At 33.5% G+C, this 142429-nt stretch overlaps 15 protein-coding genes across 23 annotated transcripts in view; 6 read left to right on the top strand and 9 right to left on the bottom strand.

Annotated features, from left to right (window-relative positions):
- Window positions 1–35875: 35875 nt before the first annotated feature.
- Window positions 35876–38034, bottom strand: LOC105649115 (bark storage protein A). The gene is given in 5 exon segments (XM_089717950.1): window positions 35876–36974; window positions 37121–37312; window positions 37389–37426; window positions 37429–37543; window positions 37905–38034. Coding segments are annotated over 5 exon segments (552 nt in total). The 5' UTR covers window positions 37908–38034; the 3' UTR covers window positions 35876–36770.
- A 3938-nt stretch (window positions 38035–41972) lies between these two features.
- On the bottom strand, window positions 41973–44714 carry LOC149498552 (uncharacterized). Its single transcript, XM_089717948.1, has 2 exons — window positions 44344–44714; window positions 41973–42986 (listed from the first exon to the last, which is right to left on the bottom strand). Exon 2 carries the CDS (start codon window positions 42778–42780, stop codon window positions 42136–42138), a length of 645 nt encoding a protein of 214 aa, XP_089574074.1. The 5' UTR covers window positions 42781–42986; window positions 44344–44714; the 3' UTR covers window positions 41973–42135.
- A 503-nt stretch (window positions 44715–45217) lies between these two features.
- On the bottom strand, window positions 45218–49374 carry LOC105648998 (Peptidyl-tRNA hydrolase II (PTH2) family protein). Its single transcript, XM_012235510.4, has 7 exons — window positions 48920–49374; window positions 48781–48839; window positions 47678–47737; window positions 47523–47592; window positions 46842–46911; window positions 45879–45905; window positions 45218–45584 (listed from the first exon to the last, which is right to left on the bottom strand). The coding sequence occupies exons 1-7, from the start codon at window positions 49124–49126 to the stop codon at window positions 45535–45537; spliced, it is 543 nt and encodes a 180-aa protein (XP_012090900.1). The 5' UTR covers window positions 49127–49374; the 3' UTR covers window positions 45218–45534.
- Window positions 49375–50989: 1615 nt separating this feature from the next.
- LOC105648999 (Target of Myb protein 1) lies at window positions 50990–55495 on the top strand. Its single transcript, XM_089718314.1, has 4 exons — window positions 50990–51182; window positions 51559–52103; window positions 52767–53012; window positions 54772–55495. The coding sequence occupies exons 2-4, from the start codon at window positions 51585–51587 to the stop codon at window positions 55192–55194; spliced, it is 1188 nt and encodes a 395-aa protein (XP_089574440.1). The 5' UTR covers window positions 50990–51182; window positions 51559–51584; the 3' UTR covers window positions 55195–55495.
- Window positions 55496–55966: 471 nt separating this feature from the next.
- On the top strand, window positions 55967–61435 carry LOC105649000 (Exostosin family protein). The gene is made up of 9 exons (XM_012235512.4): window positions 55967–56600; window positions 56689–56862; window positions 57475–57632; window positions 57718–57865; window positions 58481–58596; window positions 58699–58837; window positions 59517–59627; window positions 60472–60540; window positions 61060–61435. Exons 1-9 carry the CDS (start codon window positions 56121–56123, stop codon window positions 61183–61185), a joined length of 1521 nt encoding a protein of 506 aa, XP_012090902.1. The 5' UTR covers window positions 55967–56120; the 3' UTR covers window positions 61186–61435.
- Window positions 61436–66967: 5532 nt separating this feature from the next.
- On the top strand, window positions 66968–73019 carry LOC105649001 (cellulose synthase-like protein D3). Its single transcript, XM_089718587.1, has 4 exons — window positions 66968–67566; window positions 68474–69369; window positions 69878–70685; window positions 70926–73019. Exons 2-4 carry the CDS (start codon window positions 68507–68509, stop codon window positions 72678–72680), a joined length of 3426 nt encoding a protein of 1141 aa, XP_089574713.1. The 5' UTR covers window positions 66968–67566; window positions 68474–68506; the 3' UTR covers window positions 72681–73019.
- Window positions 73020–75494: 2475 nt separating this feature from the next.
- On the top strand, window positions 75495–78153 carry LOC105649003 (putative F-box/FBD/LRR-repeat protein At1g78760). Of its 4 annotated transcripts, none has more exons than XM_012235514.4 (4): window positions 75495–75801; window positions 75899–76830; window positions 76912–77058; window positions 77678–78153. In XM_012235514.4, exons 2-4 carry the CDS (start codon window positions 75904–75906, stop codon window positions 77951–77953), a joined length of 1350 nt encoding a protein of 449 aa, XP_012090904.1. In that variant the 5' UTR covers window positions 75495–75801; window positions 75899–75903; the 3' UTR covers window positions 77954–78153. The 4 variants fall into 4 exon arrangements, with proteins under 4 accessions (XP_012090904.1, XP_012090906.1, XP_089574714.1 ...); XM_012235516.4 differs by having other exon boundaries at window positions 75495–75805; XM_089718588.1 differs by having other exon boundaries at window positions 75495–75829.
- A 1033-nt stretch (window positions 78154–79186) lies between these two features.
- LOC105649116 (Fasciclin-like arabinogalactan family protein) lies at window positions 79187–80053 on the top strand. Its single transcript, XM_020685234.3, has one exon. It carries the CDS (start codon window positions 79266–79268, stop codon window positions 79992–79994), a length of 729 nt encoding a protein of 242 aa, XP_020540893.1. The 5' UTR covers window positions 79187–79265; the 3' UTR covers window positions 79995–80053.
- Window positions 80054–87796: 7743 nt separating this feature from the next.
- Window positions 87797–92584, top strand: LOC105649004 (4-coumarate--CoA ligase 2). The gene is made up of 6 exons (XM_012235517.4): window positions 87797–88945; window positions 91188–91386; window positions 91520–91665; window positions 91781–91848; window positions 92020–92128; window positions 92290–92584. Exons 1-6 carry the CDS (start codon window positions 87899–87901, stop codon window positions 92410–92412), a joined length of 1692 nt encoding a protein of 563 aa, XP_012090907.2. The 5' UTR covers window positions 87797–87898; the 3' UTR covers window positions 92413–92584.
- Window positions 92585–93969: 1385 nt separating this feature from the next.
- On the bottom strand, window positions 93970–97064 carry LOC105649005 (NADH-ubiquinone oxidoreductase-like protein). Its single transcript, XM_012235518.4, has 3 exons — window positions 96906–97064; window positions 94356–94440; window positions 93970–94258 (listed from the first exon to the last, which is right to left on the bottom strand). Exons 1-3 carry the CDS (start codon window positions 97017–97019, stop codon window positions 94149–94151), a joined length of 309 nt encoding a protein of 102 aa, XP_012090908.1. The 5' UTR covers window positions 97020–97064; the 3' UTR covers window positions 93970–94148.
- A 1901-nt stretch (window positions 97065–98965) lies between these two features.
- Window positions 98966–104849, bottom strand: EMB976 (Tetratricopeptide repeat (TPR)-like superfamily protein). 5 transcript variants are annotated; one of them, XM_012235519.3, is made up of 8 exons: window positions 104125–104845; window positions 102259–103654; window positions 101818–102129; window positions 101399–101503; window positions 101232–101319; window positions 101011–101132; window positions 100483–100547; window positions 98966–100130 (listed from the first exon to the last, which is right to left on the bottom strand). In XM_012235519.3, exons 1-8 carry the CDS (start codon window positions 104659–104661, stop codon window positions 99582–99584), a joined length of 3174 nt encoding a protein of 1057 aa, XP_012090909.1. In that variant the 5' UTR covers window positions 104662–104845; the 3' UTR covers window positions 98966–99581. The 5 variants fall into 5 exon arrangements, with proteins under 5 accessions (XP_012090909.1, XP_012090911.1, XP_012090910.1 ...); XM_012235521.3 differs by having other exon boundaries at window positions 102259–103670; window positions 104125–104266; XM_012235520.3 differs by having other exon boundaries at window positions 102259–103694; window positions 104125–104264.
- Window positions 104850–105947: 1098 nt separating this feature from the next.
- Window positions 105948–109944, bottom strand: LOC105649007 (uncharacterized). Its single transcript, XM_012235522.4, has 8 exons — window positions 109617–109944; window positions 109372–109480; window positions 108744–108859; window positions 108108–108227; window positions 107862–107951; window positions 107521–107669; window positions 106400–106667; window positions 105948–106268 (listed from the first exon to the last, which is right to left on the bottom strand). Exons 1-8 carry the CDS (start codon window positions 109845–109847, stop codon window positions 106116–106118), a joined length of 1236 nt encoding a protein of 411 aa, XP_012090912.1. The 5' UTR covers window positions 109848–109944; the 3' UTR covers window positions 105948–106115.
- A 21345-nt stretch (window positions 109945–131289) lies between these two features.
- LOC105649008 (uncharacterized) lies at window positions 131290–132950 on the bottom strand. The gene is made up of 4 exons (XM_012235523.4): window positions 132757–132950; window positions 132564–132630; window positions 131674–131760; window positions 131290–131558 (listed from the first exon to the last, which is right to left on the bottom strand). Exons 1-4 carry the CDS (start codon window positions 132916–132918, stop codon window positions 131497–131499), a joined length of 378 nt encoding a protein of 125 aa, XP_012090913.1. The 5' UTR covers window positions 132919–132950; the 3' UTR covers window positions 131290–131496.
- A 424-nt stretch (window positions 132951–133374) lies between these two features.
- On the bottom strand, window positions 133375–141046 carry LOC105649009 (D-xylose-proton symporter-like 2). 2 transcript variants are annotated; one of them, XM_012235525.4, is made up of 15 exons: window positions 140902–141046; window positions 140545–140598; window positions 140100–140197; window positions 139408–139486; window positions 138799–138858; window positions 138513–138579; window positions 138297–138421; window positions 137955–138056; window positions 137468–137836; window positions 137337–137384; window positions 137182–137244; window positions 136455–136535; window positions 136099–136197; window positions 134974–135111; window positions 133375–133795 (listed from the first exon to the last, which is right to left on the bottom strand). In XM_012235525.4, the coding sequence occupies exons 2-15, from the start codon at window positions 140587–140589 to the stop codon at window positions 133664–133666; spliced, it is 1506 nt and encodes a 501-aa protein (XP_012090915.1). In that variant the 5' UTR covers window positions 140590–140598; window positions 140902–141046; the 3' UTR covers window positions 133375–133663. The 2 variants fall into 2 exon arrangements, with proteins under 2 accessions (XP_012090915.1, XP_012090914.1); XM_012235524.3 differs by having other exon boundaries at window positions 140681–140907.
- A 782-nt stretch (window positions 141047–141828) lies between these two features.
- LOC105649011 (NADH:ubiquinone oxidoreductase, 17.2kDa subunit) overlaps window positions 141829–142429 on the bottom strand; it is a 3718-nt gene continuing 3117 nt past the window's right edge. Inside the window, exons 4-5 of the mRNA XM_012235526.4 lie at window positions 142332–142429; window positions 141829–142254 (exon numbers count right to left, since the gene is read on the bottom strand). The exon at window positions 142332–142429 is cut by the window's right edge and continues 12 nt beyond it. Coding sequence (XP_012090916.1) covers window positions 142096–142254; window positions 142332–142429 — 257 coding nt within the window. The 3' untranslated portion in view covers window positions 141829–142095. The remainder of the gene's footprint in view (window positions 142255–142331) is intronic.

Raw genomic sequence — 142429 nt, 5'->3', positions numbered from 1 at the left:
AATAAAATATTACACGCTGTTAGACTTTAATAGTATTTAAAGAAAATCTTGGATTGTCACCATTCAACGTAATGTTACCTTGTCTTCTTTATTCATGTCAGATCATGCAGTAGTTCTTGGGTTTTAATCCCTCCTCTTTGATTTAAAAAAAAAAGGAAAAAAAAATCTCTTGTATTAGATGTACAAATATTTAATTTTCACACTTAAATAGTGTTTGTTGAGCAATTTATTACAAAGTGTTGGTACAGTAACAATCAAGTGGCTTGGATTACTGTAACTATTAAAATAAAAATTCAATTCCTGAAAAACATAACTATTGAAAGGATAAATTGTCGATAAGAGACCCTACTTATATCATGCAAGGAGATATTTAATAAATAAACTTCGAAAAGCTGAATTTAGATTAGAAAATATATAATTTCTAACCACGTTAATTTTTATTTTTTTATATTATATTTTTCAGACTTTATTTTCTTTTAATTTTTTTATTTAAATAAATTTATAAATTTAAATGGTCTTTAATTAATTAATATAGTGAATAGCTTTTGTTTAAATATTTCTTTTTTATTAATAATGATGCAGGGTTAGTGGTGGAGTGGTGCTGAGTGGTGGTGATGGTGGAGTGAATGTTATGGTGGTGGTGATGCTGGTAGAATAGTAGTTGTGGTGGTGTTAAAGGCGGAGTGATGGTGGTTCTAATAATAGTATTGTGCTAATTATATTATATATTTATAAATAAATATAAAAATAGAATGATGATTATATTAAATAAAAATTTTCACCTATATTACTAAATATAGTAATAATTTTAATTCATTACATTTCATTATATTTTTCATTGCATTATATATTTGAAAACTAATTTTTCTTTGCATTATATATTTTTCATTGCATTATACATAACCTTAAGCCAAAAACGTAATTGTCATTATGTTGTGTTGTTTGAGGCAATAGTGAAGTCATGTCGTTTTTGTATTCAAGTTATAATGGAGTTTCAATGTGACATTGCGTTTCACTTAACAATAATTTATAGACAGTACCTGGCCATCTGAGTGGGCTAAAGGTTATTTTTTCTTTATTTATACACATGTCAAATAAAATGCAATGGTTCATATTTTTTTAAAAAAAGTAGAAATATGTTGGCTCAAGGGTCAAATCTCGGATTTTGATGATTAATACAAAACAAATAAATTTAAATTATGCTATTTGTGCTAATTTTATTTTATGCAGAATTTCTTTGGAAAGAATATCATACAAGGCAAATCCTACTTTGAGTGAGAAGATTTCGAAGACCTAGTAGCTAGGTATTTAGGGAAACTTTGTAGGATAGAGAGAAAGTTCATATATGAGCACAAAAATCGTTTTCTCTCTCAAAAATATTTTTCGGAAAAATTAGTTTTCTTCAAAATAATTTATTTTCGAAAATATTCCTTCAAATCGAAAAGATTTATTTTTCCTAAAAACTAAAGAGATTTTCTTCTCTAATGTTTTTGGTAATAAAATCATTTACTCTTTCGGAAATATATTTTGAAAGATCTAAGGTGTTTCAAAGTTATTCGCTTACCTTAAAATGAAAGGGAAATCTCTTTCGGTTTTGGTAAGTGCATCTTTCCGCAAATAATTTCTCTCCAAAATAAATGCTGCCAAAGATCTTTTCTAAAGGGAAGTGAAAATCGGATTTTATTCTCTTACCAAAAAGGGATAAAACAATTTTTGGTAACAAAGATTTTAACATCTTCAAAAATAAGGAAAGAAGATATTCTGATCTCTTTCCAAAAGGTGACAGCTCTTATGTTTCCTATATAAAGGAACGTTCACGCCTTAAACATTTGGTGAAGTAAGAGTATTTGTTTTAAGAGCACTCTCTCTCATTGAACGAATCCTTTTCTCTCAAAACTTACTCTACCCCTATTTTCTTTTCATCTCTACTCTTAACGTTTTCGATATTTAAAGTGAAAAGAATTTTTACAATTATTTTTGAAAAACAGTTCTGTATTCTAATTGAACTTATAATCTGATAAAACTGTTTTTCCTGTGCTTATATAGGCGTTTCTTTCTATCTATTTAGAATCTGTATTCTATAGTAGACAGGCTCTTTATTTGTTAAATTTTTGAGTGTAATAGCTTAGGTTAGAAGCTATTGAGATAGAGGTTATCAAGCAACCTTCTCCATGTGTGGGATAGTAATGTCTTGAATCGAGTTTTCTGTACTCTACCAAAAACAGAAAGGGTTGAGGTTAACTAGAACCTTTGGAAAATCTAGTGGGACAAAAGGGTAGATCTAGGTTTTTGATCTATTGCCTTGTACTGTTGGTTTGTCTCTTACCCTTTAAAAGAGATAACTTAGTGGAGGATCTCAAGATGTGTCTTGGGGAGTAGATGTAGGCGAGTTAGTGCCGAACCACTATAACTCTCGGTGTTAATCTCTTTATTTCTGGAGTTTGGTTGATATTGTCTCTTTTACACTCTTGTTTAATTTTAGAAACGCTGAAATTGTTAATAATTCAGATGTTCTAAAAACAGCAATAAGTTTCATCTATTCTGAACATTAGAACTCTGGTATTCTAAAATAGTGAATTGTGAACCCCTTCCCCGAAAACATAGGCATGTGAATGCATGTGATGAATGAGAAGAAATGCACGTGATGTGTGAGTCGCCACCTTGTTTAATTATTTTAGGGTAAACTAGGAAAAAACCCTAAGTGACTCCATTTTTAATTAACCTAGTTACTAGATTAATTATCCCAATGTTAAGGTATGGTCTACGAACCCGAGGTGGATCCCGAGACTATGTCATGCTGATGAACTAACCAAAGGAATGAATGCTTTGCAGGGTGAATGATGGATTAATGAAATGTTTAAGTGATTTCGACTTGCCGCCCGGGGTGAAATCCCGAACGTGCCTACGTACTTCCGTTTGAATGGAAGATCAAAGTCAACGTAGTTCGATAGGCCTTCTTTGAAGGGCTTTGAAGGTGTATGCTTAATGCATGAGTGTGTGTATGCTTTGTGCATGTGTGTGTATGCTTTGTGCATGTGTGTGTATGCTTTGTGCATGTTTGTTTAGGCATTTTGCCAAAGGATCGATTGATTCGATTAGGCGTTCGTCGCCAAAAATGTTGGTTTTAAGGCATTTGTGCCAAAGATGGTTGTCGGGCGATTTGTCGCCAAAGTTGATATTTGGGCTTATTATTGCCAAAATTGATGTTCGGGCTTGTTATTACTGAAAATGATTTTTGTCGGGCGATTTGTCGCCAAAACGAATGGTTTTAAGGCTTTTAGCCAAAATTGATTGATTTAGGCAATTTATTGCCAAAATTGATGTGATTGGGCGATTGTCGCCGAAACGGTTGATTTTAAGGCTTTTAGCCAAAATGTGTTGATTTAGGCAATTAGTTTGCCAAAAGGTGTGATTTAGGCGATTGTCGCCAAAATGATTGATTTAAGGCCTTTGGCCAAAAGAATGGTTGATTTAGGCAATTAGTTTGCCAAAATGATGTAATTGGGCGATTGTCGCCAAGATGATTGATTTAAGGCCTTTGGCCAAAACTAGTTGATTTAAGCAATTTATTTGCTAAAATGTGTGATTTAAGCGATTTGTCGCTTAAAAGATTGATTTTAAGGCCTTTGGCCAAAACTGGTTGATTTAAGCAATTTGTTTGCTAAAAGGCGTGATTTAAGCGATTTGTCGCAAAAATGGTTGATTTTAAGGCCTTTGGCCAAAATTGTTGATTTAGGCTTTTAGCCACAATTATTGATTAATTGGACTTTAAACCATATTTATTCGAAATAAGGCAATTGAACCGTAGTTATTAATTAACTAGGCTCTTTGGCCAATATTGTCGGATTTAAGCTTAACTACCACGATTATTAATTAATCGGGCGTTAAGTTTAATCATTTTTTTTATTAAAGCAGTTTATTTGCTAAAAAAAAAAAAATGACATGAATGCATTTATGCGATTATAGAATTATTAGGAGTAGAAGAGAAATATGCATGAAGTGCTAAAATTAAATAGGCAGAGTTTTGTTTACGTACCTGATTTAATCGGCAACCACTTCTTAATTCCAGATTTAAGCTCCTCGCTTGGGGAATATTAATTAATTTTAATTTATTTGATTTTAGTGTCCAAATATCACAACAAAATATAATAAAAATTGAATTAAAATGCAAAAAACGGTAAAAGAATCGCAAAGAGCGTGGGGGGAGAAAGATCGTCCGTCAACACAGACAGGGTAAGCCAAAAATGAAGGGGGAGGGGCCATTTTATAGGCCAAAACGGGCCTAGGGCGGCAGGTGCCGCCCTCGCCGGCGGCAGGTGCCGCCGGATGCCGGCGGCAGGTGCCGCCGGATGCCGGCGGCAGGAGCCGCCGGAGGCCGGGCGGCAGGTGCCGCCGGAGGCCGGACGGCAGGTGCCGCCCTCGCCGGCGGCAGGTACCACCGTGGACGGCGGCCGGAGCTGCCGTGGATGGCGGTGACCCTCGGGCCTTTCACTTCGGAGGCATTTTCGGGAGTTCCGGACCTCAGAAAAATATTTCGGGACCTGTTCCGCGATCCTCGCGACATTCCGGACGTTTTAAGTACCATATTGGCATACTTTCGGTGAGTTTCCAAAATGGCCTCCGGTCCGGCCGGACTGTTTGTAGTCCGAGAAAACAGTTATTGTAGCAAAGTCAAATTAATTGGCATGGTACTGTAGCAGGCGTGCTTTCCTCCATTTAAAGAGTTTCACATGCCATGTTATTCCCCTGAGCCTCAAAATTTGAGTATTCACATGAATATACAATGTTCTAACTGTTGTTCTATTTCCAGTATAATTCACTGTTTGGGTTTCTATTTTGTTTTCTAAACTTTATGAGGAAGTTCTAATCTTGATAACTCTCCATCGTAAAGTTGTTCTTATTTTTTATTAAAGCTCTGTGAAGAAGTTCTAAACTTAATAACTATCTTTCACTTTGCTTTATATATGGTTTTGCAAACTTTATGAGGAAGTTCTAAGTTCAATAACTTTCCTTCATAAAGAAGCTCTGATATTGTACAAGTCAGTGTGAAGCTGTTCTAATCAATAGCTGCACTTTGCACAGACTTTCTATATCTGAAATTAGAACATTGTGAGGAGATTCTAATTCATATTCTATTCTCACAAAGTTCTGTATGTGTTTTTCCGCTGTGCTTAGAATTCTAATTTCTGTTTAGAATTTCTAAAATCTATTTCAGTTTTTAGAAAACCCAATTCACCCCCCTCTTAGGTTGTGCCATATATATTTACGACCCACAATCTGGTATCAGAGCCTTGGCTCTTGACTTACCTAAGCTTAACCGCTTAAGAGATAAGATCCCATGGCTACCCCACTTCCCCTTACTTCTTTAGAAGGACAATCTGTTTCTAGACCTCCTTTGTTCAATGGCTCTAATTACTCTTACTGGAAAACTAGAATGGAGAATTTTATGAAATCAGTTGATATAAATTGTTGGAGAAATGTTATAACTGGTCCTCGCATTCCCATGAAAACTGTAGGAGATGAGCTAGTTAGAAAAACTGAAGAAGAATATACCGATGGTGATTGGAATGATATCGCTATAAATGCAAAGGCCATTAATATTCTTCATTGTGCTTTAGATGCAACTGAATACAACAAAGTGTCTGGATGTAAATCTGCAACAGAGGTATGGGAAAAACTTAAAGTAACCTATGAGGGTACAGATAGAGTAAAAGAATCCAGAATAAATATCCTTTGGAGAGAATATGAAATGTTTAGTATGAAAGAAGGAGAAACTATTGCAGAACTAAACTCTTGATTTACCAATATAGTTAATCCTTTGAGAACTCTCGGAAAGGAAATCTCAGAAGATGAGCTTGTTAAGAAAATCCTTAGAATTCTACCTAGAAAATGGGATTCTATAGGAACTGTTATGAATTACAAAGAGACTCCCGTCACTTATGATTATCTTATAGGAGCTCTTATTTCAGAAGAAATGAAATCTTACTGGCTTTGAGGGTAGATTCTAGTGAAGAAAGTTCTTCTGATCTTGATAGTGATGATTTAGCACTTGTTGCTAAAAGATTTAAAAAGTTCTATCGAAAAGGTGGAAGGCCACAGAAAAAGTTTAATAAAAAGAACTTTCCATCCAAAAATAGTAACTTGCCCAAGAAAGAAACTTCTGAAGTGGTTTATTATGAATGCAACAAACCTGGACATATTAAGCCAAATTGTCCTAAACTGAAAAAGAAGTCAACTAAGGAGAAGCTAAAGCAAGCTTTCGTAGTTGCCTGGAGTGATTCAGATGATTCTAATCCTGAAAGCCATGATGATCAAGAAAAAATTGCTAACATCTGTCTGATGGCTATTGTGAACCCCTTCCCCCGAAAACACATAGGCATGAGATGTATGTGATGAATGAGAAGAAATGCACGTGAGTGTGAGTCGCCACCTTGTTTAATTATTTTAGGGTAAACTAGGAAAAAACCCTAAGTGACTCCAATTTTAATTAACCTAGTTACTAGATTAATTATCCCAATGATTAAGGCGCAATCTACGAACCCGAGATGGATCCCGAGACCATGTCATGCTGATGAACTAACCGATGAATGAATCTTTTGCAAGGTGAATGATGTAATTGGACCAAATGAAATGTTTATGTGATTTTGACTTGCCGCGCGGGGTGAAATCCCGAACGTGCCTACGTACTTCCGTGTGAATGGAAGATCAAAGTCAACGTAGTTCGATAGGCCTTCTTTGAAGGGCTTTGAAGGTGTATGCTTAATGCATGAGTGTGTATGCTTTATGCATAAGTGTGTATGCTTTGTGCATGAGTGTTTATGCTTTGTGCATGAGTGTTTATGCTTTGTGCATGAGTGTTTATGCTTTGTGCATGAGTGTGTATGCTTTGTGCATGATTGTTTAGGCATTTTGCCAAAAGATCGATTGATTCGATTAGGCGTTCGTCGCCAAAAATGTTGGTTTTAAGGCATTTGTGCCAAAAATGGTTGTCGGGCGATTTGTCGCCAAAGTCGTTGATTTTAAGGCTCTTAGCCAAAATGGTTGATTTAGGCAATCTGTTTGCCAAAATGATGTGATTGGGCGATTGTCGCCAAAATGATTGATTTTAAGGCCTTTGGCCAAAAAGTGTTGATTTAAGCAATTCGTTTGCTAAAATGATGTGATTGGGCGATTGTCGCCAAAATGATTGATTTTAAGGCTTTTAGCCAAAATGATTTGATTTAGGCAATTGTTGCCAAAATGTGCGATTTAGGCGATTGTCGCCAAAATGGTTGATTTTAAGGCCTTTGGCCAAAAGATTGATTAATTTAAGCGATTTGTCGCTAAAATGGTTGATTTTAAGGCCTTTGGCCAAAATGTGTTGTTTTAGGCAATTAGTTTGCCAAAACGTGCGATTTAGGCTTTAATGCCACGATTATCAATTAATCGGCCGTCCGAGCTTAATCACAATTTATTGTCGAAACGTGATTGATTAAGGCTTTTAGCCACAATTATTGATTAATTGGACTTAAGCCGAATTTGTTCGAAATAAGGCAATTGAACCGTAGTTATTAATTAACTAGGCTCTTTTAGCCAATATTGTCGGATTTAAACTTTAATACCACAGTTATTAATTAACCGGACATTTAAGCTTAATCGTGTTTAATTAAGACAGTTCATTTGTCTAAAAAATAATGACGTGGATGCATTTATGCAATTGTAGAATTATTAAGAGTAGAAGAGAAATATGCATGAAGTGCTAAAATTAAATAGGCAGAGTTTTGTTTACATACCTTATTTAATCGACGACCGCTTCTTAATTCCAGATTAAGCTCCTTGCTTAGGAAATATTAATTAATTTTAATTTGTTTAATTTTAATGTCCAAACATCACAATAAAAAATGCAATAAAAATTAAATTAAATGCAAAAAGCGGTAAAGAAAACGCAAGGAGCGTGAGAGGGAGAGGGTTTCGTCCGTCAACACAGACCGGAGGTGTCAAAATTGGACTGAAAATGGCCTATTTATAGGCCATTTTCGGGTCCCGGGCGGCAGGTGCCGCCGGGAGGGCGGCAGCTGCCGCCCGGGGGGCTGGGCGGCAGGTGCCGCCTGGCTCGGCGGCAGCTGCCGCCCTGTCGGTGGGGCGGCAGGCCCCGCCCACGCTGGGCGGGGGGTGCCGCCTGGGAGGGCGACAGCTGCCGCCCAGTCGGTGGGGCGGCAGGCCCCGCCTGGTCTGGGCGGCAGGGTCGCCCAAGCTGGGCGGCAGGTGCTGCCCAGGGGCGTAGGGGGGCAGGCCCCGCCTGCGCGGGGCGACAGGCCCCCCCGCGCGCTGGGCGGCAGGCCTCGCCCGCGGCGAGCGGCAGGCCCCGCCCGCGCGGGGCGTTCAGGCCCCGCCCGCGAGCGCGTCAGGCCCCGCGCGCGCGCGCTTCAGGCCCCGCCCGCGCGGGGCGTTTCAAGCCCCGGCGCGCTGGGCGGCAGGCCTCGCCGCGCGGGGTGACAGGCCTCGCCCGCGCTGGGCGGCAGGCCTTGCCCAGGAAGTGGGCGGCTGCTGCCGCCGTTCCCGGCGGGCCGGTTCCGCCGTGGCCGGCGACAGGCTCCGCCGTGGCCTGCGGCAGGCGCCGCCGTGGCCGGTGTGGACACCGTGCCTCGTTCCGAGGGCCTTTTTGGGAGTTCCGGACCTCCGAAAAATATTTCGGGACCTGTTCCGCGATCCTCGCGATATTCCGGACGTTTTAAGTACCATATTGACATATTTTCGGTGACCTTCCGAAATAGCCTCCGGTCCGGCAGGACTGTTTGCAGTCCGGAAAAATAGGCTTTCTGAGCCTCAAAATTTGGGTATTCACAGTTGCCCCCCACTGGCTATCATAAAAATGATTTATGAGAGCCAGTGGCCGTCTGAAGGAGCAAATTTTGAAGGCGAAACTCGGACCTTGGGCCAAATTGGGATTGTGGGGCCTTAGGCTGAGTTGTGAATTTTCGGACCCTAGGCCGAGTTTTGAATTTCGGGCCTTAGGCCGAATTGTGAATTTTCGGGCCTCTGCGGCCGAATGTGATTTTTCGGGCCTCTGCGGCCGAATGTGATTTTTCGGGCCTCTGTGGCCTGAATGTGATTTTTCGGGCCTCTGTGGCCTGGATTGTGATTTTTCGGGCCTCTGTGGCATGGATTGTGATTTTTCGGGCCTCTGGGGCCTGAATGTGATTTTTCGGGCCTCTGGGGCCTGATTGTGATTTTTCGGGCCACTTTGGCCTGAATGTGATTCTTCGGGCCTTTGGGGCCTGAATGTGAATTTTCGGGCCTCTGTGGCCTGATTATGATCCTTCGGGCCTCTGGGGCCTGATTGTGATTGTTGGGCCTCTGCGGCCGAATGTGATTGTTGGGCCTCTGCGGCCGAATGTGATTTTTATTTTTATATGCATGGAATTATATTTGCAACTTAAAGATGTTTTAGCCTCTTTGAGGAGTTAAAAAGAAATTTTGCCTCTTAGAGGACTTGAAAAGATGTTTTGCCTCTTAGAGGGCTCGAAAAGAGATTTGTTTTGTTTTTTTTTTTTTTTTTTTTTTTGAGAACCAAGGGTCCACCTAAAGTCGAAATGATCAAATGGCTTGGTTTTGGATGAAGAATGGCTGGCTATTGGTTAGGGTTTCACCCTAGGTTTTATGTAAAAAGAGGTCGACGATAGTTGGGTTTCACCCTGGGTTGTGTATGTTAACACTTGCCCCTAAATCCGACCTGGAGGATTTCGCCCCCTGTTTGATGCCTTTATTAGCTGAAATAGAATTTCTTCTTAATGAAAGACTAGAAATTCCGTGATTACTTCCGTGATGGGAGAATGGTTAAGGTTCTTATCACTTCTTGCCCCCAGAATGGTGCTGACCATGGAATACTTCAAAACATTGGTGTTGTACTTGTCCAATCGATTGAGGAATCAAAGAGAACAAAGCCACTTATATGACTCGAGGAAACAGACAATGTTGATGACATTGCTCGTCTGAAAGGATCGAAGAAACGATGGTCCGAGTGGAGACGAGGTATTAAAGAATTACCTCTCAACGATTATGTTTGACATTTTTTTTTTTTTTTCGAGGAATGACTCAAAGAGTGACGCTTTCAAAATGAACTTTTGAGAATGACTCAATTTTTTGTTACTCCTTGTGGAATGACCACAGGTGATGGAGACTTGATTTTAGAAACTCGATTTAGAGACTCAAATTTTTCTTGTAGTGAATTTTGACTCGAAGGAACTTAGTGTTCATCCTACAAAAATGGACTCTCTAAAAGAATTCATGAAAGCACTTTTTGTTTTTTTTTTTTTTTTTTTTTTTTTTTTTTTTACCTAGTAGCCGCCCTTTCGGGTCTTTGACTCTAGCAGGCTCTTTGCCCTAACTTTTGCCTAGACCGCCCTTTCGGGTTTTCAGCCTAGCGGGCTCAATTCTTGCCTGAAGCCGCCCTTTCGGGTTTTCAACTCCAGCTTTTTTTATTTTTCTATTCTTCTCTTTTTTTTATTATTATTTTTTTTTATTTTTTATATTGGCAAAGAGAAAATGTTTTTTTATGATGCAAACTTATGTTTGTGACCGCGCCTTTGTGGCTGCCTACGTATCTCCAAGAACTCTTCGGGGGATGGGGAGAATCAGGTCTTTCGTAATTCCTTCCGGGATGCGAACTTCGTGCTCGGCTTGGTGCGGAATTCATCTCCGTCTTGATTTCTTCGCGGGATTTCTTCCCGGCTTGATGTCTTTGCGAGATTCCTTCCCAGCTGGACGTCTTTGCAGGATTTCCTTCCCGACTTGATGTTGATGCAGAATTCATTTCTGTCTTGATTTCTTCGCAGGATTCTTTCCCGGCTTGGTGCAGAATTTATTTCCGACTTGGTGCGGAATGACTTGCTGTTGGGGCAAAATTTAATTCCGACTTGATGCTGATTGTGGAATTCATTTCCGATCTGATTGTTGATGCAGAATTCATTTCTGACTTGATTTCTTCGCGGGATTCCTTCCCGGCTTGATGTCTTTGCGGGATTCCTTCCCGGCTGGATGTGGATGCAGAATTCATTTCTGACTTGATTTCTTTGCGGGATTCCTTCCTGGCTTGATGTCTTTGCGGGATTCCTTCCCGACCGGATGTCTTTGCGGGATTCCTTCCCGACTTGATGTCTTTGCGGGATTCCTTCCCGATTTGATGTTGATGCAGAATTCATTTTTGACTTGATTTCTTCGCGGGTTACCTTCCCGGCTTGATGTCTTTGCGGGATTCCTTCCCGACTTGATGTCTTTGCGGGATTCTTTCCAGACTTGATGTCTTTGCGGGATTCTTTCCCGATTTGATGTCTTTGCGGGACTCATTCCCGACTGAATGTCTTTACGGGATTCATTTCCCGATCGGATGATGTTGAATCAACTTATTGACTCGAGCTCGTATGATAGTGATGACCTTAGGCGAATTTGAATTTGTTGTTGTTGTGGTTTTACCACTGGTTGACTGAAATATGACTTGTATTCATCACAAAGAGTTTTGAATACCCACATTGTGGTGGTAACTTGAGTGGCTTGAGTGTCGAAGAAGCTTTTATGCTTCGAGTTTGTGGCGTCGCCATGTTTGAATTCTTGAGGTTAATTTGATTCCTTTTCTTGAACTTTGTCTTCCTCTGAATTTGAAACTTATTTCCTCATTAGTTCTCCTCTCCATAAGGAATTTTGAGGAGACTCTTCCTTTTCCTTGTTTTGAGAAATGATCCTTGTTTATAAGGACACTTGTATTTGTGCCATGCTTGGCGCTTGATTTTTAAGGTGTTTGTTGTCATCCAATTTGTGGAAATGACTACTTTTAACTTGCTTTTTCAAAATGTGAGCAGCCGCTTGGTCTTTGTCCTTATGGCTGAAATGATTTGTCCTCTACCCTTGATGGGCTTGAATTTGTCGGAGAGTTTGTAGTTGACCCGTTTTGGACAACTTGATTTCCTGTAGCTTTGATTTCCTTCTTTTGTGCAGAAGTTCCTTTTGACCCATTTTTTTTCTTTTTGCTTTGTTTGCTTCCTTTTGACCAGGGGTTCCTTTTGTCCTGTTTTTCCTTTTGCTTACTTAGAAGCAGCCTCTCCATAAAGAATTTCGAGGCAACTTGATTCTGAGATGACTTGAGTAGTGTATGGATAGCATTGCGACTTCGTGCAGACCCAACCCAATTCCAAGCACAACTTCTTTATTCTGTTGCTTTTAAGCTCAAAATTCAGACACCTCTCTATCGGAGCATCTTCCATCCTTGGGTTTTCGGAGAAACCATTCTGGCCCTAACCCCTTCAATCGGCTTTGTCTCGGTACTGTTTGAAGTCTTGCGTACCCTTTGCTGGATCCTTTCTATGATTACCCTCCAAAACTTCCCCTTTGATGGTGCTTCTTAAAATGCCCCCAGCTTTGATTGATGCAGAGCAAATGAATGGATGAATGCATTTTTCTTTGCCAATTTTTATTATCTTTTTTTTTTTATCATCATTTTTTTTTTCATTATTTTTTTGATTTTTTTTTTTTATGCTTTCACAGGAAAAGATAGAGAGAGAGTATAAACATGATTGGAACGTAAACTGATCCATTTTTATTGATAAGACAAAATTTGTGTACAAAAGACACTTAGATTTACAAATTTGAATTGAATGAAAACTTGAATGGAAATGAAAATGAAAAGAAACAAGAAACTAGGCCCTAAAAGATAGACTCTAGGTGGACTATGATGGACTAGGATCGGATTGACTGTAGTGACTTTGTTCTTCTTGATGCTTCAATCAATCAGACATGTTGTTCTTGGTCTTGAACAATTCTTTTGTTCTTTTGGAGGTTTGATCTCAACCTTCTCAGACACAAACTTCATTCATTTCTAAGAAAAGTTCGAAAGGATCGAACGATTCTTGTTCAGCAATTTTTTTTTTTGCATTAATCCCATGGTTAGGCAAGGGATTGGTTGATGTCCAGCTTGCTTTTGGGGATGATGGACCCATTGTCAACTAGGTCTTGTAGACGGTTTTTCAAAGTCCAGCATGATTCGGTCTTATGCCCATGTCCTTGATGGTACTCACAGTATTCATTGGCTTTGAAATTCCGAGGCAGGGGGTTTGGTAATGGCCTTGCTTCTAAGGGCTTTAGTAAAGTTGCTTTCACTGCTTCTCGGAACACCAAAAGGATTGGCATGCCGAGATCGGTATATTGCCTCCTTGGCTGATTGTTTCCCAAATTCCCAACACGTAAAGGATTCGTGGGGATTATACTGGCTATTTCATTTGTCTCACTGGTCCCAGCACAATTCTGCTTCTTGTATGAGTCTTCTTTGAGTTGACCCAATTGAATTAAGTCTTCCACCTTAGTTGCAGTCGCAATGAGCGATTGGAACGTAGGCAAGTACTGTGTTTGAAGTTGTGACTGGTAGACAGGCAGTAAATTCTTGATTATTATGTCAACTTGTTCCTGTTCAGAGGGTCGGTTGATCATTTGAGCAGCTTTGGCTCTCCACCTCGAAAGGAATGAGGAGAAGGGTTCATTGCTCTTTTGTTTAGTGGTTTCCAGCTCCCTCCGGGTAACATCCACTTCGATATTATAATGGTACTGCATGTTGAAAGCATTGCATATGTCCTCCCAATTCTTCATTTTGGAACGATCCAAGCTTACAAACCATCTTAATGCAGCACTAGTCAAAGATTGCTGAAACAACTGAGCAAGGAGCTCGCTGTTCAGGCCAAACGGGTTGAGGGCACCCACATACATTTTCAGGTGCGTTTTGGGACAAGTGGTTCCGTCAAACTTATCCATGTTGGGCATCTTGAATTTTGTAGGTAATCTCGCTTCGGGGAACAAAGACAAGGAGTCCATGTCCACCACTTCCTTGTGTGTTTTAAGGGCAGTAATAGACCTTTCCAACAATTCCAGTTTTTCTTTCATTTTCTGAGCTTCCAGCTCAGAAGCAGTTCTGGGGGGCATGTCATCCAAGTTAGGGTTTGAGGATGCAGATGCAGCACCAGGTCCTTGATTGGAGGTAGCAAGTCCACTTCCCCCAGCTGAAGCCCCATTTCCATTACCACTACTTAGTTCAGCTATTAGGGCAGTCCTTTGTGCAACTAAGGCCTCATTCATTCTGGCCTCCATTCTGGCTTCCAATTGTTCCATGAGGGTTCGGATGTCAGACAGTGATGCCATTGGTGCAGTTGGGGTTGTTGGACTTGTAGGTGAGAGCTCAGTTGGTGTTTCGGGTACAGGTGGTCTTTGGAGGGGTACCTGTGAAAGGACATAGTCAAAATGATTAGACTATCCTATATAAGGTGTGAGATAGGGTAGTGTATGGGTAAGGTATTTGGACTTAACCCTTGTGATGTGGGGTGGTATGACCCTGTGTGGTAGGGTAATGTTGGTATGCTAGGACACCTAGGATAGGATCCAATGGGATGCGATATGTAAGGTAGAGTGCTTAAGGTTGGACACCTCGACTTTTCGAAAGGTCCTAAGTTCTCAAAGAAAATTTTTTTTTGGGCCTTAGGGGCCAAAATGTGAATTTTTGGGCCTTTGAGGCCAAAATGTGAGTTTTAGGGCCTTAGGGGCCAAAATGAGAATTTTTGGGTCTTTGGGGCCAAATCGGAAATTTTGGGCCTTCGGGTCCAAATTAGGAATTTTTTGGGCCTTAGGGGCCAAGATGTGAATTTTTTGGGCCTTCGAGGCCAAATTGGAAAATTTTTGGGCCTTAGGGGCCAAATTGGGAATTTTCGGGCCTTCGGGGCCAAGATGTGAATTTTTGGGCCTTTGGGGCCAAATTAGGAATTTTTGGGCCTTACGGGCCAAATTAGGAATTTTTGGGCCTTACGGGCCGAGATTTGAATTTTTGGGCCTTACGGGCCGAGATTTGAATTTTTGGGCCTTATGGGCCAAATTTGGGAATTTTTGGGCCTTACGGGCCAAATTAGGAATTTTTGGGCCTTACGTGCCGAGATTTGAATTTTTGGGCCTTATGGGCCAAATTTGGGAATTTTTGGGCCTTTGGGGCCAAATTTGGGAATTTTTGGGCCTTTGGGGCCAAATTAGGAATTTTCGGGCCTTCGGGGCCAAATTAGGAATTTTTTGGGCCTTAGGGGCCGAGATGTGAATTTTTAGGGCTTCGAGGCCAAATTGGAAAATTTTGGGCCTTAGGGGCCAAATTGGGAATTTTCGGGCCTTCGGGGCCAAATTGTGAATTTTCGGGCCTTTGGGGCCAAATTAGGAATTTTTGGGCCTTACGGGCCAAATTAGGAATTTTTGGGCCTTACGGGCCGAGATTTGAATTTTTGGGCCTTATGGGCCAAATTTGGGAATTTTTGGGTCAAAAATGTAATTTTTCAGGCCTTAGAGACCAAAATGTGATTTTTCAGGCCTCACGGACCAAAATGTGATTTTTCAATTTTGAAATGGAATGAGTTTTTTTTTTTTTTTGTGAAGTATGGGATGAATGCGTGAATGCGTACAACATCACGTCATAATCTGTTTAATGATATGATTCACATCATTGGGTGCGTACAGTCCTAAAGGATAGGTTCTATAGGCTATGACACAAATAGAGAATCGGCTTACTAAGGGACCCTTGAACCTTGAGTAAGGATATACCTAACCACATGTGAAACAAAGAGTTTCACGTGGGTCCAACGGTATGCATACTCATGGGCCACCCCCAAAAGGATTAGGGACGGTTTGCGGTAACAGGGAGGACGCTTTGGCTGTCCGTCGACATAATCAAAGAGATCTGCCGATCAGCGCTACTTGCTATCCAGACTCAGAAATTTGAACAGAGAGAGAAGAAATTCATTTGAAATTCATTTTTTTATGCAATGGAGAAAAGGATTCTCAATCGTGCAAATAAATCAACAAGTTTTAATGTCTTAATCACATTTTTCAATTAAGTCCGGATTTATCAAGTATTCTTAAGGAAAGAACACTTGATTCGTATTAGGGTACCCTGCAAAACAAAGCATAATAAAATAATACCTTAAAGAAAGGCCGGTTAGTTTTCACAACAATTGTAGTCCACTTTATGCAAAATGATTACATAAATCCCCAGCAGAGTCGCCAAACTGTGAACCCCTTCCCCCAAAAACACATAGGCATGAGATGTATGTGATGAATGAGAAGAAATGCACGTGAGTGTGAGTCGCCACCTTGTTTAATTATTTTAGGGTAAACTAGGAAAAAACCCTAAGTGACTCCAATTTTAATTAACCTAGTTACTAGATTAATTATCCCAATGATTAAGGCGCAATCTACGAACCCGAGATGGATCCCGAGACCATGTCATGCTGATGAACTAACCGATGAATGAATGTTTTGCAAGGTGAATGATGTAATTGGACCAAATGAAATGTTTATGTGATTTTGACTTGCCGCCCGGGGTGAAATCCCGAACGTGCCTACGTACTTCCGTGTGAATGGAAGATCAAAGTCAACGTAGTTCGATAGGCCTTCTTTGAAGGGCTTTGAAGGTGTATGCTTAATGCATGAATGTGTATGCTTTATGCATGAGTGTGTATGCTTTGTGCATGAGTGTTTATGCTTTGTGCATGAGTGTTTATGCTTTGTGCATGAGTGTGTATGCTTTGTGCATGATTGTTTAGGCATTTTGCCAAAAGATCGATTGATTCGATTAGGCGTTCGTCGCCAAAAATGTTGGTTTTAAGGCATTTGTGCCAAAAATGGTTGTCGGGCGATTTGTCGCCAAAGTCGTTGATTTTAAGGCTCTTAGCCAAAATGGTTGATTTAGGCAATCTGTTTGCCAAAATGATGTGATTGGGCGATTGTCGCCAAAATGATTGATTTTAAGGCCTTTGGCCAAAAAGTGTTGATTTAAGCAATTCGTTTGCTAAAATGATGTGATTGGGCGATTGTCGCCAAAATGATTGATTTTAAGGCTTTTAGCCAAAATGATTTGATTTAGGCAATTGTTGCCAAAATGTGCGATTTAGGCGATTGTCGCCAAAATGGTTGATTTTAAGGCCTTTGGCCAAAAGATTGATTAATTTAAGCGATTTGTCGCTAAAATGGTTGATTTTAAGGCCTTTGGCCAAAATGTGTTGTTTTAGGCAATTAGTTTGCCAAAACGTGCGATTTAGGCTTTAATGCCACGATTATCAATTAATCGGCCGTCCGAGCTTAATCACAATTTATTGTCGAAACGTGATTGATTAAGGCTTTTAGCCACAATTATTGATTAATTGGACTTAAGCCGAATTTGTTCGAAATAAGGCAATTGAACCGTAGTTATTAATTAACTAGGCTCTTTTAGCCAATATTGTCGGATTTAAACTTTAATACCACAGTTATTAATTAACCGGACATTTAAGCTTAATCGTGTTTAATTAAGACAGTTCATTTGTCTAAAAAATAATGACGTGGATGCATTTATGCAATTGTAGAATTATTAAGAGTAGAAGAGAAATATGCATGAAGTGCTAAAATTAAATAGGCAGAGTTTTGTTTACATACCTTATTTAATCGACGACCGCTTCTTAATTCCAGATTAAGCTCCTTGCTTAGGAAATATTAATTAATTTTAATTTGTTTAATTTTAATGTCCAAACATCACAATAAAAAATGCAATAAAAATTAAATTAAATACAAAAAGCGGTAAAGAAAACGCAAGGAGCGTGAGAGGGAGAGGGTTTCGTCCGTCAACACAGACCGGAGGTGTCAAAATTGGACTGAAAATGGCCTATTTATAGGCCATTTTCGGGTCCCGGGCGGCAGGTGCCGCCGGGAGGGCGGCAGCTGCCGCCCGGGGGGCTGGGCGGCAGGTGCCGCCTGGCTCGGCGGCAGCTGCCGCCCTGTCGCTGGGGCTGCAGGCCCCGCCCACGCTGGGCGGGGGGTGCCGCCTGGGAGGGCGACAGCTGCCGCCCAGTCGGTGGGGCGGCAGGGCCCGCCTGGTCTGGGCGGCAGGTGTCGCCCAAGCTGGGCGGCAGGTGCCGCCCAGGGGCGTAGGGGGGCCAGGCCCCGCCTGCGCGGGGCGACAGGCCCCGCGCGCGCTGGGCGGCACGCCTCGCCCGCGCGGGGCGACAGGCCCCGCGCGCGCTGGGCGGCTGGCCTCGCCCGCGCCCGCGGCAGGCCCCGCCCGCGCGGGGCGACAGGCCTCGCCCGCGCGCGCTGGGCGGCAGGCCTTGCCCAGGAAGTGGGGCGGCTCCTGCCGCCGTGGCCGGCGACAGGCTCCGCCGTGGCCGGCGGCAGGCGCCGCCGTGGCCGGTGTGGACACCGTGCCTCGTTCCGAGGGCCTTTTTGGGAGTTCCGGACCTCCGAAAAATATTCCGGGACCTGTTCCGCGATCCTCGCGATATTCCGGACGTTTTAAGTACCATATTGACATATTTTCGGTGAACTTCCGAAATAGCCTCCGGTCCGGCCGGACTGTTTGCAGTCCGGAAAAACAGGCTTTCTGAGCCTCAAAATTTGGGTATTCACAGCTATTATCGACTCCAAATCTAAAGAAATTAGCACTCTGACTTCAACACAGAAAGCTGGAATCAACGAAACAAATGCAAAGATCCATGAGAATAATGAAAGCACTGTAAGTATTTTTGAACCTGAATCAGAAAGTGATCTTCTAAATACTTACAATAATCTTTGCAATGAGTTTGAAAAACTTGTTAGAAAGCTTAAAGTTTTAAAGAAAGATTTCAAAAAATTGAAATCTAAAAGTAATCATTTAAAAGATTCTTTTTATCAAGAAGTTACATGCAAAGATCTTATTATAGAAATCAAAGATCTTAAAAATTGGAATAATCGTTTTTCTGAAAATCTGACACATCTTGAAGAAAAATGCAAAAATCTGAATTCTGAAAATGAATCTTGGAAAACTAAAATTAGAATTCTAAAGTCAATTTCAGAATCATTTTCTAAAGAGAAAACAAGTTCTAATAGCATTTCTAAACTGAATCGTGTTTCTAATCAGAAAAATGTTGTTTCTAATGTTGTGACTTTAGAACATCAAAGTTTCAACAAAAAGAATAATCATAGTGCACCTGTTACCACTAATCCTCCAGGACCCAATATGAGTTGGGTACCTAAATCTGCTTGATCTTTTCAGGTGTGCCTAAGGAGCGAACTGAAGACAGAGATGTGGTACATGGACAGCGCTTGCTCTAGGCATATGACTGGTGACAAAAAGAAGTTCACCAGATTAGAAAGGAAAAAGGGAGGTACGGTAAGCTTTGGAGACAAAGCAAAAGGTAAAATCGTGGGTATTGGTGTGGTAGATTCTAATCCTTCAATAGAAGATGTATGCTTTGTAGAAGGATTACATTATAACCTGTTAAGTGTGAGTCAGATTTGTGATAAACATAGAAGAGTGATCTTTGAACCTTCTCATTGTGAAGTTCAGAACATGCAAGATAACAAAACCTTATTCGTTGGAAAAAGGTTTGGAAATATATACCTAGTAGATCTTTTTGATATGCATAACCAGGATATATGTCTAGTATCTATTGATAATTCTAGTTGGTTATGGCATAGAAGACTTGGACATGCAAGCATGCAACTTATTTCTAAACTGTCTAAGAAGGATTTGGTTCGTGGTTTGCCAAAGTTGAAATTTGAAAAAGATCACATTTGTGATGCTTGTCAAATGGGCAAACAAACCATAACTTCTTTTAAATCTAAGGGCATGGTCTCAACTTCTAGACCTTTAGAATTACTGCACCTTGATTTATTTGGTCCAATTACTCCTTCTAGTCTTGGAGGAAAATTCTATGTATTTGTTATTGTAGATGACTACTCTAGATTCACCTGGACACTCTTCCTTAGAAATAAGGATGAGTCATTTGACATGTTTGTTCATCTGTGCAAGAAAATACAAAATGAGAAAGGATACAACATCACAGCAATTAGAAGTGATCATGGAGGAGAATTTGAAAATCAGAAATTCAATGCTTTTTGCAATGAGACAGGAATCTTCCATAACTTCTCAGCACCTAGAACACCTCAACAAAATGGAGTGGTGGAACGCAAGAATAGAACACTTCAAGAGATGGCCAGAACCATGCTAAGTGATTCTAAACTACCAAAGTATTTCTGGGCAGAAGCAGTCAATACTGCTTGTTATATTCTAAACAGGTCTTTAGTAAGATCTGAACTTAAAAAGACTCCATATGAGCTATACAAAGGAAGAAAACCAAATATTGGTTATTTTCATATTTTCGGGTGTAAATGCTTTATTCTAGATAACAAGAAAAATCATCTTGCAAAATTTGATGCTAAATCTTATGAAGGGATTTTTCTGGGATATTCTAATAATAGTAAAGCATATAGAGTGTTTAATAAAAAGACACTAGTTGTAGAAGAATATATTCATGTTGTGTTTGATGAAACTGACTCTACTTCTAGAACATTAGAAAGTGATGATGTTGTAGATTCTAATCCTGAGAAGCAGAATGAGCAATCAGAACAACTAGAACAGCCATAAAGCGATCAGAATATCAATAATCAGGCTGAACCTGAATTAGAACATGAAGATCAGAATATAGCTGAAAGCCAAATGCCAGAAACAGAAAATGAAGATTCTCAATTACCAAAAGAATGGCGATTTCATAAGTATCATCCCCAGGAAGACATAATGGATAATCCCTCAGAAAGGATGATGACTAGAGCTCAACTTAGAAGATATTTTGGTAATGTTGCTATCGTTTCTCAATTAGAACCTAAAAATTTAGAAGATGCCCAAAATGATGAAAGTTGGATTCTTGCTATGCAAGAAGAGCTAAATCAATTTGAGATAAACCAAGTTTGGAAACTTGTTTCTAGACCTAAAAACCATTCTGTTAGTGGAACAAAATGGGTGTTTAGAAATAAGCTTGATGAATAAGGTAATGTTGTGAGAAGCAAGATTAGTGGCTCAAGGGTACAACCAAGAAGAAGGCATCGATTTTGATGAAACCTTTGCTCCGGTTGCTAGACTTGAGGCCATTAGAATGCTTTGTGCATTTGCATGCTTTAAAAACTTCATGTTGTATCAAATGGATGTGAAAAGTGCTTTTCTAAACGGTTTTCTAAATGAAGAGGTGTATGTAGAACAACCTCCAGGCTTTGAAATTTTTGATAAACCTGATCATGTTTACAAACTTACAAAGCTCTTTATGGTTTAAAGCAAGCTCCTAGAGCTTGGTATGAAAGATTGAGTAAGTTTCTATTAGAAAATGGTTTTTCAAGAGGAAAGGTTGATACAACACTATTTATTAAAAATAAAGCACATGATATTCTAGTTGTACAAATATATGTTGATGACATAATCTTTAGTTCTACTAACGACCTTCTATGTAAGGAATTTTCTAAGATTATGCAGGGTGAATTCGAAATGAGTATGATGGGAGAATTAAATTTCTTCCTAGGGCTTCAAATCAAACAATGTGAGAATGGAATTTTCATCAATCAAGCAAAATATACTAGAGAGTTGTTGAAACGATTCAAAATGGAAAATGCCAAGGTATGTAGTACACCAATGAGTCCATCGTCAAAATTAGAAAAAGATGAAAAAGGCAAAGACGTGGATATCAAGCTGTTTAGAAGTATGATTGGTTCTTTGCTATATCTAACGGCAAGTAGACCAGACATACACTTTAGTGTTTGTCTTTGTGCTAGATTTCAATCATGTCCCAAAGAATCTCATTTAATTGCTGTGAAGAGAATACTAAGATATCTTTAATTTGGGTCTGTGGTATTCTAAAGATGATACATTTGATCTTATTGGTTATAGTGATTTTGATTTTGCAGGAAGCAGAATAGATAGAAAAAGCACGTCTGGAACTTGTCAATTTCTGGGTAGCGCCCTTGTATCATGGTTTAGCAAGAAACAGACATCTGTTGCTCTTTCTACTGCCGAAGCAGAATATGTTGCTGCTGGAAGTTGTGTGGCACAAGTTCTATGGATAAAACAACAGTTGGCAGACTATGGACTAAAATTAGAAACAGTACCTATCAAATGTGATAATATAAGCGCCATCAATTTATCCAAGAATCCAGTGCAACATTCTAGAACCAAGCATATTGAACTCAAACATCACTTCATACGTGATCATGTACAAAAAGGTGACATCGTAATTGAGTTCATTCCCATAGAAAAACAATTGGCAGATATCTTTACAAAACCTTTGAATGAAAGTCAATTCTGCACAATTAGAAGAGAACTTGGTACGTTAGTTCTAAACTCATAACTTTAGAACTTTGTAAGTATGTTCTAAACTACTTTCTAATTTCGAAAATAGAAGATTTGCTATATTCTAATTTTTATTCTGTGTGAAAACTGTTTTTTGTCTAAATACGCACATTTTCTTTTATGACTTTCTAAAGTCATTATCAGAATCTTGCTTTAGACTAAAACAGTTACTTTATTATGTTTGTCTTTATTGTATTTTTTTTTGGTGCTTTGGCGATTTTAAGTTTTTTTTATTTTTTATTTTATTCTTTTGTTTTGTTTTATTTCCTTTATTTATTTTGTTCCTTGTGTCTTATTTGTCGTTTTAAATTCCATTTAAAAACTATTCTTTATTTCTTTCTTCCGCCACTTAAGTGTCTCTATTTTGTGTTAACCACTTAATATTCTCTTTATCTTCTCTTTGAAAACTGAAACCCTAAGTTGCTTTTGAGTTTCTGCAACAATGGCCGAATCTAATTCAAACTCCTCATCTGACTCTCTTACCGAGCAAGAGCTTCAACTTCTAAAGAAGCTTTCAAAGAAGTATGAACAGAAGGAGTTGAAGGAGAAAAAGGCAGAAGAAAAACCTAAGAAAAGAAAAATCGAAACGGGTACTTCACAGAAACAAGCAGCAAAAGCTCATGACAAAGGTAAGTCGATTCTCTCAACTTACCCTCTTATGCGCTCCTATGTGATTGACTGGAAGTTTTTTGGTGGTGATGAGTTTAACTTTAAGGAACTTTTTGAGTTCCAAGGCTGGATGAAGTTTCTGTCTTTAAATGTGCTATGTTATGAGAACCTAGTTAAGGAGTTTTATGGATCGTTGAAAGTCAGTAGGACAGAGGAGATCTCTGTGAAACTTCAGGGTGAAACCAGGGTAATTTCGTATGATGACTTTGGGAAAATTTTTGGTATTCCAAATGCTGGGTCTAGGGTGACCAAAATCAAAGATGTGACTAAGGTTAGCGACTACAAAAAGGAAGATTTTGTGAGAAAAATTGTGAAGAGAGTGTCTGCAGAGAAACAGGGCTCAATAGAATGCTCCAACCTAACAGAGAGCATGAAACGACTGTACAAGATTATCGTTCATTATATCTATCCCAAGAGTGCCTCTTTGACATATGTGAATCAGGTAGAATTGTGTATAATGTGGCACATTGTTGAGAGGAAACCCCTCAACCTATGTCACATTATTTTTGATAAGCTGCAGAATAATCCAAAGAAGCTACCTTACGGGATGATTCTTACACCAGTTTTTGAATTTTTGGATATTGACTTGGATGAGCATGTTGGGAGTTCTGTTTCTAAGTTGGACAGCGGGTCCTTAAAGATGAAAGATGAGGAAGAAGAGAAAGAAAAGGAAGTAAAGGCAGAAAAGAAGGAGAAGGAAGAAAAAGAAAAAGAAGAAATTGAAAAACAAAAGAAAGTAAAAAGTGAAGCTGAAAAGAAGAAGGAAAAAGGAAAAAGGAAGCTGGAAGGTATAGTAAAAGAAGAGAGGAAATCAGAAGAGAAAGAAGAGGAAAAGAAGTCAGCAGAAAAGGCTGAAGAAGAGGAAGAAGAAACACAAGAAGAGGAATTAGAAAAGGAAAGCTCCGTAGAAAAAGAAGAAACAGAGAAGGAGAGCACTGAAGAGAAAGAAGAATCAGAAAAAGAAACAGGAAAGAAAGAAGAGCCGGAGAAATCAGAAAAAGGGAAGAAAGCTAAGGAAGAAAGTGATACTGAAACTGAGAAAATAGAAATCAGTGATGAAGAAAAGACTACTGAGGGCAAGGCAGAGCAAGAATCTGAGTCATTGTCAGCTAAACGTAGTAGGGATGCTATGCTAAAAAGATTAGAAGAGGATCTAATAGCAGAACATAACAGGGAACTTGATGAGGCGATTCAACAGTGCAAGACTGTGATTGAACAAAATCAGTCTCTCATTGAAGTTCTGGAAAGGATGAAAGATGTAAATGCCAGGAAGTTAGCTACTCTAAAGGTGAAAGGAACACCTTTCGTTCCCTCCTCAGAGAAGCCAAAGAATGTGAAGCATACTGCTAGCAAGCACAGAACACATGGAAGAAAGCCTCCACTACATCCATCTTCTAAAAGAACAGAAAGCTCTTTTGAAACTGCTCCAGCTCAGCCTTTGAGGAGTTCTAAGAGACTTAGAACTGGTCCTAAGCCTCTCTGATCTGTTTTCTATATGTTGTGAACAATTTATTTTGTGTTTTTGCTTTATCTTCGTAGGATTATTTGTTGTTTGAACTATTTATTTTCTTTATTTGTGCTGTGATCTTATCTAACCCTTTTTATATGATGACAAAAAGGGGGAGAACAGGTATTTTGGTTGTATTTTGAAAACTATTGGTACGTACTTGGCAACCAAAGTACTGATATATAGTGGTTATCTGTGTGCTAATATTTTCTAATTTGTATGTTTACAGATTATCATTTTCTATATTGTCTATGTTGTTGAGCTACATGATAAGCTATGTGATTTTAGAACTTAGATTCTCATTCTAACAACCGTTTTGCAGGTTGAATGTGAGTTCTTTTGTTCTATTTCTAAACATTGCTTTTATTCTTTTGCTCTGATCATATATTTTGTTTATTAGAACTTAGAACATCCTGTCAATTTCTGCTAGTTCTAATATATATACATGCTCTGATTATTAGAACTTAGAATTTGTTGCCTATTTTTTGTTAGTTCTAAAATCATTTTCTAAAAAGGCCTCCCTAGTTCTAATTTTCATAAAACAATTTTATTGCATCTATTCAGGGGGAGCAAACTACATGTAACATCCCTTCCCGGTCCACCCGTTAACCCGAATGAACCGAGCCGAGACGCTACAATCTGGTTGAACTTATATCCTGTCATGCTGATATCATCCTGTATGCTAAATATGAATATAAAACACTCGCAATTAAACTTCAAACTTTCAATATCTCCAACTAATCATCATAACACAACAACACTTTATATATATAGTCATAACTGTATAAATCCTCAATAGCATTGAAAATCCAGCAATTAATTGCATTCATGATCTATATCAAGTCTTCATGACCTAATCATACCAACTATAGTAAAATATTTCAATCATTTCCTCCAAATACTTACACCACAATAATTACATGCTTCAATTATATTTCCAATCACATAAGCTCTAACAAATGTAATAATTATACATGCCATAAATCTTAATACATGCCATAATTCTTAATATTACAACTCTCAATCTACTATGACCAAGTTAGTCACTTCTGCTTTGAACGTACTCCTCAAGTCTTCAAGTACCAACCACGATCTTCAACCTACGCGTGATAAAAATCGACGCGCTGAGTATAAAACTCGGTGGTGCTCATAATTCACATACGAAACAAAGTGCGATGGCAACTAACTTAAAATATAAATTTCATAAAGCATTGATACTCATAGAATCAGTAAATTTCAACATAAATGTCTCTTTATAGCAACGAATAAACTTCTAATTCATAAACATCAATAATTTAGTTCTAATTATCTCATAACTCCTTTACATGAACCTTAACTCACACCTTATGATACTATCATGATCTTACCTGCTGTTCATTGTGTTGTATGAATGAAATCAATAAACATGTAAGATTACATAACAGTATATGTTCATTGTCTTACTTGCTATTCATTATGCTGTATGACTTATGCACTTTTAGTCACATCATATAAGTTATGATTAATAACATCTCAAGACTGTATGGCTCCTTAAGAATTAAATAAATAAACTTGTAAGCATATATAACATGATACTTTCATAATCTTACCTGATGTTCTTTATGTTGTATGAACTCTGCAACTTGATTAAACTCAGTGAATATCACAATGAATGAAGAAACATATAAGCACATACATATGTAGAAATAAACATTTACTCACATATGGAATGTAAGCACACATATCATGATACTTTCATTTTCCCTTAATGATCTTTCTTGCTGTTTAGTATACTGTATGATTATGCAATTTATAGTCGATATAACTGTATAGCTCCATAAGGTTATAATGAAACCGAAGTGATAAGAAAAACTGTATGAAACTGGATGAAACTGTATGCTTGGCTGCTATGGCCTGTATAATCATATCCACTCAACGGCCTGTAGCCGGAGTACCAAACTGTATGGGGCGCAGATCTGCTATTCTATGTCGCGACATAGCCTTATCTACATGGTTTCTACCTAACCTCAATGGAGCATATTAATGGAATGACAATAGATAAAACAAAAGCAAAGTAACTGTGTCATAACTTGTATGCTTGTGTCATGTTATTTTCACACCATTTGCATGTTTACATTTTGTGTTTATACATGTGTTCATGTTGTCTTTTTGTTTTAAAATGGTTGAAGACATACAAGTTGAGAAAGGAATACAATTACATAGAATTCATAACTTCATACACCATTTCACATCATTTCACAATTGCATAGAATACAATTACAAGTTGTGTTTACCTCATTTCACATCATTTGCATGCTTGCATGTTGTTTTGATACATGATTTAATGTTGTATTTTTGTTGTAAAATGATTGGAGGCATACAAAGTGAGCAAAGGAATCCAATTGCATAGAAAAAGAAGTCCAAAAGTGCATGAAAACACAAGTCGCGAGCGCGCCTTGCAAGGTCGCGAGCGCGTAAAGCACCAAATGAGAGACAGTGAGTTATCGGGCACAAGTCGCGAGCACGTACTTCAAAGTTGCGAGCGTGTAGAGTGCAAAATGAGAGACAGTGAGTTCCCAGGCCAAATTCGCGAGCGCGCGATGAAGGTCGCGAGTGCTTACAAGCCAAGGGCCAAGTCGCGAGTGCGCAAATGAAAATCGCGGTCACGTACAGTGCAAAATGAGAGTCAGAGAGTTTCAGGTGAAAGTCGCGAGCGCGCAAATGAAAATCGCGGTCGCGTACAGTGCAAAATGAGAGTCAGTGAGTTTCAGGCACAAGTCGCGACCTCTTCAGGCAATTCGCGCGCGCGCATCGCGTTTTCCAGCCTGCACTGTCTATACTCTTTTGATCATATCTCTCAATATACAACTCCGATTTGAATGATTCAAAAACCCATGTAAAGCTAACACATAGAGGAACAAATAACTCTTCTAGGACACTTCCTAATTCCATCATTAAATGGGGTCAAAATCAAGATGAAGTTACTGGTAAAATTTCCAGTACCAGTAACTCCCCTGTTTCAGCATAAACTCACTATTTACTTCATTTATTCAATACCTCCCCTGTTTTCTCACCATTACCAGTCCTCTCACTCAACATGAAGCAATATTGTCTCATTAGCAACACACCACACAATTTCTCATGCAAAGAAAATGGTAAATGAAAAGAGATATCACACCTTCACTTAACAAGCTTGGAATCTTCTTCTTAGCTTCCTTTTTCTTCTACCTTTGAGCTCACCTCTCCTATACATGAGAATTCTTATGAATCATCTAAAAATATCACCAAATGATTCAAGTATGAAAATTAAGAAGGTTTACTTACTTGGATAGAATAGAAGTTGAACTAATGTTTGAATCCCATTAACATCTTCACTACCATTAAAAGTGATGGAGAAAGGAAAGTGGAAGAGGAAAGTAGAGGAAGAAGATGAAGATAAGGATGAAGAAATGAAAATGAAATGGAACTCACGGGTAGTCTCTCGAATATCATGGATTTTTATGTGAAAATTATCAAATGGTACCTCAAGTGTCAAAATGGTACAACTTCCTACCTCAACTTTATATTTTAGTGCAAGCAAGTCCTAATCCTTATACTTTGATCTTTTTGTTTCCTTCAAGTAAGTCCACTTCTTCTCCTTATTTCATTCTAGCCCACTCTAGACTCTAATAGCTCGAACCGGGTTTTGGATCAGCCCGACTCGACTCTAAGCAACGCCTCGATTCAATAGAAAAATGGGACGTTACACTACATGTTCTAAATTGCTTCATATTAAAAATCTTTTGGCATATTTAGAACTTATATGCATAAAATTCAGGGGGAGCACATGTTTTTGTGTTTGCTAAATTTATTGGTTTTGTCATCATCAAAAAGGGGGAGATTGTTGGCTCAAGGGTCAAATCTCGGATTTTGATGATTAATACAAAACAAATAAATTTAAATTATGTTATTTGTGCTAATTTTATTTTATGCAGAATTTCTTTGGAAAGAATATCATACAAGGCAAATCCTACTTTGAGTGAGAAGATTTCGAAGACCTAGTAGCTAGGTATTTAGGGAAACTTTGTAGGATAGAGAGAAAGTCCATATATGAGCACAAAAATCGTTTTCTCTCTCAAAAATATTTTTCGGAAAAATTAGTTTTCTTCAAAATAATTTATTTTCGAAAATATTTCTTCAAATCGAAAAGATTTATTTTTCCTAAAAACTAAAGAGATTTTCTTCTCTAATGTTTTTGGTAATAAAATCATTTACTCTTTCGGAAATATATTTTGAAAGATCTAAGGTTTTTCAAAGTTATTCGCTTACCTTAAAATGAAAGGGAAATCTCTTTCGGTTTTGGTAAGTGCATCTTTCCGCAAATAATTTCTCTCCAAAATAAATGTTGTCAAAGATCTTTTCTAAAGGGAAGTGAAAATCGGATTTTATTCTCTTACCAAAAAGGGATAAAACAATTTTTGGTAACAAAGATTTTAACATCTTCAAAAATAAGGAAAGAAGATATTCTGATCTCTTTCCAAAAGGTGACAGCTCTTTTGTTTCCTATATAAAGGAACGTTCACGCCTTAAACATTTGGTGAAGTAAGAGTATTTGTTTTAAGAGCACTCTCTCTCATTGAACGAATCCTTTTCTCTCAAAACTTACTCAACCCCCATTTTCTTTTCATCTCTACTCTTAACGTTTTCGATATTTAAAGTGAAAAGAATTTTTACAATTACTTTTGAAAAACAGTTCTGTGTTCTAATTGAACTTATAATCTGATAAAATTGTTTTTCCTGTGCTTATATAGGCGTTTCTTTCTGTCTATTTAGAATCTGTATTCTATAGTAGACAGGCTCTTTATTTGTTAAATTTTTTAGTGTAATAGCTTAGGTTAGAAGCTATTGAGATAGAGGTTATCAAGCAATCTTCTCCATGTGTGGGATAGTAATGTCTTGAATCGAGTTTTCTGTACTCTACCAAAAACAGCAAGGGTTGAGGTTAACTAGAACCTTTGGAAAATCTAGTGGAACAAAAGGGTAGATCTAGGTTTTTGATCTATTGCCTTGTACTGTTGGTTTGTCTCTTACCCTTTAAAAGAGATAACTTAGTGGAGGATCTCAAGATGCGTCTTGGGGAGTGGATGTAGGCGAGTTAGTGTCGAACCACTATAACTCTCGGTGTTAATCTCTTTATTTCTGGAGTTTGGTTGATATTGTCTCTTTTACACTCTTGTTTAATTTTAAAAACGCTGAAATTGTTAATAATTCAGATGTTCTAAAAACAGCAATAAGTTTCATCTATTCTGAACATTAGAACTCTGGTATTCTAATATAGTGAATATACAATGTTCTAACTGTTGTTCTATTTCCAGTATAATTCACTGTTTGGGTTTCTATTTTGTTTTCTAAACTTTATGAGGAAGTTCTAATCTTGATAACTCTCCATCGTAAAGTTGTTCTTATTTTTTATTAAAGCTCTGTGAAGAAGTTCTAAACTTAATAACTATCTTTCAATTTGCTTTATATATGGTTTGCAAACTTTATGAGGAAGTTCTCAGTTCAATAACTTTCCTTCATAAAGAAGCTCTGATATTGTACAAGTCAGTGTGAAGCTGTTCTAATCAATAGCTGCATTTTGCACAGACTTTCTATATCTGAAATTAGAACATTGTGAGGAGATTCTAATTCATATTCTATTCTCACAAAGTTCTGTGTGTGTTTTTCCGCTGTGCTTAGAATTCTAATTTCTGTTTAGAATTTCTAAAATCTATTTCAGTTTTTAGAAAATTCAATTCACCCCCCTCTTGGATTGTGCCATATATATTCGGGACCCACAAAATATCTATTCGTACTATCACTTAAAGTGTGCGTTCGTGGTCCACAAATTACATTCATTGAAGCCAATTATTGCATCATTCTCAACATTCGAATCTAGTGTTGTACTCAACTCCTTATTTTTTGCACCTGTGAATATTTGTCGTTGTAAGCATTCCTGACACTACAAGATAATTATTGAACTCCTTAAAATTTATTTTATTTCGGTGAGACACATAGTTATTATTGAAATGTAAAAATATAAGGTCATAATAAGTCTTTTATAAACTTAAGAATATCATAAGACAAATAGTGTAAATTTCAAGAGTAAATTTATGCATTAGATGTGTTCGGCGACAACTTTTGAAATAATTTTTAGCATTTTGGCCGGTCAAAATACTAAATGTCATTCTTTATAGTGTTTGGTAATAAAGCGTTTGAACTAGCTTTTATAGGTTAAGGTAACGTTTTATAAAAAAGTTAATCCATGTAACGTTTAGTTTTTAGCGTTTATTGAAAAGTTACTAAAACAGTTAATACTTAAACGCTGTTAAAATAACTAACAACTATCAAAACAGCTAATTTTCCGAACAGACCCTAGGCCTATAGTTTTTTTTTTAGCTTTTAACTATCGTATGGAATAAATGGATTTCATAGCAAGATTTTGTGAAGTTTATTTATAAATCTAAATTTTTATATTTGTTGTGAAAAAAATAAAAATTTAAATTTTACAAATTCAATTCAATAGATTTCAATATAACTGAATTCAATTCTATAAACAAATTGTAGATTTTTCAAATGAATTTTACAAACTTAAAGGATTCAAACTTTATGATAAAAACTTCCATACAAACTTAAACAATTCAAGCTTTGTGACAAAACTTTCATCTTCTCTTAACTTTCTAAAGTTATTATGCCAATAATATTTTAATAATAAAAGTAAATAAATTTTTAATTTTTGAATTTATTCCAAACATGAAAATTTCATTTAGAAATGAATCTAGAATTCATTTTTATATGTAAATTCTATTTGCATTGGTTTATACTAAACAAAGTGTAAGATATTTTTTTTTTCTTGACGTGGCAGAACTTTATTTTGAGGATATATACATTAAATAAAATCTATATATTGCAAAAAAATTAATATAAAGTTATAAAATATTCACATGATTTTCATAAATGAAGTACTAAAAATGATCTTAGTACAAATATAGGATTCTTATAAATATTTTAAGCAAATAATTATTTTTATAAAATTTTACAAATGAGCATTAATCATATTAAATTATTTTACCGACTTTTAAGTTATAAAGTTTTTGTACTAAATTCCAATACAAAATTTAGAGCTCAGATTATGTTCCAAAGGAAATTCGCTACAAATTTTATAAAGGAAAAATTACAATTTTATCCTCATATTTTATTAAAATTAACTAGTATATGCTCGCCGTTTTAGAAATATATTATTTTGCTCTTAACATTTGGCTTCTTTAAACACTTATGCCATTCCGTCTAATTTTACTACTTTTACCGTTAAATATAATGTAAAAGACAAAATTGTCCTCTTCTTCTACATCTCAACCTCTTCCTCCACCATCTCAGTCCTTTAACCAGAAAAAAAAAACAGCAAAATTTCGGGAATTATACACCAAATAATGGCCACCTGAACTCAAAACAACCTTTCAAGTTACAACCCAACAAATAACAAGCTGCCGCTTATAAAAACAAAAGACTTGCTGCTGAGACCCAAAACGACAGCTGTATTCTCCAGACAGCTTGCAGAACACCAACTTTCACGGCGCCGGAGGTGATGGCACGGAGGGGTTACGAGGGTCCAAAAGTGGATTCATGGCCTTTTTCAATTTCTTTTCCAATTTCTTCAATTCAAAACCTTACCCAAGAAGAAGAGTTTAAAAAATTGATGCAATTCAATTCGAGTTCTTGTGAAGAAGCCAATATTTGTGTATATGCACATATATTTCTTTTTTTGATATACTCGGTAAATAATACTGTCAACGTAACCAAAGTGATTTCTATTATTAATTCAGATCATCCTCTCATTGTTTTTCTTTGCCTAGCAATAAAAATAGTAATTATTATTTTTCATTATAGTTATATTTAAATATTGATTTAGTGTTAAGGGCAGGGGTTGGAAATTGATTGATGACTTGATTTCCTTTTTGGAGACCTATTAAGACTTTAAAGATCCACATTTATAAATTAGGAACTAAAAAAGTAGGTCTAAGAAATGAGTTGAACTTTATTCTGAGACTATTTCATTATAAATAATTTATATGGTAAAATATAATATAAATTGAGCACTTATATTTATTTTAATATAAATAAAATTCATATTTTAATATTATATAGATAAAAAATAAATATATAACGAAGATCGTACAAAATACTAGTTTAAAAGAAAAGATTGAAATACATATGTATGAGCAACAAGTATTCAAACATCATAGAACTTAATCCGCCGCAATTTATCATTCACCAATCCCAACATCAACACTATTTTATATAATAAAATCACATTTCAAAATAAAAATAACCCATCAATATTTTTATCTTAAATTTTCTCATTTTTAATTCTTTATAACCATATCTATAATCTATAATTTATAATATATATAAAAGTATGAACGAGGAAAACATTGGATTCCTAAATGCGCATACTAAGTTTATAAACTGATAAAAATGTTATTACCGATCCTATTCTAATTATGGTATCAATTTATTATATTAATATTATAAATTTAATTCATTCTAATTAGGAACTTGTTCTATCATACCACTATATATATTTTCAGTTTTAATTGCTTTTGGTTATCAAGAATTTGTTGCTTTTGATTATCAAGAATTGTTACATCAAGCTTTTGCTAATTTGAAATTATTAAGTTTGCAATCATATCTTCTTCTGAGATAAGTATAATCTTAACTCTCTCTCTATTTATAAATTAATAGAATAGTTTTTATTTATAGTTCTTATAATTTAAATCTATAGATTAACTGTAATTGTTTAGTAATCATGAATAATTATAAACTTATAAGTTTTTATTCATGAATAGCATTATCATAAAATATCTTAAAGAGATAGACCCTCTAATTAGAGAAATTTTAATTTTATTTATCGATCAAAATTATATAATAATTTTAATTAGATTGATTATATTAGATTTCTTAATCATATTATTTTTACTAATTAACAAATCTTGTTCATTATTTTCCGCTGCCAAGAGTTGATAAAGGGTTCTATAAACGTGTTAGAAACGGAAGTTTTTCCGTTTCTAAAGATATAACACACTAGAAGTTTTCCCCTGAGAGTCTAGAAAGGGGTTAGCAACGGAAATTTTATCGTTGCCAAAGTTTTAACAAAAATTCTATTTAAATCTAAATTATATTAGAGGTTTAATCTAATTCTAAATAGGAAATTGACATATAGTATAGATTATATATATTTTTTATTCAATTTAAGAATTTTAAAATAAATAGTGTACTAATTATTGGTAACTATTTATTAATAAATACAATTTATTTTTAATGTTATATAATGAAAATTAAAAATTCTTTTATTTACTATATATATATTCCAATTCTTATTGATTTCAATTTACTTTTTTTTACTGAATTATGGAATTAATATGTGCCTATCTAAGGCTTAGCTTAGGGTTGAGTTTTTTAACTTTGCGTCTCAATCTTTCATCGTATGATTATAAAATAATAGATATTTCATCGAAAAAGTAAGAGTTGGTATTTATAGCCTTAACACCAATTCTTAGAAAAGCATTAGTTTTACTAATAATACTCCTTCTTCTTGTTTTTATTTGAATTGTTTTATTCATTGGTCCATTAAATTTATGAGTCTTCTCAAAAAGAACATGTCAAATTATTTGATTTTTGGCAATTTGCGATAACTTTAATACTTGATTTTAGTTTTTGATTCATGGTTGTTTTCTTTCTTTCTTTCTTTTTTTTTTTTTTTTAATTTTTGATTTTTTTCTGATTGGTTAAAAATTGTATATATAACTTACAGATACATATTATAGATATAATATTTGCAATTAGATGTACTTTGGTCACGTAATTAGCTAAATATTACAGTTTTTATCATATAATTTTATTTATGAATTTTTTATTATAATTAAATATTATATTTTATATATTAAAATACAACGAACAAATAATAATATGCAAAGTACGCTTTTACATGATAATAAGAGTCAAATAAAATGTTCAACAAAAAATAATTTTCAAAAATTTTTTATTTAACTAAAATTTCATATTTATATATTGTAAATAAATGAAATTCAATACAATTAAATCTAATTTTATTATTAGTAACTCCTTAATGTAGAATTCTAAGTTTTTTTTTTTAAAAAAAAAATATAATTCTAAGTTTCTAACAATTATAAAAATCAAAAAGAAGAGATAATTAAAATGTCTAATAAAAAAGGGTTGTTAGTTTGGTCAGAGAAATATTAATATCTCAGTTTCTGATTTAACCCCTGATTTATTAATGAATATCAAAAATTCAGATTTTCTAGAATGAACTAATCATAACGGCATCATTATTGTCATCTGTAATCACCAAAAACATATTAAAAGAGTGAAAAATTATATATATATATATATATATATATATATATATATATATATATATATATATATATATATATGTATGTATTATACAAAAATTATATTTTACAAAAATGATATTATATTATATATATATAGTAAGGATGTAATATTTTTAAAGATTAATTTTATAGATTGAAAAAAAAGAAAGTAATTAATTTTGATTAGTATATTAATATCCTATTTAAATTTAAAATCTATTCAATCAAAAAATTTTATTATATTCGAAATAAGATATATTATTTTTTAAAAAATATATATTAAATACAGTAAGAATATAACATTTTTAATAATTTTAATTTTTTGATTGAAAAAATAAAAGTAATTTAATTTTGATTGATATATTATACTATATAAGGTATATATTAAATATGTTAGGAATATAATATGTTTAATTATTATTTTTAATAAAATTTTAATTTCCTGCAAGTAACTTGTTCTACAAAAAAAATTAAACATGATTTATTATTATTTAGTTAGAAATATATTATAAGATTTTTTATTTGATATAAAATAGAAAATAAAACTCAGTAGAAATATACAAAATTATGAGATAACTCGTTATATTAGCAAATCATATAACACAATTTTTTTCTCAAAAAAAGCAACCATAAAATTAATTATATGGAAGCTAATAGCCTTGATTTCTGGTAATTTAGTAATATAGATAGTTTATGATACTAAATTATATACGAAAAATAAATTAATTAAATTTAAATTGTTGTAAAAAAATAAAATTGGTTAAAAAGTAATATTATTTTCATGAAAATAATATTGCATAATAATATCTTTATCATTAAATATGTTCTTTCGTTAATAAGTTATTTAATTTTTTAATTTTTAATTTATTATTTTCATAAAATGTTTCTTATATTTTTAGTAATATAAATTGTTCATAATATCTTCAAGATGGAAAAATCGCCTTACATTTTAGCAATTTGTAATTTTTTTTTCTAAATTAGTTAAAAAAATGAAATTGATTAATCTATAACAATATTACGTGGTATAGATAATTTATAATAAACATAGTAGAAAATTATATATAAAAATTGAATTACAACAACGCATTCAAAAAACCAGTTAAAAAGAATAAGTATGAATTAAACAATTTCTAAATCAAGTTTAACGGTAATTAACTATTCACTGCCATCACAATCCGTTTACTTTACAAATAACTAACTCAAGCTGTTCTAAGGTCGGAAAAGTCCCGATAACTTCATTTTCTATGAATTTCGGCTCCACAATCTAATTTTTCAATTTGCATCAATTATTAAATCAAGGGTCAATTACTATCTGATCGCAACACTAATTACATATTCTGAATCTGATCGGAAAATAGCTGTCGGCCGCCGTTCACGGTGGGCGAGAAAAGTCAACTACACCCAAATTTAGCAAATCATACATCAGAAAGTTCGTCTCAGAGCAAGTATAACGAATGTGATGTTATTTTAGCATGGGCATTTATCGATTGACCGGAAATCGGCCGGCCACCTTTTGGGAATTTCCGATTCCGTCAATAATAATCATGATTGAAGCCATCAAATTGAAGAGGCAGGCGAGAGGAGTTGATTCGTCAATAATATTTTGTTTCATAGTAACAATAAGAATAATATATTATTGCAACCTCAATAAAACCCTAGTTTATAATTTGCTACAGGATTATAAATTAGAGAGTACAAGCAGTCTAATTAATCATTAGCAAAGAAAAGGTAAGAAAAGGGGTTGATGGAGTTTATATTTTCAATTTTCCTGCACCGCATATGTATTAGTCTTAACCTTATTACCTGATAATTTTATAAACTCAACTGCAGCAATAAGAGCATTGACAGAAGCCAGAGGACTGAAGCTCGTCTCAGCCAGCTTTAGTTCTCCACCAGCTAAATCCGATACCCCGCGAAACACAACACAAGGCACTCCATTTGACAGAGAAGCATTAAAATCCATTGAAAATTATAATGATTATGATTAATTTTACAATTTTAATTATGTATTTGTGAACTTTTCTACTTGGTTAATTTAATAAAAGAAGATCTTACTAACCATGACGATAGCTGCACTCTCTTCATCTACTGTTGAGACACTGAATTGTTTGAAAAGAAAATCTCTGTACCCTGCATTGTCAACGAATATATCAGCAGTGCAGCCTCTTAATCCAAACACTACTTTTGGTGCTTCTGCCAAACAATAGGTGTCGTTTACACATCGTTCTAAATTTATTTCCTGCAGAATTGGATGTAATAATTAATAAATAAACACATATATACTGCGAAATGTCAAAAATATTCTTACGAGAATATTTTAGGTTTAGGTTTGAAGATCGAGTTTCGGTTTCTAGTACAATGTGTTGAATCAGGAAAATGGCAAACCTGAAGTTGAGAAGCAATGTTAAACCATTTTGAGTTTATTGGAAGCCAAAACATCTCCTCCATTGATTTTCCAATCGAAAAAACCTGTGTTGGTGTGAATTCTATCTTTGCTAATAAATTTTCTCCTTTTCCTGGAAAATCAAAGTCTCCAAATTTTAGTTCTGGCAATTTCCCTGTCCCTGACTTGAACTCCTGCACTTCCCAAGTGGATTAAAGGCAAGTAGAAGAAAATTGAAAATTAAAGAAAATGAAGATCGAAAAGTTTTACCTTCCATTTCCAAGAACTCGTAAAGGCAACGTAGTTGGAACACTCACATCAGCAATAGGTAATGAAGCATTAACACTTTCTGCTGTTCCGTAATGAACTATTCCTTCAATTTCAAATGTACCAGCAAGTATTTGTACTGTTATGCCTGCATTTAACTAAATTTACCCTAACAATTGTAAGAGATTGGAGAAAATTGACAGAAAATGTAAAGAAATCAACAGATTATATATTTGGTGGAAGGTTTAGATTTGATCCAGTTTACATTGCTTTAGTTAAACTTTATTAACCATGCATATTAATTAGGAATTTAGAATTTAGAAAGAATGATAAAAAGGCAATTAAGGTAATTTTAAACTGTATATATAAAAAAAAAGTAAAGAGAGTGACGAATGGAATCTTGCAATTTGCTTCCCAGTCATCACATAAATTATATCAATGCCACCAATCTTCCCATTGTCGAATCTTCTTCCTAATCAGAAACCATATTGTATATTCAACCACACAACCTATACATACCATCTTGATTCACAATCAAGCGCAATAGAATTGATAGTATTTGTGTTGTTGATTAAAAATTGATTCACATCTTGTGTTATTTTGTTAGTGTTAGGGATGAAGAAACCAGAGCGAAGAAGTGCCCTTTCATCAGTAGGGTAAGCCATAACTAACCCAATATATGGTCCTCCAATTTCATTCACTTTATCCACTACTCCGCGCATAGGATGCTTCAACCTCAGCTCTACACTGCATTCTGCCATAAGCAGTAGATGTTAAGAATTAATCTCAAATAATTCCACAATAACCTAGATCATGCACACCACTAGATTCAACAAAATAGATTGAATAAGAAAAGGTTGTGTACCTGACATCGTTGTTCGTCGATCTTGATGTGTAGAATTAGGTTTGCAGCCTTCCAGAGAATTGAAGAATCGATTTTGCGGAAGCAGTACGAAAGGAACGTAAAACTGAATCGTATTCAACTCCTCTGGGGACCACGACCTTTATATACCTGTAGGGTTAGTACAATTCCTATTTCGGTCCTTTAACGAAATAGGAATTATATAATGGTCTCTACACTTAATATCTATAATTAGTTGATACCTCAATAGTCAATTATTCACAATCAAGACCACATTTGAAATTGACTTTACAATTGGACTGCTGTACATATTTAATTTTACATATTAAGCCCACAATAGAAAATTAAATCCAACAATCTCCCACTTGGGCGAACATATGTTAAATAAAATACATACACCAAAATGAGCTCAACAAACGCAGTCATACAAGGTATCCAAAAACAATCTCGTCCATTAGTTATATTGATAAAGAGCTGAAGAAACATTCGCCATAGATCTCATGACTAAGTTCATCATCAACTACATTACCAATACCCCTAAATGACATAGATTCATTATAGAAGTGTAGCATGAAAACTACATGTAATGTGATCATCATGTCTGTTTCCAACTGGTCACCAACAAAAGTGAGATCAAGCAAAACAATAATAATAATACAGAGTGTAACCATCAACCAAAATGAGTACTCAACAAAATTTCATAATAAAACATATCCAAAATAAAATAGAGCATTCAAAAACATAATGTATGCATAAAGAGCAAACTCCCACTAAAACTAGACAGTCTCAAACAAAACGATACCCATATGAGCGGTGTGCTCATGGAAAACTTTCGGTATCACTGCCTTTGTAAGCGGATCCGCAATCTTGGAGTTTGTTCCAATATGCTCTAAGGATATCTGTCCACTCTGTACCCTCTCCTTCACAGCCAAGAACTTAATCTCAATGTATTTTGATCGAGAAGAGCTCCTGTTGTTGTTGGAGAATAAAACGGCTGACCTGCTGTCACAATACAACTTCAGTGGTCTTTCTATTCCACCTACTACACGCAGCCCAGTGACAAGGTTTCTCAGCCAAATAGCTTGATTGGATGCCTCATAAGATGCTACAAATTCAGCTTCCATGGTGGAGGTTGCCAGTAGAGTTTGTTTCACACTCTTCCAAGAAATGGCACCGCCAGCCAATAGAAAAACATAGCCAGATGTGGATTTTCTACTGTCTTGGCATCCAGCGAAATCAGAATCAGTATACCCAATGATCTCAAGCTGATCTGATCTCCTATATGTGAGCATATGTCCCTTAGTCCTCTGAAGATATCTCATGACTCTTTTGGCTGCTTTCCAATGATCCATTCCTGGATTGCTGAGATATCTACCTAACATGCCAACTATAAAAGAAATGTCTGGACGAGTACAAACTTGAACATACATAAGACTTCCTACAGCTGACGCATAAGGAACCTTTTGCATTTCCTGAATTTCAAGTTCACTCTTTGGACATTGTTGATTACTAAATTTATCACCTTTTGCAATAGGGGTATCCAATGGTCTAGAATTCTGCATACTAAATATCTTGAGCACTTTATCAACATAGCTCTTTTGTGATAATCCAAGAATACCTCGAGAACGGTCTCGATGTATCTAAATCCCTAAAACAAAAGAAGCTTCACCTAAATCTTTCATCTCAAAATGCTTTGAAAGAAAAACTTTGGTTTCATGTAGCAAGACTTTACAATTAGTAGCAAGAAGTATGTCATCCACATATAAGACCAAAAAGATAAACCTACTCCCACTGAACTTATGGTACATACAATTTTCAACAGCATTTGCCTCAAAACCAAACGAGACAATTACTTGGTTGAATTTAAAGTACCATTGACGAGAAGCTTGCTTGAGTCCATAAATGGATTTCTTTAATTTGCATACCAGATGTTTTGGATCTCCAATTATAAAACTTTCTGGTTGCACCATATATATTGTTTCATCAATGTCGCCATTGAGAAACGCAGTCTTAACATCCATTTGATGAAGCTCAAGATCAAGATTTGCAACTAAGGCCATGATTGTCCTAAAAGAATCCTTCGAAGAAATTGGAGAGAAGGTTTCTTTATAGTCAATCCCTTCCTTTTGAGTAAAGCCTTTTGCTACAAGACGTGCTTTATATCTCTCCACATTACCTTGAGAATCCCTTTTGGTTTTAAATATCCATTTGCAACCAATGGGTTTCTTTCCTTCAGGTAATTGAACAAGATCCCAAACTTGATTGTCTTGCATAGACTTATACTCTTCGTTCATTGCCTCAATCCACTTATGAGAGTCAGAACTCTGCATGGCATGATAGAAACTAACTGGATCATCATCTATCATGTCTATAGTATCCTCATGTTCCTGAAGAAACACTATATAATCATCAGGAATAGCACTTCTTCTCTCCCTAGTGGATCTCCTCAAAGGCATTTGAACAGGCTCTAATTCTTGAGGTTGTTGAATTTGTTCTTGAGGAAGAATAGCATTGTCTTGAATTGGATCTTGAATAGCGATAGGAGCAACTGGAGTCTGTACGCTATCAGAAACAACAAAAGGAATGAGAACCGAATCATCTTGACTTGGTTCCTCTTCAAAAACAATGTTTCTTTCTTTATTTCTCCCTCCAAAATCAACATCCTCAAAAAATGTTGCAATTCTCGTTTCAAAAAAGGTTCTAGAAGTAGGATTATAAAATTTGTAACCCCTAGACCGCTCAGAATATCCAACAAAGTAGATGCTGATAGTTTTGGAGTCCAGTTTTGTTTCATTCGGCTTGTAAGGCCTTGCTTCAGCTGGACATCCCCAAACATGAAGATGCTTTAGACTAGGCTTACGTCCAGTCCAAAGTTCATAAGGTGTTTTAGCAACTGCTTTAGATGGAATCCTATTGAGAAGATAAGCCGTTGTCTTTAACGCTTCACTCCACAGAGACTCTGGTAAAGTAGAATGACTAATCATACTCCTTACCATATCCATAAGAGTCCTATTACGTCTCTCAGATACACCATTCATGCTGGGAGTACCAGGCATTGTATATTGAGGGACAATTCCACATTCCTGTAGGAAAAGCGCAAAAGGTCCTGGACGTTGTTCGCCTGAACCGTCATATTTACCATAATATTCACCACCACGGTCAGATCGAACAGATTTAATCTTCTTTCCTAGTTGATTTTCAACTTCGGCTTTATAAGATTTAAACACGTCCAAAGACTCAGATTTTTCATGAATGAGATATAAGTAACCATAACGAGAATAGTTATCAATGAATGATATAAAATATCTTTGGCCATTTCTAGCTGCAATATGGAATGGACCGCAAATATCTGTATGAGTCAGTTCTAAAACATTGGATGACCGAATGGCACCTAGTCTCTTTTGTTTAGTCTGTTTTCCTTTAATACACTCAATACAAGAATCCAAACCTGTGTAATCAAGTGTATCTAAGATACCATCAGAAACAAGACGCTCAATTCTCGATTTGGATAAATGACCCAAACGTCTATGCCAAAGTACAGCTGAGTTATCAATATTCAACTTTCTTTTGGTACCTCTTGTAGTAACATGCAGGGATTCATGATAACTAGTATCAATGTCTAACATATATAGATTATCACATTCATTCAAGCAACCAGTACCCAAAACTTTTGAACTCATAGATAAAGTGAATACACTGTCTCCAAAAGAACAATGAAAACCAGATTTGTCCAAAAAGGAAACAGAAATCAAATTCCTTCTAAAAGAGGGAATAACAAAAGTATCTATAAGATCCAAAAAATAACCAGTACTTAAACATAATCTAAAATGTCCAATTGCCTCTACTTCAACCGGATCGCCATTTCCTACATAGACGTATCTTTCACCGTCAGTTGGCTTTCTGTAGTTGAGGCAGCCCCCTCTTTGCAAGCCAAATAGCAAATTTAGAACAGTCCTTTCTCAAGTGATCCGTCTTTCCACAAAAGAAGCATTTTGGCACATAAGGCTTCTTTTGTACTGGATCTACAGCAGTAGCAGCAGCAGGTTTCTCAATAGCCTTTTCAACAGTCTTTGCAAAAGGCCTCTCTCTTTTCTTGTTCTTGCCCTTCCCAACTGAAGAAACAAAATGAGCACTCTCTCTTTTGTTAGAATTCATCTTTTCCTCCTCATCAACACAATGAGAAATGAGCTCGTTAAGAGTCCATTTATTCGGCTGACAATTATAGGAAGTCCTAATTTGTCCATACTGAGAAGGAAGAGAATTCATAACCATATGGACTAAAAGGTCATCTGGTAAAGCCATACCCAGCGCCTTCAGTCTCTTTGCAATCTGAGACATGCTAAGAATATGCTCCCGAACACCACCATTGCCAGCAAACTTCATGGAGGTTAATTTTCCTAAAAGTGTTCCCACTTCGGCTTTGTCATTCTTGACATAAGCCCTCTCCAGCTCGGCAAGATAGTTTTGAGCATTGTCCTTTTCAGCTGAGACAGAGTCTCGAACATGTTCTGGGACTCCTTTCTGCATGATCATCAGACCTAAGCGATTAGAACGCTCCCACTTCTCATACTGAACCCTTTAAACATCAGTGCTCGTATCAGTAAGAGGAGCAGGTTCGTCCATCCTGAATGCAAGATCCAAATCCATACAGCCCAGAAAGATCATAATGTCTGATTTCCAAGACTCAAAATTTGATCCCTCAAGTTTAGGGACACAATCAGGATTAAATGACATGTTAGCTGACATCAGAGAAAATAAACAAATAGATAAGTATAAGCTCACAATCCACAAATGAAACAATTCACATAAGTAGAGATCAAAAAATGGAAATAAGATACAGACACAACATTAATATTCTCATCTTTGGATGTAAAACATTAACTTGTAATTAGTATCTCAATGCAGCAATCAAATATTGATAACATAGTCCTGACAAATAATAAATCTTCCTTTAGGCCGATATATCATTGTCATGGAAAATAATCAAACAATTATCACATATTTATTGCCAAACATGTATTCAAAACTCAGCCAGATAGCAACCTTCCTTTGGGCCGATTAACTATCCGCAACGAATTCTAATACACCTGTCTAATATTCTAAAATAAATCAATTCAAGCAATAGAGGTCACTTTGGTGACTTATTGATCAAATCAATTTATTTTAACAAATATCAAACACAATAGGGACTTAATCACTCCAAAATTTAATCTCAAGTCGACAAATTAATTCATTTAATTGTAATTAAAACAAAACAATTGCAATTAAATGAATTGATTGTCTAAATATTTAATAATCTAAAATTATTTAGCCCAAAAAAAATTATAATCTAGTCTTTAAGTCACTAAATTTGAGACTAAATTATAAAATAGGACTAAATATATTTGAATAAATAAAGTTCAGGGTCTAATCGAAAGAAAACAGAAAATTAAAGCCTAATCTGGAGTTACAGAAAATTTAGGGCCTAATCTGAAATTACAGAAAATTTAGGGCCTAATCTGAAATTACAGAAAATTACGGCCCTAATCTGAAGTTACAGAAAATTTAGGGGCTAATCTGAAGTTACAGAAAATTAGGGTCCTAATCTGAAGTTACAGAAATTTAGGGACCTAATACGAAATTTTCCAGGGACCAAACCGTAATTTTTCATCCCTAACCCTAAAACCAACAAGAGACGGAAACTCCTTTCCGCCGACTCTCTTCAAAGAAACCTATACTGTTTTGTTTTGTTTTTTTTTTTTTTTTTTTTTTTTTTTTTTTTTTTAAACAAGATCCGGCCACCAAAAAAACAACAAAATACCAAACGAACAATTAATCGTCAATGGCGTTAGTTCAAAACCTCTTACCTGTTCTTGGAGAATCCGAAGAACAGTGAGAACAAAATTTTTTTTTTTTTTTTTATTAAACAAAACCCTCAATTCGTAAATAGTAGGGTAAACAAATAAAAACATACGAAAATCAATCTAAAATCTAGCAATTATGCACAAGGCTCTGATACCACTTGTTAAGAATTAATCTCAAATAATTCCACAATAACCTAGATCATGCACACCACTAGATTCAACAAAATAGATTGAATAAGAAAAGGTTGCGTACCTGACATCGTTGTTCGTCGATCTTGATGTGTAGAATTAGGTTTGCAGCCTTCCAGAGAATTGAAGAATCGATTTTGCGGAAGCAGTACGAAAGGAACGTAAAACTGAATCGTATTCAACTCCTCTGGGGACCACGACCTTTATATACCTGTAGGGTTAGTACAATTCCTATTTCGGTCCTTTAACGAAATAGGAATTATATAATGGTCTCTACACTTAATATCTATAATTAGTTGATACCTCAATAGTCAATTATTCACAATCAAGACCACATTTGAAATTGACTTTACAATTGGACTGCTGTACATATTTAATTTTACATATTAAGCCCACAATAGAAAATTAAATCCAACAGTAGAACGATCACCAGTGCTTTCAAATCAACGGCCCATATTTGCCTTTGCCGTTTCATCAAAGCCGTCCAACACCGTTGAATCATGCTTATGTAACGATGGCGACGAGAATATTGGTTATTAAGGATTGATCTCCCAAAATGTAGGAGAAAGATAAAAGAGAAGAAGTGTATGGGGCAGATGATGAATGAAAGAAGAGCAGACAGACAGAGTAGTTGCTTGTTAGAGCAAGTGGTTGATCTGTCTAAGCATTTGCTTGTTGTAGTAGTAAATGGTCATGTGCTATGGAGTGCAAGCAGGACACTTGAAATTATAATATTCATTACTCAATTATTTAATATGTATGTATAAAGAGTATATAGTTTTAGATTTAATACCAAATTCTCCAAGCATGAGCATTAGAGCAAGAAAACGAAACTCACGAAGGAGTTCAATTTTATCGTTTGACCTTTCTCTAGATAAAATGAAACTGGCCATTACATGTAGGAAAACTTGTTTTGAATTCTAGAGGGCCAAAAAACAAAAGAAAAAAAGAACTGTGTCCATCCTTCCCTTGTAACTAAAAATCAGTCTACATAGTTCACTATGTTTAAAAATAAGGGGGGAAAAATTTTCAGTTAGTGCACAACTCATAACCATTCACCAAGAATCATTACAGAATCTTCCTCATCATCAGAAATTTAATAGTTGCAAATTTGAGAGACCAATGATCAAGAATTACTGGCTAAGGCTTGCATAGCCAATTTCATGAATGTGGAACTTGAGCTGCCCATAAAATCTTCGGAAAACTGTACCACTTGGGTTGTTCTTGTAGGTCATTCACTCCAATGCAGAAGTCTCTATAAAAGCTTCAGTCCGCCCGTCACATCATCGACCACTTCTACCGGTCCTGCACATATGTAGGAGCGTTGGGGGAACATTCAGTAAACTCTTTAAAATGTAAATCTGTAAACCTGATAATTTTAGTTTGTATTTAATTTTTCCATTTTTTGCAGATAACAAGAATTCAGAGCACTGAACCAAACACCCTGAATTCCAAGTCCGATGCAGTCACTTCGGAAGCAAGGTTACATTTTGTTATTTGAGCGACAATTCCAGTTTAGAATTTTCATGAAACTGAGGGCTTTCTACAATCAGCTCGGTTAGATCAGAGGGCATAACCCATTGGGATTGGGAATCTTACCCAGAATAGCCATCACTGTTCTTGAATCTGAAACAAAAACATAAATTTTAGCACCAAGTTAATTGAAGAAAAACATAAAACTCCCAAAGCTATATTGCATGGATAATTTTGTAGATGAGCATACGAAATGTGTATCTGGAAAATGACCAGTCCACAGCCCAAAAAAGAAACCGAACGGAGGGAAAGCCTGTGCTTTAAGAAAGCATGCTTATCCCACTCATTCTTGTGTTCCGATGTGTAATAGAGCTCAGCCACCACTTTACAAAATTAGTTGTTTGAAGTTCACAATCCTATTTCTTCTTTTTGGCCACTGAATTCATTCTTCCAAATTCCAATATTATTAAAAATACAGAAGCATATGGTAGTAACCACAAAAAAAAAAAAAATATATATATATATATATATATATATATATATAGAAGCAGCTAATCTTATATTATCATCCAAATTAATTACAAATGATAACCATGCTCCAGCCTAGATAACTTTTTAACAGCTAATATAACCAAGATTTTAGCATATGACCACAACGATTATAATTAATTCTTGCCTATTTAAGGTTTGGGAGACTTCACTAGCTAGTTCCTAATTTCTTAGCAAAAATCTCATAAGCTTCACAGTATGCTTCTTTAAACCATTTCCAGCAGTTCCTTGTAGATTCTTCCTTTTGAAGACCCCACTTTCAACTTTTACTTCTCACACTCCACAAAATAGCTTTTTTTTTTTTTTTTTAGTTTTCTTCTTTCCCCCTTCATATATATATATATATATATATATATATATATATATCTTACCAAACTCATTCTCAAGCTATGTTTCATAAAAAAAATAGATATAAAAATTACTCCAACAAAGTCCAAGTCCTAAATAGACACCCATTCAGAAGAGGAGGAGAAAAGGAAAAGCAGAGGTGGGCTGTTTGACCAAAACTGAGTAATTAAGGAAATCAGCTTTGCAACTCACTTGGCGCAATCTGCGTTCTCCCAGCATCTATGGTAATATGGGTTGGCAATTTAAGTGATTTTGCTCTCTCCTGCCAAAGTTGGATAATACATGTTGGGTAAACAAAGCAGATAAATGTAAGTAACAAAGTAGAAACGTCAAACTGGAAAATAATTTGAAGGACATCTCTGTCAATGAAGTTTCAAAACTAATACGAATTTGACCAATATTTTGCAAATATTAATATCAATAAACTTATTGATGTTAAAAAGGACTACTCAAGAACAATCCTCATGATGAGCATATATACTGGACAACAGTGCCAATACTTTAAAAGGTTTGAAAGCAAGAGACAAAAAAATGTACGAACTCAGTGAAATAGACAGAGGAATTGAATAATTACATGGACCGCAATAAACGAGGAGAATAACAAAGTACCAAACATATCAATGTCTGTTTAATTGCTATCACCCCAACTCCCCCGCCCCCTTCCCCCAACCACAAACGCCACGAGTAAAAACTAAATGAATAAATAAAAAAGACAAAGAACAAGATTAACAAGAGCGGATAATTTAGTAACACTAAAAAGAGAGTGCAGTATATGATATATAAAGTATAAATACCAAGGATGTATAAAGGGTTTTAGATTATGTTACTATTAGCTACCATGACATTATCACAAGAATTCTATGAAATACTGACTTGCAAAACAAGCATATCCTCCTCGCTTTCAATTTTCACAACCACCTTCGGTTGTGCACACATCTCCCACCTGAATATTCACAAAAGCTTTAAAACTGGAATAAGAAACAAAAGAAATATGCAGGGTTTGCACTAGAATTAGGGTGAGGAAGTACCTGTTCAAAGCTTTTGGCGCTCGATGGAGTAGCTTCTTATATAGTCCTAAAGTTGCATGACTGGCCAATAAAGATAAAGTTTTGATCATGAATTCAAATAAGATACAGTTCAATAACAGAAGGAAAGAAAAGCAACATAATAATCAACCAGGCACCATAAGTGTCTCCTTGAATAGTACTAACTTCTGAAGGAAGAAAGGTTGAGAACATCATCACATAATGTTGGGCCAAATAGGATCTCTCTTATAGTGTCAGAAAATAAGAAGATCCAACAGTCATAGAAACGTAAACATTCGGAAAAGCCTGGATTAATAGACAACAGGAACATGGAAAAGGATAACATTTCTGTTAAAAAAAAAAAAATTCAGATTAGCACCTCCAACTGCAAGCCAAAAATCACCTCCAACTCCAATCCAAATATCAGCACTCTTTCAGCAGATGAATAAATTAGGAGAGGGATTTAACATTAACCAGTAATCTCAGAACTCACTCAACTGGACTTCTTAGACTGAAATTCATGGTACTTCAATTAACATCCAACAGAGTGGTAAAAGATATGATCCCAGGACAGTGCAGACTAGCAACCCCTTTCTGCTTCAGCTAGACAGCTCATAACTACCATATATGGCACATGGCTCAATGCTACTCTCCATAAGTTCAATGCAACATAAACATTCCAGTAGTGCTTGCTCTCAGACAATATACGCAGTTTCCCAAACAATAAGTTAGTTCTTACAACTTATTGTGGCAGTTAGAGATCTCCATCTCTTCCGATTTACATGTGGAAGACATTTGGCCTCAGAAAAGAAGCATATAGTCACTAAGAAAGAAAATCAATCTCAAAGTATTTATTATCAACCAGATAATCTTTCAGTCAAGCACCTAACAAAAAATAAGCTATTCTAATGGTCCCAATACCCCCAACAAATGGCAGTGCCAAAACCAGAACTAAAACTAATCTGCAGTGATAGGCAGTTCTCACTTGTCAGTAATTTAAAAGACTGTTAAATATGTTCAAACAAACAAGGGGGGAAAAAGTCCACTGTTGAGAATTGTTAACCTAAAAACATGTTCATGAACTAGATATTGTTTTAAAGGGATACCTGCATTGGGCCGCGATTTTCCCTTTTCCCATCTTAAGATCATTTCTAACAACCAATACCTGTAAAAAATAGACGAAAAAATAAACATAGATAAGAAACAGAATATATATACTTCTCATAAATTCAAAAGGATATTTACCATTTTGAAATCATCGAGAATATCAGCGAGCTTCTCAATTTCAAGGGGTTCTTTAGACTTTTTTTTCTCATTTCCTTTACCAAAGTTAGCATCCTTAACAACTTTAGCTCTAAGAAAGATAAAAGCAGGACGGCGAGAGCCGATGCAGTAACCCAAAGCAAGGCAGCCAGCCCCAACCAAAATGGCGCTAAGCCACCCCAAATCCATCAAATTCAATTCAAAACCAGACAAGAATCAGTGATTTCTTCCAATAAAAACTCTGCCTAAAACACTCAGATCGTCAACCCTGAAAGATTTCAAACCTCAGCAGAAAAAAGAATTTGAAGAAAGGAACGTAATTAATAGTAGAATGGAATCACTAAATCAGTAGCACATAAATTGAAATGGGTTCGTCCTCTTCGACTACTCGATAAGCACTCAAACAACTAACCTAGATACTATGCAACAGCTAACAACTGGTATGGATTTGTTTCTAAACCGAGTTGCCACGAACCGCTCACAATCACATCAAGAAAATTAAATTGGACCAATCAAATCAAACCGGCCAGACTTTAACCATATTGTGTTCGATTCACTGGTTCAATTTTTATATTGCATTGTCTTTGAATGTGTGGCACAATTATTAAACTTACCGTATTCGTACTAATCCTAATCGCGTTGCACGTTAGACGGATTCATGTTGAATCCGACGCACCAATCCATTTTCAGAGTGGGCAAATGGTCTATTAGGTTCTAATCAAACCAAACTAAGATCCAAAAATAAAACCAAATTCTTAGACAACAACTTGAACCGTAAGTATTTGAATCAAACCAATCAGTTCGGTAATTTTGGTCTACTTGTTGCCATATCGATTTGATTTTAATTTCAAATAATAAATTTCTACGACACTGATTCGAACCAAATAACATATTGAGTTCAAATCAAATAAACCAATAAATCAAATTTCCGTTGAATAGTTGATCAAGCTGAACTAAAATCAAATTTGATTCGGTCAATAGTTTTTCACACCCATGCCCATTTTTGACACCCCCACTTTTTTTTTTTTTTGACATGGATCATGGATGGAAACATCAAACATACCGGCCCAAACAAACTATATCGTTCTAATGAAATAAATGAAAATATTTGAGCAATCAAATGCCGGCCCAACACGATATATATAAAAATAATTCAGAATTTAGTTTTTTATACTAATATTATTTCAAAACTATGGAACAACATAAAAATAAAACTGCTTCTTAATTTGGCTATGTTCATGATTATAATTACATGCTTATTTTTCATTGCCTGATCTATCATTGCTTGCCCGTGCAGCAAGCTAAATGGAATCCAACGGTCAATGAGGGAAAAGGACCCATCACCTGTTGACTTTGACTTTTGACAACGCCACTACAACGGTACAGGTACTCCCTGAGGAAAGTATACGCTGCGAATACGTCCTATTGTTTTCATTCTAACCCGTGCAATCACAGTCTGCCATCATCGTCAATGAGCCAATCAACAAAACAGGAAAAAAAAAATGCAATTATTTGTTTTTCCAGATATATTACATTATAAATATTATTCAGATGTGGGATTAAGGGTATCTGCTTTAGCTATTCAAACAAAGTTTCATTACGCGAAATCAATAGTCCAGTGGTCATGTGGTTATTTAATAATGATTGGATTTTATCACAAATCTAAACCTAATTTTACAGTTTAATCTGTTTTTTTAATTTTTTTCTAAATACAAAATATAAATTTCAATTAAAAAATTTAATACTAATTTAATACTTTTTATTTTAATTCCGGATTAAATTAATTCGCCAAATAAAATATAAATTGTTAAAGGAAAAAAAAAAGCCAGTAACAAAAATTTAGTATCTTGGAATGGTAGATAAAAAGATAATGGAGACTCTTTTCATAAACAAGGTCGTTTAGGGATTAAACGTGTCACTCGAGACTCGAGAGCTGAGGCAAAACGACTTTGATATACGTGTTACAATCTGAAAAGAGGACCCGCCTAGTTAGCTTGCGTGTATAAATATAGCAAGTTAAGGCACAATCATTTCGATGAGGCGCCTTACACAATACCTAAAAATATAAAATATCTAAACGCGAAATTAGAAATATAATATTCAATTTAAAAATTCGAATAACAATTCCTTTAGCGAACATATATGAGAGAGAAGAGACTGAAACTCCAAGATCAAGACTTTACCGAGTCGACCAAACAACAACAACAAAAGCAACAAGAACAAAATCTCTATCGTCTATTCAAAGGTAATTTATCTCCTTTAATTCTTTGTTTTGTTTGATCGAAAGAAAAAAATTGATCTTTTGCCTCGATCTGATTATACAATTCTGTCTTGCTACTTGCAAATTTTTAAATATTTTTTTTGTTTTTTTTTTTTTTTTGAATTTTTTGAGTAATAGAACTGTAATTTGTAATGCTTACAGCTTTTTTTTCTTAGTTTCCTTTTCAAGTTTTGGTTTTAGTTTTTTTATTTGTAATTTGTTATGGGTTGTTGAAGAGACAGTTAATTTTTTTTATGAATTGTATATTCTAGGGTTTGAAGAATTCAAATCAGATTTTTTACCTTTTTTTATCTTGTAATTACTGATTTTATTTGCTCCTGTTTGATTACTGCATTTTCAGGTCAATAATTGATAGATTTTGTAAAGATGAGCGACAATTTGATGGACAAAGTAAGCGCTTTTGGTGAGCGCCTCAAGATTGGAGGTGCTGAGGTAGGTCGAAAGATGACTGCAGGTATGAGCTCAATGAGTTTCAAGATGAAGGAGTTGTTTCAAGGTCCGAACCAGGCCGATAAACTTGTTGAAGAAGCCACAGCAGAGACTCTTGAAGAGCCTGATTGGGCTTTAAATCTAGATATTTGTGATATGATTAATCATGAAAAAGTTAGTAGCGTTGAATTAATTCGTGGCATAAAGAAGCGGATAATGTTGAAGGATGCTAGGATTCAGTACTTGGCCTTGGTGTTGCTGGAGACTTGTGTTAAGAACTGTGAGAAGGCTTTCTCGGAGGTTGCAGCTGAGAGAGTCCTCGATGAAATGGTGAAGCTGATTGATGATCCTCAAACTGTTGTTAATAATAGGAATAAGGCTCTGACGCTGATTGAAGCATGGGGGGAATCAACTAGTGAGCTGCGCTATTTGCCTGTATATGAAGAAACATACAAGGTACTCATTTTGCTTGCTTCTTAATGGTTTCATTCTTTTGCATTGCTGCCTCAAAAAACTGAGGAAAATAGTGGAGTTCTTTTTTCATGTTTCTTTGATTTTTTTTGTCTTTATTCAAATGAAAAATGATCAGGATAATAGTGCAAATAATAGTCTAAGTTTAGCTTGGTGATGGCCTTTAGTGTTCTTATGCATGAATGGGGGTAGCAGTTGAATTTGCTACTTGAACCCTACTTATATTATATGGGAAAGTCTAAGCATTTTTGCTGATACTAATTACTATATGAACACTAAAGATCTTGAACAAAAAGTATTAATACCATGCAATAAGAAATTCATTTAAGTCTGTTGAAAAAGAATTAAAATTTATCTGTTGAAAAGAAAAATATTTTAAATCTATCTTAGAAAAGGTGTCGGAAGGTACTATAGCTATCTTTGATTGTTGAACTGTTTACTTTGAACATGTGGGCATGGCATGAGGTTTGATTATCTTGCTCATCTCTGAATGAGTTGCACAAGGATGTTGTGTGTCCGTTTATGATATAATGCTGTTTTAGATCTTAGTTTCAAATTTGGCTATTTTTGGCTAACACCAAGTCATGGCTTCTCGAACTCTCCTCTCATTTATCCCCCTATTTTGGGCATTTTCCTTTGCTATTATAGAGTTTAAGATCAAGGGGTATCCGGTTCCCTGGTCGTGACAATGAGAGTTTGGCACCTATCTTTACCCCTCCTCGTACAGTTTCAGCACCGGAAGTGGATGCAAATCTTGCTCAGCAGATTCAGCATGATATGCCCGTGGTAAGCTTTACAGCTGAACAAACTAAGGAAGCATTTAATGTGGCAAGAAATAGCATTGAACTTCTCACAACGGTCTTATCCTCTTCACCCAAACAAGATGCTTTACAGGTACTTTTATGTTGCAAGTTGTTGTTTTCTTATTAATTTAATGTAGATATTCCGGCTTGAATTTGTTGTGAATATTTATTCTTGTTTCTCCTGGTCTTTTTTTCTTTAACTTGGTAAAGAAGATCTTGGATCAACTTGCCAAATCAATTCAATTATTTGCTTGTACTGCATTTAGGCCTGAGTTTTCTTTAGATGTTTAATTCATGCTTAAGTTTACTGACTATATGAGCAATATGTTAGTGCCAACTGCCTGATAAATTGGAAATGACAAGTTTTAGTCGATTCTTGATTTATTTGTGACCCAAACCTCTGCAAATCCAGGAATGAGGCCTTTACAGTTTTATAATCTATAGCCGCTCAACTTCATCAAAGACACTCTAGTGTCCTTTATAGCTTGATAACTTGGTCTAATAAGGCTTATTCTAGATGCTAGAAGTTTCTTTTTGTCCTTCAATCAGTTCAGTCTTCTCAACATATATTACCTTTAACACTGAATTAGTGTGCACTCATGTCCTTGCCATGAACTATTATCCAACTTTCTTTTCTAACGCACCTATTATTGTGTGTGTGTGTGTGTGTGTGTGCGCATATTATGAAGGGAAAAGGTGGCATAGATACCACTCCTTTGGCTATCTATATAGGTGCTTCCGAGTTGGGAGGGATTTGATATTTAATTGTTGGCATTGTTGGTATGTAACAATGATTGGGGTTTGGGCATTAGAAGAAAGCAGTGATTTGTCGTGAGACTACTTGATGTTATCTTGAGGAATTCCCTGGAGTTGATTTGATTAAAATATTTCACTGAAGAGAAAAGGGGTTGTTCAACTATTTTTTGCTTGTCTTCATGTAGCTTAGAAACTCTGGTATTTGTATTTGTCAGTTTTTTCATTTTATACATTTTCTGAAGTCTGACAGCTGGCTTGCGTATTTTGTTTGGGCTTGTGGGGAAACAGTTATAGGCTGCTAGTATTGCATGATATATTCATGATATATGTGCTTTTAGTCTCACAGAGTCTTTAGACTGTTTCATTTGGTGCCTTTTACAAGTTTGTAATCTTTTCTGTATCAGCTTTTACTTTGAAATTTGAATTAACATCAAGATTCGAGAGTGGAGGGTCAGTAGGAGTGGAAGGAAGGGAGAGAAACTGATGCTATTGTTTATCTGTTTCTGTCCCATCATATATATATATTTTTTTCCACGTGCTTTAATTCCTAATATGCTCCTCATTATGAATCATAATGCGTTTGATAAGCTCAATTCAGGGTATATGTTTTATTGCAATGCCAGTACTTTAAAAATCAATTTAGCCTGGCCCTGAGCAATAGCATTCTAATAGTGAAATGCCTGAATGGCCAAATATTGATGTTTTCTTTGAAATTATTGCATGGTATTGGGAAACTATAAGGCTAAACATACACATTCTTGTATTATATACCACACGTTTACTCTGTCTTTTCGCTTCTTGTTTGATAAGGAAACTTGCTTTGCCTATAATTTAGTTTTACGGGACATTTGCTTCTTTGAATTTAACTATGGTGAAGTGGAAATTGCATGTCCATTTTTGTTGGTGAAATAAATTTAGTATGTTGCTCCTTGGTAAAAGCAATAATTTTACCCTAGAGTTGATTAATTATATAAATATCAGGAAGCTTTTAAATTATCAAATATTTTTTTCTTGTTGGGAAATCATTTTAGTAGACAAATAATTATCTATTGTTGCGCCATTTCGATGACGGAATGCTTGCTCTCCTTTGGCAGGATGATTTGACAACTACACTCGTACAGCAGTGCCGTAGGTCTCAAACTACCGTTCAGAGAATCATTGAAACAGCAGGAGATAATGAAGCGTTGCTCTTTGAAGCCTTGAATGTGAATGACGAGATCCAGAAAGTTCTCTCCAAGTATGAAGAGCTGAAGAAGCCTTCCACTCTCTCTTCTGAGTCTGAACCTGCTATGATTCCTGTTGCTGTTGAACCTGATGATTCACCTGTACATGGAAAAGAAGATGCCTTGATTAGGAAGCCAGCAGGTTCACGGGGTGGAACACATGGAGGAAGCAACGATGACATGATGGATGATCTTGATGAGATGATATTCGGTAAGAAAAGTGGAGGCACATCTGAAGGTGCACACGAGCCAAAGACACAGCAATCTTCAAAAAATGATCTCATCTCCTTTTGAGATGCTCGGATTGGATAATTCCATATTTATAGGAAACTGAGGCCTTTGACATCAGGCCACCTAGGTGTTCAGATGAATTACATTTTTTTTAAATGGTTTAAACCTTCATAAACAGGACTGATGATTTTTTTTTTTTTTTTCCTGCATAACACTTGGATTGTTCTCTGGCGATTTCTGTGAGTAGCTTATGTTTCTTGTTGATACGATTGCTTGACATGATATATATATCTATGTTATGGAAACATTCAGTTGTTTGGATTTTATACACACTGCAATGGTACATGACATTGGATTTCTACTACTGCAGCTTCACTGCTCATCATTAGCAAATTTTGGATTTTGATGTTTCTTTATAAGCATAGATTGGGTCAAACTTGTTACTTTCTCATGTATATAAAAAAATTCAAAAAATATAATTTCACACAAAAAATTTGAATTTAGATAAGTAATTATCCCTCGAAATAATTATTAAATCTAACCATAACCATTACTTTTCTTAATATTAAAAATAATTTTTAAAAAAAATCTAACCATAACCATTACTTTTCTTAATATTAAAAATAATTTTTAAAAAAAGAAAAGATTGGTAATAACTTAAATTCTTTTCTTAATCTCATGCAAATATATTATTAATTCTTAATATTATTATTAATAAATTACATTTTAAAAAAATGCAATTGATATTATTATTAATGAATTGCATTTTAAAATGCAAGGTTAATATTATAATATAAGATACTATATATAAATATATATATTTCCATTTTTTCAGTTTACTACAATAGCTACTCTTGTTCTTACTCTCTTCTACGGATCATATCGGCAGGTCCACTGTTTATGCTCATCTCTACAGCAAAACTGGGGAATCCTTGTGAAAGAGTGGTATCGACTTCTGCATTCTTTAATCTTCTTCAAGTTCCACACAAATGGCAAATAAACTACACGTATCACCGTCATCAAGATCCAGATCTCCAATTCTCCTCTGCACTCTCTCCTTCCTTGCTCTCTCTCTTCTCTTCTTTCTCTTCTCTCTTTCCTCTTCTCAGACCCGTAACCTCTCCTCTTTCCCAGACCCAAATCTCACTCTCAAACCGGAAACCTCCTTTGTTACTTCTCTTGAGCACTTCCTCACTGTAAAAGCTTCTAAATCCTCTCCAATTCGAGACGATACGGTTCTTCAAGTGACTGAAGAGGATGTGAAGGAATTGGATGAGAAAATGTTTGTGAAAGAGAGTGAGAGAGTGTACGGGAATGTATACTACCCTGTGGAGTTTCCAATTAGGGTTTATGTATATGAAATGCCGAGGAAATTCACATACGAGTTGCTTTGGCTGTTTAGAAATACTTATAGAGAGACTGGTAATCTTACCTCCAATGGCAGTCCCGTGCATCGATTAATCGAACAAGTATGCTTGTGATTTTATCTTTTTTGCTATTTGTTTTTGGCTTTCTTGATCGAATTATTTAGTGATTCTGTCGTGGGTTTGAGTGCAGCATTCCATTGATTATTGGCTTTGGGCGGATTTGATAGCGCCAGAATCAGAAAGGCTTTTGAAGACTGTCGTGAGAGTTCATAGGCAAGAGGAAGCTGACTTGTTCTACATCCCTTTTTTCACCACAATCAGCTTTTTTTTGTTGGAAAAGCAGCAAAGCAAGGCTCTTTATAGGGTGTGAGTGCACTTCCAATGTTTATTAGTAATGTTGTTTCGTTCTTCTTTTACTTTCTAAAAATTTTCCCCTCTTAATTTGCCGTTTACTTCTTAAGAAAGATTAGATTATTTTGCATAATCGAAATAGGATGTTGAATCCTTAAGATTCTCTTCCTGAATTTTTGATTGCGTTTTTTAAAGTGTTTATATATATTGGTTTTTTCAGTTTTTGTTCTGTTTAGAAAAATGCAAGTAGTTCAGTTATTTCATCTTTTGAGTGTGTCTTGTGCAATTTAAAGTAGAATATTTGTCTCTCCTTGGGCTACTCTCCTTTATTTCTTTGTCAATATAAAAGTTAAATCTTTAACGAGTTAATCTCTTTTTTCCTAATTGGTATTTAACTATGAAATAGGTTTACATTGTAATTGAGATTCTAGTAACGTCATGAACTATAGTAGAATTGAAGATCGAGCTAAATTTAGTAGCCTAAGCTTGTATTGAGGAACTAACTGATATTTGAATTGATGTTTACAGCCTGAAGTTCTGGAAACTAGCCTCTTCTGATTCTATTCTGTTAAAGTTCCTTTTATATGTGTCTAAAGATGTAAACTGCTGGTTTCTGTGGCTGTAGGAAGTTTTGAAGTGGGTGACTGATCAACCTGCATGGAAACGATCTGAAGGGAGGGATCACATTCTTCCTGTTCATCATCCGTGGTCTTTCAAGTCTGTTCGCAGATACATGAAAAATGCTATTTGGTTGCTACCAGATATGGACTCCACGGGAAATTGGTGACTATATGTCTAAAGTTTGAAATTGACTATTTTAACGAGTTCATTAGCTGTTACAGCTATTAATCATCATTTTAAACTCCAGGTACAAGCCAGGACAAGTGTTTCTGGAGAAAGATCTAATTCTTCCATATGTCCCCAATGTTGATTTGTGTGATGCTAAGTGTTTATCTGAAAGTGAATCTAAGAGAACCACACTGATTTTCTTCCGAGGCCGGCTTAAAAGGAATGCTGTAAGATTTTAGTTAACCAATCAGTTTCCATTTATATTCTCCATTCAGTTGGCTGGACTAGAGTAACTACAGTTAGTGTCACTGGAACAAGGTGTATGCCACTTTCCATTAATTGGGATTAAGATTGATGATGATGATAACTGTTGTAGTCATTACTAAAAAAGATATGCAGACAGCAATGCTGTTATGGCTTTGGCCTTGAATACCTGTTCTGTTCATGGTACAGTGGTCAAAACTTTACCACGCCAGGCAGTTAATGAAGAATTCAAGGAAAAGTGAGATTAAATTTAGAACTATATGTTACCCTTCAGTAACTGTTTGTGACATTTAAGAGCTTTTCTAGCCCCAGTAGGCTAATATTTCCTGTAATTCAAGTCAGTTAGCTACTTTGATAATAACTAAGAATTTTAATTGTAGCTTGCCTGAGGTATAATGTATTGGTTAGGTGATATTGGTAATGTTTTCCTTTAGCTTCTCTGCACAAAGACTAAATTGGAGTTTGATCACATGATCTCTTTGCTGCTAATTTAATTCCTTTAACATTTCACTGTTTTGTTCATTCCCCGTCTTTTTTATTCCAAGGAGCAGTCTCTTAGTTGATTGTTTCTACTTTAGGGTGGGAAAATACGTGCTAAGCTTGTAGCAGAACTAAGTGGTGCTGATGGCGTGGTTATAGAGGAGGGGTCAGCTGGAGAGGAAGGGAAAGCAGCAGCTCAGTTTGGCATGCGCAAGTAAATAAATTGTATCTTACCTCTTCTTCTTTTTCTTTTTTTAAATGCATCTTACTTTTCGATTTTCATATAAATCGTGGAAATTGCTTCCTCTGTTATCAGGTCTGTCTTTTGCTTAAGTCCAGCAGGTGACACTCCTTCATCTGCCAGATTATTTGATGCTATTGTTAGTGGGTGTATCCCAGTAATAGTCAGTGATGAGTTGGAGCTCCCATTTGAAGGGATTCTTGATTATCGAAAGGTGTGCATGCATTAACCATATTGTTTTTTCCTTTTGCTCGGTCCATCTTATGGTACCTTGAAACTCAGCTCAATGATTGGGTTAGATGTATTAATCTAATATGTTCTTTTGAGGCTTGTATGATAGATCTGGAAACAGCCTAGTAGTGGTGGAAAAAGTTAGTTGACCTACTTTCTAAAATTGGAAAATGTTTGTTTGACATTTTGAGTTGATTCAATATTTTATAGAGCCTCACCTAGAAGGGTAAAACCTGGAAAATATTGCTTATTGCTGTCTTGAAGTTTCATAGGGATTTTCAAATGGATCAAATTCAAAAGAAAATTTTTGATCCTGCAATCTTTAGCAGAATTTTAACTGGATAGTGGATAGTGTTGTGTTATGGTCTGTTTGCTTGAATATATTAAATTGAGTGAATTTCCTGGTTGGTTACATTATATTTCATGGCAATTAATTTCACTTGATGTTTCCAATGAAGAGAACTTAATAACTCTGTAACATAGTTCTGTCTCTGACTCTTCATGTTTTGGCGTTGGAACCCTACATTTTTATGGATGATTTGTTGAAAAAGCTGTAAAAAGTTTTTTTAGTTTGGTAAATGTCGAAAGAAATGTACTGATCGTTTAAAAATCTATACTTCATAATTTCTGATGCCTCAATCACTTCTTTCGCTTCAATGCAGATAGCTTTATTTGTTTCTTCTTCTGATGCCATACAACCAGGTTGGTTGTTGCAATTCCTAAAAGGCATTAGTCCTGTTCAACTGAGGGATATGCGAAAGAACCTTGCCAAGGTTTGTTACTCTAATTTGGTTTATGTAGCTGCTCTATTTTTGAAGACATCTCTTGTTGACTGATGGCTTTTCTAATTTCTGAAGAAGAGAGAGGGGCGCAAGGTGGGGGTTGAAGGGGAAACAGGAGTGAATTAATGATGGGATTTTATTGTAGAATTAGTGGTCAGGAAAATAGATTTCTGGTTCTGCTTTCAATCACGAAGTGCTACATAATAGATATTGAATATCAGCTCTGTTTCTTTTTGTATTGGGATAATTACATTCCTGGTGTTCTAACTTTTAAATTTTTTCCTTATTTAGTGTTTAAACTTTATTCTTTAACAATCAAGTGTTCAAATGGAATTTTTTTTTTAACTAGGTGCATTTGGCTAGAGATTCTTGCCGAACTACTAAATTGGACTGTTTTAGCTAATAAATACTGCTGTCCCTGAATCTCCATTTATCTCTCTCTGTTACGTAGTTCCTCCTGTTTCCTTGGAAAGAGTTAAAAATTTTCTTCTATTTTCCAAGGAAGAAGAGTGCTGCACATTGATTATATGTGGTAAAAATTTATGTAGATACTTGATTGTAAAAATGATACACTCGAGTAATTGAAAAAGTTTAGACACCAATATTGAAGTTATCCCTTTATTTTTTTACTCCATTGCTTATGAAGTCTCTTTTCTATTATTATTTTGTTTGATTGACCTTTGGACCTTTTAACATGGGATGGTAAGAAAGCTACTCATCAGACTGTTTTTGGGGTTGGGGGTGTGGGGTGGTTGGAGGAAGGTAGGGAGGAGGGTGCATGGAGAGTTAGCTATTTGTTTGAGGCAACTGATTAGTTCATTCTCATTTATTTCAGTACTCAAGGCATTTTCTGTATTCCAGTCCAGCCCAACCCTGGGGTCCAGAAGACTTGGTCTGGAGGATGGTAAGTAACTGTCTCTTTCCTTCACCAAAAATTTTACTTCTATTTTTCTTATACATCTCAATTACATGTGTATGTTGTAATTGTTGAAAACGACATGCATGTTTGTCTGTTTAGAAATTAGCTGATTGCTTGTCTCTTGGCCCAATGACTAAAAATTTCTTAGGTTTTTAATTGCGAATATGTTCCATTTCCCGGTGGCAAATGCTTTTGGTTGCCTGATTTGTATTTCAGCAAGTCTATCTGTTGTTTAGACAAAATCATATGGCAATTATTTCGTTTCCGTATAAAAACATAGGAATATTTTCAATTTTCCCTTTCCAGTACCATTTCTGCTGAACTACAATTGAGTGATCAACTAATCTATATCTGTTTACAAATCTGTTTTCCGTAGAATGATGTTTCTAAATATGTTGCTCTAATGTAATATTAGTGGAAATTTGTTCAAAACGGATTCGTGTTTGTCACTAATTACTATCAGAAGTGATGTTTCATATTGTGTATCTGTTGTCCAATAAACAGATGGCTGGTAAATTGGTAAACATCAAGCTTCACACACGGAGATCGCAGCGCTTGGTGAAAGAGTCGAGGAGCATATGTACTTGTGAATGTAAACGCACAAACTTTACAGGTCCAAGTTCCGTATAATCACCCTTATTTGAAATCATTTTTTATGTTGTAGGTATAAATCTTTTAGTTAAAATATAAATTTTCACAGCTCTGCCATTGGTTTTCTGAATTCCAACTGAGGTTAAATCATAAACGGTTAATGTTTCTTCATTTCCGATAGCCATTCTATCCCCTTTCCCTCACCTGCCACCGGAAACACGTAGCTGTTATTCATTATGTATCTGAATATTACTGATTAATAGATGTATTATCTAGGAGAGTTGCTGCATTTGGTCCATGGAGGCAGCTTATATTATGCAGCAAATTCATCTGCTAAAGGAAATTTTTTTTTTTTTTTTTTTTTTTTGATATGATATTTAGGCAATGATTTTTTTAGTGGATGTGTTATATTAGGCATAGTTGGTGATCTACTAATATGGTAACTTCGTAAGACATTCTTCTTTTGGGATTTAGGGGACAGTTGGTAGGCTTAGTTATATATACATATAATTATTCTCTAATATCTAAAATTATAGAAAAAATAAAATTATTAAAATGAATATATTCATGTTCGCCTTGATTCGGTCTAACGTATGTATCGAGAGCAAAAATTTTGAAAAAATAAAATATTTTAATTTGCCTCCCAATTAAGTAAAATTATGTTTTGGTCCTCCTACTTTTTGGAATGGTTCTGTGAGTCACCGGAGGGGCATTAAGGTAAAATGTTTTGTCTATAATTTACTAAAGTTAATTCATATGACCCTGTCATTTAATAAAAAAGCACAAAGAATTAACAGAAGAGTATGATGGAGAGAGAGTAATAAAACTGTGTATTTTTAAAATTATAAGGATAAATTGATAAAATAGAAGAACAAAAATTGGGTTGGCATCCAGCACTGCTTTCAGTTTCAGCAATCAACCAAAAAGAAAAATGGAAAGAACAATTATCGTTATCTTTGAAGATGGCATCACTGCTATAATATAAAAGTATAAAAGCCCAGTAGAGAGATTGTCAAAAGAGTTAAAAGGTGTGAAACGAAGTCGGCGGACAGCACGTGCTTCGATCATCAACACATCCACACTACACCGTGATTGTGGGGCTCACGCGGTCATTGGGGCCCATCTCATCTACAAAATCAAACGTGCCCATCATAATGCAATTCCTATTGCCACGATACCACACGTTCTTTTTCTTTTTTTTTTTTTTTAACTATGCGCCTTGGAAACAGTAACTACTAACCTTTTACACTAAATAGTAAATACTAACATTCACATTCACATTCACATTCACATTCACCCGGTAATAAATATATTAACCCTTATTTATTTAAGTCTGTAAGAATAATCTTAGATTAAATGTTGTTTTTATCTTCCAGATCAACCTTAACCTGCATTGTTCTTTCTTTAATTTATATGTGGAATAATGAAAAAAACTTTTTTATTGTTGAAAACAAAAACTTAAAAATACAATGCAAGCCATCATATTCATATCATATGTTCTTCTCAGCATACACAATCCATCTTTCTTTTTCTTTCTTCTTAAGCAGTATTTTTTGATGGATTACCCTCAACTCTTATCCCTTTTTCTTCTCTTTGCATTCTATTTTATTATTTATTATTTTTCGCTCATTTATTTAGTAGGATATAATAATAATAATAGTAATTTTATTAATTTATTAATTACACTCCCTCCAGAAACAACTAATTTTTCACTGAGATTAAGAAAACTGTTTAGCCAACTTTTTTTTTGTTATTTTTTTCCCTAATTTACCCCTAATATATTATTTATTCATCTTCTAATATCAATGCATGCTTTAAATTATATTTCAGTCTTCAATAAGTTTTCAAATACTTTGTTGGAATGAAAGGAATACAAACAGTTGTAAAAATGAAGTTTATGCTTTGCCTAGTGGAGAGAAATTCTTTTTTTTTTTTTTCCTTTATGTGAGAAAGTTGTATGAAAATATGAAGATTTGTGTTCATTTAATCTTCCAACTGCCTTTGATTATTGAAAACGTACTTTAAATATTGCATAATTTTTTTATTATTCGACAAAGTCCATGAGGATTTCTTTCAATGCAATCAACTTGAAAAATTTGTGGCCTTTTTCTATTTAAATTTTATTTTAATCAGTGCTCATATAACCTATATGAGTACCCCTTTTTTTTTAATGGAAATTGATGTAAAAAATTCATTCTCTAAAATTTATTCACATTAAGTATTCTTTTATACTTTTATCTGCCACTATCTTGAGAATGTCCCACACTAAAAGTTTCACGGACGACTAAAACAAAAATAAAATATAGGCATGGTTTCCAAAATTATCAAATTAGGCAAAATTTTCTATATAAAAGAACAACTAAAATGGAAACTTTTCATATATAAAAAGAACGGAGGAGGAGGAAGTACAATTTTGATATGGTACCATGATGCACATTAGTCATTTAAATAAATCTTAAGAAGGGAGATTATAATCAACAAATTAATATAACTTCATTTCATGCGGAAATATTACATTGATACATAATTTATAGTATTGTTTTTAACTATCAATTAGGATTTTTAGTGAATTGTTGTATTAATATTTTGACCTTCCCTATTTTAGGGCCCTAAAACTGAATTGAGGGATTTAATTTTCTAGTTCTACATCCAAAAAGATAAATTTAACAATGGAAACAAAGAAATTGCCTTGATTTACACAACAAGGAATTGAAGTTTTGGGCAAACAAAGATATTAAATGGTAATTACTCATCTTGTCCCAAAATATAAATCGTTTAAAATTTTTTCACAAGAATTAAGAAATCAATTAATTTTCCTAAATTATAATAAAATTAAGTGTAAATTGATCAAATTATCATTTATCGCAAAACTAATAGCTACTTATTGAAGTGTTTATTGTATCTAATGTAAATATGAGTAACATTGAAAAAATATCATTTATTACTCCTTAAAATACCCAGAACAATTTATATTTTGGGACAATAATCACTCAAAAATGACTTATATTTTGAGATAGAATGAGTAATTTAGTTTACATTGTTAATTAGACATATTCCTAACAACAAAATAAGATTAATCAAATAAATACACAAAATGTCATAATCCTAATTAGTGATAATCTAAGTCCAAGAAAAAAAAAATCACAATTAACAAGGTTATTGTTTTGGACATGAAAAGGGTCAAAGGCTATCAATTTGATGAAAGCGAAATTATTTTTGTACCTCAATAGACAATAATCTCTCCATTGAATCAAATTTTGTGGGCCTCTTCTCATTATGTTTTTAAGGTTCAATGTCTCTATCTCACGGTCTAAGTACTAATATCCAAATAAATACACTTAATTTGAACAATTGATTGTTACTATTACACATTAATGTGTTAGATAAAAATGGACAAGGGAATATTACCTTATTATTTTTGAATAATTATAGGCAAAATGATTAAATAAATTAATTAAAAAATATTTTAATAGTAATTATTTTGATAAGATTAATATAGTCTAAACAATATAAGTACAAATCATTTACTAGTAGATAATTAGTAGAAGTTTTGGAATACGCCTAATCGACTATGCAACTATTGAAAAATTAAACGATAAAAATGACACTTAAAATTGAGATTCTTTCCTAATAATTTTGGTCTTTCTATTATTGATATTTGTAATATCAGATAATATGATTTTTATTGTTATACAAATTAATATTTAAATATGTTTTATGTTATAAATTGAAATTTAAGAATGTTATTATACACTATATTATGCGTTTATATTATAAATTTAGAGACAAAAAATTGAAACTAAGAAAAATAAATATGACTTAGAGCGGAATAAAATTAACTATGGTTATACATGGGATGATTTTCGAGTTTTTCTCATAATGAAAAATTTGAGACGGTTTTTGAGAAATAGAGTCGACATTCCCGCAGTCTCGTGCACGCCCCTAAATCCTAGGATAATTAATCCATTATCATCTTGTTGCGTTTTTAATAAGAAAATTTTTTTACAGAGTTAGGTTATCAAACCTTTAATGTTTAGTGAAAGTTTTGAACAATTACTCCAAATAAATAAATAAATAAAAATTTACAATTCATTTTGGGATGGTTCGTGGTAAATGCCGGTGTAAAACACGCACTAACTCAGGAGAATACAAGGACTATACCAGCGTGTTAAGTAATTCGTCAGAGGTGTAAGTTGTCAGCATATATATTGGTTATGATTGGACCGTGATCTGCACGCTCGTTAACCGAAGTGCATTTAACTTTGGGAAAATATCCAAGGAATATCCAGTATTTTGAAGAGACGAAAAGACTGGCTTAGCCACGTCAGAAGACAGACAGGCACTCGATAATCATTCCGCGCTTTCCGCATTTGGATTGTAGTGGCAATTCTGTAATAAATCTCCAGAAATAAGAGTAATCTGTGAATTCAAAACCAAACGGATAAGGACAATATAGGAATTTAATCCATTTACTTTATTTCTTGTTTTTCTTTTTGCCATTTCTGTTGTATATACATATTTGACATTTTTTGATTCTTTTTAAATGATACAAATTGACCGTCAAGTTTCAACATAAGATTAAATTGTGTTCCAATTAAATTTTTTTTTATAATTTTTCTTTATTGATTTTTATAAATCATTTAAAAGATTTTTTTATTTCCGATTCTAAAAAAATGTATCTTCATTTTTTTATAATATTTCTTTATTGATTTTTATAAATCATTTAAAAGATTTCTTTTTATTTCTAATTCTAAAAAAATGTATTTTATTGTAATATTAAAAATCATTTAATAATTATAAGATTTATGCATTAAACAAACGGTGAATATAATATGAGACTTGATTTGATTCAAATAAAATCAAAATTAAGATACGCTTATTCAATTCTAATTTTATTTTTTACAAATTGATTATCGATTTCTTTTTGTTTTGGTAAGAAAAAAGTTAAGAAATACTGAAAATAAACATATGCAATGCCACATAAAATCATGCGTCGTAATAGATAAAAGGCTAGTTGGAGTTCTATCACGAACTTGAACGCCCAAAGAATTGGAAGAAAGAAATTTATATAATGTTTTTGATAAATTGATGTTTATGGTTCAAAATCTAATAAGTTTTTATCTAAAAAAAATAATAATGTTTAAGTTTTATCATTTTTTATTTTTTTTAACAACAGAAACAATCTTTATTCCAAAACAACAAAAATTGATGATGAGAGAGGTTTTATTTTTACCAATTCAAATGAAATGAGGAAAGTCAAAAGCAATTAGCAAATTGGTAATGTCAATTGTCAACACAGATTCAGTAGCTTGAGCTGTTCACTTGTACTAGTTTTTCTTTTCTTCCCATTGGTTAACCATTTCATAATTTACTAATACAACGCGCATTCTCAATTTCCCAACTAATACCCACATTTTTATTTTATTTATTTTATTTTTGACATAAGCATTATTATTATTATTTTTATTTTTAATATATCGATGAAGACAAATTCAAATGAAGCAAAAGAAAATCTTTTCTATTTTAATAAAGAAAAACCGTGTTTTATACTTTTCTCATATACGTAACATAAAATACAACTAAGACTAAGCTGTGATAATTAGACATGTTATTAATTTTAAATAAATAAGTAGTAATTACTCTGTCTTCTTCTTCCAGGCTCCAACCCATATAACCACAGAGCCCACTGTCACTAACCTTACTGATTTCCCACTTCCAGTAAAAGAAGTATAAACCTTTTTTGTACCTTTTTTTTTTTCTTTTGTTTTTAATTACCATTACTACCCTCACCATCGATTCTCCTCGTCTCTCTTAAAATCCCGAATTACCCTTTTTTTTTTCTTTTCTTGATTCTGCAATCCACCTCCTAAATACTTTCCTTTTGGTCTTATGAACTTCTAAAACTAAACAGCAATTTCTTCTCCTTCTCTTTCATTCTTGTCCTCGCTCATTTCTCTCTATCCTCAACAAACATCAAGAAATACGGCCGGTCTGGTCATACTGCCGGCGACCCATAAAAACCCATTTCTTTTTACTCTTTCTCCCTCTTTTTTTCGCGTTCTTTCTTTTAATAAATCTTTAGCCCCAAAGCCAAGAACCTTCTTTTTCTTTATTAAAAAATTTACTTACCCAGCAAAGCTTTTGTATTAAATAACGTATCTAGTCTTGATCATGACATGTTAGTGGCTTGTAGTTTTGCTCACGACCTGGTCTCTCAACTAAGAAATCTTCCTTCTGTTATCTATATGTGAGAATTTGAGGACAGTTGGTGACATTGAAGCATTCTCTTATTTTATTTATTTTTTTTTTTTTTAAAGCTTGGTTCAAGTTTCGCCGTTTAGTCTCTTTAAAGCGTTGATAGAATCAGACAGAGGGATCTGTCGTCTTTAGAGACCCGGCATTCTTTTTTATAAAGATAAGGTAAGTCCCTTTTTTCGCATTAGCTTCATTGTGTTCACGATATATAGTTTATTGGTTTGAAAATATGGATCGATCTTTTCTTGCTTAAAGGTGAAAATGTTTTTCTGTTAAAACAGGGTTTCTGTTTATAGTGTTTTTAGTGTCGTTTAAGCGATCTTTTAGATCTTACGTTTTCTCTTGTTTTGGGTTTTGAAAGTAGCTACTACTGAGTTGCTGTGGGTTATTTCGATGTGAGTTTGAATTATATATATATGGTGATTGCCATAAGCCATCTTTCTTTTTGCAATGTTTCAAAAAATGGTTTTAAGTGTTTTATTGTGTGGTATTTTTTTTGTCATTTTCGCATTTTTGATGTTCTTTGGAAGTGCAATTTTGTGCTAATTTCAGCTGATTATGGGTTTTTGTTGTGATGAACTTTTTTAATTGCGAGAAAAAGTGGGAAAATTTTAAAGAAAGAGTTTGGATCTTAGACATTTCTTGTGTTTTTAGATTTTAGTAAACAATAAGTCAAAAGTATTTAATCAGTTAAAGTCTGGTGCTCTCTTTTGATATAAGTTTTTGGGAAAAAAGTTTTGATCACGGTTTTCCTTATAATTGATTTTCTTGTCAGCTAGACGGAGGTTGTAGATGATCTATAGCTATCTGGCTTTACTCTATTACAGCGGAAAGACTGACTGATTTTTGAGACTTTTGGAATGACAGTTTGGCAACATAAACCTTTTGCTTGTTTTGAAGTTGTGTAAAATGTAGACTTGGAAATCATTTGCTCTAGATCATATTCATATTAGATTCAACATTATATATAAAATCTTGATGGAATTTTTGCAATTTGATATTTTGGGATCGAGTGTTCTATTCATGAAAATTATATGCCGATGCTAAATTTTATTCCACTTTGAAATTTCAGGATCTGAAGAGACTTCTCTGGGAGTAATAGAACATGGCCTCCAAATCATTAAGACTTAGCCGATCAAATCTATCTGCGAGTTCAGATGCAACCGACGGTCAGAAACCTCCACTACCTCCAACTGTGACATTTGGCCGAAGAACTTCTTCCGGTCGCTATATCAGCTACTCAAGGGATGATCTTGATAGCGAAATTGGGAGTACTGATTTCATGAACTATACGGTGCATATACCACCTACCCCTGATAATCAACCTATGGATCCATCTATCTCGCAGAAGGTTGAAGAGCAATACGTGTCGAATTCACTCTTTACAGGTGGGTTTAATAGTGTTACACGGGCTCATCTCATGGACAAGGTGATTGATTCTGAAACAAGCCATCCCCAGATGGCTGGTGCCAAAGGATCCTCCTGTTCTATTCCAGGCTGTGATGCAAAGGTCATGAGTGATGAGCGTGGCATGGATATTCTTCCTTGTGAATGTGATTTTAAAATATGCCGGGATTGCTATATTGATGCAGTGAAAACTGGGGGTGGGATTTGCCCTGGTTGTAAGGAGCCTTATAAGAACACTGAATTGGATGAGGTAGCTGTGGATAATGGGAGGCCACTTCCACTTCCTCCACCAGGAACAGTTTCCAAAATGGAGAGGAGGTTATCATTGATGAAGTCTACAAAATCAGCACTAATGAGGAGCCAGACTGGGGATTTTGATCATAATAGGTGGCTGTTTGAAACAAGGGGGACTTATGGATATGGGAATGCCATATGGCCTACTGATGGGGGTTTTGGCAGTGGGCAAGATGAAGTTGCTGAACCCAAAGAATTGATGAATAAACCGTGGAGGCCCCTTACCAGGAAATTAAAGATACCAGCTGCTATTATCAGTCCATATCGGTACAGTTTCCCTATTCATCATTGTCTTTGTCTCCTAAGAGTCAGAATTATGATATCATTCCATTTCAAAAATTTGACTTCAAAAATTTCAATGGCTACTTTGCTCAATTTTGTTTTTACCAATTGGCACAATGGTACATCAACATGAATTTGGACTGTCAATTTTCTCTCTGTTCTCTCTCTCTCTCTCTCTCTCTCTCTCTCTCTCTCTCTCTTTGATTGGTTTACTTTTTGAAACTTTTACCGTCCTTGACTTGTAGTTTATTGATAATGAAGCATAATGATTATGCGAATTACAGTGGCAACAACTGACTGATGAAAAAGTAAAGTGATTATTAGTCATTCATGCCATATCAGTTATTCCAAATGTGGTCCAATGTTTTTTTTTTTTTTTTTTTTTTTTTTTTTTGTTAGTGTTTTCAATAACAATTATGGTTTTGGCAATGCCATTTTTTGGTCCAACTTATGCTAATGAATGTCTTTTGCTCTGCTGCATCTGTTCTTACAGGCTGCTCATTTGTATTCGGATAGTTGTCCTTTCATTGTTTTTGACATGGAGAGTCAGACATAAAAACGAAGATGCAATCTGGCTATGGGGGATGTCAGTTGTTTGCGAGATCTGGTTTGCATTTTCGTGGCTTCTTGACCAACTTCCCAAGCTATGCCCAATCAATCGGGCAACAGATCTTAATGTCTTGAAGGAGAAATTTGAAACACCTAGCCCTGCTAATCCCACTGGTAAATCTGATCTTCCGGGCATAGATATCTTTGTTTCTACTGCGGATCCAGAGAAAGAACCACCTCTTGTAACTGCAAACACCATTTTGTCAATTCTAGCTGCTGATTACCCTGTTGAAAAACTTGCTTGTTATGTTTCTGATGATGGAGGTGCACTTCTAACATTTGAGGCCATGGCAGAAGCTGCAAGTTTTGCTAATATTTGGGTTCCTTTCTGCCGTAAACATGATATTGAGCCCAGGAACCCTGAGTCTTACTTTAATTTGAAAAGGGATCCTTATAAGAACAAAGTGCGATCGGATTTTGTCAAGGATCGCAGGAGAATCAAGCGTGAATATGATGAGTTCAAGGTTCGGATCAATGGCTTGCCTGATTCTATTCGCCGCCGATCTGACGCTTATCATGCTCGTGAGGAAGTCAAGGCCATGAAACTTCAAAGACAGAACAGAGATGATGAACCTGTGGAGAGTGTAAAGATTCCAAAAGCTACTTGGATGGCGGATGGTACCCATTGGCCAGGGACTTGGATGCATCCTGCGCCTGAGCATTCTAAGGGTGACCATGCTGGTATAATACAGGTATCAATCTTAGTACATAGTTTTATACCAGTTGTTCAGACCATCTAAACAGTGAACTGACCGTGATTTGTTCTGGTCAATATTTAAAGCAATTGGTTAGGTTTCTGATAGTTTTTTTTTAAATTACTATTTTTAACTGCATTATTTCAATAATTTATTAGTTGAGTGGGAAGAGACTAGAAAGAATTAAAATAATATAAAAAAAGAAGAAAAGGTGAAATAATCAATTGTGTGATGCAGGTGATGTTGAAACCTCCTAGTGATGAACCACTGCATGGAAATGCTGATGATACAAAGATCATGGACCTTACAGATGTTGATATTCGTCTTCCATTGCTCGTTTATGTTTCTCGTGAGAAACGCCCTGGCTATGACCATAACAAGAAGGCAGGGGCCATGAATGCGCTTGTTAGAGCTTCAGCCATTATGTCTAATGGTCCCTTCATTCTCAACCTTGATTGTGATCACTACATTTACTACTCCCAGGCAATGAGGGAAGGCATGTGCTTCATGATGGATCGAGGAGGTGACCGCATCTGTTATGTTCAGTTCCCTCAGAGGTTTGAGGGTATTGATCCTTCTGATCGATATGCCAATAACAACACCGTTTTCTTTGATGTTAATATGCGTGCCCTTGATGGTCTTATGGGTCCAGTCTATGTTGGAACTGGATGCCTCTTTAGAAGGACTGCCCTATATGGCTTTGACCCTCCTCGAGCAAAAGAACACCACCCAGGATGCTGCAGTTGTTGCTTTGGTCGGAAGAAGCATTCCTCAGTTGGAAACACGCCAGAAGAGAACAGGGCATTGAGAATGGGTGATTCTGATGATGAAGAGATGAACCTCTCCTCATTTCCTAAGAAATTTGGCAATTCGACGTTCCTCATAGATTCAATCCCAGTGGCAGAGTTTCAAGGTCGCCCTCTTGCAGATCACCCAGCTGTTAAGAATGGACGCCCTCCTGGTGCTCTTACCATTCCTCGTGAGCTTCTTGATGCATCAACTGTTGCAGAGGCAATCAGCGTTATTTCTTGCTGGTATGAAGACAAGACAGAGTGGGGACAGCGAATTGGTTGGATTTATGGGTCTGTTACTGAAGATGTTGTCACAGGTTATAGGATGCACAATAGGGGATGGAAATCAGTTTATTGTGTGACCAAGCGTGATGCTTTCCGAGGGACTGCTCCAATCAATCTCACAGATCGGCTTCATCAAGTCCTCAGATGGGCTACTGGTTCTGTTGAGATTTTCTTCTCACGCAACAATGCCTTGCTAGCCAGCCCAAGAATGAAATTTTTGCAGAGGATAGCATATCTTAATGTTGGTATCTACCCATTTACCTCCATTTTTCTGATTGTCTACTGCTTCCTACCTGCACTATCCCTTTTCTCTGGCCAATTCATTGTACAGACCCTTAATGTCACTTTCCTCGTCTACCTTCTTGTCATTACTGTGACTCTATGCTTACTTGCTATACTTGAGATCAAATGGTCTGGCATTGAGCTAGAGGAGTGGTGGAGGAATGAACAGTTTTGGTTAATTGGAGGGACTAGTGCCCACCTTGCTGCGGTGCTTCAGGGGCTACTGAAAGTTGTTGCAGGAATTGAAATCTCTTTCACCTTGACTTCAAAATCAGGTGGTGATGATGTAGATGATGAGTTTGCTGATCTTTACATTGTAAAATGGACTTCATTGATGATCCCGCCGATCGTGATCATGATGACCAACTTAATTGCTATAGCTGTTGGGTTTAGCCGAACAATATACAGTGTTTTACCGCAATGGAGCCGTTTAATAGGTGGAGTTTTCTTCAGTTTCTGGGTTTTGGCTCATCTCTACCCGTTTGCCAAAGGTCTAATGGGAAGACGAGGAAGAACACCGACCATTGTTTTTGTATGGTCAGGACTTATTGCAATCACTATCTCTCTCCTTTGGGTGGCTATCGATCCTCCGTCAAATACTACCCAAATTGGAGGCTCGTTCCAGTTCCCTTGAGAGGCCCTTCTTTTTCTGTTGAGCTGCATTTGTTCAGTGAAATTCCTTCATTAGTTCTTGGTTTTTTTTTCCCCTCATTCAAAAAGTTTTATCGTGTCGGAAAATGGATTAGGGTATGTTCTTGTTGTTGTGCCCATTTATACTAATGCTTACTTTTGTAACAGTTCTCCCAAGGATCATCAGGAACAAGTAGCTGAAATTCTAGTCATCAGTTTTCCATTTTCACGTGGATAACTAGGACCTTGCTTATTATTGTATTCTTTGTAATGTAGAAAGTGCACATTGAAAGCAGTTATTGCCAGATTTATTTTATACACTTCAAATTTACAAGTTTGCATATTTCTTTGTAGTTATGGATTCATACTCTAAAAGAAATGTTTAGAAATTAGAGGGCTACATAAAAAAAAATATAGTATCGTGAAGGAAATTTTCAAATCACACTCTTTATGGGATATTTGAAACTTATACTAAATAAGAGTAAATCTACATTCGTGTAGATAATCTAAAATTAATGGTTATGATCAATTGACAATTAATGGAAATCTATGCATCAAACTTGAATTTATTAATAATTTAGTTTTCTTTGTCCAAAATAGTTTTTTTTTTTACTTAATTATAATTGATTAAAAATTAATTTTTAAAAAAATTAATTCTTAAATTATAATCAAACTAATTATGAGATCCTTAACTTATAATTTATATTAACATTTTAATCCATCCGTCAAAATTTTGATAACATTTTGATCCCTCTATTTTTAACGGAAAGATCAAAGTGTTCATAAAATTACAATTTAAGAATCTTGTAGTTATTTTTTAAAAATAAAGATTCTCATATTTTAATTTAACTGTAATTTAAGAATTAAATTTTTTCCCCAAATTTTAAATAAAGAAATACCATGTTTAATTTTCTCAACCTTATATTTTTCAAATGGATTTATTGATTGAGTGTCGTGTTTATATAACATATTATTAATTATACAAATGATAAATTTCCCTCTTCCGTTCTTAGAAATTTTTTTTTTTTATTTTTAACTTTATTTAAGCAATGAAAGATATATGTCTTGTTTCATATAAATGCTTTGCAAATTTCATATTTACTTGTTAATGAAAATACAAATGTATTTCCTCTAAAAATAAAAAATACAAATATATATGGATATAATATGAAATTATGACTAAAAATAGAATATTTTTCCTTCCAAAAGAACGAAGATTTTTTCTATATTTATATCAAGAATATTTATATTAGGTAATACGTTGGCAAGTCTATTTGTACATGATATACCCTTCTATTTGCATTGGAAAAAACACATCACTTGGATGATTTTTTTTCCATAATTATACTATATATTCAATTTTTTCCCTAGCATAATTTTGAAATTAAGATTTTTTTCCAAAAAAAGAAAATTTACGTCAATCAATTTCTATATAGGATAAAAAAAAAAATTGGAAAAAGGGACAGCTGTAATTATTTTAAATATTTTAACATTCAAATTATATATATATTTTTTGAAGTACCCTTTTCAAGAATTGGGCTGTCTGAAGTTCTCGTGTCGCAACGACTAAAATTCATTTGGAGCAATTATACCATGTCTCTGCAAACTCCACCTGGCATCACCTCGTGACTAATACTACTTCAATGTCCGTTACTTTTTAACTTTTTATAATAATTAAAATTAAAATAATTATTGAACCACTTAAATTTAAATAAATAAATAAAGATAATTAGTTAAATTATTTTTTAATTAAAAGAGATAAAATTTCGTAGAAATACCTAAATAAAAGTTAATAAAAATTGCTGTTGAATGAAAAAGACTGGTAAATGCAACAAAGAAACAAGTTCCACCTGCCAGTCACTGTTCATATCATAAACTATTATTTTCTAAAATAAGATACAAGATCTTCTAAATATCATAATTTTCGCAATTTTTTAATTTTTTTTAAAATTTATATTTAACATACACATACTTTTAGCAATTTTAATAATACAAATGAATATGTGTGTATTTAATATATTTTTTTAAAATTTATAAAATTCGAAATATTCTATATAAAATTTAGTTGAAGAAATTTTTATAAATTTTTAGCTATTAAATTTAATAAATTTCGCTTCTTTGCTTGAAATTGGATGTCACTTTCTTTCTCATCCGCCTTCTAAATTTGTTACCTGGCTCGATCATGATCTAGCGGGTGTTTTCTATTCGCGTTCTATTTAGTTTTATTTGAGCTTTTGCTCCCCTTATCTTACAAAAAAGAAATTTAATAGATTTCAAAATTTAAATAAGTCTCATAATAATATTGTCACTATAATTTAATAGAAATATTATTATTAATAATAAAGTATTAAATAAATACATCACATAAATAAAGAGAAATAAATCACAAGAAATATATTTTTTGAGTATTAATCAAGAGAAATATTTTACTTATAAAAGTAAATTTTAGTTATACAATAATAAATTAAATTTCTAAATATCATAAAAATATATTTTCTATCTGTAAAATATGTTCTCAAAAATATTTATATTATGAAAAATAAATATAATTTATTAATTATGTATGATCTGATTGTTTATCTTATTTACGTGGAAAGTGAAAATTTTAGATTTTAAATTGTTTTTTATATCTATTCAACGATTTCAACAAATAAAAAAAATTGTTTAAAAATAAATTATTAAATTTCCATTCTATTGATATTCCATAAAATAAAATAATATATTTTTGATATAGCAAGATAAAGATAAAGTTAAAATAAAATAACTAATATAATCATAATTTCTTAAAAATAATTTCTACATAAAAGGAATAAGGAACTATCAAATATTTATACCCATTTAGAGCATCCCGAATTCCAACACTGGAAAATTGCCTGAACATATCGGTTCAATTCCCGTTGCGAATCTTCGGTCCTATCTGAAATCCCCCTGTCGTCTAATGGTGATTTACAATTCAGGTATGAGGATAGGGGCTCCATGACTTTCACCGATGTGATGTGAGGGAGATTATACAGCTTCAGATCACTCTCTGTCCGGGCCTTTGGGTCTGAAGTCCTCTTTCTTCTCGGCTCTTCACTTGTTTATCGTCCCTGCTGCGCTCTTTCGCCGCACACCGCCGTCGCCACGTGGGTAACATAATTATTGCTGCCTTTGGTATGTTAAAAAGCTGAGATTTGTTTATCGAATTACAAGATTTCAATTACTTTGTTGATTTTTTTTTAGCTTCCATGGATACCAGTGAAGACTGTAAACTGAAAAGGCAAAAACTTTGCGAGACAATCGTTGAAGATAGGATTAGTAGTTTGCCAGAGGCGGTTCTTGGCCACATTTTATCCTTTCTTCCAACTAAAACTGTAGTGCAAACAAGTATTTTGTCTAGAAGATGGAGAAACATTTGGAATTCTGTGTGTAATTTTGATTTTGAGTTTCTTTATGATGGTAATGAAGACTTGAGCAGGGTACAAAAATTTGGGAGATTTGTAGACTCAGTACTAATTCTTCGTTCTTACCCATGTATTAAAAAGTTCCGCCTTCACTTTCATTCTTCGTTACCTTGTAATGCAAGTACATGGATTCGCGCTGCAGTTAGGAATAATGTTGAGGAGCTTGATCTCGGTAACTTTCTAAGTACACTCGAGATGCCTCGGATCGTTTTCAGTTGTGAGACTATAAGGATCTTGAAGGTTTACCATGGATTTACCTTTCAGATTCCCGAGGCTGTATGCCTTCCAAGTCTCAGGGTTCTTCATTTGGTATCTCTTTTTTCCTTGAAGGATGGTGACATAGAGAAGTTTTTATCAGGATCCCCTGTTCTCGAAGAACTATTTATTAATTCGCATCATAATGATCTTGTAACAACATTGTCTGTTCAGTCCTCATCACTTAAAAGTTTGAAAATTCGGAGGAGAGATCAGTGTCGTTTTGGATTTTTTAGGCTTATAATTGATGCACCAAAACTAGAATTTCTTGAGCTGATTGATTATGTCTCTGAAGAATTTGAGATAGTGAAGTTGTTACCTTCACTAGTTAAAGCATCTGTGGATGTTAGGCCAGAAGATTTCATTTATGACAGCGTACAAGCAGCTCAGGTGTTTGGACTTCTGAAACAAATCTCTAATGTGAAATCTTTAAGCTTATTTGGAGTTACGGTTGAGGTAATTGCTTCTCTGTTTACTTTTATTTTTATTTCATTTGTATTGGGATTATGCTCACTGTCTTACACTTTGCCTTCTCAGGGAATTGATTTTGCAGATACAGGTTTCACTTACCCCATTTTTCATAATTTGATGCATTTGGAGGTGAATGCCAATGAAAATGGATGGCTCGGGTTCCTTGAAATACTCAGAAACTCACCAAATTTGGAGACAGTCGTACTCCATAAGGTCAGTTCAAATGGCTCAATTCAAATATAAAATCTATAAATTTGAATATTTCTTACTTCATATGTGATGATAGAGGAGTAAATATGGAGCTTTGTTTGACTTGATACTGTCATTAGAGTTATAGATAAATAAATTTTAATATAATTCCGTAAAATTCTATTTGAAATCTAGTAGAAGTGCTTGTTTGTTCTCTCTTTATGTTTGTTCTTGTGACTCAAAAGGAGGGGAACACCTATAAAAACCTTAGATTAAATGGAACAGAGATCTAGGGAATGAGACTCCATGCACATCTTCACTAACACAAGAATACCCTCGGGAGGCTTATGAACGTTATGTAACCCCATACTGAACTTGAGAGCTGGAATGATGGTGCCTTTTTGAAACACAAGATAGGAGTGAGTTTTTACAGGTTGTGCTGAAATTATGGAACTGTAAATGGAACTAAGTTGTATCTATATGGTATTGAACTTTCACTGGTGTTAGTTAATAAAGCTTTGATTATCTTTTGTCAACAGCATGAGATTATGCTAGAAATTTGTTTCTTGCAGTGATATCTTTTACTAATTTAAGCTTTGATTAACATTCTACTGGAAGAACTTCAATCATCTTTTGTGAACAGGACAATGATCGTTCCGATTATCCTGATGAAAGCTTTCGGGCACCAGCTGTGCCCCGATGTTTCTTCTCATCTCTCAAGAGAGTTGAACTTAGAGGATTTGAAGGAAATAGAGTGGAGATGAAAGTAATAAGATATTTCCTGAAAAATGCTAAGGTCTTGAAGAAACTTGCAATTGAATATTTGGATGACATGGATCCTAAGAAAGAGACGAAGCTGTTGAAGAAGCTGTTAAAGTTTCCAAGGGCCTCATCCACATGTCAAATCATATTTTATTGAACTCCTTACCTGAAACTTTCTGTTTTGTTGATTGCATGCCATGAACTTGCTTATGAGGGGCATTTTCTGATATTGTTAATAAGAGAGGTCTACAGGTTCCCTCTTTATGAGTTCGCAAGCTCTCTGTACTGAAGTTCTTGGGATTATATATAAAGATTTATACAATGTGTCAAAAAATATGAATTTAGTTCATCTTTCTATATCTGAGACCAACTGGTGACTGTTACATTATTAGGGTCATAAATCAAATCCTGAGACGCAATTGAGACTTGTGACAATTTATTTAGACTTTGAGCAAAATTTAATGAATTGGCAGGTATTTTCATTGAACAACTAAGCATATAATTCTCCCCTTTTGAAAGACATTTGTTGTGTTTATATCTATTATGTGTAGCTGATCCTTGAAGACCGCTTCATGAGGCGATATATATTGCAATCATGGACCAAATTTTGCACCCTAAAGCTCAAAAGAAGACCCATTATTGTGAACACGAGTCCTTTAAAGGGGAGAATTGTCATTTTGGTATAATCAGGAAGTGTGATTCTTAAAGGTGAGAATTGTCATTTTGATATAATCAGAAAGTGTGATTCCCTAGGATTGTGATTCTTAAAGGGAAGAATTGTCATTTTGGTATAATCAAGAAGTGTGATTCCTCCCTCGGATTGAAGGATAGGAAGGGAGAATTGTCATTTTGATTTGGGAGTTAGTCTAGTATACATACATGAATTTACTTCTATTTAGTACTAAAAATGTGATATTATCTGACCTACGACCCTTAGTCTAGATAACTAAGTTGAGGTCCTCATGACCAAAAGATCATGGGTGTTGTTCCCTTCCAGCATTCTAATATTATAACCTCGACCTGCCAAATTTGCACATATTAGTGTAGAAAGAAAATATACACGTTATCATAAAAGCATGCCTAGTAATTAAACTAAAAGGATAAACGATTCAAAGAGAAATTTAGAATCAAAATTTCACTAATTAGGAGAATCAATAAAGAAAATATAAAAAGAAAGAAAAGGTTTATAGCTAGAAAATGGTAGAGAAAAAGTAGATGACAAAGAAAACTTGTCTTGACTCTTTAGTAATAACTTTCAAAACTGAAAAATTCCTCACGTAGTAAACCTAACCCGTCACTTAAAAGCCAAAAAAGAAAAAACAAAAACCCTGAAAAAACATGCATGTAGAAAGCGTGAAAATTTAGTTGTTAAAGCAGCATATATGCATGTCCAAGCTAACCTACCTCTCATATTAGAAGCTCACAACACAAATATTTTCATTTTCATTTCTCAAGAAAAGAAAATACCAATGGCAACTTACCTGAAATTATTACTACTCTTATCTTCTCTTCTCTCGGCAATAGCTACAGATATTACCTCCAGAAGCCATGAACTCGATGTTGCAATTGAAGAAATGACAACGGCTAATTATTTCACCTTTGTAACCCTAATTAACATGGCTCCTTTTGATAATAGAATTCAAGAAAATATCACTTTCTTGATGCCTAATGATAAAATCTTGTCAAAAACAGGAATCTCCCAAGATTCTGTTTCTGATTTTCTTCTTCGCCATTCGATTCCTTCTCCTTTAATTTTCGAGCATCTTCAGCATATTCCATCTGGTTCTAGAATTCCAAGTTCAAAGCCTGATTACATGCTTGATATTAACAACAATGGCGGCCGGAGAAGTTTTTTTCTTAATAATGTCAAAATTATTAGCCCTAATATTTGCACTGCAGGTTTTTCGATTCGTTGCCATGGAATAGATGCTGTGTTGGTTGATATAAACAATAATACATTATCCAGTTGTTCTAACGCCAGTGCTCCTCCGGTGGTTGTGGGGGCTCCACCACCAGTATCAGCATTATTACCGCCGTTACCACCGGCAGCTGTAGCTCCTTCTGCGATTGCCTCTGATCAGATTCCTGTGGTGGCTGATAATGGTCCAAAAAAGTCAGGGTCTTCTATGTCATTTAAAATATCTTTGAAATTTACTTTTATTTTTGTTGTTATTTCAATAATTTGGTTTAATATATAGTTTAATTTGTATTTGGAATTAAATTAACCTATTTTAGTCAATGTTTTATTGGATTTAAATTTGTTTTTTAACACTATACGTATAAATTTTCTGAAAAGAAAAATTGATCTCGATGCATATAAGTTTCTTTTTAAAAGTTTTTACAAGTGCAAACTGTAAGAAAATGTTAATTTTACTAATTCTTTTTATTTAATTTATTATAATCTCTTTCTGAAAATTGTTTTTTCAAATGAATAATAAATAACAATTACAATAAGAATGTTACAGCTTCACTCTTTGTATTAAAAATGCATTAAATAATAATATAACTTTACTGATTTATATTTTTTTTTTCAAAAATATAATTTATTAATAATAATATGAAATATTAAAAATACTCAATTAAATCAAACATAAAAAACCGCAACAACAAATTGGTGGCACAACGGTTAACAGCTAGACATATGCCATCTTTATACCCATTAATTATGCACTGCATATGAAATTCAGCATCTCTTAAAGCATAAACGATAAACTTTTTCATCTACTTTAATATTTTCTATACATAAATAAATAAACATTATAACTGAATTTTCCTTCAATAATTATTGAAATTCAAAAATAATAAATTCGTTTGGATTGATGGTAGGGCACAGTCATACTCCAATACTAAAAGGGTAAAAACTTTTTAAAATTAAGACTCCAGCAACATATTTTGAGGGAGAGTTTAGAGTTTTGACTGTGTCAAAACACTATTTTTATAAATCATATCATTGGTTGGGTAAAGTAGTATATAAAATAGGTGTTAGTAGATAAGATAAAGTTTATTAAAATTTTAATCCATCTAAGTTTATATTTTCTTATTAAAATTTTTTTGACAATTATGGCCTTAATTAATTTATAGTAACATTAGTTTAAAGTTTTTTTTTGCTATGATACTGCAAGTCTGCAATTAAGTTAAAAAATTACATTATTTTACTCAAAAATTTAAACAAAATAATTTCATAATGAATTAATAAAGGAATATGTGAGGAAATTGTATTATCATTTTAGAAATGATAATGATTTCAATTTATATAATTGGACCACACACTATAAATTGACATTTTTTTTTTAATAATGAGTTCACTACTATAGTTATAAATAAAATTCTAACTCAATATTTAAATGTCTCTTTTTGTCACGTTAAATTCAATAGCTAATCAAATAATTATTTTTACCGAATACTTTTACTCTAAATAGTTATATAAACAGCTAATAGCTTGTAAAACCGCTAACAGGTACTAAAACAGCTGATATTGTCGAACAGGTACTAAGAGGACAAAATTAAAAGAAAATTTTTTTTTGCAATGTTTTATAGGGGAATTTCAAAAAATTATAGAGTTTGGGAGATCCGCCTTGTCCAGTCCCTCTCCCTCTGCCTTGGGTCGATAGAATTTGAGTAATAAAATTTTAAAATTTTATGAATTTGTTAGATTTGTTTATTTGAACTCAATACTCAATACTTGATCTTCATAAATCACATCCTTGAACTCAATACTCGATCTTCATTATTAAGATTCTGCTGGGATTAATGCTCTAATCCCGAGTGGGGCCCGTGAAGAATGCTGGTGGTAGAAGTAAAATAAAATTACCGATGATAAAAGTTAATATTGCCGATAAAGATTTAAATTACTATTACCACATTCACCTCCAATAATTTCATATTGGATATTAACGACCGAATCCACCAGAAATAATAATCACGATAAAAATTAAATAATTACCGTAAATGCCAGATAAAAATAGGGATAAAGAGATTTACGTGGTTCACCCTTCAACTATTATGGGCTACATCTATAGAACAAAAACTTCGAATAATTCTTCTACTAAAAATAGTAGGTACAAAAAAGATTGCAAAAATAGTGGCACTCTAAGTGTTTCTCAAAAACACTCCAAAAATTATAATCCTATCTATTTTCTCTCTTTTCCAATTTTAGGAACTCTTTTCTAAAATTCTCTACACTTAATTGTGTATTCTTATTCTTTTGTTTTTGTGTGTTTAGGTTGAAAAAAAACTTCTCCTATTTATAGGAGAAGTGGATGCGTTAATCAATGCATCTGCACAATTAACGCATACATCTTCGTTTTGTAGCTCCAGCCTTATTTGACCTTTTAAACAAAACGTGTTTTTCTCCTTTTTTTTTTTTTTTTCTTTTTCAAACTTGTGTGGGTCCCACACAACAGATTCGAGTTGTATAATTATGATTAAATCCTACAATTGGAGAAATAATGTAAACCAAGTAGATATATTTCTTTTTTTTTTTTTTTTTTTGTATTATATAATATAATTACTAGGTGTATTTCTTAGTTTAAGAGCATGAAGAACTCATTTTCTATTTAGGCTGTCTCAGCTTATTGTAATTAAGCAGGGCATGCATTTACCATGTGGGAATTAAAAATTAAAATGACAAATGCCAAAAAAAATGAACCCACCCTTAGGGCATAAGCGATCCCACCCAATCTATGTATTAGATAGCCTTTGATATATCTCTATACTTTAATACCGCATAAAGGCTTCACATCCAAACATGCTTCTTTGTTACAATTTACATTCAATTACTTTATTAAGAATTGTTGATTATTTCAAGCACAATGCAAATGAAAATTGAAAATTATTATTAAAAAAATGATAATTTAAAGCGTCAAACAATTCATTTATAAATATAGAAATAGGAATAGAAAAATTCATAATTGCAATTTGGAATAATTGTTTGGATTGAGAGAAAAATATGAAGTTTCATGGAATATCTTTTCTTTTGTAGTTTTGGTTATTTCTATTGTAACAACAATTATGTAAATTTACTTTTTGTTTTATTGAAAATAAATTAGTGTTTTAAGCAGCTTATTAAGAATAAATTAGTAATTTTAGTTTATTAACACTTAAAAAATAAAATGTATATATCATAGAATATTAAAGTGTCATGTAGAATGATAAGTAAGCCAAATGGAATAGAATGTTCTTAATAATTAAACCTTATTAAAGAGAGAGAAATAAAATGAAAAAAAGCCACTTGGCAATTGTTTAATAAATATAAATAATGTCAAATGGCATAGATGGCAAATCTTCTGCTTTTAAATATGGTAATATTATACAGATAGATTGAGATTACATACCATATTAAGCGCTAAACCAATTAAAAAATTTATGAGATTGGCAAAATTTCTTATCATCTCTCTTATTGCCATTGCTTTTCTCATCTCTTCTATTAGCTCTGCAGGTCTTTCGATCTATTTAACTTATCTAATCCCGTTGGTTGGATTTTAGGCTCTACTTCGGTTTGAGTTGAGTTTGATTTTTAAAGTTCAATAAGAGTTTATTTAATTCGGTTTGATCCAGTTCAAAAATAAACCAACTCATAAACTTTGAACTCTATTTAGATTTATAATGAATGTACATATATTTTGCTACTGTTAGTCACATTTCATTAATTATTACTTTTGATTTATACTGTTTTTACAAATATCGTATATCAGTGCTAGCCATTTTTTAAAAGATGATTCATTGAAACAAAATTAAAAATAAATTTAATTAATTAATTAGAGATCAACGAGTTAAAAGAACTCTTTACGAATTTGCTTTATTTAATTATTCTAATTTTAACTTTCATTTACATTTTGTTTTATTAGTGTACTTTAATTAATAGCCAAACGAGCTTTATTTAATTAATCGCATTTGTGTTGAATCAATTGGAATAGTTCTTTCTATGATGAGGTTAACAATACTAGAAATGATAGTGTCCAAAATCTTACTTTTATGAATAAGATTCCTGCTGAGGAATAGATGTCTGTGAAAGATTTGTTACAGCTTGATTGAGACAATAATACAAAGTATATTTATTAATTTTAATATATTCAATATATACCTTATATATATATATATATATACAGTATAATATTACCAATCAAAATTAAATTATTTTTATTTTTCAACTGATAAATTTTAAATCCTTAAAGAAATTATATTTTTACTACATTTAATATATACTTTATTTAATATCCATCAAATAGTTACTATATTATATTATATTACCATATAATATGTATATATTACCATATTTAAAATACAATTATATGGTATTGTATTTTAAATACAATACCATATTTAAAATATATATACATATTATATTAAATTATATTATATTATATCATATTATATTGTATACATAGTTACTATATTATATTATATTACCATATAATATGTATATATTACCATATTTAAAATATACCATATAAGAAGGAAGCTTCTCATAGATATTCATAGATAGTGAATTGAGAGAGCAGGTTGTAAAGGTAGAAAAAGAAAATCTCAATCAAGTTTATAAATGATTGTAATGATATTGTATTTTTACTATATTTAATATATACTTTATTTAGAATTCAACAAATAGTATTTTCATATTATAATATATTGCCATATTGAAGATATACATTATATACCATATGTAATATTCTATTTATATTATATTGTTTAGATTTTAAAGCCATTTTATAAGAATAAAAATGGAACCGAATAGTATCACTATAGTCTGTGTATACCTTGTATAATATATAATATAATTTATTATTTATCCAATAGAATTTAGATTTAAATAGAAAATTAATATGACCAATTAAAATTAGATTATCTTTATTTTTTCAACCAATCAAATTAAAATCTTTAATAATATTTTTGTCACTCCATAATTTTAGTAGAGACTTTTTTAATAATTCCAAAGTCCTTCCACCATCTCACATTTATAGGAGTTTTGTTTTACATGTTTTCGGTTTCAAAACCGTCAATTCTAGTTATAAATCAATCAAATTAAAGATTTATTAAAAATAATAACTAAACATATTATTCTTATCATATTTAATATGTATCTTATATAGTATAATGTAACCAATCAAAATTAAAATCTTTAAAATTGGTCCGTTGGAATATGCTTGTTGGTTGTCATATACAGTCATTATCTGTGAGTGTAGGTTGTCAGATATAGTCATTAGCTGTGAGGGTTATCGGATACAGACAATATCTGTGAGAATTTTCCTTCTCATATACATCCAAAGTAACGTCTATAGTGGACTGACAGAGTGAACTGTAAAAGTAAAAAAAACATCTCAAAAAACATCTCAATCAAGTTAATAAAGGACTGTGTTGATATTATATTCTTACCACATGTTAATATATACTTCATTATCAAATAGTATTACCATATTATAATTGATGATTTTAAAATCTTTGGTGGTATTTTTATCGATTCATAAATTTAGTATACGTGTTTTTGATAATTCTAGTGGTCCCCACACATTCTCACTTTTGTAGGAATATTATATTATATTGTATCGATTTCAAAACCATTGGGTATAGTTATAAACCAATCAAGTTAAAGATTTATTAAAAATAATAACTAAACATATTATGTTTTTATCATATTTAATATGTACGCCTTATATAAGAGTATCACATAACCAATTAAAATTAAATTACCTTTATTTTTTTTAATCAGTAAAATTAAAATCCTTAAAATTGATCCGTTGAAAAAAGATTGTTGGTTGTCGATTATAGTCAATATCTGTGAAATGCTTTCTTCTCATACATATTCAAAGCAACGTCTGATAGTGGACTGACAGAGCGAGCTGTAAAGGTAAAAAGAAAACAACACAATCAAGTTAATAAATGATTGCGCTGATATTATATTCTTACTATATTAATATATATTTTATTTAATATCAATTAAATAGTATTACCATATTATAATATTATATTATATTATATTATATAGTTTCAGTTTCAAAACTACCTATTTGAAAATCTTTAATGATATTTTTTTCAATTCATAAACTTAGTGGATGCATTTTTTATAATTTTACTGTTCCCTCATACATTCTCACTTTCATAGGAGTATTATACTCTATTGTTTCGGTTTAAAAACCGTGAGTTCCTATTATAAACCAATCAAATTAAAGATTTATGAAAAATAATAATTAAACATATTATATTTTTATCATATTTAATATGTACCTTATACAGGAATATAACATAATCGATCAAAATTATATTACCTTTATTTTTCTAACTAATAAAATTAAAATTCTTAAAACTGGTCCATTAAAAAAGACTTGTTGGTTGTTGGTTACGGTCAATATCTGTGAGAAGATTCCTTCTCATATATATCTAAAGTAACGTCTGATAGTAGACTGACAGAGCGAGCTGTAAAGGTGAAAAACTATCTCAATCAAGTTAATAAAGGATTGGGCTGATATTATATTCCTACTATATTAGTATATACCTTATTTAGTATAAATCAAATAGTATTACTATATTATATTATATTACACCATATAATATAATATAATATAATATATATAATACACATTATCATATGATACATATATATTACCATATTTAAGATATACATTATATACCTTATTTAATATTATATGGTTTTGGTTTCAAAACTAGTGGTTCTAATTATAAGAAAAAAAAGATGGAACCAAATAGTATTACTATATTTTATACATACCTTATATAGTATATAATATAATTTTTTATTTTATCTAATAAAATTTAGCTTTAAATAGAAAATAGATATGACCAATCAAAATTAGGTTACCTTCATTTTTTCAATCAATCAAATTAAAATCTTTAATGATACTTTTATTTTAATTTATAAACTTAGTAGAGACGTTTTTAATATTCTTCCGCCCATTCTCACTTTTATAGGTGTATTAGGTTATATGGTTTCGATTTCAAAACTGTCAATTCGATTTAAACCAATTAAATTAAAGATTTATTAAAAATAATAATTAAATATATTATATTCTTACTATATTTAATATGTATTTTATGCAGGAGTAATTTTATTTTTATTAAAATTTAGTTATCAAATTATAGTTGAATAAGAAAATTTATGTTGTATTATAATGTGATTTACATTATACAACATTTTGTGTAGGTGCAAGGTATATATAAAAGAAACAAGAAATCATAATTAGATATTGTAAGATCAGAATCAGATACACTAGGATTATAATCAGATATTTTATTTTATTTTAACAATTATAATAATATTTTATTATTATAAAAGTGTTATTCCCTATACAAGGTTATTAATTATTGATTTTTTTGTTTTATTATTTCGTAAAATATATATTTTTTATTTTATAAATACTTATTAATGTCCAATATAAATTGTTGATAATATTATAATAAAATAATAAAAAAAAATATATGTATAAACTAAATTACATTTACCCTTATAGCCAACGTGGAGGAGACGTTGGAGAAATCTAGTAATAAAAAAATGCTTCACCAAGCATGAGATAACAGATTCAGCTTTTCCTTGACAGGAACCAAAATTGGGAAATTATTTAGTTAGCTAAAAAAAATTAGAAAATGAAAAATCAAATTTAATTAATATCAACCATTGCATTGAACAGTCGCTTTAAAGGGTAAGCAGGGAGAGTTAGGTAGAGGGAAAATATTTGATGAGAGAGAGCAAAGCCAAAAATGAGAAGAAGAATAACAATAAGACCAACAAAAAAAAAAGGGTTGGGTTCGATTTGGTTTTGATTTGGTTTGGTTTGGTTTGGTTTCTTGAAAATGAGACAGGGGCATGCTTTCTTCTCCATACTTCCCTTTCTAAATCCACCTACTTCTATTCTCACCCAGTCTTTAAACCTGTCCTCTTCTCCTTCCATTCTCTTTATTACAGTATCTCTTTTTTCTCTATCATATGCAGACATAATTACTTTAAATAATAATATTGACGAAAAATTAAAGTCCTTTCTTGACTTATTTATGATTCTATATAATAAACTAACTTCACACACATAACAGGCTTTTCAAGAAACAAGAAAAGAAATAAAGAAATTAAAATTCAACTTCAAGAAAACCAAAAGCCATGATATCCTTAGCCTCTGTTGAACCTCCTGAACAAAAACCCTCTCCTCCTCAAAACCAAGATCGTTCTTCTTCTTCCTCGGAAACCCATATTTTCAGATCAAAATTACCAGACATACCCATTTCTAATAATCTTCCTCTCCATACTTATTGTTTCGAAAATCTTTTTAATGTTTCTGATAAGCCATGTCTTATATCAGGTTCTACAGGCAAAACCTACACTTTTGCAGAAACTCATATCATAGCTCAGAAAATAGCTGCTGGTTTATCGCATTTGGGTATCAAGAAAGGCGATGTTATTATGGTTCTTCTCCAAAACTGCCCAGAATTCGTCTTTTCTTTCATTGGTGCTTCCATGATCGGAGCAGTAACCACTACTGCTAATCCTTTTTACACCAAAAATGAAATTTTCAAGCAAGTGATTGCTTCGCGTGCTAAGTTAATCATTACCCAATCCTTGAATGTTGAAAAACTAAAAGATTTGGAAGAAAATTTTATTCTGATCACCATTGATGACCCACCAGAAAACTGTTTACATTTCTCAGTACTTTCAGAATCAAACGAAAGTGAAATTCCTGAAGTTGAAATAGATCCTGACGACCCCGTGGCTTTACCATTTTCTTCAGGAACGACAGGATTGCCTAAAGGAGTGGTATTAACACATAAAAACTTAATTACAAGCGTAGCGCAACAAGTGGATGGAGAGAATCCAAACCTTTGGTTAAAAGAAGAAGACGTTGTTTTATGTGTATTGCCTCTGTTTCACATATATGCATTAAACAGTGTTTTGCTAAACTCGCTTAGAGCTGGAGCCGCTGTGTTGTTAATGCAAAAGTTTGAGATAGGAACGTTGTTAGAACTAATTCAGAGACATAAGGTGTCTGTAGCCGCGGTGGTGCCGCCGTTGGTGTTGGCGTTGGCGAAAAATCCGATGGTGGCTGGATTTGACCTTAGTTCGATCAGGGTGGTGCTTTCAGGGGCGGCGCCGCTTGGGAAAGAGCTGGAGGATGCTCTCCGGAGTAGAGTGCCTCAGGCGATCTTAGGACAGGTTAGTAACAGCGTCACTCAATATAATTTATTTTTTTTAATTTTTTTTTTTTAATGGGTAATCCCTCCCCCCCTTTTTTTTTTGTGTCATTTTACTTTTTTTTTTTTTTTTTTTCTTTTAACTCTTTCGATCTGAACTTGTGTCGTTTTCACTTTTTTGGGTTTATTTTTCTCGGTGAGATTTTTAAAAAAGAAAAGGAGGATTTATATTTTTTTTTTCTTAATTTGCATTTTTCAATGATAAACTTCAAGTTAATTTATCAAGTTGAACTCTCGTGATGATAACTAAATAAGAGTTTAATTTAGATTTCTTTGCACCAGTACCTAGAGATGGGAGCGGAATGAATATTTTAGATCACTCATATAAAAATCCGTTTAATAAAAATATGAATAATTATAAATGAGTTCAGAATGAATAGTGAATTATCAGTAGTAAATACAAATAGGATACAGGCATAAATCTAGTTATCCACTACTCATTATCCGTGATATTAAACAAATTATTAGTTGTGAGCATAACCCAGTTTCTGAGGCAAGCTAACAGGGTCGGTTCAAACCGGAACTGTATCATAAAGGGGATTGAAATCAACTTAAAAATGGCTCAGATTTGAATTAGTTTCAATTTCAATATTTGAAAGTACAATCACTTGGTTTTGAATCAAAATCAAAATTGAACCAACTAGTTTGAAACTGATATCAGTTTTATTTCTAAAATTTTTGAACAATTAATTTATGAATGGGTCGATCATGCTTTTTTTTTTTTTAAAGATAAAGAATAATTTCATTTCATATCATAGAAAGAAACTAAATAGCTTGAAATTATATTCCAAACTTGAAGACAATCATATTTATAGGAAGCTCGTATTAATGAATGAGTTCGAATTAAATTGCCTTCTGATTCATCTAATGGGTCTTTTAGGATTAAAACTCAATTCAACTCTTTTCTTTTTTATTTTTAGCCCAATTACCATTTTTAAATCATCAGATTCAACTCTCAAATCAAAAAATTAAAAGCTTTATTCTAGATAATATTTAGGCGAAATTTTTATAATATCAAAAAATAACTATACCAAACTCTTAATATTTTCAAATATATAAAACTCTAATTAAATATTTTCTTTATGTTTCCGCTTTCTAACAAAGCTAAAAATATTTTTTTACCTTTTTTCTTTAATTTTTCTGTTGTCAACCTAAATCTACATCTTCTAATTCTATCTCTCTATCATTTTTTAAAATTAATTATTCTCTATTTTTTCCAAGTTACACGTTAAATATATCAAGTTAATTTTTTTTTTGAAATAGTTATATTTCAATTAGTCATTATGTAGATTACAATAACGAACAATTATATAAATGCAAACTTTACTATATAAGATTTGGGAAAAAAAAATATAAGAAAAATTGTTCAATTATTATTGTTATCACCACTTAAAATTTACAATTTAGAATAGTGGACGAAATAAAATTTATTATATTGAAATTTGAGAATTAAATTTACCTATCTCGACTTAATTTTCTGGCTTCACCTCTGCCATATATTTAATTAGCTATTACTTCTGGACCCTAATGTCTAGTCACACATAATTCATGGGATAGTCCCACCCAATTCACATGAATGACATCAAAGCGGAAGTCTTTACTTTTTTTTTTTTTTTCTTTTTTTTGAAAAACGTTCATCTCTGGCTTACTGATTTTAGATACTAAAACATTTATCTTAAAGCTATAATAAAGATTTAGTAATTTAGGAAAAAATTTAAAATAAAGAGACAAGAAAGCTAGTACAGAAAAGGAAATTACGTGCCAAAAGGTAAAGAAATGGTGAGTTGGTTTGATGAGAACCATGAATTAACAATATTTTTAAATATTTTTTGCCAATTTTGCGGCTAATAATGGCCACATGATTTCTGCAGCCGCACATCACATGGGATCTTAATTCTTAAATCAGATTCAGGAGTATATAAATGTTTTGCCGGTTCTTTACTTTTCACCTTTGTGTTGTAAATACTTCCTATCTATTGATAGCTATATGTAACTATCCAAATTTTAGTTTTTTTTTATTAATTTTTAACCACAAAATATAAATTTTTTAATAATTGTTTTTATTTTATTTTTTTTATAGTGAATAGTTAGAAATATTTTTGTTTTTTTAAAAAACATTTTATTAATGTGTTCAACCATAGATGGAACAGGTAAGTCATTCTCAACGGAAAATATGATATTAATTACTTGTCTTAAAAATGTAGGGCTATGGGATGACAGAGGCAGGGCCAGTTCTATCAATGGGCTTGGGGTTTGCAAAGCAGCCAATCCCAGCTAAGTCAGGCTCATGTGGAACTGTGGTTAGAAATGCAGAGCTCAAAGTTATTGACCCTGAAACTGGTTCATCTCTTGGCTACAACCAGCGTGGTGAAATTTGCATACGTGGACAACAAATTATGAAAGGTTCATACAGATATATACGTATATTTTGTTATTTTTAAAATTTTTTTATTAATTTAAGCTTTAATATACTTTTAACTCTAGTTCTTAATCATAATTATTATTTGTTAATTGATAAATTAAAATAATTTATTAGGATATTTGGATGATCCTGAGGCCACAGCCAACACAATTGATGTTGAAGGTTGGCTTCATACTGGTGACATTGGTTATGTGGATGATGATGATGAGATTTTCATTGTTGATCGAGTCAAAGAAATCATCAAATTCAAAGGCTTTCAGGCATCTTCCCTACTAATTTCTATCTTTATTTATTTATTTTTCTTGTCAAGAAAGAAAAATTTTTACCTAAAAATTAATTTTTTTTTAATATTTTGTTCTGAACTTTTGTGTTCAGGTTCCACCAGCAGAGCTCGAGGCCCTCCTTGTCATCCATCCATCAATCTCAGATGCAGCTGTCGTTCCGTGAGTTTCAGCTTTAGTAGCAAAGATTGCTTCTTTTTTTCTTTTTTTTTTTTGAAAAGGAGCAAAGCTTGCTAATACCATAATTAAAACATAATTATATTCAAACTAAGGCCTTTATTATTATTATTATTATTATTGTGTATTATCGTGGATGTGTTTGTTAATTATTAGGCAAAAAGATGAAGGTGCTGGTGAAGTTCCTGTTGCATTTGTGGTTCGATCTAATTCTAATGGGCTCGAGCTCACTGAAGAAGCTGTAAAAGAATACATATCAAAGCAGGTAACTGGAAAACAGAATATAAATTCATGTTTAGAAGAGATTTTTGCATTTGCTTTCCATTATGATTGGATTACTTTTGATAAACTCTATTTGCAATATTTAAAGTTTAGCAAATATATAGAAGTAGATCTGTAAAGTAATTGTATTTGTGCTTCAAACAGGTTGTGTTCTACAAGAGACTGCACAAAGTGTACTTTGTGCATGCAATTCCCAAGTCTCCCTCTGGAAAAATATTGAGAAAGGGCCTAAAAGCAAAGCTAGCCGCAGCCTCTCCATTGTCTTAGAATCCTTTCTGTTATTTCAACTTCTCTTAGGCATTATATTTAATGTCTCCATGGAATATGGAAGAGAAATCATCTTCTTCTAAATTATGTTTTTTTTTTTTTTTTTTTTTTCTTGCATGAATCTAATGAATTTTTCTTTCATGTGAATCAAAAGCTCAAACTTTCTTTTTAATTATATATATATATATATAGATGCAATTGGGTTAAAGAAAAATGCAAGGAAATCTGATAAAAGTGTAGACTTCCATATATATATCCAAGCCCTATTTTAGTTTAGGAGAGATTTTAAGAAGCTATAGAAATTCACTTGTGATTTGGATTAATAGCAATAAACCATATAGAATTTCATTGGAATTTATGAATTATTTTGCTCAAAACTCTAATTTAGTTCTTAATTTTAAAATTATGAATTAGTTGTCATACTCTAGTTCTTGAGATCTGAAATTTAGAATACGCATTAATTTTTAATATTTTAAAATTTATTGCACCTTTCAATGATTAAAATTCAAGATATTTTAATCCCTCAAGATTTTGTATTTTTTTTTAAGACTATAATTGTTAAGATTTTTTTTTTTTTTTTTTGGTAATTAATCCTACTACGATCAATTTCATGGTCTCACTTTGTAAATGAATTTTATAAATTCATTAATACGAATAATTAAATCCATAATTAACAGGGTGATGTCATAGTAGCAATTTGAGGCTGTCAAATGATTTATAGTTGTTACTTTAATATCTCAAATTAATTTTTATTATCCTTCTGGAGAGAATTCCAAGATTAGTTAAATAATCCCTTTGCATAACACTTCCCATTTGTAAATCATGCGCAAAAGCAGGAGGATGCAATTGTCATCTGCTCCAGTAAGGTAGTAGTATGCTAGAGGATTCCCTTGCTATGCTAGAGTATTCTTCTTTACACCCGGTTGTGGATTGTAAACGAGCTAAGTCTGTTGGCAAATGAAAAGTTTCAAAAAAATTGACTTTAATCAAGTTCGAGCTTAATGATAGCTCAAAAACTATCGATACTTATTGAGCTCTATCAGCCTTTATATATATATATATATATATATATATATATATATATATATATATATATATATATTTATTTAAACTTATTTGAGCATCCAGCATTAAGTCCTTGAGCCAAGCTTGAATTTAAAATTTTTCGAATTGAACTAGAGCCTCAAGTAGAGCTTGAGCCTAAAATTTTCAGACTCGTCGAGTTTTGAGCTGAGCTTCAAGCTTGGCTGGTTCAAACTCTACTCGGCTCATTTACATCCTATTTACAACCCACACTAGCACTTCAGGATAATCCTAAGGAAATTTCCCAAGGATAGAGAAAGACCTTCATAGGAAAACCTCTATTGAATGCCGTTTCTAGAGAGCCTTCACCATGACGACTGAGTCGAGATTCATGACAAGGTGAATAGGAACACCCTAACCATCAAACAATCAAAATTACCACTGACTACATCTTTCTTCAGTAAAACAAGGAAACAACATAGCTTAAGGCAAAGACCAGAAGGTAAGAACATTGAATACTAATAAAGCAGGATATTGATCATGTCAAACACTTTATTCTGTTGATACTGAACACATTATAATATCTTCAGTACAAGGATTTATCAATTGAAAGCGCAAAACGATTGAAACAAGAAAATGTAAATGCGCATCGACTGCCTGATAACAAGCATCATGTGCGAATGATTAACAGTACAAGTAAGATACCGAAATTCCTAGTGATGATGATCTTGGACGTAGCGTAGACCACAATACTTACAAACGGCTGGCTCCTTTAAGTCAAGGCATATGAACTCAATTGGATGCCCAAGTGCAGGGTTAGTGTCTGCAACAAGAAACAATAAACAACAATGACAATGTTAATCCTGATTATCCTTTTTATGTCTTTTGGAGAAAATACCTTGAACAAATGAACAACTAACCTCCCTCGCATGCAACAATCCTGCCTTCAACCTTGATGGGGGGAATTTCATTGATCAACTCCATTGGAGATTTCTTGGTAGTATCCTAAGTAAAAAAGTAATTTTGGTTATTTGAGTCACTTCTTTAGATCAGACATCCCCAACCAACAATTTAAATGAAATTGACCCAAACATCAATTTGCAAGTAAATCTAGTTAACGGGCAGAATGACAATAGTATAACAACAGCAGATGCGGTAACTGCCGCACAAAGTCACTGGTGTAGCAATCAAAGGCCATAACGCCATAAGCATAAACCACAAAATCATAAAACAAGAGTAAACTCACTTACTAACCAGTAACTTACTTTAAAAATAAAGGGAAAAAGAAAGAAATGAGATGGAAGTCTGAATGATATGGAGGATTTTCTGTAAATAATTAAAATGTCAATAAAAGAACCTGAAAAGGTGCAAGAATACAGGAAGAAATTAATTTAGAAGAACTCAATCACAATCTAAAATGAAAGCTTCCTTCTGGAATAGTCAAGGGCATCTATTTCTTGGTATAAATTTCACTAGGAATAAATAGAAGCCCATTACAGCATCGCTTCTTGAAAGCATTCTTTTCATCTTAAATTCTTGTAACCTATGCTCACCTAATCTCAAGCTACTTGAACATCATTAGGGATGTAAACAAGTCAAATTACCCGTGAGCCATTTAGGCTAAAGCTAGCAAAATGTTCAAATTTGACTCAACTTGAGCATCTCAGAAGCCCAATCATTATTAATTGCTTTTACATATAATATTTAAATAATAATTCATTACAAAGATTACAGTAATCTGAGCTCACTCAAATTCAAGCTTAAATTTGAACCTAGCCAAAAGCTTGATTTGTTTTAATGTTTGTCTAGTCAACTCGTATGAAGTTCAAGTCTAAAGCTATTCCATAGAGTTTCTGAGTATATAAAATAAACTTTCATCATGAACGCGTCAAGTACTAATCCTTGAGTTGTAAAACCCAGTCAAATTGGAATTGTATGCTATATACCTTTACAACATCTCCAGAAATTATTAATAGACCAACCAGGTAACAACCCATTAACTTCATCAATATGGAAAAACTATATCAACGATGAGATATTTGTCATGCTTTATTGTCTTAGAAAACATTAAACTGCCCTAAAAAGGAAAATATAATCACATGCAAGGAAATATGTTCTTCAAGGAGAGAGAGTACAATGGCACATATAATGAAACAGGAATCAAGCAGGCAGAAATCAGAATAGATTACAATCAGGCCACATACTGCAGCAACAATTAAAAGATTGGAATAGCAAATTGAAGCAATGAATAAAACTGCCCCACAAAATGCACAAAAAAAAAAAAAAAAGCAAGTCATTGACAGGAATATTATCTGCTAACGTAAAAATTTCAAAAATAAGAATGTATGTCATCAATTTGAGATCATGGCTCCATGACATAAGCTGAATGCTAAGCTATGACACACAGGGTACTCACTCAGCTGAAATAGGCTTAATAATTGAATACACAACACTAGCATTGACTTATCTCTAACACCCATAGGAACAGTTATATTAGAACTTATTCTCCACTAACTAAAGGGAGAGCAGCTTTATAAGGGCGCTAAGCATTTTCATCAAGAAGAAAGGACAATTATATTTGAAATTCACAAACAAAGACAAGTGTAAAAATGTCTGAGAATATGGCCTTTTGCAAGTCGCTAAGCGAACACCCTGAATAAGTGATTTTCTTGCTTGATAATATCTTGTGTATGTATATTTTTTTTTTCCTCTAGGAAAAATGGCAATATGTGAACCTAAAGGCTAAACTCCAAACCAACCATACAGGCTACAAGTGTCAAGCTAAAAGCCACAAACAACAGAAATTTCACAGCCATTAAATTGGAAAAGAAGAAAATATTGTTTCACTCCAGCATAAAGCAGTTTATTAAAATTCAACTGCTAAGAGTTTAAACCTCTGTCCAAGAAATGAGAAATAAATAAAATTCTCCCACCCATGGCTGTCAAAAAAATCTACAAGACACATTTTTTCCCAACAAGCTAAAATGCTTTGCCGTGACATTAAAAATTTCATATAGAATTTCCATATATGTAATCAGTTTGACCTATATGCAAGTTAAAGACAAAATATTTCGTTGTTGAATGGATGGGATTTCTATATATAAAAAAAAAAAAAAAAAAAAAAAAAAAAAAAAAAAAAAAAAAAAAATTTATTCAGTCAGCAAGACCCCTAACCGATTCGTTTTACTTGAGCTTTACACGAAAAATTTTCTTTACTGCGCCACAATAGCCTTAGCAACGAAATGAAATGATTACCAACTAAAAAACTTTCATGATCGATTCAAATATCTGAGGACAACTCAAATTAGATCAACTACACCACAATCTCCCAGCTCTCGCCCGTGAAACCAAAATTTCAACAGTTTTAAAATACCTAACAACATTACTCGATTCTACCATTTCCAAATTTCCAAGTGGCAAAGTTCTTTTCTTATCAAAAAGAATCAATTAAGCAGGCAGAAAAAAGGTACCTGCATCCATTTGGCTGTGTGGTTGCTGATTTGACTGGTAACAAGGCTGAAATTTCTGGTGCTCTGTCTCAAATTGGACGATCTCGTTAGGGTTCTCAACAAACTCGACGCCATTGTTGATACCTGCAATTTTAGAGAGGTTTTTAATTTAGAACAGAAATGGTCACCTTATAGATTTGCATGGACCAAGCGGATTGAGGCCCATTAATGCAAAGGCCCATTAAAAGAATAGGATTCTTTACAATCCCATAGAAAATGATTTATTTTTCTTAATTATAAATTTAGTGTTTAAATTTTAGAAAAATTTATATTTCAATATTTCAATGGAAAATATTTACAATCAAGTGTCAGAATCGATAAATTTTTTTCAATTAAATGTTTCAATTAAATGTCTCCATCTATGTGGCTTGCTAAAAATATAAATAGAACGTATGAGACCATTAATTATTAAAAATAACACTGTGTAGGATTTCAAATAGCTTGACACGTCAAATCTGACGTTTCAAGCAGTGTATCAAACCAGTATTGCTTAATTAAAACGAATCGAATTAAAAATCATCTACAATCCTCTACGTGCTTCTTCCTTCAAGCGATCTCTGATCGCTCTTCATTCTACATGAACCCCAGCCCGCTCCCGATTGCTAGCGCCACCATCACCAGCTAAGCAATAAGGGACTACCACCTCCGGTCATTTTTTGTGACCCAAAAATGAAAATAAAGTACACCACAAGGATTCTCCTCAAATAGAGACATAGTCATATACGAAAATCATGATCTAACAACTGATTTGTGTACCAATTAATCCAATTAAAAAAAATTCTTCTAGAATTCTTTGAGAATTTTTATTGAATACAAAGTGAACCAGCAACAAATAACTTTATTAAAAGTCACTAACTTGAAGAAACCCCCTATACAAATGTAACAAATAGAATAACCACCGTAGTAAACACCAAATGAACTAAGTCAACAAATGAATCATATTAAAATTGGAAAAAAAATAATAAGAAGAACAGAGTACAAGTAGTTCTCTTTAATGTGATTATAAGACTGCAGTGATATTACCGATCCGAAGATAATATAAATTGAAAGAAGAAGAGATTACTAAGAGAGAAAAGAGCGAGTGGATCTAAGAAATGAGTGATTTTATTTTTGTCGTTTGGCCCTCTTTTCGACATCGAAGGGGAGTGGAATGGCGTGGGACATTCTGCCGGAGTTTATAAAACCTCTCCAGTCATCATCGTCATTACCAGAAGCCGAATCTTGACCATTAACAAAAGTGATATTGGAATGAATGGTCGAATTCGATGGCGCGACCCAAAACTGTTTGCAAAGATTGGTATAAGAGGAAGGGTAAGGCCGTTTTTGACTCACCTAGTGCACTAAAACTCGCCGGCGGAGGCATTGGTGGCAGGAGTTAAGAACTGCCCTCCTCTAGCTTGTCCTTTCACGCAATAGAGGGTCAAAGGAAGAATCACTTTGGGTCACGAAAAGTGACCGGAGGTGGTGGTCCTTATTGCTTGGCCCGTGATGGTGGCACTAGTAATCGGGAGCGGGCTGAGGTTCATGGAGAATAAAGAGCAATCAGAGATCGCTTGAAGGAAGAAGAACGTAGAGGATTTTAGATGATTTTTAATTCGATTAGTATTAATTAAGCAATACTGGTTTGATACCCTGCTTGACACATCAAGCTATTTGGCGTCCTACGGAATGTTATTTTTAATAATGGCGTCCTACATAATGTTATTTTTAATAATTAGTGAATTCCTCGTGTCCTATTCATATTTCCGACAGAAAAAACATTATCTATTCCAACATTTAATTACAACATTATCTATTCCAATACTTGATTACAAACATTTTTTATGGAGACACTGAAATAGAAAATTTTAGAAAGCTAAACACTAAATTTATAATTAACCCTCTTTTTTTTAGAAGGAAAATGATTTTATTATTTCAAAATAATAAAAGATCTCTTCTATTGCAAACAGTACGAATATAAATAATGATTTTTTAATCTTTTTTTTGTGAAGAAAAAAATTAAATTCATCAAAAAATAAAAATATTTTGAAGAAATATTAAATTCAATCAGCCCAAATTCAAATTTTCTGTTTGATTGAATAAATTTTAAATAATTAAGGAATCATTTTACATGTTAACAAGCCGCATGAAATTATTGACTTGTCGTTCGACGATAGCTGATATGCTGCAATGGATAGTTATCTGAGTTCACGTATTCCCCCAATGAGAAGCCCTTCTTGATATTCCATTTATGGATTTTTTAGAATGTTCGAAGTTTACACGAACTGTCGTTCGACTACCGTGATATGCCTCACTTATCGTCTACTGTTTAAGTTGCATTTTCCCACGAGTTAAACGACACCTCTTTACCGATATTTTCTCCATGTAAGGGCACTTTTAGAAGTGCTGACTTGCTAAAAGTGACTTGCAGTTTCAAGGATATCTCAACATCTCATATCCTAGATCGCTGTGCCGTATTGCTGTTTACTCCACACTGTTCAATTTTCGCATGGACGTAAACTAGTTTACTCGGCCATCACCGAAAAGCATTTCATACCCATCTTTGCAGCAGGATTCATCTTCAAACACTGGAGAAGCTCTTTACTGCGTGTTGCCTCTTGCATGCGATCACCTAGCATTTCTTCATATGTTAGATACTCATATTTTAGATCCAATTTCGAGGTTATCTAGGAATGGGATCTTCAAATTGTTCATGGATCGCAAAAGAACTTCAGCCATGGGTTTCTTTCCAGCAGATTTGTACAAATGTATGGCAGCACTCATAATAAATCGGTCAGGCTCCGCATGCTCCCTTATCCGCTCAAAAAAGTTTATGCCTTTCTCAACATGTCCATAGTCCATGTAACCTCTCAGCATAGTTCGGTGACATCCAAGATCAGGACTTAAACCAGTTGTCAATAGTTTCTGGTAAACCCTTTCTGCTTCTGCCAGAAGACCAGCTTTTGCGTAAGCAGAAAGTAAGTGGTTAAAATGACTACATGAAGGCGAAATGCCTTTCTTCTTCATAACATTGATGGTTTCCTCTGCTTCCAAGTATTTCAAACTCTCTGTATAAGCTTGTACAAGGGAGAGGTATGTGAAGGAGTCCGGAGGCCAGCCATCTTTCTGCATGGCTAGGAAAAGTTCCTCTACTTCACGATAAAGTCCTGCTACGGCGTACACATTGATCATAATATTGTAGCTAACCTGCATTTTCCATGTGAAGATCGGGTGGTAAGAGCTTTTGTTATTTGAAAAAAAAAAAATTCTCATGGTGAAAGATGAAAAGCTAGAATGATTGATTATTCTCGCATTTTGGGGTAGAAATTCACCCCTCAAAATGAGTTGTTGAGATGACTGAACTAGTCACTAAAATCAACAGTATAAGTCAAAAGATGTAATTCTTGTAAAACTACTCAGTCCAATGACAAAGTATAAAGTTTTGTATCTGAGAGAGAGAGAGAGAGAGAGAGATGGAGATAAAAATTTCATTTCGTGTGCGACCATATACTATGCAACCTATAAAGTATAAAGTTTTGTAGTACATTTATGAACATACCTTTCCTGGTTTTATCCCTTCTTCCTGCATTTTGGTGAACAGAACAGATGCTTCATGCCTCTTACCTTCAAAGTAGACAAAAATTGCCAGGTTATGTTAATACCTTGAGCAATGAAGAAAGGAATGCCTTACAAACCTCAGTACTAAAGTAAAACAAAATATACCAATTTTAAAAGGAAGCGAATCTGCCACCTCATAAAAACATTTAATGCTATATTGGGAACATATATAGTATATGCCAAGTTTATGATTTATCTTTCACACTAAAAGCGTACACAAATCTCCTATAGGAAGTGAAATTCGTTGATGCTTTTTTGTGCTAAACATGAACTAAGCCAAAATAGCAAGAAATTGTGTACTTTAAGTGCAATGATATTTGTTTTAAAAATTCAAAGCAATGATGAAAAGAAAAGATATCATTATTTGAGGTATGCAAAAAAAAAAAAAAAAAAAAGATATTATAGGACCTTAAGAAATTCTAATACATATTCAAAAGATCTCGCAATGGAGGAAGAGGTGAGTTAGTACCAGCCTTGCCATAATAGCTAATTATATTCATGTATGTCTTCTCATCCAGGGACAGACCCAAGCTGCAAGCAGTGTTAAACATCTCGACAGCCTTATCCAGCTTCTGACCTCGTCCATAGACACTGCATTAATAATTAATTTTATAAAAGCTGAAGCCCCAAATAACAAAAATAAGATATACAAATGTGATTAGTTGTTTCTTTTCATAAAGTTGCTGTCACCTAATCATAGTGTTGTATGTCTGAATTGATGGACTGACTCCAAAGGAAAGCAGGCGTTCATAGATGCTGGCTGCAAAATGCAATCTACCTGCAACATCACTTCTACAGATCAATGCATACTTTATTCTGTACTTATCTTCAAAATTAATGAGATCATCTGTATCAACCTGCTTTTAGCATTGCCTTAATAAAAATGTTGTATGCCACAGTATCAAGCTCCATATTATCCTGAATACTCTTACGGATAATCCTCTCTGCTTCTTGATGTTTGCCTGGAAATGGAATAATCTTGTCACCAATCAAAATTGCCCTAAAGTTAGTAGCATTGCCAACTACACACAAGCATGCCCATCATGACTGCCTTTTTATAAAATCACCAACTAGGCTGAGATGGAAAATTTTAACTTCGGAAACTAAATTGTTGTCAGCAACAGAAGTGTCATGAGGACAAATCATTTGAAAGCTTGAAAGAGTAACTATATTGGATCTGAAAATATAGAAGCTAACAAAAAATGTCGTTGGATCTGAATAACTACCAAAGAATATACGACAATAAATCTACTAGTTTAACTAGAGTTAGTCCTACCAGAATTAGTCAATGAATTCACAAGTATGCCAACGCCAACAGCACCTAAGTCGTGCCCTTTATCAGTTACTTCTTTATAAAGCAAGTATGCATCCTCAGATTTACCACATTTAGCATATGCGTCAATCATTGAATTAAATATTGATTTTCCACAAGTTGGGGAATCTGCAGCTGCTGCAAAGACCTCTTGAGCCTGCTTTAGCTTTTGCCTTTTACCACATAAATTAATCAATGAAGAAATTACTTCATCCTCTAATCTCCAGCCCAGCTTGGTTACTTGAGCATTAACAGCCCCTGCCTTACATGTATCACCTAAGCAGAAGACGATATGTTAGTCCTAAAAGACATCAAAGAGTTATAAAAACAAATAAAACTCTTATGCAGAGATGCAGAAATAAATAACACTGTCAATCATAAAATGTGAAAATGAACATTTCATACCTTCCCTGATGAAGTTGTTAACTACTTGACTCACTATAGACAAACCACCGCCAGTCCCAAGTAACAACTTCAGGATTTCTTGTATCTTATTGAAGTCGCCGTGTCTAAAATACAAAGTAATGATAAGCCCAAGAGCCGTAGTGTTGGCTTGATCAAAGACCGAGAAGTATTCACAATCCTTGTTTTCTCCATGCATTATCTTACAGAATGTCTGGAAAAATCTACTCTCTCTGAATGATACATTTGTGCCCATCTCTTTTGTCAGCAGTTCAGCTTCTCTTAGCATGCCCTCCTCGCAAAGTACTTTAATAACTGTCCTATAAAGCTCCTCATCAAAATCTACTTGATCTTTTCTTATTTGGATGATAAAGTCCTTAGCTTTTTCAGTCATCTGCAAGCTCAGATACAAATTGAGCATGTCATTGCAAGAGCCAGCATCAGGAAGTCCAGTCTTTGATAAAGCATGAAAAGTACTTTCAGCAGAGTCCAGATCTTCTTTCATAACATAGCATTGCAACAGAACAATATAAGCAAATCTTGATAACCAAATATTTCTAGACTTCATCACTTCAATCACACTCAAAGCTTTCTCAAAATTTCCTGAATTAAGATGCACTTGTGCCATGGCTAAATATGTTTTCTCATCACTTAACAAACCCAGTTGCTCAGTCTCTTCAAACGTTCTTTGGGCATCCTCATACAGGCCAAGTTTCCCATATATTCTAATGAGCAACCCATAGATGACTTCATCAGCCGCAATTTTCTTGCTCTGCATTTCTGTAAAGAGAGAAAGGGCTTTAGAATAATCCGCTTTTTTATAATACATGGTCAGCAGTGATGCACATGTGAAATTACTAGGAACTATTCCATGAGATTGCATTTCCTCATATAATCTCCCTGCTTCATCCCAGTTAAAATTTCTAATACTAATAGTAATAAGCAAGCTATATGTCACTTCCTCAGGAACATGCCCACCGTTCTTCATTTCATTAAACAACTTAAAAGCCTCATCATGAAAACCTTTCTTGACAAGTGAACTGATAATCACAGTATAAGTAAAACTATTTGGTGTCACCCTTTTATCCACCATTTTCCTCCATAATTCTATGACCCTGCCATGAAGAGATTTCTTCTGCAGAGAGGACAGCATAAAGTTGTAAACTGAAACTGAGAGTATAATTCCCCTTTCTTGTATAGCAGAATAAAATGAAGACATAGCTTTATGTCGACCCCATCTTGCATATGAACACAACATAGTACCACAAGCAACTTCATCAGGTTCACATCCCACTTCAAGCATCTCCAAGAATGTCTGTTCAGCCAACTTGATTTTACCAACTTGCCCATACATTCGTAAAACAATTGTGTAGACTATGACACTTGGCCGATAGCATAACTGTTAGAGCACAGTTCTGTCATGTTCACAAAACTAATTTCTAAGAAAAAGAGAATCAAGTTTTAGTCAAGCAAAAAATAAATAAAAAAAATCAATTGCTTTGCAGCACACTAAGGGTTAAAAGAAGTCTAAAATAAACACTCATTAGAAGCTAACAACCAAATTCCATATGAAGTTCACCAATATAAATTTATACACTTATCTGAAGACAAGTAAATTAATTCATTTTAACAAAATATAAAGTCGGTACTAAAAAGGGCGTGTAGCTATCCACTGTAAACCCACCAGAAACCAAATACAAACATCTCAAAGTATGAATTTTCCAGCCAAGTCCCTGAATTATAACTACCACATACAAAACAATAAAGCTATTAAGATTGAGCAATATGCATATATATAAGTATCCACAGGAGGGGGAAAAAAAGATATAATACACAATAATTAAAGGAATTCAAAATTAGAGAATATACTTGCAATTTCATCCAGGCAAAGAAGTCTCTAGCCTCCCTCCATCCTTTCTGCTCCTTCAGAACAACACACATCTCTTGAAAAGTTAACTTCCCTACAAACCCACTCATTAGTAACCTCACATTTCTCTCCTCTTCTCTCTTCCTAGCCATCCCCCTCACTGTCTTTATGGCTGCAACCACATGCTTTCCATAAAGATGCCCATTCTTATTATCCTCCAAGTACTTCACCATCTGTTCGGGCGTTCTCTTTATCCATTTGGGCGTCTGGGCGTGTGGACCCTGGTGTTTCCGCAGCAAGCTTAAGTATTGCGCTTTAGCTTTGATTATGCGCCTTGCGTTGTCGTCTGATAAGGGTTTCTTTGGGTTTTTTGATCTGGGTTTGGGTTTAGAAATGTTACCGTCGCTTAAAGACCAGGGGTCTGAATGAATTGAAGACTTGATGGAGGTTTTGTAGTTTGCTTTAACTGGTCTGTGAGATTTTGGTTTTGGTTTGAGAGGTGGAGGAAGGAAGGAGGACTTGAGGATGATGGAGTCCATTTCTTTTCTTTCTCGCCGTTTCGTGGGAAATTTGGGAGTTTCGCGCAAGTTTTTGAATTGAAAGAAGGAGCTGGATGTAGCGATTTTGCAGTGACAGGATTTGCAGAATACAAGATAAACTTTTGTTTTCAGTTTTAATTATTTGGATATTTTTTGTTCATAGGAAGTGGACATGGGCTTGACACTCAAGTCTACCCTTGACCTTTCGTCCTGTTTTTATTTATTATAAGTAGTTTTTGCCGATTAGTTTTTATCACAATATAATTCATTTTCAGGATTTTAAAAAATAATAAATAATATTTTTTAATATTATTTTTATATAATAACTCCTCAATTATTGTTATTGAGATAAAAGACAATTTGATCAAATTATGATTAAATTATCCTTGAATTTGTTATAATTTAAAAGTATTAATTGCTTCTTTAATTATTGTACAAGTATTTTGAAATAAATATCTCAAAACATAGGGAGTAAGTTATATTCATTCTACCCCATATATATAGATTCACTTTTCTTTTTCATTTATCCAAAAATGTAAACCTATTTCCTTTTTCTTTTTTTAAAATATCATTTATTATCTAATTTCTTAACATATCCCTAGTCAATGTACATTTTACATTTACAATTGATATGCATCATTTATATTATAAAGAAATATCTTGAGAAAAAAAAAAACCAAACAAAAGATATAATTCAATTATATTAATTAGTTTTTCTTAATCTATGTGAAAAGCTAATTAGTTTTTATTAGTCTATATGAAAATCAAAAGAGGGCTATATATATAGAATAGAGGAAATTTGAAGTTCTGATTAAATGCTTTTATCATTGTAATTGTCGATGGTCATTCATTATTTTTATCATGATGAATAAAAAAAATTAATATCATAAATTTTTATCATCATACGTTAAGTTATATAATAAGGTAGAAATAAATTAAAATTTAGTTGAAAGAGAGTTAGGATGGAAGTGATTTAACTTTTCAAAATCATCAATCATAACTATTACTTGTACAAAATTTATCACTACCTAACTTTAACGGAGGGCTCGTCAGAAAGTTATGGGCTGAAAGCAAGGGAACAAAACAATACAGACTATTGCATTCTTCAATTTATAGTCATGCTCATACTCTGTGCTTCTTTGGGATAGAAGAAAAAGCTGCACTATTATGCACCCAAAAAAAAAAAAAAAAAAAAAAAAAAAAAAAAAAAAAAATTGGAATCAACTTGCCTATCCATCTGCTAACATCCTTCATTCATAGGCCTCGAAATGCTAATAAAAGAGAAGTACAAAGAAACTGTGCATGCAGTATATGAATATTTGTTAAAGAAATACATAGAAACTGTGTACATGAATATTTCTTGTACAGAGCATAAGGGCAAGCAGCTAACTAAGATAACAAATATAACCATCTTTTGCTACCTCTTAACACAGATGCATCACACATTGGGCTTACTACCTCCTAAACATACCCGAATTTTGAAGTGTTCGGCTATACTCAGCAATGATGGCAGAGCTTTTAACTAGTTCCCATATCTTCGCAGAATTTTTCAGCCAGTCCCGTTCTGAGACCGTCTTTGCAAAGGAAGGGCAGTCCATAGATAAAACCTGAAGGGAAAAAGAGTATAAAACTGAGAATTTCAATCTTCTGTCATATGCCATGACCAGAAGCATGATAATCAAATAGCTAAAACATTATATACACTTTATTGTAATAAAAGAGAGAGATAGAGACAGACCTCATCTCGCAGTTTCCATAGTGCAGAGATGAAACTCTCGTGTTGAGGTCTTGGCAAGTCATCTCTGTTGTTAGATGGGATTAAAAATAAATTCAGAGGTGAAAAATGAACATCATTACACCGAGTAGTAGAAGCCACGGAAGACGAGAGATCTTCTTTTCCCTTGTTTTTGCCTTTCTCTCTCACAAATGAAGATGAGCTGAAGTACAGTGCGAGTGCCTTCTTCAGTTGCATTGAGGTAATTGGAGTAAAATCTTGATCATGCAATCTACAATCAGAAAGAGATTAATAAATGAGCTTAACTGCATATAGTAGGAATGAGAAACACGGCCGCATCTTTAATTAGTTCTGAAGTACAAATTTTAAGCAATCAGCCAATAACTTACTGCACCTACAATTCTATAAAACAAATGTCACAAAATACAGTAAGTTACCAACAAGCAGTTACATATGACTAACACCAGTAATAAAAGATTATGCCAACATATTAAATTGATCATTCATTTGCCTCACAAACTTATTTAGAATACAAGTGCCATTTTATAAGTATAAAAATCATCACATGGATCTTGTAAATATTAAATCTATTGAAATTGTTCGCAAATAACAGCTCCACCATTTTGTAGTGGCTCCAGCCTTCAGAACACATCAGCGCAATCACATTAACATGCAGTAATGACCATGTGCGGATGTGATTCCACAATGTCTACATATCATTTAATTGCAATTATAACATTGCAAAACTACAATAGCAACAGAAAACAAATTGACTTCATTAATCCAGTGCAAGAGACAATATGAAATTTATACTGCAAGCCTGGAAGGAACAAATCATAAGCATGTGTATGTACAATGTGACAAATCAACTTTATCATATAGCCATGTGGGCCAAATACTGAAACCAAGAAATGGTTCTTCATGAAACTAGCATATAGAGATAAATGCCTTGAAAAACTTGAAAACTAATACAATAACCACGACACACAACCCATTTGAAGGAGGAAAATTAAACCATGTCTTTCGCTAATATTCTGTACAACTCAATTAAAGGCTGCAAACACTATCAAATTGTTGCCTCCACACAAGGTAATTATTTAGCATCACAGAAAAAGATTACTTACTTCGTATGCACAAAGACTGGAGTAGCCATATATTCTTCACCTTCAATGATTTTATCTTTGTTTTCTTTTTCAGGCCCGGCGTTAGAGCTCTGCATATGTGAAGGTGTTAACGAAGATGGATCAGGTATCCCATGTTTCAACAGGTCAACCTGCGAATAGAAAGAAACAATTGTAATTTTTCCAGCCAGAATGTCCAAGGATGAGAGTAACAAGAAGATCAATAGCCAAACGAGATGCAACAGAAACGCCTAGAAATTAGGCAGATTACTAGCATAATAACTTTCTGGTGCAATATGAAATATCACACATTAGTGAGCAGAAGATTAGGGTGGGAATGATACCGTCAACATTAAATGCCACATATCATCATCATGAACTCCATCTGATACCACCAGCACAATGTGACAAATGGATGCTAGAAGAACACCGAGCTAAAGGGAATCCTTACAGAAGACCATAAATATATAAATTCATTAGACATTCTATGATTGTCAATCGAAAGAATACCAAAAGGAGTAGGTAGAATCAATATGTACAAAGATTATGCTCTAGTACAGAAGTAAGATGTGCACTTTCTCTTTACTCACCTGAATAGCCATAAGTTCATGAGCCAATTCAGCAGATAGATTTTCACCACTTAAAACTGAAATAGTGGACGAACCATCAGGTCTCATCATCTCAGATAGTATAGAAGGGCTAAAAACAGGCTGCAAATAAACAAAAATTGTAATAGGGGTAAAGGGAAGGAAAAAGAAAAAGAAGGGAGGGGGGGAGGGGGGGGGGGGGGGAATTAACAGAGAGATAATCAAGAAATGTCGGGGATAAAGGTGAGTAATACACATTAAAAAGGCATGATACCCACAAATCTGGTGTCAAAAAATTGGAGTGAACTATTGTTTATAAGCTTCGAAAGTATGCTGCTCAAGCATATGTCCAGTTTTCTGTTAAAAGAATATAGGAATGGAATTTTCCATGTTCTGTCAGGAATTTTTTTCACATGTTATAGTGTGAAAGGCAACCTCATAAATTCATCGTTTAGACTCAATTGTAGAAGCACTCTCTTGGTCTTCATGTATTTATTCATTATGTGGAAGACCTCTTTAAAGTAATTTTAAATGGTCAATTAATACTCCAAGTCAGAATACAGTAAACCATGTTGTTTGCATGTCATAAGAAAAAACAAATCAGGTGCATGATTCAAAAGAGAGGTTTATAATCAAAACCTGGGTGTCAAGAAGTATAAGCCTCTCAGCAGATATCCTTGGTTCAATGCCTACACTGCAATGTCTAGCCATTGCTCTGTTATCTTCTGTCTGTATAGTAAATGGCGGCAGCATTCCTGTATTATAGAATTGCAAAGTTATCTTCGGGAAGTAGTCTTACAACAAATAAAACATCACATATGAACTCAAGCAGACAAATAGCATTTTGCTATGAGAACTAATCAGAAAAGCATCTTATTGCCCCTCTTTTTAAGACTGCCGTCAGATGAATGGTTATAGCTTCTCACTAAAGTCACCTTAACTTGGTTTCAACTTTCTTCCACATAACTGAAATTGCTAGACACTCATATAAAAAGCATAACATTGCCACTTCTATAATCATTCACTACCAAGAACAAAACTCTATACTACAGTTCTTCTTCTAGTCAGGATAAAACCCAAAAATATAATTGCGAAAGAAAGGTGACTATAAGAGAAATGAAAATAAATGTTTTAGTTAAAAATCATACTGAAACTAAGCACCCATAAATTACCAAATACAACCTATATAGACAATTAACAACAATGTGAACGTATAAATTCGAAAGGAATAAGTATCTCGCACTTATAATATAAAGAAAATACTAACCAGGTGAACTTCCATCAAAGCCATAAAGTTCATTCATGATGGTTGATTTGCCAACTCCAGGCGGCCCAATCACTCCAACGACCGTGAAGTCTGTATTCTCAGTCAGAAACTGCACAAAATCACAAACTTTTATCAAGCTTTAGCTTCACAATACCCATATTATTCCCCAAACAACTTTAAAAAAAATCTCCACCAAATTGAAGCTAAAGCGATACATATAGACACAAAAGTAGCATGAGAGTTACAGGAAGAAAACGATCAATGTGAAATTCCCAGGAATCAGAGAGGAGATTGAGAGAGCCGATTGCAGGTAGACGAGACCTATGCGATACAGTTTCATCTTCGGCACCGGCACGGCCGAATTTACCTACCACCGGCCCAGAAGTGACAAGACCGGGCTTTGCCAAAAGGATTTTAGGAGCAGGAGGAGCCGGTGAGGGATTGGAAGAACCGGTGCCGCTAGTAGATCCTGCCATTGAGTCGGGTTTGGACCTCGGAGCTGATTTTCAGTTGCCCAAGCCTAGCTTCAGTTTGCACTTTGCAGTTCGTAGTTCTGACATTAGTTGATGAAAACCACCTCTAAATTTTATTTAGCTGAGCGAATTGGGCTCGGTAAGGGTCAACAACAGCTTTGTTTGGGTTAGTTTTTTCTGGCCCAAAGCCGACAAAGCAAACTTCTTCGGTATTAGACTTGTTTAAACCCGGTAAGCCTATCTACAGACCAATCAATTAAAATTGAGATTTTTTAAAAATTATCTCTATTTTATTTTATCTTTTTTTTCATAATTAATCGTTATAATACTCTCATTTTAATAAAAAAAATACTTTGGTTCATTAATGAGTACGTAGACGGGTCCAAGCAAGTCAATCCTGTTTAATAATTTTATATATAAAAGTTCAATCAAGTTAACACTACGGTTTTTTAAAATTGACTACTTCATACTCAAAATATAGAGTGATTCTGCAACAAATCGATAAGTTAAATGTATTTTTATAAATTTAGTATGTAAAATAATTCAATAATCATGATTTATCATGATCATAATGATCATTTTGCATATTCTGAGATTAATTTGTCTAGACTTGGATCATGTATGAGCTCGTATCCATAGACCAACCAATGGAAAGTAATCTTTCACTGCATTGAGGGTTTACTAATGAATTAATCACATTTTTGGACAATATTACTTATAATCAATTTATAAGGAAAAAACACACACACACACAAGAAGCTATTAGCATAATTACTAATTTATTTATCATAAAGAGAGATCTACACTCTCTAACACATTACCGCAACATTCTATTCTTACTGATATATAGCTTACATGCAAACCAACCAAGCAACAAGTTCTTCTTACGAGCTACCAATATTAGCAAATTCGATAGCCCCATCATTAATTTAATTGCCCGGAGCTATTATTACCATTCCCAGTATTAGTATGGCTGCCGCTATTATGATAGGAATAAGGGTTTGGATAACTAGGATTGGCATAATAAGGCAGCGGTGGTGGTGGAGGAGGCGGAGCAGGGGGATAAACATAATAAGGAGGAGGAGGAGGAGGAGCATAGCAGTATTGTGGTGGTGGTGGAGGAGTTATTATATATTTCTGTGTATAAGCAAAACAAACAGGAGGAGGAGTAGGAGGAGCATAGCAGTGTAGTGGTTTTGGTAATAATGATATACATTTTTTCATGTCAGTCTCTTCAACTCTGTGTAGCTTATCAATCTTTGGGTCGAAATGGTCTCGCACTTGTTCTTTAATTCGTTCTGCCATAGCTAGTTGCTTGTAACTATCTTAATCTTACTATGCTTGCAGGAATAGGAACAAGGAAATTCTTATTATATAGAGGTTGCCAGAGAATCTATGAGGAACATTAGCTTCAGACCAAAGCTACTTCGTTAATTAGAAATCCCAAAATTGTCTTTCCCATTTATCATTGGGTGCATGGTTATTGTGTACAACTTCACAACGTGATTATGACATCTGTTTCCTTTGGGCGAAGGTGGAAATGTGTTGAATCTAGAACGCATAATTTATTATGGATGCTTTATTCTATCTCCACTTATAAAATGCCAAATTGACACAATAGACTTACGTTACGATCTCAAGAGCTTTGCTAAAAAAAATAGAAGAAATATATATACATAGAGACATGCAAAATCTGAGAAAACCACACGAATTTTTTACTATAGCAGAGGTGAGGCATCAGGCTGGCATGGCACAAGCATAAAAAACTTTTTGAGATGCACGATGTAGAACTAATACATTTTTTTTTTAAATTCACACATAGTAATATGGAAAAAACTTATACAGGTCTATGGTTCTCTTTATAGACCAAATAAATGAAACTAAAGATTCTTTAAGAAGTATTCTCACTTAGGTAAGTTTTTCGCTAATGATATTGATATCTGGTGTTATATTAGAGAAGAAATCAAATTATATAAAAATGAAAAATAATTGTTTTTATTTTATCTTATTAGATGAGCTATATGAAAGGGTACTCTTTTATAGGCTTCAAATTCAAATCCATTAATTAAGGAATTCAAGCTTTCATTATCACAAGATGTGACATAAAATCACTTCGTCAATTTATTTGTTATTTCAAATTATACAAAATTCACTATTGAGTTAGTGAATCTCAAATTAAGCTCAATTTTAAGTTTGCAAAAAAAGCCATAATTTTTTTTTTTTTTGAAAAATAAAAATTATAAACTGTAAATAAATTGAGTTTGAGTTTGAATATATTTTTAGCAAACCGAACTCAAAAGTAATTATTAGAAATTGTAACGTTCATATAATCATCCTAATAAACAGAGGATGATGAAACATATCTATGTATATGTAATGACTTCATTTCATAGCCAACTTTGATTCCAATTAATCTATATTTTTTTAATTATTTTAATTTTAATTTTTTTTATTTTTCCTATTGTATTTTAATTTTACCTAACTAGTTGAAGCATGATTCTTCACAGCACAAACAAAGCATTCGACAATGAGAACCCATTTCCCAACCACTAACGCGTGTGTATATATTGGTGGATGCTTTGAAAGTGGAAGAAGAATATAACGATGCTTCAAAGCAGCAGGAGACTCCGCCCAAATAGTTAGGAGGCCAAAAAATAATTTTATTTAATTATAAATGGCAAAACAAATTTTTTTTTTAAATTTTTTACATTAAAAATTGATTTTTTTTTTTTTTTTTTTGAGAGGGCCACGGCCCCTTCGCCCTAGCTTGCGTCTGCCCCTGCTTCAAGTATAGAAACCGTAAAACCCCATTGAAAAAATGAGGAAAGAATTATCTTTTTTTTTTAAAAGACAGAGATAGTGCAATCGTACTTTTAAAAAGAGAAGGATATGATCATAATCTTTTCTTCTAATTTTGTTATTTATAGTGTTATTTATTTATCTTTTATTTTTTATTTTTTTGCATATATGCTATTGCCACCAACTTATATGGATGAAATTAATTCAGGTTGACGTTAGATATAAAGTCTTCCTAGTAATGATAGCAATTTTAAATTTCAAAGTTTCAATATTATTGAAAAAGTTCATACGCAAATCGAGATGGAGCTAGACTTTAAAATTTGGATGCCAAAAAAAAAAAATTCAAAATAAAAATTTCCAAAGCAAAGAAAGATTTTTTTTTTTTTCACTGTATTATAAAGTAAAATTATAAAAATTTTTGGAGTTTGAGGGTCGGTGCTCCTCCAAATCCAATATCCCCCTCTCTCCCCACTGCATGGGAATATAATCCTCTTCGAATGATCTAACCATTGTTGGCGTTGTTAATATTGCAAAAATTGCAGCAACATCATTTTGTTTTCTTTTGTTTTTTACTTTAGATGGAAAAGCCCATGATTTTATTCACTTACAGAAGTCAAAATTGGATTGGAAAAAAAAAATCCTTATAAAAATTATGTTTTATTCCTGTAAAAATTAAAATATTTTATTTCCCCTCCGGTATTTTTATTTTAAAAACACCTAAATAAGATATATGGACCAAATAAATGAAGATAAAAAATGAACATAATAAGCAAATTATTTGCTGTACAAATATATATGATCAATACTCAAAAATAAACATAATAAGGAAATTAAATAATAGATCGGTAGTTAAAGATATTACCATAATATTTTATTTATCATGAAATAAAGAGGTACATATAAGACCTCATATATATATACATATATATATATATATATATATATATATATATAACACAACACAGTCTTGGACAGGTAGATACTTACGTTGGTCATAACTCTAAAGCCGCAGACATGTTATTTAATTGTTTTGAACAGCTAGCTGCTAACTTTCACTTCACACTTAGCTTCATTAATTAATTACTCATACCAAGTTCTTAAGAGCTGCCTATGTTGCCAAATTTCATAGTTCCTTCGTTTTTTTGACCGGAACTATTATTACCGTTGCCGGTATTGGTATGGCCACCACTATTATGGTAAGAATAAGGAGGATATGGATAACCTGGACCTGGCTGTGAAGGGTGGCCATAATAAGGTGGTGGTGGAGGAGGAGCCGGAGGATATCCATGGTTGTTATGAGGTGGCGGAGGATGAGCCGGAGGATACCCGGGATACCCATAGTTACCATTATGAGACGGTGGCGGAGGAGGAGGAGGAGGAGGAGCAGGAGGATATCCATGATTTCCATTATGAGGTGGCGGATGATGAGCCGAAGGATATCCGGGATACCCATAGTTTCCATTATGAGGCGGTGGCGGAGGAGGAGCAGCATAGCTGTTGGGATTGCATTGTGGTGGCGGCGGAGGATAGGAATGATAAGATTCATAAGACGAAGGTGGTTGTACTAAACATTTTGATGAAGCTTTCTTCTTGAGGTTGGTCTTTTCTTCAGGATGAGTATCAGTAACCCAGTTGAAAAGACCGCGAGCAACGCCATGTATGGCACCGTCCAGTGGAGCTAAAGGAAAAGTTACAACATCAGCTACCCTGTGCAGAGTATCGAACTGTAGTTCGACACTGTCTCTCACCTGATTTTTAACTCGGACAGCCATAGCCACACTGTTCTATAACTAGCTTAATTACTTATGCTTTGGTTATGGTGCACTGATACACTTAATATATACAATCTATTTATGGATGTGTGCAGGGATGATGAAGAATATATTTTCTGCTTCGTACTAAAGCTACTTTTTCTCTATAAGAATTATTCATATTCACCATATTATGTGGAGAAGAGGACTGCGACTATTTTATTTTTCATGGTTTTTTCTTTTTAGAGAAATAATGGAATTAAACTTGTTATCCCACTTGCAGTATGGGAATTATCTAGTAGGGTGCCAATTACCATTTTAACGCAGATGGGGTTGAATTGATATGGATCTCTTTTCATAAGAGAGAAACAAAATTTTAATATAACTATGAATATAGTATAAATTTTTATTTTCATTATTGAAAATTTTTAATATTTCTAATTTTCATATTATATAAATTATGCAAAAATAATTGTACGATATAGTTGCCAAAGAGTGAATGAACCAATACATGATTAGGGGTAATGGTATTCTCATATCTTTTTCTTGTTGTTCAGATTTTTAAAATTTTTTTACTTAGATTGGGTATGCTGAGAGACCTATATATTGGTTTAATTAAAATTAAGGTTTTTACATTTGCTAAGTTTTTCTTAAATTTATAATTAATAATAACAAACTATAAATTGCTGATAAAAAAAAAATATAGACATATTCTAAGGTTCTAAAAATATTCAATTTTTGTGGCACAGTTATCTAATGTTTTCTTTGGATTAATGAAGTGCTTTATATATATTGGGGGGACTTGAATGTGGTTGGATGATAGTGTGAGTATCTCATTTTCAGCTGCAAGATAAGACATGAGACTTGTTTTGAATCTTTGATAGCTAGTTTTCAAGGCATGATTCTCTGAACGTCGTAATATTTGGCATTAAAACCAAACTCCATCCAATTGCAATCGAGCGACGCACGTACGTAGTGACGCTGAAATTGTAATATTCTCTATAGAGAAGGCAATGTTTGCGCAGACTGGCTTGCACATTATGGAGCTAGTCTTGCGCCTGGGCTGCATCGAATTCAACGGCCTCCTACAGGCATGTTTCATTTGATTCTTCATGACTTGTGTTTGGAGTCTCGTATCTTAGAAATGTTCTGATGTAATTTTTGTTCGTTTTGTTATCTCATTCTTTTTTCAAAACGAAAAAATCTTGTACACAACTATTCTAGTAAAATAATTTATATGAAAATATTTTCCATAATTTTTCATTGTTTGAGGGAATTCAGGAAAAAAAGTCAACGGAAAATATTTTCCAATTTAAAGGAAAATTAAAACATTTTTAAGGAAAATAATTTTTCATTTTTAAGAGCATAAATCATTTTTCAGAGTTTGACAAACTTATAATTGTAACGTTTTATTTTTCTATTGAATCGAGTCGTTGCTTAGAGTCGAGTCGGGCTGCTTTAAAACCCGGTTCGAGCCATTAGAGTCTAGAGTGGGCTAGAATGAAATAAGGAGAAGAAGTGGACTTATTTGAAGGAAATAAAAGATCAAAGTATAAGGATTAGGAGTTGATTTCATTAAAGTATAAAGTTGAGGTATTGAGTTGTACCATGTTGACACTTGAGGTACCATTTGGTAATTTTCACATAAAAATCAATGACATTCTAGAGACTACCCGTGGATTCCATTTCATTTTCATTTCTTCATCCTTATCTTCATCTTCTTCCTCTACTTTCCTCTTACACTTTCTTTTCTCCATCATGTTTAATGGTGGGGAAGATGTTAATGGGAGTTAAGCATTAATTCAACTTCTATTCTATCCAAGTAAGTAAACCTTCTTAAATTTCATACTTGACTCATTTTGTGATATTGTTAGATAATTTATAAGAACTCTATTGTATAGGAGAGGTGAGCCAAAGGTAGAAGGAAGCTAAAAGATGAGCTTAAGCTTATTGGCGTAAAGGTGTGCTATCTCTTTTCGTTTAATTAATTTTCTTGCATGAGAATTTGTGTGGTGTGTTGATAATGAGAAAGTATGTTATTTCATGTTGAGTAAGATGACTGAAAATGGTGAAAAAGCATGAGATGAAATGAATAAATGAAGTAGATATTGAGTTCATGCTGAAACAAGTTTTGCTGGAAAAGTTACCAGTAACTTCACCTTGATTTTTACCCCATTTAATGATGGAATTAGGAAGTGTCATAGAAGAGTTATTTGTTTCTCTATGTGTTAGCTTTACATGGGTTTTTGAATCACCCAAATCGGAGTTATATATTGAGAGATATGGTCAAAAGAGTACAGACTGTGCAGGCTGAAAAATGCGCGCGCGCGAATTGCATGAAAAGCTCGCGATCGCGACTTTCATTTGCGCGCTCGCGACCTTCACCTGAAACTCTCTGACTCTCATTTGGTGCTTTACGCACTCGCGATTTTGCACTGCGCGCTCGCGACTTAGCCCCTGGCCTGTAAGCGCTCGCGACCTTCCCCGCGCGCTCGCGAATTTGGCCTGGGAACTCACTGTCTCTCATTTTGCACTCTACGCGCTCGCGACTTTCAAGTGCGCGCTCGCGACTTGTGCCCGATAACACACAGACTCTCATTTTTTGCATCTCGCTCTCGCGACTTTGAAAGACGCGCTCGCGACATGTGTTTTCATGCACTTTTGGACTTCTTTTTCAATGCAATTGTATTCCTTTACTCAACTTATATGCCTCCAATCAATTTAAAACAAAAAGACAACATTAGAACATGCATCAAAACAACATGCAAGCATGCAAATGATGTGAAATGAGGTAAACACAACTTGTAATTGTATTCTATGCAATTGTGAAATGATGTGAAATGGTGTGTGAAGGTATGAATTCTATGCAATTGTATTCCTTTTCTCAACTTGTGTGTCTTCAATCATTTTAAAGCAAAAAGACAACATGAACACATGTATAAACACAAAATGCAAGCATGCAAATGGTGTGAAACTAACATGACACAAGTTGCCCGCTTGGCGAGGCTATCAACATACAGGTAAGCAGTAAATTTTATGAAATGATGAAGCAGTTAATTTTATGACACAAGCAAGTGAAAATAACATGACACAAGCATGCAAATTATGACACAGTTACTATGCATTTGTTTTATCTATTGACATACCAACATTATGCTCCATTGAGGTTAGGTAGAAACCATGTAGATAAGGCTATGTCGCGACATAGAATAGCAGATCTGCGCCCCATACAGTTTGGTACTCCGGCTACAGGCCGTTGAGTGGATATGATTATACATGCCATAGCAGCCAAGCATACAGTTTCATCCAGTTTCATACAGTTTTTCTTATCACTTCGTTTCACTATAATCTTATGGAGCTATACAGTTATATCGACTATAAATTGCATAATCATACAGTGTACTAAACAGCAAGAAAGATCATTAAGGGAAAATGAAAGTATCATGATATGTGTGCTTACATTCTATATGTGAGTAAATGTTTATTTCTACATATGTATGTGCTTATATGTTTCTTCATTCATTGTGATATTCACTGAGTTTAATCAAAGTTGCAGAGTTCATACAACATAAAGAACATCAGGTAAGAGTATGATAGTATCATGCTATATATGCTTACAAGGTTATTTATTGAATCTTTAAGGAGCCATACAGTCATGAGATGTTATGAATCATAACTTATATGATGTGACTAAAAGTGCATAAGTCATACAGCATAATGAATAGCAAGTAAGACAATGAACATATACTGTTATGTCTTCTTACATGTTTATTGATCTCATCCATACAACACAATGAATAGCAGATAAGATCATGCTAGTATCATAATGTGTGATTATAGGTTCATGGAAAGGAGTTATGAGATAATTAGAACTAAATTATTGATGTTTTGAATTAGAAATTTATTCGTTGCTATAAAGAGACATTTATGTTGAAATTTACTGATTCTATGAGTATCAATGCTTTATAAAATTTGTATTTTAAGTTAGTTGCCATCGCACTTTATTAAGTATGTGAATTATGAGCACCACTGAGTTTTATACTCAGCGCGTCGATTTTTATCACGCGTAGGTTGAAGATTGTGGTTAGTACTTGAAGATTTGAGGAGTACGTTCAAAGCAGAAGTGACTAACTTGGTCATAGTAGATTGAGAGTTGTAATATTAAGAATTATGGCATGTATTAAGATTTATGGCATGTATAATTATTACATTTGTTAAAGCCTATGTGATTGTAAATATAAGTGAAGCATGTAATTATTTTGGTATAAGTAGTTGGAGATAAGAATAATACTTATGAAAATATAATGGAAGCATGTAATTATTGTGGTGTAAGTATTTGGAGAAAATGATTGAATATGAAATATGTTACTCTAGTTGGTATGATTAAGTCATGAAGACTCGATATAGATCATGAATGCACTTAATTGCTAGATATTAAATGCTGTTGAGGATTTATATAATTATGAAAAGATATATAAAGTGTTATTGTGTTATGATGATTCTTTGGAGACGTTGGAAGTTTAAAGTGTAATTGGGAGTAGTTTATATTCATATTTTTCATACAGTATGATATCCGCATGACAGGACATAGGTTCAACCAGATTGTAGCGTCTCGGCTCGGTTCATTCGGGTTAACGGGTGGACCGGAAAGGGATGTTACAATAATAACCTTATAAATTCATATTTTGTTAATTTATTAATTATCAGTAACCATTATCACCACTCACCGTTCACCATCACGGCCACCATCCACCAACAACACCTGCCACCAGTGACTTTTATAATTTAATTTTTTTTACATTCTTCTCATATTTAACAATAAAATTTTTAAAATACGAAATTTATACTATTAGTATTTTTATTTTCATCGTCTTATGAGTTAAAAATTTTAATATTTTTAACTAATTTTTAAATTGCAACCAAAAATGGAAAATAAGTCATTTGAAAAATATTTTCAAGGAAAATATTTTCCTTGTAAAATATTTTACAAATGAACCAATTAATTGCCCTTGCATAATATTATAATATTACTTATACGAAACAATAATTAATTTTTTTAAAAAAAAAGAGGATATTAGAACAATAACTAATTTATTTATCAATAAAGAGAGGTTTAAAACCTCAAATACAACTAAGATTACACCAGCAGAATTATTCATACATATATAATTATATAGATAGAAAGGTCATTCGGTTACTGCTGGATCCATATAGAGCTTGCAAGCAAACCATGCAACAAGTTCTTCTTAGGAGCTACCAATGTTTCCAAATTTGACAGCTCCATTGTTTGTTTGCCCAGAACTATTATTATCATTGCCGGTATTAGTGTGGCCACCAGTGTTATAATAGGAATAAGGAGGGTATGGATAACCAGGACCTGGCTGTGAAGGGTTGGTATAATAAGGTGGTGGCGGCGGAGGAGGAGACGGAGCAGGAGGATAAGCATAACTAGCAGGAGGAGGAGGAGGAGCAAAACAGCTTTGTGGTTGTGGTGGTAGACAAGTCTCGTTACAGGGTTTAGGTTTTTCCTCAGGATGGGTATCGGTGAGCCAGTTTAGAGCACCTCGAGCTATGCCATGTATGGCTCCATCAAGTGGGGCTAAAGGAAAGGTTATAATATCAGCAGCTCTGTGTAGCCTATCGATCTTTCGCTCAAAATGGTCTCGCACTCGATCTTTAACTCGTTCTGCCATAGCTAGCTAGTTGCTTTCTACTAGTCGTCTTTTCTTGTATATTTGGGAACAACAAAATCCTCATTATATAGAAGTTGCAGGAGAATATATGAGGAATATTTAATCGTTAGGTTTAATTTCCTTTAGACAAAGCTACTTCATTAGGAATTTCAAAATTATCATATTCATCATTATCTTTACTGGTGCATTTTTTATGGTATACAATAATTTTAATATTTGTTTCATTTTCTGCAAAGCTAATGAGGCATAGGCACATGCAGGGAATACTTTTGTGATACACGTTTTATAAATATATTCGTTTTCAACTAATCAAATGTGATTTAATTGGTCTTCTTTATTAATGTGATGATTCGAATAGCTCTTTTTTTAACTTACTAAATTGATGAAAATTCTTATAGTCGAAAGAATTCAAACTAGAGTTCTTCTACTTCTTGCATTTTTGAGAAGACCAACTAGACCACAACTGATTGATTGTAAGTTTGATATTTTAGATTAACTTAATTAAATGAAAATCTGAAAGCATATGAAAATTAATCACGGAATACAAAGGTCTGATTAGATTGCTACAAGATGTCACCTATATTATGTAATCATCTTATGTCACTTTTGTCAATGGATATTTATGTAATCAGTTGTATTGAAATGGCCGTATTATGTCATTTTCAAGAAACTAAAGTGAAATGAGATGATTCTATAATAAAGGGGTGAAATAATTTATAGTCAGGAAAGAAAAGACTGTCTATGACTTTTCGTTTTTCATCGGTTTATATGAATTTGAGAATTCCTTACATATATTTATTGGTGGGTAGAAATAGATAAATGAAAAATATTCTTGGCTATGAAATTTCCTTACACGGTCCGAAATAATCAATTAGGATAAAAATGTGGGTCCTACTGGTAGTATTTATGCTTGTTTTGTTTGTGGTACAGTGTAGACTCAGTGACGAATTAGATTAAATGGAATCGAAGAAAGAAATTTTGTACAATTTTGAAAAATTAAAAAGAAACTGAAAATTAGGAAATATCTCTCTTCCTCCAAAAGAGGGGGGATGGGCGATTTATGTTAATTTAGTTTGATTTGATAGAATATTGAGTGATCTAATAAAAATTTTGTGAATTTATTAAATTTTTTTATTTAATTGAAAAAAATAAAACACAATATGGAATTAATAGATTTATTTTTTTTTAAAGAAACGGAAATATATTAATCCATATAAAGAGAATACAAATAATTTGGAATAGATTCTCAAATTGGGAGACTAATATGGTTACACGAAGATTTTGCTAATTGATGAGCTCCAAGATTCATTTGGAGTCGAATCCATTGAACAGAGAACTTAAAAACTATTTTACAATTATTTATCACCAAACCATAAGGAGAGCAATCTGGTGTTGGAGATGATAAAAATAGATAACTTGCTGTGAATCGGTATATACAGAGCCTGTTCCATGTAAATTACCTCCAATCCAAAGCAAATTCTGACGAAGAGCCATAGCCTCGACTAAAATAGCAGAACTGCAGCCTGGGAATTTGCCTGTTAAGGCAATCTTGAAATGACCTTCTATCTCTTCTCAACCGAACCAAAATCCAACCCTCTATATCTTCTCAACCGAACCAAAACCTGATGCACCCATTGCTGAAAACAAAGCTCCATTTGTGAAAACTTGCCGCTGCAGGACTGTCATGGTTGGTTGGATATATCCAGGAACAGTATGACGCCTGCTAAGAGTTGAAGACAGACTTGCACGAAGACTAGATGTTTGGTTTTTTTTTTTTTTTTGAAAAGAAGACTAGATGTTTGTTGTGATGATCCCAAATAATCTTGTTACGGTGCCACTAGGGCTGCACGTGGGTCGGGTTGGGTCGGATTGATTAATTTAAAGTTTTTGACCTGTATATGTGGGTCTATAATTTTTTTATCCAATCCAATCCATTAAATGTGTAGACCCACAGATTATAAACCGGTTAGGTTGGTTATAGATTTAATGTAAATCCGCGGTCAAATAACTGATAATAATAAAATTATTTTTAAATAAAATATAACTCTTTAAGAGGGTTAGTAAAAAAATTAAATATACTCAACGATCTTAATTATGTAATAATTTTTACAAACTATAAATATATTTCAATGACAATATTAAAATTAAATTTCTTAACATGTTCATTATTATCAGCATCATAATCATAATCAACAATGAAAAATTAAATTTTCCAATTAAAAAAACGACCAAAAAATTAGAAATACTTAGTAACATAATTATATAATATGTTTCATTTAAACTACAATATACTCCAAAAGCAAAGGTAATATCTACTATATGTAAATAATTTAGTATTTATATTCAAAATTGCAAATCAAATCAAATCAACTAAATAATTCATAATTATTTATGGGTTGGGACGGATCTACAAATTTATCTATTGAACCTGTGATCCAACCCAACCCGTAAATTATAAAGATGACTCGCCCAACCCAATTCATCATATCTTCAAACCCGCCGAGTTGGACAGTTTGGATTGGATCGAATTATAACGAGTTATGTGCAGCCCTAGATACCACCACAGATACCGTGAAATAATAGATTTATCAAAAGCCTTAAATTACAATTTTAGAAAAGAAAAATCGCAAGCTATTTCATCTTTTTTTTTTTCCAAACAAAACATATCATTTTTTTTAATTATAAAATTTAAACCACTTAATTTTTTTATATATACTTGCCTTGGAGGTAAAGGGTTTGGCGCAATTGAAATTTTGGCCCAAGTGAAGTTTACATTGTAGAGGATCAAACTCATGACCTTAGTCAAAGTGATTGACTCTACAAGTGCTATTTGCCACTGAGCTATCCATTCGAATTAAACCGCTTAATTTTTTTTAAATCTATATTAACAATGGTGATAATAAATAATAATATTTTTTATTTTTGATACTCAATAAGAGGATACAATTAAGAGGAAAAGAGACAAATAAGGAGCAACAAACCCAGCAAAATAAGAAAGACCAAAGAGACGATATCAATATTATATGATGCCATTAAGAAAGAGGTTCAGAGTCCTCATATTACATCATCAAGTTAATATTATTTGGAATTGCAACAGATTTTAGTTATTATTTATAGCCCTAGGTCTTGGAGCTAGTACTCCTGATCAATACCCCCTTCTTCACAGGTTGAATATCGGAGCTTAAGAGCTGCCAATGTTGCCAAATTTGACAGTTCCAGGACCGTTTGTTTGGTTGGAACTGTTATTGTTATTGCCAGTATCTTTGTGACTGCCGGTGTTGGAGTAGGAATAAGGAGAGGGAGAGCCATAACCAGGATAGTAATAAGGCTGTTGGGGAGGAGGGTAATAATAACTTCCATAGTAATAAGATCCATACGTCGGAGCTGGGGCTGGAGCTGGAGCAGGAGCAGGAGCAGAAGGAGGTGGAGCATAGTAGGGTTGATTTGAATATTGCGTTTGAGGAGGATACCCATAATTTCCATAAGGTTGTTGATAATCTTGCGCACTTGCCATTTTCGTTTTTCCCCCTTGTTTTGATATGTAGGAGATGTAATGAGAAAATACTAACCAGTATCTCCTCCTTAAATGGATGTAGGAAGAGGAATATATTATTTGCTTTAAATCAAAGCTATATATTTTTTTAGGAATTTTGATATTAATAATTGTCACTCTCATGGAGAAGAAGTCATGGTGACTTGTCCTTTTAGAAATTTTTAGATTCATTTTTAGTTAAATCAAATAAGAAATAACTAAATAAGGAACTCTTCGACTTTCAAACCTTATTTTGAGGATAAAGGAAATACAATTACATGAAATGGGTAAAATTCAAAAAACAAGAAAACATATCCTTTAAAAAAAAAAGAAGAAAAAAACAAACATTACCAAAAAAAAACCCTTTGTTTACCATAATCTTATAAAAAAAGATAATTTGAAAAAACAAAATTTGGCATTGGATTGATATAGAAATTCTATGTTTCCATAAAAATTCAATTATTGAATACATGAATCTCATAGTGATAAGCACTTTCTTATATAGATAGGAATATTTTTTCATATTAAGGGTTTGTTCGGCAAAATTAACTGTTTTGATAGTTGTTAATCATTATATGATTTAATTTTTATAAAATAGTACCTTAACCTCTAAGAACTGGTTTAAAAGTTATGTTACGTAATACTATAAAAAAGCATTCAATGTTTTGACCAATCAAAACACAACTTAAAAAAATTATTGGGGAAACAAAGCCTTATTAAGAAAAAGAAGAAATTTTTAAAAAGTTGAAGGGGAATATTTCACAAGTCCTTCAATGTGGCGAATAACACAAATATAAAAATAGATGCTCTAAATTAATAATTACTCTATTATAATGTTCATGTGATGACTTGATTTTCCATTTCCAATTTTGATCCCAATCTCATTATTGCAATCTTAATTCCATGAGTCTACAGTTCCAAATATTGTTCAATTGCATACATATTGGATAAGGCAAAAGTTGCATTCATATATTCTTTGTTCTTCTCTTGGTATTATCCATCATTCTAATATTGTACTTTTCAGAAAGTAATACCATTTCAATTGAATCTTTTCCTTTTTTAGGTATTTTTGTTTGGAAAATTGAAGTATATATGATCTTCACAGCACAGAGCATTCGACAATAAGAATCCATATTCCAGATGCCAATATATGTGTATGTACAATATATATGGATGCTTTGAAGGTGGAAGAAGAATATAATAAAGCCTTAATGCTTTTGACTGGTAAGATGATGCCCAGAGCGTGCTTCACGGATCCTATGTATAGTATACAAAAATTATCATTATCGTAAGGATTGAGTTGTTGATTACTAGATTATTATTATTGCGAATTTGTGATTATCTAACATTCCATAATTTCTTAAACAGATAATAAATAAATAAACTGTAAATATAACAATTAATTTGAATTTATCTATGGTTTGTTTTTTCTTTATTCGAAAATTCTATTTCGTTCAATTGGATAAAAATGATTTGAAATTTAAAAAAAAAAAAGGATTTTGCTTGTTTATTTTATATTTTTTCTGTTTGAATAAAATTAAACATAAAAAAATATAATTATATATTGAAATATTTAATTAAATATTTCAATTTAAACAGAAAATTTTAACATTAACATAACATATTATATATTAATATGCCACTTATGTCATTTTTTTCAATCTGCCTTGTATGTAAAGGCCACATGCAAGCAATCAATTCCATTTATTTCTTTATCTCCCGGTGAATTGTATATTCGTAACAATAAGGATAAAATTTTTTCAATTCCAATCGATTAGGCATACTGTTTTATTCGTTTGAGTAATATATTTTGAAATGTATTTTGCTTTCTTATTAACATTATTTTGAACACAAAAATAATTCTTGAATGAAGTATTCAACTTCAGGGATGAATCAAAAAATAAATCTTTATTTATTCTACCTCTCATTTTTTACGAAGAGAATGAACCTTCTTATCAAAGGATCAGAAAAAAAAAATGGGTCTACATCTACGAGAATGATTTGGAAGATCGAAAATAAAAAATAATAGTATTTACTAGCAGCAACATAATGGAGGAAGTTCTAAGAAACTTTCAATTTTCTAATCACATAAGTTTAGCTTATACTATCATATAAATCTAATATCAATATATCCACAAACCCAACATAATAATATTTTATCATTTTTTTTCTTCTTATTAATAGTCAGAAATATCATTATTTGAATGTTTTTTAATTAGTTTAATGTGAATCAGTCGAAACAAGAACGTAGATAAGTCTTTTCTTCATGAAAATATATAATGGAGGAAAGAAAAGATACGTTAGATGCAAAAAAGAAAATTGATAGAGAACGATATCACCTTAGAGTCTGGGGCACAACCCTATCAGTTTTTTAAAATTCAAATTTTCCCTATTAAATTTTATATATTTTTTAAAAAATATCCATATAAGCCACCAATTTTAGTTTCATTTCTTTTTGTTTTTGGACCTCTCAATACTTAAAGTCTAGTTACACTCATGAAAATCAGTATTCATTTTCTGCATTTCAGATTCCATTAATCCTTTCAAACAACACATTAAAGTATTGAAGTTATTCTGAAAAATTAATGGAAAAAATAAAAACTGGGAAAGAAATGGATGACGTAAATGCTTGAATGCAGGTCTAGCCATTTGGATCGAGTTCATCGAGTTATGAATACTTCTATTTAACGAGAGGATGGGAAAGTTTGATAAAACAACCAATTATAAAAATTATGAAAATATTAATTAATTACATTATATAACATTTTTTTCTGAAAAAAGAAAAAAAAAATGAAGAATAATAACTAATTTATTTATCTTAAAGAGAAGTTTAAAACCTCCAATATATTACAGCAACCATCTTTTTTCTTGGACACGTACGTTAATTAAGATTACACAAGCATATATAGTTAATTTTCTAGTACCCTGACAGAGCTTATTACATGCAAACCATGCGACGAGTTCTTCTTAGGAGCTACCAAAATTAGCAACTTTGATAGCTCCATCATTTGATTGCCCAGAACTATTATTACCACTGCCAGTATTAGTATGGCCACCGCTGTTATGATTGGGATGCGGTGGCTGTGAAGGAGGAGTCTGAGGAGGAGGAGGATCATAATGATGATGATGGTGATGAACAAAGTTGTATTGTGGTGGCCACGTTGGAGCATAGCTGTAATGTATTGGTGGTGGTGGCGGCGGCGGCGGTGATATAGATTTGATTGTATAAGTGTTGCTAAAGGGTTTTGGAATTTCTTCAAGATGAGTATCAGTACCCCAGTTGAGAAGACCACCGCTGCGAGATACGCGGTGTATGGCTACGCTATGTACAACTCCGCCATGTACGGCTCTGTCGAGTTGGGCAAAAGGAAAGGTCATATTATCAGTAGCTCTGTGAAGCCTATCGAGCCGTTCGAAATGGTCTCGCATTAGATCTGCAATTCGTTCATCCATAGCTAGTTGCTGCTGCTAATCTTAATTATCAGTTATTGACAATCTTAATTTGAAGTCTTATTATATATACAGAGGTTGCAACTTGCAAGAGAATAAAGGATAAGAACTGTCTACTGTATACGAAACAATGAAAAACCAACGAAAAGAGATATTTCGTTTGAATAAAAATATTTTTCATTAACCTACTTATAAAACCGGTTCTAGGCAAGTTGTTCTTGAAAAAATACGAGGAACTTTTTTAATTTTTTTACAAATTTCTATACTTTTTTTTATTCATAAAAGAAAAGATCGAATGAATCCGAATAATATTGCGGTCTACATAGCAGAAGTAATCTTCACTCTTGAATAACGATCACTAAATTGATAATAATTTTTATGGTGGAGAGATTTAATCTCGAGACATTACACTTTTCACATTTTTCTTTATAAATGTGATATTAATCTCATTTCGAGGTTTGTAATTGTGCTGCTCATAAATTGTTTTATCTAAGTATATGATGAATATTTGATTATTCCATCCATCCTAAAAAGATGGTCCATCTTTTCTTGTTGGTTTGTTCCAAAATATAGTTCAATTTTCTTTTTTGCATTGTAGTTAATCCTTGAATTGTTTACTATACCCTTATTAAGTTACTTTATTTTCAATAACTCTTATTAATTATTAATTATTATTTTAATACTCGTGTTATTTAAGATGGACATAATAGAAAAGTTATATAAATAAAATTATGCTTTTAATTATATCTGTTAATCCGTATAAAAATAGAAAATGGATTATTTTTTCGGGACAGAGGTAGTATTAATTTAAATTGCGTTGGACCAATGCTAGGAATTCCAAAATTGTGATATTTATCTTCAGGTGCATATTTTATTGTAGATAACTCCACAATATTATGACATCTGTTTTATTTTTCCTTTTTTTCTTATTTTTTTTATACGAAAGGTGAGGCACACACAAGCATAAATGCTTTTTGTGATACACGATTTGTAAAGAAATAATCCCAAGCTTTCATCACTACAAGATGTCACCTATGTTACATTATGTAATTGTCATCATCAACAAGGAAGTTAGAATTTTAAATTAAGAGAAAAAATAAATAAATGATATTTTATATAAAAATTTTTTTATAAGAATTAATTATTTGAATTTTGTTAATTATAAACTCAAAATAATTATAGATAGTCATTTAATTAACATTGTTTATATATCACATTTAAAGATATTAAATATCTTATAATATGACAGTATAAAGATTAAGGCCTAATGACTTAAAAAATCTGAACTTTGGCCTTTTTAATAATTTTGATTAATTTTTTTTAATTGCTATAATTGATACCGCGAAGTAATTTTTTCTTAACAATTGTGGCATCCGTCCATCAACCGTTACTACTATGCTGATGTGTCCGTTGGTAGGACCCTTGCCATGACATGTCACTTGCTGACTGTAAATTTGCAAGGTATAATTGTCAAAAAAATTGACCAAAATTATTAAAAACGCCAAGTTCAGGGATTTCTTTAGTCATTAGACCAAAGGTTGTTAGTTTACCAATTTTAGTCAAGATTATTACATGCATATCAAGGTATAGTCTAGTAGTAAGTGTAAATACAACTTGTCAATAAATCCAAGTTTTTTTATTAAAATTAATTTGTAATATTTATATAATTTATTTGTCAATAAATAATTTTATAACTTGTAATATTCAAATTTAATTTAATAAATTTAGTTAAATATTTTATAAATTTAATTATAATATTTTTTATTTTAAATGATATATTATAATAATTAATGACAAACAATGAATATCATGCTAAAAAAGTTATTTCATTTTAATAAAAATTAATTGAAAATAATAATTATGACACAAAATAAAGGGAGAAAAAAATTTGAAAAGGAGATATAACTTAAAAATTGGAAAGGTGCTAAACTTTACAATTAAAATATAATAAGATTGATAAAAATTTACAATTATAGATAAATTTCTCAAAAAAAGATTAGTGTAAAAGTATCTGATGTTATCCTTTTAAAGAAAAGGACAAATTTGAGTAAAGGGATAATATTGTTGAAGAAGTTCCTACAAATAACATTATCGCTTTTGAAATTAAAGCGGATTTACAATTGATTAATTATATAACATTTAGTTTTCCCCTCTCTCACTATATTGATAATTTCACTCGATTTTTATATCTCCTTTAATATTTAATCATTATAATATGAGCATTGATAATTTCGAATGACTAAAAAAACTATCACTTCTTTTTTGAAATTGACTAAAAAAACCCTGTCTTTGATCTTTTTATAATTTTGACCAATTTTTTTAACAATTATACCTTGAAAATTTATAATCAGTAAACGACAATGTCACGTTAAGGGTTCCACTAACGGCTACACCAGCATAGTATTAACGGTTAATGGACGGAAGCTACAATTGTTAAGAAAAAATTATTTCGCGGTATCAATTATAGCAATAAAAAGAATTTGCCAATATTATTAAAAATGCCAAAATTCAGATTTTTTTTTTAGTCATTAAGCTGAAGATTAAAATAAAAAATTATTTCAAGAATTAGAAGGTAATTTTTTAATGAATAATTTTAATAAAAAATTAAATTGAAAATTTTAAGAAAATTGTATAATTTAAACTATTTAGCCATTCTTAAATCAGAGATTAAACAAATACTTAAGGGTTACCCAAGGAAACTTGCCGTTCAAAATTAGTCGCTCACGCAATTACTAAAAAGACTAATTCTTTGTCTACATTTGAACGGGATTATGTGCTCCTTTAATTTTGTATGGGTCTTTGTTTTATGATCTTAATAATATGAGCTGAGCTCACTATTTCATTAAAAAAAAAATTGCTCAAGGAAAAAATCATCTAAAAGATTTAAATATATTTAAATGTTTGAAATTTAAAAATTTAAAGAATCAAAATAATAATAAAAATTTTGATCAATCATATAAAAATTATAAAATTAATATGCTAATTATTAAACTCTCTAGTCTTACAAATGGGGGAAAAAAGGAAATAAAGAAAATCAATGTACAAAATAGAATTTATAACAATTAGTAAAAGACATAAATTTTTAAGATCTAAATCTCACAATTAAATTTGCTATTTTATTTCTATTTTTCAGCCTTGCGTGCCTCTTGCTATAAGATTTGCATTAAACCTCACAAAAAATTTAATTGTTATTTACAATTTTTGGTACACCAACCAAAAACTAAAGAGATCAAATTTATTTTACATCGAAAAAGAATGGACAAAATTTTTTTTTTTTTTTCCTATAATCTTTCTCTCTTTGATGTTTATATTAACTTTATTTGCTGATTTTCTTTATACTTCAAAATTTAAATGAGTTAGACATTCATATCTCATTTAGATTCAAACTCGAGATCTTTTGGTAGAAATCTCCGTAATATTCTATTGAGAATTTTTGTTAAAATTTTACTAATTAAAATTTATGTATTCAAACCTAATTTCATCCTAACCATTGAACTTAAAAATAGATGTATATGATTTAACAGCTACCAATGTTGGCAAATTTGACAGTTCCAGGAGCGTTTTTTTGGCCGGAATTATTATAGTTATTGCCAGTATTTTTGTGGCTGGCGGTGTTGTAATAGGCAAAAGGACAGCCATAATCCGGATAGTAATAAGACCGTGGAGGAGGAGGAGGAGGAGGATAGTAATTTCCATATATTGGAACAGAAGAGGAAGCAGCAGCAGGATGGGGAGGAGGATGGTAGTTTTGATTTGAGTGGGTACGAGGAGGATGCCCATAATTTCCACAAGGAGGAGCAGCTTCTTCTTGTTCTCGTTTGCGTTGGGAACTTGTCATACAGCCCATGTTTGTTTTGCTATGAAGAAGTTGTAATGAGAAACTGCTAACCAGTATCTCCTTATATGGATGTAAAAAGAAAGGAATATATTATCTGCTTTAAAACAAAGCTACTATTTTTCTCTCTGTTTGAAATTTTCCAACTCACCTTTTTTTTCAATCTTTTAACTCACCAAATTATTAATTATTAAAATTCGAGACTTTCCACTTCCACTTCCACACCAGTGAAAACACCAACCATATTATTAACTCATCTTTGATTAAACCAAATAAGTTAAAAATTTACCCATGAAAATTTTAAATGAATTTATATTTATATATTTCTCTTGGTAAAAAAGCAAAAAAGAAAAAGAAAAAGAAAAAGAAAGAAAGAAACATCGAGTGCAGAATAGAAAATCAGTATTCATTCTTTTTCTGCATTTCAGATTCCATTTTTCCTTTCATACATGAAAAGAACAAACCAAGAGAAAGGACTTCATTGTTACAAGTGAAATGAAATCTGAAGTTACAATTCCATGTCCTGGGGCAGATTTTCTACACTCATATCCTCTAAGAAAAGTTACTGGTTTGGCAATATTATGTCTACTAATCATTCTACCATTACATCTTCTGGAGCTTCAGCGACCGGCTTAGATTTCCCTTTTTTCTTACCTGTGTATGGATAGACATGCTAGCATCAGTAGAGGCATAAGGAAAAGAAAAAGACAAGTGCAAAATTGAAAATGACTTGGTAGGATGCAGCCTGACACAAAAATGGAAAATTTACCATTACTCTTCAACTGTTTGAGTTTCAAACCCTTCTTCACGTTAAATCTGGCTGGTGTTTTGTTGGCATTCTCGGATATACCTTCACCTAATAAATTAAGTTGCACAAGCGTTTCATCAAGATGCTAGCAACAGAGGTAGACCATAGATTCAACCGAAAGCCATTAGATTGTGGTGATTGCTTAACAGTTTTTTTACACCGCAAACTTGATTCATAGCATACAACCCAACTCCAGTCTCAAGAATTTGTTATTAAAGCACAAGGGAGCTCCACAAAGCATGAAAATACTATACAACCAAAATTGAAGAGCATAAATTTTTCAACCCATGATATGCATACTCTCTACCCAAAAGAACTGTATTTAGCTGTTCATTTTGACTTGTATGAGTATGAAAAACCTCTCTACTCCAAAAGCACACAATTCTCCACCTCCCCCACAAATAGATTTAAAATATGAAAACAAAAGCATAATGTTACTTCCTGCACCAACAAGCACAATTTTTGCTCCAATTTTCCACCATAGCCTAAATTTAGAAGAGGAAACCAAACTAAACCACCTTTGGTACTAAACCTCTAAAACAAGAAAATGCATTGCTCTCAAAAGGAAAAAATGAGCCAGCAGCTCAATATACTGGTTATCAAACAATTCAAACTGTAGGAAATCCGAACCTTAAAATATGCCTATTATTAAATATCCACACTTAATATGGTATACTAAAGGCAACAGCAAAGGAATACCCTCTCTACTATCACATACCAATATCAAGCAAACTAATCTGCAATTATAATTAGAACATTTACTAGAAGTACACTCTCTAATCTAGTCCTTCTTCATAGAAATTATTAAATTCATTAACCAGATTGAAATTGCATCAAAAGAATAGAAAAACCTTCAGCAGCAGCCATCTCCACATCTTCCATGGTGACCAGACCTTTCTCTATAGCCTCCTTCTGATCCTGTACAAAATTAGCCACGAATAAATCATTAAACGGCGCTCTGTATTTTTATTATCTCCATAGCTAGCATAGAGACGAAACTTGTTAAATTGGGTATTTACAGATGAGATGTGAAGAGGGACATACTCTACGCCATTTCTTCAATAGCTTGCGCTTGCGCTTTCCAGAGAGAGAGAGGGGCTGAGGTTTGTTCTTGAGCTTCCCTGTAACTGGGTCTCCGTGTATTGCTCTCTTTCTATATGCTACTTGTTCTCTTCTCCTTTTTTGCACCACATTGAATTTCGCCATCTCTATCCTTCTTTCTCTCTACCTAAACCCTAATTCTTGCAATTGTCTTTATACATTTCCAGATTACAACTTTGGGCTTGCATTTGTGGGCCTCGTCTGGGAAGGACCCATTATTCACTTGCCTTTTAATGGACTGGTTTTTTAGCAATAACAATTGGGCTTGTTTAGCATATCATACATAAACTATTTTAGTAGTTCGCAGCTCTTTTATTAATTTTTCATAAAACTCTAAAAGTTAAACGTGCTTTTAAAAATTAATTCAAATATTATATTACCGGACATATAAAAATAACGCTTAGTATTAGCTATTTAAAAAGATGTTACCGAACACGATCACGAGAAAGTAATTAAAAATGTAGGTTTAATATAATAATAGGACTTGCAAAATTGCAAAATGAAATTGTTGCCAAGCTGCAAATGGCGAAAAGAAAAGACGGTTAGACAAAAACATTGAAATTATTGCAACCAACTTATTAGTAGAATTAAGAAAATAAAAAAACATTTAATCCTACATCTTACAAGATGAGATAAGCTAAATAAACAACAGAAACATAAATTTGAAAATATATACATAAGAGTAAATAGGCAAAAATAAAGATCATATCAAATGCTTTTTTGTTGCACAGCCTACAGTACAATTAGTATGCTTCTTCTGCCTGAGGATCTATATGCAATGCGATGGTCGGAACAGAACGACTCGGGTTTCATCTCTATTTACTCTTCCTGTAATGTTGTCTATAACTAACTACAAGCATTTGGCCTCAATTTCCTCGAGAGTGAGTCCCTTTGTCTCCGGCACAATGAAGAATATGAAAAGAAGAGACAGAATTCCGATTACTCCAAATGCATAGAATAATATTCCAGCGCCCAACCATGCCTGCAGCCAAATCGAAAAATTCCGTTTCTAGTATCAGTATTCATAGAAATTTGATATAGAAAATTCATTTCAATGAACTAATGTGATTTTCATGATGAATAAAACTGCAATAAAAGAAACAGAAATATCAATATTCTTCTTCCAAATGATTAGAAGCAGAGAGGAAATGAAGAAACTCAAACATTAAGCAACTCCATTTGCAGAAAATATGACAGGAAGAGTAGACAAATAAGAGCATCATGACAGAACTGTCCGATATGCTCGACTACGTAATTCTTGAGTTCCTTGAAAAAGAAAAAACAGTACTTCAATGATCAAGAACCCGTAAAACAGAAAACCTTGTATTAGTTTTTCTTTTTATTTCAGTAAACACCAACAGTTTCACTCATTATAAACCTTTTCCAAACTGCAGAAGCTTTAATGGGCTGAAACAAGACAAGATTCAGGAGAGCAGGCAATATACATTGAACCTGCACCCTAAACTTCAAACATAAGTTGGATACAAAGACTCATGGTTCAGAAGAAAGTTCAAACAAATAAGCCTTCAAACAATTTGAAAACTGAAGATGCGCCAAATCCTCAGAAACCCCTATTCAAAACAAATATACTCTGTTTATCATCAACTCAAACTTGCAGAAATTGAAATCCATTTATCATCAACTCATGCTTGCAGAGTTCTGTCCTAGCTAATTTAAGTAAAATATGAAACCTTCACCAGTCCTATTTAGTTAGCTAATGAAAACCATTAACTGGCCAAACCAGCTAAATCTTTTAGATACTTGGTCATAATCACATTCTTAATGGCAATGCCAATAACCAAACTAAAAAATATCTGACAAATGGTTGCCATGTTATAGTCCAGAACAAGCATGAAAACTATAACTCCTACCTTCCCAAATGGCTAGTACTTCCAGTAATTCAAGCATTTTTTTTAAGCATGCATCCTCAATATTATCCTTATTTAAGGATCACATTTATTCCTACCATGGAATGTGGTAGAATTTCTAATTAAAGCTAGGACTGTCATGACTTAACGATAATGAAATTCAAGCATTCGAATAACTTAAAGAAAGTGAGAGAGTGGTAGTTTTTGTCTATTATTTTCATTACTGTCTTACTGAGGATGACATGTATATAAGCATGAATTTACTGGATATATAAATAGGCTATCTAATTACCTTCAATGGGGAAAATGCAAATGTGACGAGTGCATTTGCACCAAAATTCACAAGCACTGCTATACTAAGTCCTCTCCCTCTTAGGCGTAGGGGGAAAACTTCTGAAATCATCAACCAACCAATAGGACCAAATGATAACTGCAAAATTGATTTCATTAGCATACCATCACAGATTGCAAAAACAGAAGCTATAGAAACAAGTTCTGTAACCGATGAGAGAAAAAAATGCGTAAATTTTTTAATTGAACAAAAAAGTAAATCATCTCATACACTAATTATAGAAATAATCAATGCAATGAATCATCAGACGGTATAAATTCTACCCATTCTTTTGCCATCCACAGAAAATTGATTTTCCCACAAAGAAGTTCTCGAAAAACAAAATAGGCTTCTTATCCATCAAGTATTCTAGGAAAGACAAACTTATGTGAACATAAATGCTTTGATGGAGTAAAAAGACGTAACAATGCACAAGAAAGAGAGACAAATTAGTTGTCCTCTCTTTATCTCACCCACCTCCTCTATTCAGAGTCTGTCCAGACAGTAATTGGCATACATTAATATCCCATTAATAGCTAGTACCTCTATGTGGTATTGTGGTTTTGTTATTACAGGTTTAGGTATCAGAGAATCACCAAATGCATTAGAAGATGCCTAACACATTTCCCAACTGTTGTGTAAATTTTAGGAAATATAATTCCAATAAAAAAGACTTAACATGATATGATACGAATGGTGAAGGTATCTTCAGCCTGCTTTCTTGCAGAATTCTAACAGCAATAAAGAAATTGACTAAGCAGAAACTTCAAAGAGATTTGAATTTGATTTAAAAAGTTAGATATTGATGAGCTACAAGCTTACTGATATCAATGATTTGTCAATAAGTTCCCAGGACCTGCTTAAGAAAGGCTGATCACTAGAATTCTGTATGATTATGCAGTAAGCCCTTCCCATACTGGGAATTTCATTAGCTGTCATATATACCTATATATGCTAAACAGTGTCCTGCACACAAGTAACCTTAAATCTAATCCTAATCCTGACTGAAGGACACAAGTACACATTGAACCACAAAATTCAGGGATGAGAATTTAGTTGAGAAATGACATGAAAATCTTTGATTACCTGATAACATCCAACATACAACAGCAGTGCAGCAACAGCCACAAAAGGAGCATTATCCAGGAAAAGATAATATGACCCCAGAAGGAATAAAGAGATGACCTGTTCCCAAAATAAAGCATAGTTCTTAGGAATTCCTCGTGACTCACTTTAGTTCATAAATTAGATGCCTATCCTTTCTTCACTCTTCTTCATTCAGAAAAATAAAGCTAAAGTCAAGCAAACTATAATTCGATCAAACAGAATGACCGCCGAATTGTAAAGACAGAGCTACTGACTTCACACACACTAATAAATTCATGAAATAACCATTATGCAAGAGGATGGTGAAGAGAAAAAAATAAAGAGAGAAGAGTTACCATTCCAGAAACACCACCAAGCAGTAAAGGTCTCCTTCCAAGTCTATCAACAACAAGAACGGCTATTCCAGTCATAATCAACTACGAATAGGACAGTCCAAGTTAGAGATCTCCAGAAGAGATATTTAGTGGTTTTTGATTGAAAACAGTTTATGTATAACGTATAAGAAAAAGAACAACATAATAAGTCAGCATAATGAAATGATAATTACATGGTCATCTATTCAAAAAGGAAAAAATAGACTAATAGAGACTGTGCGTAACTTAATTGATAGAACAAAAAAGAAAAAAAAAAATGGAAATTCAGATTTACAGCATATTCTACCGAAAACTCCATGAAAGCAAAGGCACACACCATAAGTTTATGTCCTCTTTATGCATGGCAAGCACAAGCAAAGGCACGTGACAAGCAATAATACTCAGATAAGCCACAAACATGGAAATGAATTAATAGCACCAAGAGCAGCAGCATGTAACTTTGCAATTTTGATACCTAGACTTGTTACTTATATAGCACCTTAATTACATATGTTTATATAGAATTATATATCACCAAGTTCAAAATAGAAATAATGTTAACAACAACGACAACGACAACAATCCTCTAGGATCTGTAATTTACAATGTATGTTAAATGACCAAAAAAAAAAGTAACTCTTCCCACCAATTTCAGATATCAGATAGCATACAGTTATTATGAGTTCAAGAATTAAATAGATGAATCTACCTTCAATAAGCCAAGTAGAATTGAAACCCGAGTTGCATCAGATGCTGCAGAAAACCCTGCACTCTGCCAAACCATATTGGGTTCGTGTGAAGACTTAGAACAGACACTATTATATTGTTAACCATCTAGTAACCTATTTTTAAGTAAATGAATACCTGAAAGATTGATGCGGCATAATAGAGTACACTAGGTTGTCCTGTTATCTGTCATAAAAGTAGATCGTTCACAAGGAGAAGTGTTCAAAACTTTGCGTTTTACATCATATCATTTCTGATAATAAAGATACCTGTTGAAAAAGAACTAATCCTGCACCAATGATAAGTGCTTTCAAGCATTTTCCTCGAAACATTTCCCCCAATGAAGCTTCTTTTTCTTCACCAACAAAACTTAGTTCAGTAAGAATCTCTTCTACTTGGGCAGGTGCAGTGTCACCTATAGCTTCCCCCCTGAGTCGGCACAAGCAAAATATTGCAGTTTCTTTTAAATCTTGCATATTGCCTTTCCCCTGTATGGCGCATAATAGTAGCCATCTAGGTGATGATGGTAGCCAGCACATCCCAACTCCCATTATCAATGCCAGAGGAGTACTTGCTACATACATATAACGCCAACCATCTATGGTATCAACCAGAAGACTACCAATTACATAACCTGCCTGCACAACTTTAAATATTCAGTTTTTGCAAGCATTATAAAAATCAATAACTACTGAGCACCATAGCATGTAAAGCCTAGAATTACTCAAAGTCCTCAGACATAAATGCAGAACTTACAACCATCCCAAGGACAATAAAGAACTCTTTGAGAGAGATTAGTCGACCACGTATCTGACTCGGAGCTGTCTCAGCAATGTACATAGGTGCAGCATGCATTGCCTAAAAATAGTAAACTAGCATTTAATACTCCACATAAAGATAAACAAGTGCACACAATAAACTGCAAATTATCAAAACCAATGAATGAGTTGGCACTTTAAATCATCTTTTTTTAAAAAAAAAGCAGCAAGCACAGTTTTCTTGCTCTACAGTATGCATGGGGAAACAGAAGTTACAGGAATATGAATAATCATGCATAAAATTTCAGGGCATATTATATAACAGAAATAGATGTTTTACCAATCCTATTCCAATTCCAAATACAAAACGCCCAATCACCATGATAACCAAATCTGGTGCTAGTGCTGTAGCAAGTGCTCCAACAAGATATAATAAAGCAGCAACAATCAACTCCCTTCTTCTTCCTTCAATTCAGATTCATCATTTCAACTTCATCAAGAAAAGGACATTTACAATAATCTTTACCTTTGTAACTTAAAACGTACAATAACTAACCTAGAAAATCAGCAATATTAAAGGCCAAGACAGAACCAATCAAGGCGCCATATAACGAGCCACTGGTCTGCAAAAGATAACAGTCACTAAGTTCAAAAAGAACAAGCATCTGACTTAAACTAATGGAGCATTTAAGCAATTTATGTTGATAATAGGCTTTTCCCTTGTAGTGCAAATAATAAGTCAAATCAATGTGGAAATAGAGGAAGGAAGAGATATAAAGAAAGGTGCCACTCATGAATTATGAGAGAACAGTTAAAAGAAGCAATTGTCACTAGAAACTCACAATGAGCCCAATTTCCACAGAGTTCAAGTTATACCATGAAATTCCGCTAAATGTGGATGACTGCAGGAGAAGAGAAAAGATTAATAAGCTCAGGTAATAGAAGAATTACAATTTCAACTATAGGCGTAAATGATCTACAATTTTTGCATGCATGCTTGCACAAAAATTCACTCTCTCACACGCGCATGCAGGCAGGCAGGCAGAAAAATGTGAAAAGTTGTTAATCTGTCCTCCATGTAAGTACCTATCTCTATTTAGTATTTAGGTTATTTGAAAATTTTGCAAAGAATTTAAACATTTAGAAGCATGAGCGCTAGATCAAAATATTATTAGCTTTAATCTATTATTAATGTCTCATTTCTGCAAGAGTTTAAGCAACAAGCCCGCTAAAGTATTTGTCATCAGATCAAGCATTAAGCAAAATTTCTTGTAGGTGATGATGTTGCACTGCTCAATAGGGAAAAATTCTAAAGGACACATTTATTGCTACTTGAGACCACAAATCATACTGAATAGGCATATAGAAGAAGTCCTAACAGAAAGAAAAATAATAAGTGTAAGCAAATTCTAATAATCCGTCTACAGTCCATAACTGCATCAAAAGCACACCTCTATATTTATTGTAGCACAAGATGTGGAACCAATATCATAACCATATAATAGTCCTCCAAGAGCTGGAAATAGAAATCTGAAATAAAATAAACTTCTTAAACGTCAACAAGAATTTTTAACAAATTAGGAAGCGTGAAGAAGCAACTTTACTTGGCAAAGATGTGCGTGACAATTAGTAAAGGAACGAAAAATAGTATCAAAACACAGTGAAATGAACCTGAACTTAGAAGAAGTATTTAGAACATAATAGGCTGGCAAGGTTAGAATGCATTAATTCATTTCTTTATACAAAAGATGCATAAACTTTAGCATAATTCACTTGTATTGACTCTAAAATCTCGTGTTTTGAGAACAGACGAACTTACCCTCTACTTACTTTAATTCAAGATACTTCAAATTCAAAATTGATAATAAAACTCAATCAACTCAAACTAATAAAATGAAGAATAAACGACTACTTAATTCTACAGCCAAAATTTTCCTCATTTACGAAACCTTTACATAGTTCATGTTCAAGTGTAGCAAAAATGAAACAGACATGGATAACCAGTCATCAGATATCCCAACAATGGTAACCGATCATCTTTGACAACATGTCCTAGCGAACATATAGACATATATTCCTTCAAAAATGAAAATAATTTGGAATACAAAAACCAACCAGAAATATAATAAAAGTAAAAACTCACGGGAGAATTGCAGCAGCAATAGAATAGTTCTCAGAGCTATTTTCCCCATTAAGCAGAGGCTCCTCAACACCATCAATTTCACCAGAAGACTTCCCTACCTAGTAAAAATTGATGCATTTAACAATATACCCAACATGACAGAATTAATGATTAAAAAAAAAGAACTTTCTGTTTATTTGCACAGAAAGAAATGCAGAAACATTTTGTAAAGAAGTCATTCTCTTGTTTTCATTCTACATAATCAGAAACCGTAGATATTTGAATTAATGCAACAATTTTGTTTCTTCAGACTACCGAGATTGAAAATCCCGCATTTAAAATTTATTTAATTCGCTAAAATTTTCTTAACAACGAAGAAGATCAATATAGATGCTCTCTCTCGATCCCTTTGGTCCTCTCTCCTAACCCAATCAAACAAATTAAGAATCGGAAAAAAATTAAAAACCTTTCCAAAGGAAGAAAGAGAGGACTGCTCAGGATCAGTCGCCATATTTCCCACCTAAGAAACACACAAAGAAATGTAAGCAAAAAAGAATAATTTCACAATGAGTAATTCAAATAGAATAGAACTAGTTCTTTACTTGTTCTTCTACCAATTAATCTAATATTCAAAACCAAAAACCAGGGCTTTAAGATTTCAACTGAAAGAAAGAAGGTGTGATAAATAAAAGAGAAAAAAGATGATGACGACAGTTGATTGTTACTTGTTACTTTTTTAGGTATTTACAGACAATTAATAAAGACTGGAAGGTTAGACTTTAAAGAAAGGCGAGCAAGGGAAGGAAGGACGTTAGTTACTCACTTGGTTAGTTTGTTGAGAGTGAAAATGAAGTAAATAAATGGGCAAGACAATGTGAGAGAGAGGCAGAGACAAAGAGATCTATTTTTGAAAGCTTTTCGTCACTTTGGACACGGGAAAAAGCTAGATCGCGAGCTTACTAGTTACCCCCATTTTAATAGAGAAAAAACAGCTGCAACGACAGACGGGTTGACGGAAGAAAGTTGAAATTTTGTGTCGTTTTGATAGCCACCTCAATATAGAAAGGAAAGTCACATGTGCCTCGTCAGCCTGTAATAGGTAGAGTTGACTTTATATGATTTGTAGGACATGAGGATTTTTTAAAACAAGATTCCAGTAAAATGTTCGGCAACAAATATTCAATTGCAAATTTATTTAACGAAATACTGTAATAACCGTTTTATTGAAACATTAAAATGTTTAAGTCCTCGCTAAGAATATGTGACTACTTGTATTAAATTATAAAGCCTGGATGCTACTAGAATAAAAGCTGCGTCTAAGAATTACAAATCCCATACTTGTCTTCTGCCCGTTCACTCGTTTGCTAGTCCTTTCAATTTCATTATCCATTGCCTGTGCTACTACTAGTACTTTCTTGGCCATGGTTGGACCAAGTAGAAATAACTTTATACACGACCCAAATTCAGACAACAAAAACTTCCAGGGGGTTCTCAATGAAAAAAGAAAAAAAAAAAAAAAGCCTCCAACAGTAAACTCGGCTTGTCCGGTCACAAGAGATGCTTAACAAACAACATTGTTAACTGCAAGTCAACTCAATATTAATCCATCTCCTAGATCTTTCATTTTGCTTTGGTAGTTGTTCTATTTACTTTGGTGATGCAAATTCAAACGGAAGTTTAATATAGAAGGCATTTCTCTACATTTCAATTCCACCACATGGACCAGGACCAGGGCCTCCAAATACCCAAGTAAAGAAAGAACAATAATGTAACTAGTATTCTAGCAAATAAAACCAGTATCTTTTTGCAATACAAGACAAACCATCGAAGACTGCTGCTGAAACATCTATTAGCTTGCCTTGTAAAATTGGATTATGAAGTTCACATTCAAAGTTTTCTTAATGAAAGCAAATGCAAACTCTTATGGCTTCCAATAAGCACACACAACTTATTCATGGAAATCGGGTTTCAAAGCAATAATTTCCAAGTTTACGGGAAGTTTGGTGGACCCAAAGGGTTACTCTGGCTTGGCTGGCTGCCAAGGTTGGTATCTGGTCCAGTCCTTCTGACCGGGATTAAGGGCATGGCCTTTTGAATGGTATATGAACTGCTCACCTTCTCCAGAGAGATTCTCCCGGTGCTCAACCCCATACCTCCTAGGTTTCAGCATTAGAAGCTGCAACAAATATGATGACATCATCATTCAGTATGAACCTTCCAATTATATTTTCATTAAAGTAAATTGTAGCTTACCTCATCACCAGTGTGATCAGTTATGAAATGAAGCCAGCCATGCCATTCTGGTGGCACTTGAGAAGCATTATACCGATCCTTTAAAGCATATTCAACCC

The sequence above is a fragment of the Jatropha curcas genome, chromosome 2, assembly GCF_041381405.1.
Source record: "Jatropha curcas cultivar XTBG-Jc1 chromosome 2, XTBG_Jcur_1.0, whole genome shotgun sequence".
NCBI classification, from domain to species: domain Eukaryota; kingdom Viridiplantae; phylum Streptophyta; class Magnoliopsida; order Malpighiales; family Euphorbiaceae; genus Jatropha; species Jatropha curcas.
The sequence above is the reverse complement of the archived record's forward strand: the minus strand, read 5'-3'. Positions and strand labels throughout refer to the sequence as shown.

Coding starts and splice junctions, on each gene's coding strand:
- LOC149498552 (XM_089717948.1), bottom strand. CDS start 42,780: ATGATCATGCAGAAAGGAGTCCCAGAACATGTTCGAGACTCTGTCTCA.
- LOC105648998 (XM_012235510.4), bottom strand. CDS start 49,126: ATGGATTTGGGGTGGCTTAGCGCCATTTTGGTTGGGGCTGGCTGCCTT. Junction 47,738..48,780: donor AAAATCGCGGCCCAATGCAG/GTATCCCTTTAA, acceptor TTTATTGGCCAG/TCATGCAACTTTAGGACTAT. Junction 47,593..47,677: donor GCGCCAAAAGCTTTGAACAG/GTACTTCCTCAC, acceptor GTGAATATTCAG/GTGGGAGATGTGTGCACAAC.
- LOC105648999 (XM_089718314.1), top strand. CDS start 51,585: ATGAGCGACAATTTGATGGACAAAGTAAGCGCTTTTGGTGAGCGCCTC. Junction 52,104..52,766: donor TATATGAAGAAACATACAAG/GTACTCATTTTG, acceptor TTGCTATTATAG/AGTTTAAGATCAAGGGGTAT. Junction 53,013..54,771: donor CCAAACAAGATGCTTTACAG/GTACTTTTATGT, acceptor CTCCTTTGGCAG/GATGATTTGACAACTACACT.
- LOC105649000 (XM_012235512.4), top strand. CDS start 56,121: ATGGCAAATAAACTACACGTATCACCGTCATCAAGATCCAGATCTCCA. Junction 57,866..58,480: donor GCCGGCTTAAAAGGAATGCT/GTAAGATTTTAG, acceptor TTTCTACTTTAG/GGTGGGAAAATACGTGCTAA. Junction 58,597..58,698: donor GCTCAGTTTGGCATGCGCAA/GTAAATAAATTG, acceptor CTCTGTTATCAG/GTCTGTCTTTTGCTTAAGTC.
- LOC105649001 (XM_089718587.1), top strand. CDS start 68,507: ATGGCCTCCAAATCATTAAGACTTAGCCGATCAAATCTATCTGCGAGT. Junction 69,370..69,877: donor GCTATTATCAGTCCATATCG/GTACAGTTTCCC, acceptor CTGTTCTTACAG/GCTGCTCATTTGTATTCGGA. Junction 70,686..70,925: donor ACCATGCTGGTATAATACAG/GTATCAATCTTA, acceptor TGTGTGATGCAG/GTGATGTTGAAACCTCCTAG.
- LOC105649003 (XM_012235514.4), top strand. CDS start 75,904: ATGGATACCAGTGAAGACTGTAAACTGAAAAGGCAAAAACTTTGCGAG. Junction 76,831..76,911: donor TATTTGGAGTTACGGTTGAG/GTAATTGCTTCT, acceptor TTGCCTTCTCAG/GGAATTGATTTTGCAGATAC. Junction 77,059..77,677: donor AGACAGTCGTACTCCATAAG/GTCAGTTCAAAT, acceptor TTTTGTGAACAG/GACAATGATCGTTCCGATTA.
- LOC105649116 (XM_020685234.3), top strand. CDS start 79,266: ATGGCAACTTACCTGAAATTATTACTACTCTTATCTTCTCTTCTCTCG.
- LOC105649004 (XM_012235517.4), top strand. CDS start 87,899: ATGATATCCTTAGCCTCTGTTGAACCTCCTGAACAAAAACCCTCTCCT. Junction 91,666..91,780: donor TCAAATTCAAAGGCTTTCAG/GCATCTTCCCTA, acceptor TTTTGTGTTCAG/GTTCCACCAGCAGAGCTCGA. Junction 92,129..92,289: donor AAGAATACATATCAAAGCAG/GTAACTGGAAAA, acceptor TGCTTCAAACAG/GTTGTGTTCTACAAGAGACT.
- LOC105649005 (XM_012235518.4), bottom strand. CDS start 97,019: ATGGCGTCGAGTTTGTTGAGAACCCTAACGAGATCGTCCAATTTGAGA. Junction 94,441..96,905: donor ACACAGCCAAATGGATGCAG/GTACCTTTTTTC, acceptor TTTTTTACTTAG/GATACTACCAAGAAATCTCC. Junction 94,259..94,355: donor GATTGTTGCATGCGAGGGAG/GTTAGTTGTTCA, acceptor TTCTTGTTGCAG/ACACTAACCCTGCACTTGGG.
- EMB976 (XM_012235519.3), bottom strand. CDS start 104,661: ATGGACTCCATCATCCTCAAGTCCTCCTTCCTTCCTCCACCTCTCAAA. Junction 101,504..101,817: donor GAATTCATTGACTAATTCTG/GTAGGACTAACT, acceptor TTCCATTTCCAG/GCAAACATCAAGAAGCAGAG. Junction 100,548..101,010: donor TAGCTATTATGGCAAGGCTG/GTACTAACTCAC, acceptor TCTACTTTGAAG/GTAAGAGGCATGAAGCATCT.
- LOC105649007 (XM_012235522.4), bottom strand. CDS start 109,847: ATGGCAGGATCTACTAGCGGCACCGGTTCTTCCAATCCCTCACCGGCT. Junction 109,481..109,616: donor ACATTGATCGTTTTCTTCCT/GTAACTCTCATG, acceptor GATTTTGTGCAG/TTTCTGACTGAGAATACAGA. Junction 106,668..107,520: donor CCAGTCTTTGTGCATACGAA/GTAAGTAATCTT, acceptor TTCTGATTGTAG/ATTGCATGATCAAGATTTTA.
- LOC105649008 (XM_012235523.4), bottom strand. CDS start 132,918: ATGGCGAAATTCAATGTGGTGCAAAAAAGGAGAAGAGAACAAGTAGCA. Junction 132,631..132,756: donor TATTGAAGAAATGGCGTAGA/GTATGTCCCTCT, acceptor AATTTTGTACAG/GATCAGAAGGAGGCTATAGA. Junction 131,761..132,563: donor GGAGATGGCTGCTGCTGAAG/GTTTTTCTATTC, acceptor TTAATTTATTAG/GTGAAGGTATATCCGAGAAT.
- LOC105649009 (XM_012235525.4), bottom strand. CDS start 140,589: ATGGCGACTGATCCTGAGCAGTCCTCTCTTTCTTCCTTTGGAAAG. Junction 138,859..139,407: donor GTGCTACAATAAATATAGAG/GTGTGCTTTTGA, acceptor CTTCTCCTGCAG/TCATCCACATTTAGCGGAAT. Junction 137,837..137,954: donor TTATTGTCCTTGGGATGGTT/GTAAGTTCTGCA, acceptor AAAGTTGTGCAG/GCAGGTTATGTAATTGGTAG.